This window comes from Saccostrea cucullata, unplaced genomic scaffold (genome assembly GCF_032062105.1).
Source record: "Saccostrea cucullata isolate Sc308-1 unplaced genomic scaffold, CSIRO_AGI_Scuc_v1 ctg2305, whole genome shotgun sequence".
NCBI classification, from domain to species: Eukaryota; Metazoa; Mollusca; class Bivalvia; order Ostreida; family Ostreidae; genus Saccostrea; species Saccostrea cuccullata.
The window spans coordinates 129,954-253,004 of NW_026929684.1; the positions used below are offsets into that span (position 1 = coordinate 129,954).

The following is a 123,051-nucleotide window of genomic DNA, read 5'->3' on the forward strand; positions in this document are numbered from 1 at the left end:
AAAGCAAATGTCGATGTTTATAAACGATTGTGCTATAATATATTACAAAAACATCGATAAATAAAACCATTTCAAGTGTTGTTTTGCGCAAACAGCGCTATTTATGTTTAAAATAAGGGAATTCCTAAAAAAATCCACTCCTATAGAACCTAAATTCTCATTGGTTTTCCCAAAGTACAATCAATCAAGGTCAGTAAACATGGCGGATAAATTCAACTTAAGCTGTTGACACACACGAAAAATAACCGATATATGGGTTGTTGTGAATATTTTTGGATCGATTTATGTTTTGCATAATTACATATTTGGATTCCAGGTAAGAGATAATAATAAAATAGCCGTTTACTGATAATTTGAGCCGAAATCCGTGCGGGAGTGATCCACTGCCGCATCTGCGCCATTATAGAGATCCTAAGGAGTTGTAGCCCTCTCCCCCCCCCCCCCCCAAAAAAAAAATCGGAGAGGGCTACATTATTATTGCAGCTAGAAGAGGAGTGTGACAGAGACCATGACATTTTCACATCTAAAGCTGGTCTAAAGCTCTGACAGGGATGGTGAAAATAAATTAATTTATGTTTTCTCCCAAAACCAGTGATGGCATACCTAGAGTAACTGGAACGTCTAAAGTTCTACAAAATTTTGTCCAAAAGTTGTATGAATTTTTTGCTACCACATGTATTTATCAATTGTACCTAAACAAGTTGGTCTGTATTATCGATCATCTACTAGTATCACACATACCTAATGAGATTACTGTCGGAGTCCTTATAGTATCTACATTTATATCACAAGTACTATTTATTGTGTCATTTAATCTTGAAATTCATTTTCAAAGTCTGTATCTAATGTTTATCACTCTGCTTTGATACAATTTACTGTCGCTATCAATTTTTAACCTCAGCATTTCTGGGAAATTTTTTTTATTCTTTTGTGTACATTTTTAAATTCTAGACATAATTATAAATTCACATTATTTGCAGAATTTCAAACCATTTTCTTTATATAAATCTATTTTGTACATTGAGTTACTGTACATGTTTTATATTTAGCGTGTACGATATTTGGCGGAAATTGATTATTGAAAAAGTTAGCATAGATATGATTCAGCGGATAACTTAATGTTCTTATTAATGGAGTTTTATGAAGAGACTTACTTTTACATTCGACAGCTGACTTTTACATTTTAAGTAACGGAGTCAGTCTATGTATAAATTGTAAAAGTCAGTCGTCGATTGTAAAAGTAAGTCTCTTCATAAAACTCCATTAATGAGTATATTTGCAAAACATTTAGCATTGTACTTGAATTAACGGAAGTTTCTGCTAAAATCACTAAAAAGAATAAACAGCCAAATGTAATATATTTACAGTATGATATTCATTATTTTTGACTAAAAAAAGTATTAAAAAAGGGGGGGGGGTGAAATAATTTAAGGGAAAAGTTTTGAATTTTCTAATGTATTTATAAATTTTTCCCTTTAATATAAATGTTAATGTTCCATGGTAACAGCATGTTGCAAATGACAAAATGAACATATTTTATATTTTTATATTTATATAAAGATTACAATTTAAAAAAACATTTTTGTGTCATTATAATGGAATAAACATCTTAGATACCAGTATCTGTGATTTTTCTTAGATTTTAGTTTTCATCAAGAGTTATCTTTCTTAAATGAGTTGTTGCCCGTGATGACCCAATTTTTTAATTTGTCATGACCCATACTTTGATTTTAGAACATAAAATCATAAGGTTTCCATGCATAAAGTTTTACCCATTTGTACAATGGATACCTTAAGAATTATACAGTATATACACATGTAGATACATGTAACTTAACAATCTGAATGAAAAACGTTATTCAACGAATAGAGATAGGCTAGCTTTTAAAAGATAGAGCAAGTTTTCGCCGGCATTAGTTTTGTGCATCAAAGCTCGCAAAATAATTTAGTGTTTTAGCAAACAAAATATCGTTTGATAAAAGTCTGTAGCAACGGCTTTTAATGTATGTGTGGGGGAGGGGGGGGGCAGCGACAAAAAAATCTGCGTACTACAGAGCTGTGCTTTTCGTAAACCACCAGATCTCTATTTTCATGATAAATTTCTTCCTTATAAATCCAGAACAGCCCAAGTCATTATCAGTTACACGTAGCAATAACCCGATTTTTTAAACTAACAAAACTACAATGAAGCGCAATGAAGTGGTAAAATTTTCCATTTGGATGAAATGTTCTGATTCATGTTTTGAACGTCAATTATAACATAACGACACGCCCATTATAAGAAAGAAATATTCGTCTAATGTTTTAGGACACCCCACTTTCCACGACAAACAACATGAGTTACACTGAGATGAAGATTTTTATTAAGAAAGAGCTACATATAGAGTCCCCGCTTCTGTAAAACTCGCATTGAAACGAATTTGTACATAATTATGATTTTATCATGTGTATTGGAGTTAGCATAATGCATGTATCAGTCGAACACGTGCTTACTCGGTGTTTATGTAGACCCTCAATTTGATTGGCTATTATATTTATGGAACTTGTTCTACAGGTATTCGATTGAATCATTTGACCGATTTTTCCTTTCTAAAGAAATGGGCGTGTTTAAATATAGCTCAAAACGTTCCATCCAAACGGAAAATTTTACCACTTCAGTGCGCTTCATTGTAAAGGTCGCTAATCGGAGATAAAATTTCACAATTTTGCTTTGAGGCTACAATCAGTTATAAGTATGCAGATCATTGTAGAAAAAGTGAACAAACCTACATGAATATTCCCTACACCTAGAAATTTTCTTAATTGAATTTCAGTTAGAAAAATCATGGTCCACGTATTGCGGTCCTTTTTTAAAGGACAGCAACTTGTAATATTATTACCCGCAGGTGTACTTAGAATCGTTCTTTATGACGATATTTTTCTCTGAATTAAAAAACAGGTAAAAGGAGCTTGTTTCCCTATAGGTTCGAAATTTTTCAGAATTCATATTTTTATCAAGAGATCTTAAATTATTTGAAACGATTTTTTAAAATCTAAGAACAAAACTAGACAACTCTTTTATTACTTTTGGGTTCCTCCACCCTTTTTTATGAAAAAAAAACTTGGATCTCTGTAAAAAAAAGAAAAATACCCACTTAAAACATTTAAACTATAAAAAGATGACAAAGAGCGAGCAAATCTTTAGAATTTATATTTATTTTTTTAAATGTAACAATTTTTACCAGATTATTTATATAGTCAATGCTATTTTATTTTAAAGCAAATTAAATCACAACATGGGGAAAATATACTACTTTGTTTTTTTTAATGGAATCCCATAAGCAAAATAACGATATAGGTTTTGAAATCGTATGTTGCAATTTAATGGAATGTTCATATTTTCCTGCCGAAAGTCAATCAAATGTGGCTTTGATCATCTAATTGGTTTTGGAACATGTGCCGTTTATGACATTTTTTTCGCACTTCTTCCATCAAATTAAGAAGTGTATGTATTTTTTTAAATTTAATATGTAACATGATTTTATCTTTTTATTTCATATGTTTACCTAGACACTATCCCTTTAAATAAATTGTCATAAAATAAATGTTTTAAAAGAATAGAATTTGTACTTTGATTCAGAAAAATAAAGAAATTTTTTTACTCTCATTATTGCATAATTTATAAGAATAATCTGCTTTTAGAACCGTACATTTTTGCACTTAACGACGCCGGGTCTAATTCGAGTGCGCATCACTTTGCACAGCTTCATAATTGCATGCAGTTATTTGTGTGACAGAACACCTTTGAAAATTATTTTAATTTTAATTCAAAATTAACATTATTTGTAACTCCTGCTTATCTGAAAGTGTGATTTTACGACAATAATTGGAAAAAGAACGTTGAAATGGCTCTAACAACGTCAACATTTTCGGATTTTGTTAGCAATGACGCATGACTCGCTTGTATGTTCAAGACTTCCATGGATATTATACTAAAAACTGATGACATAACTTCCCAAGAAACATACTAGCAATTTAAAAATTGCTATTTTTGCCGAATAAAATTGTATGCGCCGATAATTCATCTGCAAAGATATGAATTCGTACCGTAATATGTCAATTTGGTTTGTTCCCGTTTTGCACACATTTTAATTACAGGTAATTAAAAAATGTGTGAAAACGGGAATTTGACCAGGTGAGATAATTACTTAATTCCTGTAGTGTATACCATGATTAGTTAGTATGTGGAAGGTAAACTTATATTGAAAAAGTTATAGAATAAGGCTATACAAAGTTAATGAATTATAATGATATTTTTGAATGTGATAACTGAATTTTTTCCTCTCTTTTATAGTTCAAAATGTTGATACATGTTCAACTGAATATATATTCACTTTGATGATAAAACATAGATTAATATAATAATCAAAAATTTACTAACATGGAAAGACACAAAATTTCTGTACTATTTGTTACATCTTGAATTCATTTAGAATTTTATCAAGCCTTCACAGCTATCAAGACTGAATTTTTTTTTTTAAAGAAAATGTACTTAATTAATATATAATATTAAATAAATATTAATATTGTATTCAATAAAATCATATATTTTCCCATAAATATATATAAAATCTTAATAAAATGTTTATAAAATTGTATTAAACCCCTTAAGAATACATTAAGCTAAATCAGGTATTCACAGGTAAATCCAGGTAAATCCAAACCAAAAATCAGACTATAATTGCTATAAAAACACACTTCACACCTATTGTTCTATACCTAATTACAAATGTGTGCAAAACGGGAACACACCGTCAATTTTAGTGGTATTTGGCTTCGAAAAAATAAACTTAGTAATAACTGCCCAGACCAATCGAGATGATGAACTTCTTTGAAATAGCTCAATATGGTTACTTTTTACATTAACTTTCATTTACTTGAATAAAAAAGAAATCCCTAGGGCAGAAGTACAAAAAATATTGAATAAATATCATAATTTGGCGATTTTCCAACAAATTCCCATAGGGTCCAATATTAAAGTTTGACAACATTTGAGATGGCCCCCTAAGAAATTGGGGTGGTAAACATTCGATTTTTTAATCCTAAAACAATAAATATTACAGTAAAAATTAATTATCAAAAAAATTAATAAAATCCCTAGGGCAAAAATAATTAGACTCGGCCTCGTTAAATGAATCTTAAACGTTTTATGTAATATTTCAAATATTATTTATATTTACATATATCATTAAATATTATATTTTTTTATGTGGGTGGATGTTTTTAATGATTTTCCCGGAGTTCAAAAAATATACTGATATTTCCATAAACCCATACACATAAACAACACTTAACTACATATATATATAATATTTATATTTTTTCTTCCTTTTCACATGAAACAACAACAAGTCAACTAGATATATCAAGGACTTGACCTTTCTATTTATTTATAAAGACGATGATAAAAAGTGGTAAGTTGATTCAACAAAAAACATGAATTTCAATCATTCATTAAGAGTGGCATCGATCATGTCAAAGGTTGGACATGTAGTTTATCGAACAAAAGAAACAGAGATTTAAGGATATGTTGATTTGTATGTTTCCTATACATATGTGGTCATTGTTTTATTAATTGTGTCTTTGTTAGATGTGCTGAGGTTCATTTCCGCCTTTTTACATGTGTATGTTCTACTCTATCATAAAGGCTGCAATGGAGAAACGTAAGTATTAAAATGCATGTTTATTTAATGAAAATATATAAGACATTAAAATAAGCCAGGTGTTGCACTAGCTACATGTGAATTGAATATTGAAATTCTATATTTATTTCAGAGGAGATAAGCGAACATTTTTTATTTGTTTTATTTTGTATGGGAAATATTACTTTTTGAAAAACAGAAAATCCTCGTAAAATTTCATTTTATACAAATATAAAGACTTTATTTAAACATTCTTTGCCATGACTCAATGCGACAATAAAGTAAAATTCTAGAATATATCTTTAAAAAATAGAAACTTGTGTCAGGAAACTGAAGAGATGGGAAAGTAATTTTCTTGTTTCCGAGAGATGTATAAAATACATTTATAAAGATATAAGTAAAATATACTTTCAGCTGTATTAGAAAGCATATAAAAAATATATGAAGAACTAGGCGAAAAGAAAAAGGAGAAAATTGTGAATTATGAATTAAATCCCGATATATCTTTATACACTATATTCCACAGAGTTTAATTTAATTTTCCGGATCACTACACTGTGGTTTTCTGAATCCTTATCACCACTCTCTGAAATTGATGACATAGCACGCAGAAACATGACGTTTCTTTTCTTGTGCATTAAAAAGGTCCTTGACAATATGCTTTGCTTTGTGCATAAATATTATAACATTGATCTCTTAAGTTTTATTTTACCATATTTAGCTAGTTTTAAGGGGGTATATAATAAATCTTTATCATTATAACAGTAACTCTATCTGAAGAGCAGCATCACGTCTCGTTGATTGGCTCGGATCATTAGATCAAACTCGACGCTTCCTGTCTTGATTGATCTGATGATCTGCACCTGTCAACTCGACGTAATACGACTTTGGATCAAGTGACTGTTACAGTGACATATATTCATTATATACCCAACTGTCCATCACTCAATTTTACTATTGATTTATTACAATAACGTTACATCATGATCCGACTTTTCGGACATCCACAGTGTGGTTTTCTGAATTCAAATCACCATTCTCTGAAACTAATGACGTAGTATGCAGAAACGTGACGTTATTTATCTTGTGCCTTAAAATCAAAGTTCCCTGACATTATCCGCTTAGTGATTTTTAGAGAACTGAATCTGTAACCGTATATTTTTAAACAATAATTTTAAAGAAATTTTATCAGTTTCAATACCTGTCTTGAAAGTTATTTAATCTTAAAATCTAATCGCGTTTTTTATAAAGGGAACAAAAAAATGAAATTATTTCCACACTTTTTATATCATTTGGGTAAAAAAATACTTGTGGTATTTTTAGGAAAAAGATCACTTTTAAAACTTTCCATTTTTCAAAAAATGATTGAATATGTAGATAACAAATAGTGTATCAGACTTAAAAATTTATTGAAACAGTACAAATCAGGAACAGACCCTTAAATAATCACAATTGATGATAAATTATAGCACGTCACCGTTTAAAGTATAATTTTTACAAATAAGTCATGAGGTGTAGTTTTCACATCCTGGATTTCAACTGTCTTCCTAACGTACATTCATATGACGATGAATGATAAATAAATGTAAATATCGTATTGTTTCAGTTAGAGCAGAAGTCATTAACAAATAACACGGCCATCTATATCAGTCACCTCAGTCATACTCTTTAGGGATATTAAAATAAAATTGACAAAGTGCCAATTGAAAATGTCCTCCACTTGATAAGTAATTCTGTTGTTAAAACTAGAATTGTGTCAACTGACAACACATAAAACATATGCCTAGATAACGCACATTGGGACCCCTGCTTGGTTAATTACAGTGTATATACATATTTCACTACATTTTTGATTGCTTTAAAGCTAACATTGGCCTTGGATATCCCAAAAATGGAGAAAGGGGGGGGGTAATAAATATCATATAATTCTGTATTTTAAATTAGATGACTTGATAAAAGGTAAAATATAAAACATCTTTTACAAATTTCCTGTTTAGTAATTTTATTTTTTATTTTTTGTCTGCACGGCACAGTTGTATTTCAGGTAAAATTTATCATACACACATAAACAATATTTTGGCTATGGTTTCGGTGATGATTGGCGACACGTGGTCGTGCTGGTTTTCTTACATTATTTATGTTTACAGTTTATTGCACTCACGTCTATTTGTATCTTTTGAACTCCCTACCATAACAATACTATAGTTTACTATAGTTTACATTGGTAAAACATTTGAAAACTTTTATTTACTGTAGTGATAACTTTGACGATTTGATTCACTATAGTTAACAATATAGTTTTAATTACAATTAACTATAGTTATATAACTATAGTAAACTATAGTTAACTACAGTATTTTTTGTTTGGGCTACACTGATCTGAGCAACTGTTGTAAGCTGGGTTTTTTTTATATCTATCTTTCCTTCTTTGGAAGTAGACAGTTATTTTTCGCTACCGAGTGCTTTGTAACACCCGTCCGTCTTCACTGATGACAACTGAATAGTGATTAATTGAGCGGTTTATATAGTAGCCCTTAGATATAGCAATTGACTAAACAATTATGGCGGACAATCCTTTTCAGCTGTAGACATTACTTTTCCAAGACAGCGATTATGCATTTTGTTTACTGAACAGTATGGTTAATTTGTATATTCTACCTTAAAAATACATTTTTAACAAATTTTGGGAACTTTTTTAGTAACATTTATTACTCTATTGCAACGTTACAATACATTTAAAGGGGTTGGATATAAGGAAACTATACAATGGCATTGACTTTATATGGTTTTCTTGGTATCTTTGTTTTGCTGATGCAGGTGGTGGTTGCAATTGATATCTAAACGATTAAACACGAGGAGAAAAATGAATTAAGTTTAGTTAGAGTAAATTATATGTGCACGTGTTATCATAAATTAAATAAACTATGAATGTACATTCTTTTTATAGATATTTGATTTTCCTTGTCCTGAAAATAAACATTTTTATTTTTGCAATTTTTTTTTATTTTAGGGATTGTATCCGCAAAGCAGCAGACCTATACCATCAATTAATTAATAATTCGACTTGTTTGTCCAGTTCTTCAGGTAAATTACATGTAGGGTTGACACAAAATCTTTATAATTGTTCATTATATTGTTATTAATTCGAAAAAAGTAAAATCCGCGTTTAAAAAATATATGGATATTTTCGGGTATTATTTTCTCATGATTTTTCTTGTTAACAGTGAATGCTTCGTTAAGCAATCTAGAGAAATGTTCCCCAGAATGTTCAATAATAAACTCTGCAGCAGAGGACAATTATGTGAGAGTACAAATCAAATACGCTGCTGATATCGTGTTGAAATTGGAACATAAGAAGAACTCAAAATGTACTTATTCAGCTAAAGATATCAATATTGATTGCAAAATTGATCAAAACACATTAGGTAAGTTTCTACAATTTTTGCATAACAAAAAGTAATAAAGGACAAGATAAACTTAGATCCCTACGCTACCTCTGATTTTGGATGTCTTTTAAAATGATGCAACAGTTTATGAATAAAAACCAATTTTTTTTCTGCAACAAATTGAGTATATGTTCTCTAAGTTAAGGGATACACATAGGTCACAGAAAGGTCAGAAAATGGGTCAATTTCCGAATTTAACATGGAAATACAGCTAGATTGGGGAAATTCAAAAAAATGTCCTTCTTCCGCACCCTCTTGTGGCCTTTGTGTAAACTCCAAACAAAAATTTAATGCTGGTTTTAAAACAAAATGAAAAATGTTTTGCAAAATAAAAGTGAATCTGAAATTAAAATGTCAGAAATCTCAGATTTCTTAGCTTTCTAATATCAGGCATTCTGAGATATCTTATTTTTCCATTTTAATATATATACACAATAATAAGACCTATAGATTTATCTGTTTGTATTTCATGATTTCATTTCAGGGTCACTGCAAAGCTGCATAATTGGACGTTGTCTTTTAGAACAAAAAGAAAAGATACAAGTCACGGAGACACAGGCCTGTCCATGTTAGTATTAAAATGCCAAAATAATGTAAAATGAACCAATGAGCGGACATTTCTTAAAAGGGGATTTTTTCCCATTTTTTAGTGATCGGGAATGGTTCAGAAAAATATGTTACCCTTGACATTCACCATCTGATTATTGTCATGGTGTTAGGATCAATCCTAGAATATCTCTCATTAACAGGTATTTTGTTAATCTTAAAACTACATGTGATATGGAAGCTACTAATTGCATTTCAAACCAGAAATTCATCTTTTCTACATGTAGCAATTACATTGATCTAGATAAATAATTAATTACTTTAAGTTGAAAACAGCGTTATAGTGTTGAGTAATATTTTTTAAAATACTTTTTATGTGAATTTTACAGAAAACTAGTTGATATCACACTGAATCTACAATTATACATTTTCTGTATGAAAATGTTCCTGGCAGCATTTATGGATTTTGAAACGAAGGATGGAAGTGTGAATCTATACAGAATCTCTTCACAGCAACCAATTTATATCATCTAATTAGAAAAACATACCATCTTTATTAAGTCTTAAAATTTACAATTTATGAATTTATCATTGAAGATTCGGGGTATATAATTTTTGTCCTCTCCATCCATCTGTTTTGTCTGTTTGCCCGTTAAAACCTTGCCCATAACTTTTAAGTGAACGAGGCTATGACTTTCATATTTCAGAGCTGCATTCCTTTTGACAGGGCCTTTCTTGACCAAATTTGACCTCTTGGGCTTAGACTTTTAACCCACTTTTACACAAAATTACCTAACTTACACCTTGGCCATAATTTTGGTACTAGGGCTTCCAAACCTTACCTGTTTATTTATTTTGACAAGCCCTTCAATACGTATAGATGTTTTGGACCTTTCAACGTGTTACAGTGTACCTACTTTCAAAAAATCTTTGGCCATAAATTTTGAACAGTCAAAAACTAGATCTTTCAGAGGTTTATTCCTTATTACAAGACCGTTTGGGTACCTGCAGCAATTTCTGATCTTAGAATTTGACTTGCGTTTGAGAAGGAAATTTCAATGCTTACTATAAGCTGACATACGAGGGTATCAGTGTTTCAAAAACGCATCTTGTTTATCATGTTTAAGTAAGAAAAGCATGCTCTTTATGAATATATACTGAGACTTTTTTGTTTGTTTTGTTTATTCAACTTGTTGATATGATTATTATAAATTATTATAATTACTTATCTTAAAACTCAGTAAATTTTATACTGATGATTTCTCAGGTCTACATTTTGAAATAAATATCATCTTCAGACAATATTTGCTTTATCATACCTCTGACGTTTTCTCTGTTCCTGTTTTGTATTGTCTTATGGACTTTTGAACTTAAATACTGTTCGTTACGGTTATCTTCATATACGTATTCCATGTACTACATTTACTAAAAGACAAAGACGTGTTCGATTTTATGACAGTAACAATAAATCATATCTTAATTATCTTCAATGAAAAACCGTTTTATGTACTTTATAATGAAAATCTAAATATCGTGTAAATATTGCTAGCAAATGAAAACAAAAGATCATTGCCATCTTTAAGTGTACATACATGTAATTAAATCAAAATAATTAAATACTAACCTATACTTTACCACAATTCTTTTATTTCACAGGATGAATTGAATAAAATGTATATAAAGATGAGGATATATAACTGAAATGTGTTGACAAGAAAAGGGGGTCACTAGTATAAATTTAACAATAAAAACTTTTACTCTGCTTGAACTTAAAAAAAATATTAAAAAGACTAATCATTAAATTAAAGATCGTTGTTTCACTTAGCAAAGTTTTTAGTTTATAAAAGAAACCGAGGATACTTGATCAAGAACTAGAATGCCACAATTTTTCAAAATTTTATTAACATTTTTGAAACATACATGCTCCTTAATTTGTCTTTGATAAAATACTCTTTTAATTTAAAGATGAGTCGTTGCTTGCATAAATGCAAGATTTAAAATATTCCACAGCTTAATTTCGTATCACTCATTGTTTTCAACAATAAAACTGTATAAAAGCCATCTATTCCATTTCTTTTCTTGGTTTGTTGTTTTTTTTTTTTACTGCTGGTCAATTTTACTATTTTATATATATTTTATTCAATATTCACTATTACTATTTACTATTTTATATATATTTCATTCACTATTTTTTGGGAAAAAATTGACCAATTTAATCAAGTAATACATGATAGATACTAATTTACTTAAACAAAGAAAAAATACATGTACAATCCAATTAGAAACTCATCACAGAATTGTTTTTAAAGAATCATGATTTGTAAATGTTTTTGTTTTTTGGGGGGATACAGAATAAGTTTATATCAGATTTTGGAGCAAAAATGCCGATCAAATAATAGTGACTAACTGAAACAGACCTTGGGTTTTTACAAATCAGTATAATGCTTGTATTAAATGTATATGATGTGTATATTACATGTACTATAAACACCTAGTACGTAAACTATTATAAACATTTATTACAATCAATATCTTTGCCCCATATGTGCAGCTGAAGATTTGATGAAGTAGAGATTTTGAAGAAAACAAGAGAAAAAACAGTTTAAATTCTACATTTACATAATAGTATAACTTCTCAATTTTTTTCATATACAGGGAAATTTCCTTATGTGGGCAAGGAAATCCTGGTGATAAGAAATAAACCCAAATTTTTATATCATTAAATCATAAAAAATGCATACGAGTATGGCTCAGATGCTAGAAAACATCGTATGTAAAATTAATTACAAACAAAACAAATCAGAGAAGAAGGAGAAAAGGTAAAATAGTACAAGAGGCCCATGGACCACATCGCTCACCTAAGCACATGGGCTAGTTCAGCTTAGTATTTAAAAGTTTACTTGTTGGGGGAGGGGGGGTTGAATTTTTTATTACTTGAGAATGTCACTATATCAATATAGCATACATGTATAATTTCGCCATACTTGAAAAGAAGAGTTTTGAAGATTTTTCTTATATATTTCTATGTAAAGATTTGATTGCTCATCACAGCCCCACCTTGTCCTCCGGGTCATTACATACAAAAAACTTGAATTAACTCTAACTGAGGTTGTAACCAGGTTGAACAAACTTGAATCCCCTTCACCCCAGGATACTTTTTGGGAAGTTTGGTCGAAATTGACCCAGTGGTTCTTGAGTAGAAAATGAAAATGTGAAAAGTTTACGACGACAACGACAACAACAACGACAGACAACGGACAAATTTTGATCAGGAAAGCTCACTTAAGCCTTCGGCTCAGGTGAGCTAAAACTAATTATAAGGAAGCTCGTAAAAAATCAGATCTTGGCATAATTGATCTAAAAGCTGTCTGAAAAATACTAATGGAAACTTTCAAAAATATTTTAAAATAAAATTGTTTTAAAATATGTTTAAAATGAAGAAAACAAGGCGAAACATTTTTATCCTATGTCTACATGTTCCTACATTAACCTCTTAGCTTTATTCCATGGATACCACTCATTAGATTTTTTCATATCCCGCAGTAGCGACGTCACAACGGGTTTTGCATGGGAGTGATAAAGTAATATAAAGAGGGTTCCTATATAAAAACTGTAAAAAAAAAAAAAAAAAAAAAAAAAAAATCCAATTACTGTGATGTTTATAACATAGGGTAAACAGGTCTGGACGATTTCTAAATAAGGAAGTCAAGAACGATAACCGTGAATTGCTATTAATACACAGAATAAACAAGGCGCTAATCCTTCTGACCAATCAGATAACAGCATTTAGACAAACCCATGAGCGAATAAATAAAACACGTGGTTTTTAAGTTTTTTGCTCAAAAGATTTTTTAGAACAAACTTTTTGTAAACTTAATGCACATTTGAGAATAATATAATATTTATGACAATTCTACCGTGAACAAACACGACTTGAAAGCTTGGAATACGTTTTAAGTGGGATAAAAAAATCTGTCTATAGGAGGAATAATTAATCCGTAAGATATTAAGAGATCTTAAGTATTCTTTGCTGCTTAGATATGCACCATTTGTCGTTTTTATGCAATTCCCTACAAATTTTGCACATATTTTCAACATTGAGTCACAATTTTTTTATGATTTTACCACTTTGCCTTGCAAACATAACTCACGTCACCTATCTGAATATAGATCTATGAAAAAATATTGCTGAATTCTAAAGAAAAAAAGATTTTTTGTGTTATTTATCCGAGTCATCGGTGTCCCTACGAATTTAATGTGACTGCTCAGTGTCGCCCGATACTGTATCGGCCGATCATGTTCTATCAGCCGACAAGACCAGAAAAAATTAGTCGCCCGACCATCGGCTTAAATGTGACCTAGGTATAAGGCTCGGGGATAAAAATCACAACTCGATGGATAAAATCATATCCAACAAAAAACATTTCAGATCCAATATATTACGATTATGTTTTTATTATTATTTCTAAAAGAATTCAACCATAATTATAGCTTTTGATTAACTATGTATGAAGGAATTAGTTGGCGTATTGATAACAGAAAAAAAATAATAAAATAGCCAAAAGTCAATAACCGGCATTAGATTGGTTAAAAAAAATCCATTTTGTTGTAGTTCACTAAACATACTTATTCAAAAATCCTTAAATTTATATCAATTTCCAAACAGTTGAAATTAACAATATTTCGATTTAATTGCTGATAATTAAATCGCGTTATTAGAGAGACCCATATTCGGGGTTATTGGGTTATTAGTATTTCCCCGTTCTTTCAACTTTCGGTATTTTAGTCAAATCCTCAGGACTTCCTTTTCCGTATTCGAATGAAGGGGAGCAGACATATCCTGCATCTCAAGATAAAAAATTGTTTATTTATTTTACATTGTGTTAAAAAATTCATGTTATGCTTGAAATTTAAGGAGAATATTTCCAGCAAATTTTATTTTCGTGTGTATTTGCATCATTATGTACATGACTTTTCGGATGTTTTTGATTTTGAAAAACCACATGCGTAATATAAAACAGAAAAGTCGTAACGCTTAGTCAACATTTGACCAAAATATAATAATAATGATTTTATTAACAAAATTGTCTAAGTCGTAACGATAAGTCAATATTGAAAAATAATAATAAATAATAACTTTATTATTAGGCCTATTTCTATATTGCATTTCTTATTCCGAAGTCGGTAGTTTCAGAAAATGCCTAGACTTAAACCCGCTGCCAAGCCGGCGAAGCGGAAATCAGCACCTACGAGTGGGCCTAAACCAAAAAGTGGGATCAGTCGAATTTACAGAACATCCCTGTACAGCCGTTATTGTTACCATGGTTACTACAAGTGTGGTTACTTTTTCCACTAGTCCCAGCAATGAATCTGATGTCAATGTACAGACTGCCAATCATGTTGATACAACAGGTAATGAGATCGATGATATGCGATAGTTTGGGGGCAAATGCTACAGAATAAATCAAACAAAAATGTTAAGGGCAAATACATTGATTTACATGTAGGACAGCTTCTATTCAATCCGGTCCCGATGGTTGATAAGCAAACACTAACAGTCTCTAATGGTCAAGTAGTAATTGAACCGAAATGGGTTACAGTTAAAATTACAAATGTACAGCAGTGGACTGATGCATTTTTGATTTTCTCTTCAGTATAACATGTATAATAGTCTAGTCATTCTACTGAAAAATGAGAACTAATTGCAACAGAATATATTTTAATGCAGATTTGTAGATAAGCTATTAGTAACTCACATATAAAAAGTTTAGAAAAATTCACTCAGGGGAAAGTTGGGAAATCGAAAGATTAAAATTAGGGATCAATATGAATTTAGAATTACCCATTTGCACACCTTACTTTTTCTATATGAGCTTTCTATGACAGACAGCCTGTAAACAATAGCCAATTAGCATTAAAAATTGTTGTTTTAACCTGTAGTTTGTTAGGCAATTAAAACTAAATCAAAAAAATTATATATTTTGATTTTCAAAGAAGTGAAGTTTTGACTTCCACACCGGCCAAATATCATTTACACATGTATAATGGTTGCATGTAAACAAAAAAGTATGGAACGCTGTTTGTATACACAATATACATGTATGTGAAATTCCTAAATGTGAATGTGTTTATTTTCATTTTATTTGTAAACACCCGATGGACATTTATACTCCAGTAGTTTTGGAATTCATACACAAGAAACAAAAAAAATGTATGGAACACAGTTTGTATACAAAATAAGTCAAAACAGCCTTTTCTAAATAATTCTGCAAGGAAGCTTATCAGACAAGTACATTTACAATGTATATCAGAGTTGTTACAATTGCATTATCACAGAATATATTTTGATAAAATATCTAGAATATATATAGACATTTATCATTTTGAAATAAAGAGTGCAGAATTTATGGAATCACATGAACAGGGTTTGATTTGAAGGTCTCCAAGTTAAAAAAAATGAAACATTTAATTCCATTTAGGCAGCTCCGGAACTTAAATTTGAACTGTGTGATTCAAACATTTTTTTTTGCTCTCCAGATTTACTGCTTATTGCTTTTGTAAAGAGTAGCGAACCTTATATAAAAAGCCAATTGATATTGACCTTTTTCTCTATAAAGACTGCACCATGCATCTATACATGTACATAAGCTGCATTATGTTTATAATAATGGAGATAATTCAAATGGAATCGTTTAGATAGAATTAAATGCTTAAATGCTCTTTTTTAAAATTCTTAATGTAACTTTTTAACAATAAATATTTTAAACCCATTTTTAAAAACTTAACTTCTCCTTGTAGATTATATGGTCATTTTTGCAACAGTAAAATGCCTGATGCGGCACTTATTAAAGCTCCATTTTATGGGGACTGGTGATAAAGGCGTTCCCATGAGCATGCTTTAGAATTCGAACAATCTGGAACACTTTCAAAGTCACTTCTTAATAAGAGCAACATTGAAAAAAGAAAAGTAGATGGACGCGAATCTTTCTACTATAATTGTATATTGTTTAACGTCCCTCTCGAGAATTTATCATGCATATGGAGACGCCACCACTTGCCGGTGGAGAGCTGCAAATTTTGTTCTATACTCAGCACTTAGGGCCATTAAGCAGTGAGGGATCTTTTTCGCGCCAGTACCTACTGCGACACGGGACCTCGGTTTACAGGTCTTATCCGACCGGTCTCCACATCCCACAGTGGGATTCGAACCCGCGACGTAAGGATCGACTCCTTACTTCGCAATTCTAGAGCAGATGCTCTAAACACTGCACCATGCGGGTAAATTCCTAGATTAAAGCCATAGTCTTATAATTTCTATAACTGTTAGGATAAAAATATTTGGGGGAAATATAACAAACATTAATAATACTTTTACATACGAATTTGAACAAGTAAAAATTGATAACCAGTATCTACCAAGAGTTTAACAATTAATTCTTCCTTGAAACAAATACTTGGCTTGCTCTCTTTTACTTCATTCCATTTGTGTAAGTGCTTTAATTTGACCTTAGATTTTTTTTATCAATAAGAATAAAATAATCTACTGTGTGCTTTCAATTGCCCCCACCCTCTTCAAGTAACATTACATAGCAACGGTTTGAAATACATTAAGATTTAAGAAGGGTAACAATATAATAATTAATAACTACGCAGAACCTTTGCGTGCACATTTCACGATATTTTGTACTCAATGTAATTTAATTACTGTTGATTCGGCTACATCTTGGTCAACAATGATCATTTTCAAGGGATAATAATTTAATATTTTATCCTAACACGTGTCTTATCTTCATATTATTGAATGTAGTTGATGGTTACACTGAAAAAATCTGAAATATTTTTTGGAATATCACCATCAATGAAGCAACATTTATGAAGCAACATTAAATGTTGCTATCTTCTTATCACACCGGAGGGCGTGGTTTCATTTTATGAAGGGTGAAAAAATACATTGATCCACTTGATATGAGTAAGATAGCATTTTTATTATTCCTTGTAAGGTACCCGGGTGTGGGGTGGGTTCAAGTTCTGATCAAGCAAGAACCATCATACTCATTATAGTGTACACGCATTTTATCATACTGATGTAAAGTAAACAGAATATTTTTTTGTTTTTGAGCATTTTATACAAGTTACCAACCAATCATATTGCAGGGACTCAAAACTGGTGTCACATGTTGAAAGAAAATTTTCTGAAGGGTGGACAACACAACTACAAAGTAATCTATGGGGAACAGCTTTGCTGTGCATAAAAAATTTCAGATTTCAGAATATTTTTTGACGAAAAAAAATTAACAACCTACCTAATCCAGAATAAAAACATATAAATCTATTTCGGGAAGGAATGGGGTTCTGTGAGGTCTTCCCACAATTTTCTTCATATACGGGGAAAACCTTTCAGTTACAGGAGGGATTCAGGTTTTTTTGGGGAGGGGGGGGGTGGGCATTTTCTGCTACTTTTTCATTAAAAATTCTTACTGGGGGATGTCCCCTGACCCCTCAAAATCTGCTCCTAATTATTTTCGGATATTACCTTTCATGTTAATTAAAAGATTTTTATTGTTTCTTAACTTTTTGTGATTGAGACTATATTCGTGCTATACTTAGCATTGCGGAATACCGAAATTTTTCATATAAAATTCATTTATAATGTATCCATGGTTACCACATATTTACATAAATCTTCTAAATAATTTCTTTGATTAAGCATTTATGGCAAAAGAATGCATTTTGAGTAACGTAGTGACTGTATTCGTGTATGTTAAGGTTCATTGTTCAAAAGTAGGTGATATTCTAAATTTTTACTGTTTCCATGGCAACCAACACATATAGTAACAAAAAATTAATATTTTTCCCATTCAGTTTATTCAGTTAAGTTTATTTCCCTACTTACATGTTTTTTTTAAACCAGTATAGAAGTTTCTACTTTACATTGTTCGTTTAACACTTAATCAGAGTGAAGACAATACGTCCCAATAATGACCTCAATTTTCAATTTTCCCATGTATAAATTTTTCTAAACTTTTTGTTATATATTCAGATCATATCATAGATTGATTAAAACTAAGTTTTGAAACTGTTGCAATTAGTTCACATTTTGATGGAAATTTTGATAATTTGACTAGACTATAATGCCACAGTACACCCTACAGAGTTTCTTTTTTTTGGCTTAAATACATCCACACTGTTTGTCTAGGGGCTAGCAGGTAGGCTGTCAGATATAAGGTGGAAGTTTTATAATGAGCAATTTCAAATGAGAATTACAAGGAATTCAAGTTTTTCATAAGAATAGTTGATCAGGAGCTTTAGCTACTGTACATGGTACCATCGTTTATTGGTCCGGTTCAAAAATCTTCAGGAGGGGGGGGGTGTTAAATGCTATGACTATTATCGGGTTTGTGTAATACAGCAATACCATTATTTACATAAATGTTTGATCTGTAGCGGGCCTCATCCATGTAAAAAGGTCCGTCTGCTTAATATCAATATGCTTCTAGAGATTTTTCAGGTCAAAGATACCCATTATAATACAGGAGTCAGGGACATTCATCAAGACCACCCCAGCCTTGATCATGATTCCCCAGTGCACCACAATCTGCAGGACCTAGGTTATTCCCCAGTTAAAGTAGAAGTTCTTGCAGCTTATTTCTAAATCTCTGATTATAATAGGAAGAGTTCAGGAATTTTGCCAAAGGGGTTTTATGAAGGTATCTAAATTACAATGGTCCAAAGGGTAGCTACTATTGTTTTAATTTAAAGTCAGCTAGAGGTAATGAGCTTGGAATTCTAAAAATAAGTTTTAAAACTTAATGCTGGACCATTCCATTCAAGACCCTTTTCCAGTCTTAGGCTTTGATTCACCTGTAGGTTTATTACCGAAAAAAGATGTATCATTTAAGTTGATTCATCATTTACCTTAAGTGGAAAACTCGAGTGTTAATTCCTTTATTGAGCCATCTTTCTCCTCACTCAATTACTCCTCATTAGATGATGCGGTTAGGTAACGAAGTTTGTTGGGTAATGAGGCCTTGATGGGTAAAATGGACCTCAAGTCTGCATTTAGGTTGCTTCCTGTTCACCCGGCAGATCTTTGAGCTTTTAGGTTTTAAATAAATATTTTGTGGGGTCTTGTAGTCGTTTTAGGAATTTTCATAATATCTGGAATGGATATTGAAGCAACAGTCTGGACAGAAATCTGTTGTGCATTACTTCGATGATTTTTTGTTTCCTGGTAGGGCAGGTAGGAATACATGTGATTAACTCATGTCATTTTTTGTTGGGCCATGCGAGCAGTTAGGTGTCCCCTTAATAGTTGATGATAAAACAGTGTGGCCTTCCACTTCCCTGACCTTTTTGGGTTTTGAGTTAGATTCAATTGAAATGATGTTAAGAATCCCAGTTGATAAGTAGAATAGTTTAGAGATTTGATCAACAGTTTTTATGTCAAGAAAGAAGGCTACTCTAAAGGAATTTAAGGCTCTTGCAGGTTTGTTGAATTTTGTTTGTGTGTCACTCTTACAGGCCGGGCATTCACTAGGCATAATTCATGACATCGTGCAAGGGGTCTGTAAATCACATCACTTTATAAGAGTTTCTGTTGTGGTTAAGGAGGACTTGGAAGTGTGGCTTACTTTTTTAAATTTCTTCAATGACTGCTGTTACTTTCCACAAATTGGCTGAGTAGATGATGATCAACTACCATTATTTACTGACAGTGCATGGAATTCAGAATTAGTTTGTGGTGCTTTCTTTAAGAATTATTGGTTGTTTTTCAAAAGGCCAAGTGAATGGATTGGTACTGAAGTAATCAGGGACATCACATTTTTTAGCATGTTCCAGTTTAAACAATATACAGTTCAAGGCTTGTCTTATTATCTTGTGAGTCACATCCAATTTGGCATCCTGATGAAAAATAGATAATAGATTTTATGGCTAGTTGTTCATTAAAGTATTTATTTATTTTATATAAAATTTTATTCACTAAAATTCATTAAGGTCAAGATCTAGTAAATGACAGGTGCCTACAGATTTATCAAATTTTAGAAATAAGTTCCTTTATTGATGCTTTACAACTTTAGCAAGGTCAAATATGATGTTTCGGGGCATAATTTGTAGGTAAACAAGATGAAAAAATGTATTTTAAATTGTCATTTTCAATGAAAAATTAAGAGAACCAGTCATGAATATGGGAGTTTTTTTCATATTCGACAAAGAAAATGTATCCAGATTGCCTACAGTCTCATAGAAAACGGTAATTAGTATGTTCATGGCCTCTTCTTTTAACTAATATCAAATTTAATATAGGTATCCGGTTTACTTTTCATATGATTTCAAATTGAATGTCATGAAAATACCCTATTTTCTACATAATTCTGCTAAAGCTGTAAAGTACGGGAAAAAGAAAGTTGAAATTGATTATGACGTCATAATGGATCTAGCACCAAAAAATTAGTCTAAAGTTATTTACTAGATCTTGACCTTAAAGTATCTGTCATCTGCTACGGTAAGAACATATCTGTCAGGTACAAGCTTTAAATGTAAACTTGATGGTACTTGAGACTTTGTTATGAAAAAGATAATGGTAGCATGTCAAGACTGCAAAGTTCTGTAGATGCTAGATTGCCAATTATAGCAAGAATTAGGTCGTTGGTGATCAAAAGCTTACAAGAGATAAATAAGAATACCAAACTCAAATTCATTGATAGCTAAAGACTCAATCGGTTGTGTTACTTCTTAAGCACCTAAAGCAGTATAGCTTGATAGGTTTTCTAATACCTTTATGCAAAATCTTATTTTAAATATGATCATTTTTGTTTACAAATATTTCAGAGAGTGTAAGAATATGTATTTTTGGATCTTCAATAATATGGCATGATTGTGGGATTTCGATGATGGGTGCTGCCATGGTTACAAAAAATAGAAATTTCTGTGAAATTCTTTCAAAATGCTTCTCCCCCTACAGTTTTGGTCCAATTTCAAAACTTGGCACACAAGTAGACTATACTAAGATACATAATTCTGTGCATCGGTTTTTATATTGATGAGTGGCAAGGATCATTTTTCTATTTATTGCTGTTTTAAAGTTTCAAGTCCCAACTGCTACTTTTCTTTTCCTTTATGTTAAGTATAAAAAGTAGAGCTACAGTTTAAACAGGGACTTCTTGTTTTGGTTATGCTAGACAAAATGGGGGGGTCCAATTTTGGGTTATCCACTTTAAAAGCTAATATCTGGTGGCAGGGAAAAGGCGGCATGAGATGGTGACATCTCCCAAAAATCAAATTAATGTTAAGGTATGAAGATACCCCACAATTATAATCTGGTTCTACATTGCGATGGCAACGACATTGGTCAAATTCCATCTAGTATTTTACATTATAGCATAATTCTTTTGATTCAATTTTAGTTCCGTTACCAAACACCAATTATTGAAAATTATTTGGTCTCAGATATTACCTAGATTGATTTGGCATAATGCTAGGAACAACCATGCTCTTACTAAAGTCGGGTTTCGAGTTTATAGCTTTGTTGCAATGAAACTTCTGGCACATCAAGGGGGATATATTTGTTGCCCAGTATTCACTTTAGTTGATCATACTCTACTTTAAGAGGATGGGGTGCACTTGTCAGAGCAAGCCAATGAGTTATTCGTTGAAACTTTGAGGAAAGCATTGCATAATTTTATAATGTCAAGGGTGGGCTTTAATGGCCATGGCACTCTATGTCACTGACTAAATAATGTAAAGCACACTTAAATAGACACAAAATAGATGAAGCTAATGTGATTGTTTTATACTCATACTTGGTATGCAATGTTAATTTATTTGCTTTGCCTTTCTTTAAAAAGGAGGGGGGAGGGGCTAATCATAAGCGTTCAGCTACCGCCATTGTGGCGGTGGACACATAGTGTCCATTGGCGCAATCTTTAGCTGAACTTAAATAGGGTTATGTTTAGTGAGCATCTGTTCCCAGGGCTCGCTACAAATGTACATTATTATTTTCAATATGTGTGAAATTTCAATTTGTTTATTTGTGTCAGACTGGATGAAACATTTGCAATGTATTATTTGCCAGTAGGTTGCTTAACAGCTTCATTTGTATATTTGCCTATTTCATATTCATTTCTATATTTGCCTATTTCATGATGATTTTCATTTACATGTATTTGCCATTTGCCATTTGGGTTGTCAAATCGCCCAATGTATTTGCCCATTTCATGATGATTTTCATTTACATGTATTTGCCATTTGCCATTTGGGTTGCCAAAATCGCCCAATGTATTTGGGTCGGTAACCTTGGTTACGATTGTAACCAGTAACTAAATGTAATTTCCCGAAAATTGTAGTGCTGCCATGGCCATTATTCGCCATTAAACTTTTAAGAAATTTATATATGTGTGGTTTTCTCTAATAAATGATGGTTTCGACAGACAAGGCTTATATAAATATCGGTTTTGCTTACCTCACCTCACCTATCCTCTTCGTGACACAAGGCTAAAATACACTGCCTCCAACTGTTTAACTATAACTCTCTTTGGCTGCTGCCCTCGCTGACGACCAGGTATTCCATCCCAGCTGTAGCCTTGTGCCGTGGTCCTTCTCCAAGTTGTTTTTGGAAGCCCTACTTTTCTCTTTCCTTCTGGATGTCATGTCAATGCTGTAGTACATATTCTGGTGTTATCTTCCTCAGTACATGGCCAATCCAATTCCAGTTCCGGAGACGTATTGTCTAACTTGCTATCGCTGTCTTTGTTCTATAATGGGGTTCAATGTCTAGAAATCCTACTCACAACAGTTTCCTTTTTTAAGAAAGAATTTCTCCAGAATCGCATTTCAATCTTTTATACTTTTTAAACTCCTGTCAACCAAGATGTGTTAAATCTACCTTCTTCTACTGGATTTCTTAATCTCTTCACAATCCTTCTTAGCAGGGATACATTGCAGGGTCCAGATATTATTCTACCAATTCTTATTTTGACTCGTTAAAAAAGTTTTATTGTTGTGAAGGTGAATCGCTATAGCTTATAAAAGAAGTGGTGTTAATCAGATATGAATTTCCAAAAAAAATTGACAAACTGTTCAAAAGTCAAAAACCTAAAAACGTACGAATATTAGCATTTTATACAACCCCTATAAATTAGCAGACACTCTAACCACTAAAACACCTGGGCGAATACTGGTCCTCAACTATTGTTTGGCCGATGAATATGAGATGCTTACTCCTTTATGGCACTTGATCCAATCTCTGGAATTTCCAAAGGGAAGTCTTTATAATCTGTCTACATTTTTTTTTTACATTTTTTTAATTGTTTTTATGTTTTTATAAGTTCGATAACTGTTTGTTATATTCACTGTTTCCATAATTATACGCAGTTATTACCCATGTGATAATGTTGCTCAGCGAAGAACTTTTTTTTGGAAATGAGGTTTGAATTACATTGTTACACAGGAAAGGAGTTGAAAAAATCTGTATATTCATTTAAGGAATTGGGCCTTGTAAGCAGGAAAATTAATTCAAATCGTCATAAAACTGAAACAAGCATTGACAAATGAGCTTTTGTATTGAATTTTTTAAAGTGTTTAATTTATAAATAAAGAGAGAAACGGAAACCGGAGACACATTAAGCCAGTAGAACTTCTGGACTGTTAGTGTACATGTATTTACTCCGTGCATGATAACTAAAATTTTTTTCTGTTATCATGCAGTAGTGCAGTTTGTTTGACTAATGGTTGGATTTAAATTGACTATTAAAAGGGGATTTATTCTCATGATATAATTTTCAGTTACTCTGGGTGTTTCGTTTTCCTACTATACAATACAAAATTATGTCAATACTTACAATAATATACAATGCATACGTGTTTGTGATACGTAAATATTCTTCCTACCCTTTCATATATCCAGATTCATTAAAACACTTTTATTTATGCTTTTCTTTGCAAATGCAATACAGCATCGATTGGATATTAGTTATTTTTTAAATATCGATAAACATTTATTCTATTAATTGTTATCAAATATAAATGCAACAAAGAAATTAAGAGCTGGAAGAAGACTTCCTTATTGTCGGACAGAATTAATTATAATAATTGATTACTTTTGAGAAATAACATTTCAAATTTCCAATATACATAAACTATACTTTCCAAATAAAGTAATTCTTCCTCATATTTTGAGTGCAGTACTTGTATTTAAATTGAAGACACTTGGGCTATTGTATTTCTGGAGTCGAGAAAATTGACAGAATAAACAAAAAACGTATTCATATGGTCCTTTTCTATCTTACATGTTTTATTAAAAAAACGACGAAAAAGATAGCAAAAAGGAAGAGACGTTTTTAACAAACCAAAATTTTATTTTCATTGGTTCTAACGTGTTATTTCATTAAATTTGTTTTTTAAAAAAAGATAGACTATTTCTTATATAACCTTGATTGCCTACGTCATATTGATTAACGTCAACAATGTATCAATCTGCTTGTCGTTACATTTAAAATATGTACAAATTGAATAAAGTTTAAGTAGAAAAAATGTCTTTTTTTACAGTGAATAATGAAAATTTACAGAAGAAATGAGTTAAACTACATAATTTAAATTGGTATTACCTAGGTTTGAAAAAATTACGCTTTTCTTATATACCATATCGCTGTTTATAAAGCCCCAATTGCCAAAACACAGGTTATACCAGTATAACTTCAGTATACATGTATATCAAATTCATTTCCTAAATAGAATCGTTATTGATATTACATGTGTACATCAAAAATTACCAATGGTCAAAACTTTATTTTTTTTTTCCCTTACAGTTTTGAAGTATTAACGTCATTCTTGAAATTTATTACTTATTTAAACATTATATACAAGAATTTAAATCACAGCTCTCTTTCACTGTGTAATTTTCTAAAAAGGTATACAACCATTTTATTGGAAAAAGAATGTAATTGAAAAAAATCATACAGTGTTCATGTTTAAAATTCCAATAAGACAATACTTATAACCGGTGTAAGTCAAGCAAACACGGACATTTAAAACATCAAATGTATGATTAGTTGCCATGGAGGAGTAAGTATACCTTGCCATGCCTGCAAACCAAAAAATTGCAAAAACATAGACTATTTATGAGATGATTAATACCTTTGTCAGCTCGTTCAAAATTCTTTTTCTATATCATTTGAAGCAACAGCTACAAGAAAACAATTTTCAAAAATGCCTATATATTTTAAAATTAAAAAAAACATTCCAGAGTGGTTTTAAAATTAAATATGAATTATCTGTCGAAAACTATTATTATCTCTCACTTATTGCCTAAGTAGTCACTACATTTCAGGAAATAAATTTTTATTTTATTCATATATCTTAAAATTTAACTAACCCGTGTGATTTTATGTAAAAGCAAATTTAGCTTTCTTCTCAAAGTCACATATCAATTGTCTTTATAAGGATAATAGAGAACTCTGAGCCAGCCAAAATGAGATTGGGTAAGGATAATTTTGGTTTCTTTAAAACAATTGAAGCTTTCCTATGTCATCTCAGATACTGTAAAATCACTTTTTGTTTGTTTGGTCAAATTTTCGAGGATTGAAAAATGGATTTGATTTAGTTGTTACAAAAGTGTTGAGTAGTAATGCATTTGTAATTTTACATTTCGTGATGGTCATGAATTCGTGGATGTACCCATACCTCGAAATAACGAAAATTACCCCCCCCCCCCAAAAAAAAATAGTGATTTCACAGTATAAAGTTCATACAGGTATGCATGTGTATCTTCTACAAGTAGAAATTGAAACAAAAAGAGAATACTATTTAGCATTAAAATAGTGATATACTATAATTTATAAACGTCTTTGATAGTTTTCCTGAAGTTAGTAGCAGCTACATTTGTAATGTCCAATCTTCCTGACTGCTGCAATGCAGATATGTAAGTATAAAAATATTTTTTATGAAAATTATCTCGTCTTCAATGTTTACATTTATATGGAATTCAATTAACAATTAATTGTCTAGAAAAACAAGTCTTATGTTGTCCATACACACACAATGCGCCCTTCACTACATTTGAAATTAAGGGAACCTGTCAGATGCTTAAAACTGATACAAAAGATGACATACAATAACAAGCGGTGTGTATCGATGGTTGAAAAAGCAATTAATTACCAATAGCAAGCGATACCAAACACGTATATTCGATTTAACATTTTTGCAATTTAATTTTTAATCATAAAGGTCAAAATTATATGAGAATGCTGCATTTTAAAGTCAAATGTCTGCAAATTGTAAAGGAGTATAAGATTTTGTGTTGCCTAACGCCACAAGCATCTGGCAGTATAGAGATTAGATTTTCCACGATTCTAAACTTTGAGACTTTATGCAAGCTGCTTTGTTATATGTACATAATTAAAACTAGATTTTAACTACTTGAATAAGAAAGAATCATTTTACTGAAGCAACATTGATGTATTTACGTCCTTCAGATCTTTTTCTAGGTTGGTGATGCACCTGTTATATTCTTTACAATATCCCATATGTCAGTTTCGGTGTTATAAATTTCTGCGTTTTCATAACTATTGGAATAGCTCTTGGTCATCTACGAGAGAGATGACACAATCATTTCGCGCACAGAATCATTATTTTGTACTTGTTTTCACTTATTTCTATCAGTCTATTGAAAAGGATGTTATACATGTAACTTCCATCAAAGTTAATTAAGTTCATTTTAAGTTTAAGATTTTTTAACTTGGATGTAATACATGTAACTTCCATTAAAGTTCATTTTAAGTTTAAGATTTTTTTACTTCAATTTTAAAATAACATCCTTATATACCGGTATGAATATTTAACTTGTACTCTAAGCATTTGACATACAGAAAGTATTTCCATTCGCATCCATTCTTCTGATAAGTCGCAAAGAAATTATTAATTTTAAAATTTTAAATAATGATGTTCAGTATAAAGTCTTAAAAGATATTAAATACTTAAAATATTAGCTCCCCCTTCAAATAAAATCAAAACTGGACGAGAATGTTTATTTTTGAGATAACGATCAGTATTCAAGCTCAAAAGATTTGAACACACCAAATAAGGAGCAAAGCAAAGACGGATCTCTTAAATACCAGAGGTGGGATCAGGTACCATGGAGGAATGTGCATCCCCTGCCGACCGGTCACAGCCGAGTAAAGTGCTTCATCGGTATATGGTGACGTCTCTTTATGAGTGAAAAAAATCTGGTCGGAGAAAATACTCGAAATCGGGTATTTTCCATTAAATCGCGTATAATACCCGATTTTTGGGTATCGTTGAATCCGCGAAATCGGGTATAGGAGGTGTAATCACCTAATAAAACTTAAACAATGGGATGGCGCATGTCGCCGAGTTAACTTTCATCTAGATACACATGTTTTCTAAAGGTATCACTAGACAAGTAAGAATTTGGGTGTCAAGATAATTAATGCGCTCAGGACAACAAATACCCGTGGAGCTCAGTACATTTCATGATCTGCACATAAAAAGGCGTTCGATTTGCTTTATATTTTTCTTATGTTGAAAGTATATGCATCTTCCTAATGTTCATTCCCAACACAACAGAAATGTAAAGTATCAGAATTCGGGAATTTATAATAATTCCACATCAACACGAAAAACATGAACAAATTGTAACTAAAATCAAATTATACGGAAACACGTTTCACACACAAGATATGCCATGTATGAACAAGGGATTGTCTATCGTATCTAATTATGTGTCATTAATTACTTTCACAGTCATCTTGTGCATAAAATCAAATTTATTTATGAATGCATAAATAATGTAATGATAAAATTAAAGTGTCTAAAATTTCGGCTAAAAACACTTCTTTATTTTCTTTTAAAATCTTTTTTTTTTCTCATTTATACATATTTGCAGAATATGTCTTCAACATTTTAGGAGAGATATTGATAGTTTCAGGAATACAGCTTATGAGAGAACGTAACTGTTGATCGTTTAATTTCGCTAAGCCATCAATATTTTACCATTTCTTGGCGACTTCAAAGCGGGGGTGGGGGCTAAAAGCTTCTTGACTCCTTCTGACAAACAACCTCGACTGTGTTCTGCATGTATCCAGGAGACCTCTCCTTTCGCAATCATTGAATTAAATGTTAATGCAAAGTTGTTTGCTATATATGTCTTTGAATGTCACGGTCGGTTAGACTCGGTTAGATATTTTTAATTGTAGGGAAGATTTATTCATCAAATAAAAATTATATAGGTAAACAAAAAGCAACCTGTTATTTTCTAATACAATATGATACTACAAGTAACTAAAATTCATGTTTATTTTTTAACACATTTTTTTTTAATGAGTATTAGGAAAAGTTATTGCCATGAGTAATAAGTGTCAATGATAAAATAGCTAAAAGAAAAATCTGACATATTGTTTAGAACCATTCAGATAGTGCGTTGTATAGCATATTATCATGACGTTTTTTAAAAGATAGCGATATAAAAAAAATGCGTAAAAAAGACAACAGAAGGTAACATCTATCCTGTCTATCAAATAGTATAATAAAGAAAGGAAGTGGCTACAATTATGATGAAATTTTAATGTCCGATGAGGAATTATATTCCCAAAAAGTAAGACAAGAGTTTCCAAGGCGCAATTAAAACTCCAATGTATTATAAGCTCATGAAAAGATGTACAATTTAATTTTTATTTATACACCCCCCCCCCTCCCTCAAAAAAAGAAAATCCTGTTCACATGACTTCTCGCTCTCAATTTTCACACAAATGCACAAAATAAAGATAAAATAGCATATCTCGTATCGATTAAATCTTATTTTATTTTCCTCTTTATAATAACGTTGGTATTCTATTATGGTAGAGATATACAATTATAACTCGCTTGTACTGTACTCTCTAACTGTATGAGTAATTTATATTTCATGTGAAAGGGACGCCATACATTTCTTAGTAAAAATACATAATACAGCCTTAGTCGTTTAATTTCTTCAAAGTTTCACATTTTGTGAATAGTGCACAAATTATAAAATTAAGTATATCGAATACTTTGTTGGGAAATAAATACAAACGAAGTGTAGTTATTTGTTTTTAGAAATTATATTGAAAATAATAACGCCATTGTGTCCTCTTTGTTACCCCAGCAGTGTTTGTCGTGTGATTTTAAACATATTTGACAACCATATAAATTAGGTTTAATAAAAATAAATCCACAAGATACTGATGTACAAGTAACAGTAACTGCATAATGCGCCGTTGCTTTATTCTTTAGTTTTTATAGAAAGGTGCACGGAATACCCGATTTCGCGGATTTAACGATACCCTAATACCGGGTATTACACGCAATTTCAAGGATAATACCCGATTTCGAGTATTCTCTCCGACCTGTTTAATGGGACGTACACCATTTTACAATCAATCGATCAATATTTTTCTGCATACACTTTTAAGGGGTACCGACCCTCTAAAATGACAGATAACTCTCAGAGACAGTCAGAGTATGACTCTCAGAGTCAAAATATGAATACTACTCACAATTTTCTTAATCAGAGTTTCCTAATTTAGACTTCTGAGTAGTCAATTTAACGTTATATGAGGGAAACATTATCATCCATATCTTTTGCCAATCTCTTAATAATTGTTTTATTATATTTAAAAATAAAACATTTAAATCCTACTTCAAAAGCATTTTAAATAGAATAAGTACTAGTTGTATTTTTTAAAAGGCCATTTTAATAATGGTTTAATATTTCGAGTACTTAATTCAGAATTTTTATAAGTATGACATTTTTTTTTCATATAAAGAAATATTTTGAAGAAAGATAACTCCTCCTCACAGATGTATTTTTTTCTTACAACCACATAAAACCTTGTAATTTTCTGACTTAGGAAGCATCGCTTCATGATGTTTTCTGACATGATTTTAATAGGTATTATACTGAGTATTATTTTCATATACATGTACACCTCATATTTCAAATTAAATGTTATGATAATAAATCGTTACTGTTTCTGTTCTCTATGTTGAAATTTCTTCATATCATGATCTGACATAAAAATCGTTTCTGAAAAAATAAGCTGCGCTTCTTACATCAAACTATTTCCCATGTGGCTCTGATGTTATTGTTGTTCATGGAAATATACATTAGAAATATTTTCTGAGTGAAATTTGATAGCAGAGGGTCGGGACCCCTTAAGGGACTCCGACCCTCAGTCAGGAAGGACAACTCTTTAATTTATAATTTAATTCAAAAAGTCTTTAAATGAAGCTTGAAAAATAAATCTTTTCATGCAACTATTTTCATTATATGCCTCTCAATGTGCTTCAATGTTCTTTGAACTTCTCAGAAAGGTTTAATTAAAAGTAGAATTTTTTTATCCCGAAAAAGCTTTTTTAGATACCAATGTTTATTAACATGATATAAGATTAGAAGTTATTTATGGAGCTTTTTAAAGAACCTTGAAGCACATTGAGAGGCATATAATGAAAATTGTTGCATGAAAATATTTAAAGAAGAAGGTATTGTTTCCATACAAATTTTGCCCTATGATTTTCTAAATAATAAAACTGGTGTAAAAGTTGAAAACTCATGCTTTTTAAATAATTGAAATTCAATGCAGAAAAGTCATACAAGTCATTTTTCTCACATGTGTTTTTAAATGCCAATTATGACGTCATAAACATGTGCATTTTCCCGTATTTTCTTAAAAAGTTGCAGAAGACACCAATTTTCAATGGAATTTTCTTTCAGATAACATTGTCCACAGGCATCGCTGACAAAAATCTTGAGATATGTGGTTTGTTATTGAATTTTGCACAAAATATCAAAAAATTAACGTGACCATTTTGAGGCTTTTCTGTTGAAAATAGAGAAATGCTTCACATTAATGACGTCATATTTGCAGAATGGTAAACCTTCATGCCATATTTTTTCCTGATTTATCAGAGTCATTTATTTAACTAATATTTAAGCCAGTTATAAAACTTCTTGATGTCATTACAATTTTAGGGCGCAAAAAAGCTAAAACCGTACCTTCTTCTTTCAAGCTTTTTAGACTTTTTGAATTAAATTATGAATTAAAGAGTTGTCCTTCCTGAGGGTCGGAGTCCCTTAAACAATGACTTTTTCATATATTAATTGTCAAACGAGCTTTTTCAAAAGCTATCACTTGTAGCTTTTTGGCTATGGATCCGGCGTTGATTGGCGGCAAGTGGTCGTGCTGGATTTCTGACATTATTTATGTTTACATTTACAGTTTATTGCAATTATGTCTATTTGTATTTGTTTGTAAACTCCCGAACAAAACAATACTAGAGTTTACTAAAGTTTACATTGGTAAAACTTTTGAAAACGTTTATTTACTGTAGTGATAACTTGGACACTTTGATTAACTATTTTAATAGTTAACTATAGTATTTTTTTTTGTTTGAGCTACACTTTCCTGTGCAACTGTTGTAATCTGTTTTTATCTATCTTTCCTTCTTTAGAAGTACACAGTTATTTCTTGTTGCTACCGAGTGCTTTGTAACTCCCGTCCGTTTCCACTGGTAACAACTAAACAGTGTCTAATTGAGCGGTTTATATAGGTGCCCTATATTACAGCAATGGAATAAACGATTATGGCGGACAATCCTATTCTAAATTGTGCTCAGCTCTAGACATTATTTTTTTCAAGATAGCGATCATGCATTTTGTTTGCTAAACAGCATAGTAAACTTTTATATTCTACCTTAAAAGGCATGCATTTTTAACAAATGTTGGAAAGTTTTAACAGTAAAATCTATGACTATATATTGCAACGTTGAATGCATTTAGAGAGGTCGGATAGAACAAAACCATATTTGGGTATTGAATTAATAAAGCGTTGGTAATGTTAGTATTTTTGTTTGGTTTATGCAGGTGGTAGTTGCAATTAATATTTAAACGATTAAACACGAGTAGAAGAATGAAATAAGTTTAGTTAGAATATATGATATGTGCACGTGCTATCATAAATTAAATAACCTATGAATGTGCATTTTTTTATAGGTATTTGATTTTTTTGTCCTGAAAATAAGCATTTTTCTTATAGCAATTTTTGTATCTTAGGGGGTGTGTCCACAAAGCAACGGACCTTTACCATAAATTAATTAATAATTCAACTTGTTTGTCCAGTTCGTCAGGTAAATTACATATAGTGGTTGACGTAAGATCTTTATAATTGTTCATTATATTGTTATAATTTGAAAAAAAGTTATGACCGCGTTTAAAAAATATATATATGTATATATATTTTGGGATTATTTTTTCATAATTTTTCTTGATTACAGTGAATGCTTCGTTAAGCAATTTGAGGAACTGTTCCCAAGAATGTGCAATAATAAACTCTGCATCAGAGGACAATTATATGAGAGTACAAATCAAATACGCTTATAATATCGTGTTGACTCTGGAACATAAGAAGAACACAAAATGTTCTTATTCATCTAAAGATATCAATATTGATTGCAAAATTGATCAAAACACATTGGGTAAGTTTCTACACTTTTTGCATAACAAAAAGTAATAAAGGAAAAGATAGACTAAGATCTCTAGGCAACCCCTGATTTCTTTAGACAAAGAATAAGTAATTGAATTAATTTTTAAATTTATTTTCCTAAAAGTCAACAACAAAGTTCTCTGTTCATGAATAATTCATAGCATTTTTCGAGTAGAAATAATTGCAGGTACTTTTTGAAAATGAACTTATAGTCTCAATGTGCATACGGTACCTTTATATGATAATTTTTTCCTTATAGAAAAGTCTGTAGATCACTTCTTGATACACATGCTTTGTTTAGAGCTACTTTAAATTGTATATGGTATGGTTTGCTAATTAAAATACATTGTAGCTGATAATTTTGATGGAGGTTCAAAAAAAAATTTCACAAGTCAACAATTCTTGTCCAATACTTTATAGCCTTTTGTGCTATCATATGTAGAAAGTAAATTTGTAATTTTTTGTGTTTTGGATTGAAGTATTTTGTTTCATGTTCATATTTTATAAAAACATGTAATTTAGAAATTACATGTATGATGCAGCATTATTAATTGAAGTAATGAGTAATAGAAGACTGTTTTTGTATTGTGCTAGAAATTGGTGGGTGGGGGGGTGTCTGTATTTATGGTCATATTCTCGCCTATAGATATGAAAAAATATTCTTTTATGGGTCAGCTAACAATGTCTCATTGATTTTACAGATTTTAAGCTTAAATTCATTGAATTTTTACTTTAAAAAGAACAAATATATCTTGTTATATGAAATATTCATCAAAGCTGTTTTTTGGCGAAATGCCAATTTTATTATTTTTCATTTTGTTATAGTCAACATTTGTTGTTATTTGACCATGAATGTTTTTTTTTTAATATTTTCATTACTTGTGACAAGTACCTTCAGATGAAATAAGTGATACATTGTGAAAGTTCTGCTAATTTTTTTATTTTTCTTCCCAAAATGGTGTTATGTTTCAGTTTTGACTAAATTTCGTTGTTATTTTGCCATTGTTTGACAAAGTATTACAAAATTTTCAAATAATTAATAAACATATTAAAGATATCATTTGAAAGTGTTTATGTTGTAGTTTCATGAGAAATTAGATCAGGGTTCTAATCATAAATATGGGTTCAGCACAGATGGTGTAAAAAGTGTAATTTTAGCAAGATTGCCATGCACAAATTAGCCCTATATATCGGAAAATTTGTATCCTGGTTACCATGGTAACAAAGGGTGTCCAGAAAAAAATTATGCCATACATATAAGTTTTACCCTAGGAAGATACTATATGCCAAGTTTGAAGAAAATCTGAGACTATGCGTGCCAGACCCTTTCAGAATTACTTTGGTAATTACAGAGAATTGCTCTTAATTAATGAAAAATATTTCGCAAAATAAAATAAATCTGAAATTAAAATGTCAGAAATCTTAAGGCATCCTTAAGTATCTTATTTTTCCATTTGATATATACTTGTACATTATACAGTAATAAGACCTATAGATTTATCTGTCTGTATTTAATGATTTCATTTCAGGGTCACTGCAAAGTTGCATAGTTGGACGTTGTCTTTTAGAACAAAAAGAAAAGAAACAAGTCACGGAGACACAGGCCTGTCCATGTTAGTATTAAAATGCAAAAAAATTGTAAATGAGACATGGTGGGGGGGGACATTTCTTAAAAGGGGATTTTTCTCCATTTTGAAGTGATCGGGAATGGTTAAAAAAAATTCATTTGAAATATATATATATATATATATATATATATATATATATATATATATATATATATATATATATATATATATATATATATATATATATATATATATATATATATATATACAAAGAAACTACAAAAAAAACAAGCGTTCCACAAGCATGTATTCAATCGATTTATCTTCACTTTAGCAGCATTTGAATTAAAATAAATATAACCTATATACAATTAAAAGGAAAGCTTGAATGAAATTAAAAAGATATGGAGATAATAAACATTATTCAAGAAGATAAAAATCCATTAAACAATACAAAATAGGAGCAAAAATATCTGAACAAAATTTTGATAAAGCATTTCTTTACTGTAAACCAACTTTTTTGGCGTCGACTTTATTTTGTGATTTATCGGGGTAAACAAGTTCGCGATGATTAATTTTCAGGATCAAGCCTATTTAGGTTCTCTTGTTAATGGACACATTAAGAACCGGTTCGCGATGACAAGACTCTCGCGAAACTCGCGAAAATGTCTCGTACGCGAATAAAAGTACAGTATTGTGTACATTGACCTTCAAATAGTTTGCAAAATGCAGATGTAAAATTCATTCGTACAGTAATAACAATTTAAAATATATCAGAATATCGATTCGGGGTATCTTAAGCAAATATTTCGAATGCCAAAGAAATTTATTTCACACAGTCATAAAACGTATTCATTTATACGTTCACAATGAAAAAGAAACAGAACAACGGAGAGTGGAAAGGAAGAAAAAAGAAACATGTGCGTTTTTGACGCGAAAATTCGACGTAACAATAAACACATTTTTCTCAACGTCAAAGCTTATGTCATTAAGACCGGTTTTGTCAGAGAGCGCTCTATTTACCATCTGATTATTGTCATGGTGTTAGGATCAACCCTTGAATATTTCTCATTGACAGGTATTTTGTTAATCTTAAAACTACATGTAATATGGCAGCTACAAATTGTATTTCAAACCAGAAATTCATTTTTTTACATGTACAATGTAGCAATTACATTTATATGGATAAATACTTAATTACGTAAAGTTGAAAACAGTTGAAAATACTTTTTATGTGAATTTTACAGAAAACCAGATGATATCACACCGAATCTACAATTATACATTTTCTGTATGAAAATGTTCCTGGAAGCATTTATGGATTTTGAAATGAAGGACGGAAGTGTGAGTGTATACAGAATCTCTTCACAGCAACCAATTTAAATCATCTAGTCAGAAAACGTAACATCTTTATTAGGTCTTAAAATTCATATTTTATGATTCAATCATCGAAGAAAGGGGGTATAAAACTTTTGTCCTGTCCATCCATCCGTCTGTTTTTGTCTGTTTGTCCGTTAATACCTTGCACATAACTTTTAAGTGGACGAGGCTATGACTTTCATATTTCAGAGGTGCATTCCTTTTGACAGGGCTTTCTTGACCAAAGAACTATATGCGGTATATTACATATACTTGCCCCCACAAAGGTTACATTTTGAAAACTTCATGAAATGTGCTGAATTCAATAAATTATATGAGAAATATAAATTAACAGAACATATTTTAGTTTCAAAGCAGTTTATTCACAATTTTTGTTTTTCTGACGTCACAAACTAGTCCAATTTCAGAATTTTTTTCAGAAAGAGGACAAAATGGAAAAAATTTCAACAGTTTTAGCTTTTAAATTTATAAAGCGCATGTTTGTTCAGGATTAATATTTACATATTTCATTGATATTATCATTCTACACATTATATCAAAATATTGATCCTGAACACACATGCGCTCGGTGACTTTTACTCAAAATATCGACGAAATATGTACATTTTTCTGTAGAATTCATTAAAAACTGAAATTTACGTCATATTTGTGACGTCATTAAGTACATATGACGTCATTTCTTATAAAAATATTCAGTGCTTTGAAGTCAGCATATACTCCCCTGTTTAAGAACTTAATTAAAGATACCTCCATCAAAGTTTGATTTGGGGGGGGGGGAATTTTGGTTATTTCCGAATAAAGTTCTTTGGCCTCTTGGCCTTAGAGTTTAACTTACTTTTACACAATATTACCTAACTTACACCTTGGTCATAATTTTCGAACATTTGGTACTAGGCCTTCCAAACCTTATTTGTGTATTTATTTTGACAAGCCCTTCAATGAGTATAAATATCTTGGATCTTTTGATGTTGACCTTAGAGGTTTTACCTACTTTCAAAAAGTCTTCATCTTTGGCCATAACTTTTGAACAGTTAAAAACTAGATCTTTCATATTTCACAGGTTCATTCCTTATTACAAGACCGTTTGGATACCTTCAGTAATTTTAACCTTTTGACTTTGACCTTGGAATTTGACTTGCATTTGAGAAAGAAAGTTCAACGCTTCCTTTAAGCTGACATAGGGGGGGGGGGGGGCATCAGTGTTTCACAATCGCATCTTATTTATCATGTGTAAAATAGAAAAAAATGTTCTGCATGTATATATTGATAATTTTTTTTTTAACTTGTTGATTTGATAATCCTTTTTCAAATAAGGACATTTTACACAGATAATTTTTTGTTCAAGATTTTTAAATTAATATCATCTTTAGGTAAAATTTCTTTATTATACCTCTGATGTTATGGATGTCCATGTTTTCTCTGTTCCTGCTTTGTATTGTTTTATGGACTTTTCAACTTGAATTCTGTTCGTTATCTTCACATACGTATTTCATGTACTACATTTACTAAAAGACAAGGGCGTGTTCGATTTTACGACAGTAACAATGAATGATATCATAATGATCTTTATAATGAGAATCTAAATATCATGTAAATATTGTTGGCAAATGAAAAAAAGATCATTGCCATCTTTAAGTGGTCATACATTTAATTCAATCAAAATAATTTGATGAGGATATAAAACTAAAATGTGCTGACAAGAAAAGGGGTTCACTAGTATACATATAACAATAAAAACCTTTACTTTGTCTGAACTTATAAAAAATATTAAAACATCATTAGCTTAGAGTCTATGATCCTATCGTCAAGCACAAAGACTAATCTTCAAATTAAAGATCGTCATTTTACTCACCAAAGTTAAGTTTATCAAAGAAACCGAGGATACTTGATGAAGAACTAGAATGCCACAATTTTTAAAAGTTTTATTAAGATAATTGAAACATACATATTCCTTAATTTGTCTTTGATAAAATACTCTTTAAAGATGGGTTGTTACTTGCATAAATGCAAGATTTAAAATATTCCTTAGCTTAATTTCGCATGACTCATTGTTTTCAACAATAACAGAGTATAAAAGCCATCTATGCCATTTCTTTTCTTAGTTTGTTGTTGTTTACTGCTGGTAAATAAAAATAACATATTTGTCAAAAAATGAATGTTCTTTTTCTGCCAAAAATAATTTTTTTACCAAGTAATTCAATGGCATATCATTGTGATATTATCACAGCTGTATATATACACATTTGGTGACTGTCTAATGAAAGAAAATCGAGCTAAGGACATTATGCAAAAAATCCTATCAACCAACGGAACACGTGTTAAGTTTTCTATGAATAACGCTATTTCACTATTTTTGGGGAGAAAATTGACCAATTTAATCGGATATAATTTTACATGACAGATACTTATTTACATAAACAAAGGGGAAAAAAACATGTACAATCCAATTAGAAACTCAATTCAGATTTTTTTTTTTAAATCATGATTTGTAGATGTTTTTTGGATACAGAATACGTTTATATCAGAAATTGGTGCAAAAATGCCGATCAAATAATTGTGACTAACTGAAACAGACCTTGGGTTTTTACAAATTAATATAATGCTTGTATTAATGCATATGATGTGTATATTACTATAAACACCTAGTATAAACATTTATTACAATCAATATCTTTGCCCCATGTGTGCAGCTGAGGATTTGATGAAGTAGAGATTATGAATCATACAAAAAAAAAACAGTTTAAATTCTATATTACATAATAGTTTAAGTTCTCAATTTTTTTCATATGCAGGGAAATTTCCTTATGTGGGCAAGGAAATCCTGGCGATTAGAAATTAACCAAAATTTTTATATCATTTAATCATAAAAATGCATATTTTTGCGGATTTAATCTCAGATGGCTCAGATACTAGAAAACATAGTACGAAAAATTAATTACAAACAAAAAAAATCAGAGAAAAAGGAGAAAATGTAAAATAGTACAAGAGGCCCATGGGCCACATCGCTCACCTGAGCACATGGGCTAGTTAAAACACAAATCAGCATAGTATTGAAAGGTTAACTTGTTGTTGGAGGGGGGTTTGATTTTTTTATTACTTGAGCATCTCACTATATCACTAAAGCATACATAAGCATACATGTATAATTTCGCCATACTTGAAAAGAAGAGTTTTAAAGATTTTTCTTATATATTTCTATCTAAAGATTTGATTGCCCATCATAGCCCCACCTTGCCTCCCTGGTCATTATATAAATGCTTGAATTAACTCTAACTGAGGATGTTTCTATATTAACATCAACGATCATAGCTTTGCTATTCTTGAGAAGATTTTAAAAAGATTTTTCCTATGTATTCCTGTATAAAACTTTGATTAGCCATTGTGGCCCCTCCATATACTCTGGGGTCACGATTTGAACAAACTTAAATCTACATTACCTGAGGATGCTTCCACAGTATTTTCATTTTTACTGGCCCTGTGGTTTTGAATAAAGATTTTTAAAGATTTTTTCCCTATACATTTCTATGTAAAACTTTGATCAGCCGTTGTGACCCTGTCCTACCTACGGGGGTCATGATTTGAACAAACTTGCATTTACACTACCTGAAGATGCTTCCACATGAATTTCATCGTCCCTGGCCCAGTGATTCTGGAGAAGATTTTAAAAAAAAATTTCCTACATATTCCTATGTAAAACTTTGATCAGCCATTGTGGCCCCGCACTATCCCCGGGGGTGATGATTTGAACAAACCTGAATCTACATAACCTGAGGATGCCCCCACTTGAGTTTCATCTTTCCCGTCTCAGTGGTTCTTGAAAAGAAGATTTTGAAAAGATGCCATTAAATTTTTATTAATTCATAATTATCTCCCCTTGGAAAAGGGCTTGGCCCTTCATTTTAACAAACTTGAATCCCCTTTACCCAAGGATATTTTGTGCCAAGTTTGGTCAAAATTGACCCAGTGGTTCTAGAGAAGAAGATGAAAATGTGAAAAGTTTAGGACGATGACGACAACGACAACAACTTCGACAGACAACGGACAAATTTTGATCAGAAAAGCTCATTTGAGCCTTTGTCTCAGGTGAGTTTAAAATAATTATAAGGAAGCTCGTAAAAAGCAGTTCTTGGCATAATTGATCTAAAAGCTGACTGAAAAATACTAATACAAACTTTTAAAAGTGTTAAATATAATTGTTTGATATGTTTAAAATGAAGAAAACAAGGCGGACATTAATCACATAAGTTTATATTAGATGTAGAAACTGTTTCTAAAACACTTATGTCTAATGAAATAAACATTATTACATGTAACGGGACGTGGACACAGTTTCAACTGAATTGTTTCCGAATTTATTTTTCTATTTTTTTATTTATACTTAGCTAAGGTATTTTTTATGATCATCAAAAATTTGAATTTTAGTTGTTGAGATACAAGATAGATTTGGAGGTTCTAAACTTTGTTATGTTAACAAGGCAAGTGTCTTGTTTTGGTTTACATTGGTTAAATCTACTAGTATATCTTCGTTCAAAGAAGCTTTTTTGCAATCAAGATATTAATTCTAAATATGATAAGCCGATTTTAAGTAATTTCCTGAATCTCACTTTGCCATAGATATCGTGATATTTTCAGCGAAATAAACGAAATTAATTATATAAATTCCCAACGAATATTTGTGCTTTGACAGTATATAAACAAAAACAAGGCACGAGTCTTGATTACATTATGAAGAATTTTAAGGTCTTTTTCTCCTTTGTAAATCAACAAATGATGTTCAAATTTTTGCTGATCCTTTCAATTGCTCTAATTAGGAATGGTAAACATTAAATTTTATTGTATTTTTAATCAGTTGAAACTTTGTCCATATCCCTTTTAGGGGTGCAACTGCATTGGTTAATAACATTTATTATTTCACCAAATTAAGAGTACATGTAATAAGGTTGCGACACTCGCTGAAGTAATTATTAATTGAGGCCAAAACTTTAAAGATGCATAGACATAGATTTGAAGTTAATATTTTCTTAAATTTTCTGTATGATATAACGACCTATACATGTATATTGCATTGGTATTTCGCTTGAAAATGTGATAAGAATCTCATTTCATGTCAAAGTTATTGAAACTTTGAATTTCTGTGGCAATATTAAGTCTATAATCCATAAAATTCAGAGTATAAAACCCCCTCACAGTACATTGTCACCTCGTGCTCAGTGGTTTTTGCAGACTTAAACAATTGAACACACCCGATTATTCGTAAGCATTAACAATAACAGAGCTCGTGCCATGTTCACAAAAACAGTTTTCGTTTCACGGGTGTAATCAGTTTGCTTATGAACATTTCTACTCTGAATTTTCTAGATTATAGGTTATTTATTTTACATTTATACACAATGGAAATAACATTTTGCTTACGTATTATAAGAAAAATTAAAATTCGTGAAAGTTTCAAGGATGTATCAATCAAACCTGAATTTCGAAGTCCAATAACTTCGAGATCAAGAATGATATGAAGATAACGAACAGTAATCAATCTCAAAGTCCATAAAACAATACAAAATAAGAGCAGAGCAAACACGGACCCCCAAAACATCAGAGGTGGGATAAGGTGCCATGGAGGAGTGAGCATCCCCTGCCGACCAGTCACACCCGCCGTATGCTCCTTGTCATGATCAGGAAATAACGGGAAAAATCCGTCGTCAATTCAGTGTATAAATGATGGACTAACAATTGGTATGAAAAACGTCAGTCAGCATTTGACTCAATGATAAACTGTATTTGCTGACAAGGTCATTGTTTCGACCATAGAATTTACGAAATGATGACTTTAAACGAATCTGCTGATATTCTTGTTTCATCAACGTGCTTGTCAATAATTTACTCGTTTTAGAAATTGTTCATACGTAGAGCATGCTCTTGTGTTTCGATTCAACTGAGATATATATACAGTATATATTTTATATGATCGGTAAAGGACGAGGAATTTAACTTACACTCGCAGTTCCCTTTCTAAAGAAGAAATTGTTTAGAACCACATTTCATCGTCTTTTAAAATCTCATTGCAGTCCAGTCAACCAAGCTAAGTTCAATCAAACTTATTTTACTGGATTTCTTAACTTTCTAATAATCCTTATAAACAGGGATACATTGCAGCCAGGGTTCAGCAAATGCTCTATCAAGGTTCCTATTTGTAATCGTCGCAAATATGTTCATTGCTGTGAAGATACGCCACAGCAAATTCTAGAAGTGGTGTTAATTAGATGTGAAATTTCAAAAAAAAAACTTCAAAGAAAGTTTAGAAAGTTTAAAATAACATTTTCAAAAGTCATTAACATAAAATCATACTATTTAAATACACTTTTTACTACAAATTCCAACCATAGATAAGCATACACACTCAACACTGCAACAGGGCGACGACTGGTCAGGAAGAAATTTAATTTGTTTAAAATTGCTTTAGTTATACATAAGTAATCAGAGGTTGATATGATATCAAAAGAATGCTAGAACTTATTATTGATTAACCTTAATGTTGTCTTCGGCTTTCAGCAGAATGTTTGAAAATTTTCAATGGACACTAATTGTGTTGCTTTACTGGTCGGCCGGTTTTTATATTTCTATATAGCGGAGTTTATTCAGAAACTTTTATCTTCATTTAAGCATTGAATTAATATTTTTGGATGGCTTCGGTCCTATAACATACCTGGCCGTGCCGACAAATTGAATACCGCGCGTTAGCGCGGGTTGATAATTTGTCGGCACGGCCAGGTGTGTTATAAGACAGAAGACAGCCAAAAATATGAATTCAATGCTTATATTTATATTCTCTAATTTTCCTTCTTCGTAATTTCTTATATCGTTAATCTTTAATGTGAATTTAGCGCCCTTCAAAACTGACGTGGTCAATAGACGTAAGAGCAGTTTGTGACGTCAGATGACGTTGCAAAGTTAAATTACGAAAACAAACTTTGCGAGGAAAAAAAAGTGACAAATTAATTTCAAACGCACATTTGTAGTAATTTTACGTTAATTGAACAGGATAATAGTTTTTTATTAAATTGAATCAACACATTGTACATTTTGGTGTTCCTAGATTATAGAAAATGCATATTGTTCCTACTATGTATTCTATCGCGCGGTGAAAAGGTTTTGCGTGTGTTATAGAAATTTGAATGTCATGGATTTCAAATGAATTTCAGAAGGAAAAATGCATGGAATGTAAATATAAGAAAAAACACACTTCCTGTGGCATGGACATTTGCATACATCTATGTTGTATTATCAATTAAGAACAGTAACCCCATCATAGGTCGACTTGACAAACCGAAGTGATTTATATTCAATAAAGACAGCGAAGAGTTGCCACTTGTGTTTCTTTTTATGGCTTCCATATGCTCAGAATCAAAGTGTATAAACATATTTTCACGCAACTCCGTTAATTTTCAGACAAAATAGAGAAATTAAGAATAAAAGTAGTTCTAAATTTGTCCTTTATTAATGACAAAAGGGTAAGACATGAAAATTAAGAGATCCTATTTTTCTTTACTATTTGTACATACACCTGGATTTGGATTTCCCAAAGCTTGAAGGTACAAAATGATAGTAATCAAAACTACAATGTAATGAAACACTTTTGTTGAAAAATAGGGTGGCGACCAGAATATGCCAACCTAACCCAACTTTATTCAAACACCTATGTAACAAAATAATAAGGTGGTAACAAACCATAGGCTAACTAACAATTTGATAATAACATAATGTAAATTTACTACCCATGGGACAGTTGAATGGGGTGGAAGTGGGTATGTTTTCCTTTACAACTCTCAGCATGCACAGACACTTGCAGCTTAGGCATCTAACATTGATACTAATCACATGATCACACGTAATGTAACTGCCGGTATTAAGAAATTTCGAACACCTGAGACAAGTCATTACCTAACTTGCAAGTAGTTTACCAAGCCTAAGTGAACACATTACCTAACTCACAGATAGCTAAATTCTTTATTTAAAAAATGCAACGACACATCTGAATGCATTCCTAAAACATTATTTCCAGTTTATTTCCAATAATATTACATTTTTAAACACATTGTTTCCCACAACTCCGTTATTTTTCAGCCAGAATACAAAATACCCCCTACAACTAACTTGATAATTTGGCATAATGATACTTTTATTGTTGCAGCAGATCTAAATAGTCCCTATTTTTTACCGTGATTTTAGATGTTGTACCCTAATGAATCGGTTACGCTAACAATAGGTATAGGTATATGTAAGTAATCTGACGTACATATGTACCTATGTAGTTGATAGAGGCGTCGGTGTCGTCCTCAATGCTGCTGCTGGCTTTAAATGAGACGATGAGTACCTTTGAATCATCAACTTATTTTTCAGGAGTCTGTCTTGATTTGGAAATTGGTCGCTCAATATACGGTACTCTTTTTATTTTATTTGAAGCAACAACTAGAATATTTAGAAATAGGTGTAAGAAAACAATTTCATGAAATTCCAACTAATCAACTAAAACAAGTATCGTGAAGTGGTTAGAATTGACTATGTAGTATATATGGGAAGGATTTTAATGTTTCATTTGTGACATAAGTGCTGTCTCATTTTTAGGAAATGATATTTCGTATATTTTTTTTAATAAAATAACCCGGATGAATTTATGCATCGGCAAATCTTGCTTCCTTGAACAAGGCACAAATTAATTGTCCTGCTTAAACTGTTAGAAAACTCTGAGCTAGCCGAGATGAGATTGGGTAAAGAATGATTTGGTTTATCTTAAACAATTAAAACGTTAACCATGCTATATATATGTGTGCTACATTTAGAAAATGAAATGTAATTTGAGATAACACGATTTAGCATTGAAATAATGAAATATTTTATTTTCATGTAAACACCTTTAGTAGTTTTCCTGAAGTTTGTAGCAGCTGCATTTGTAATGTCCAATCATCTTGCCTACTGCAATGCAGATATGTAAGTATAAAAATATTTTCTCTTTCATTTTTATTAAGAGAATTGCCTCGTCTCGAGCTCCGACGGAATATTTTTTCCGAAATTCAAAAATAACATTTGGACCGATTAAAAAAACAAATAATTTTTTTTTTTCGAAAAAAATGTCCAAAAATGTCTTAGGCTTTTGCATATGGCTATAATGCACCCTAAAGCTTATCAACACCTGAAAAAGATGAGGTCCCTCTCTTTATAGAAACAACTAGTGGCGTATCAATGGTTAGAAAAGCAATGAAATGAACGTAACACGTATGTTCGACATAATATTCAAACAATTTAATTTTTAATTGTACGATATGAGAATTCAGGTTAGTTAAGGAAAAACTTCAACAGTACTGTTCTACAATATATTGGAGAATTGATGAAAATCAAATGTAGATGCAAAAAAAAATTCCAAAGAACTTATGGAAAACTTGAAATCACAAAATTTTAACAAAATCAACAACACAAAAACTTTCGACTTTTTAACTATTCCTCACGATAAATTAAAGTCCACGCTTTCTAACATTATTTACAACTTCTTTTCAATAAAAATGGAACTCGTAAATTTACATTTACATTCATTGGTCATTTGCAAAATTACTTTGTTAAAAATATTTGATTGTACATACAATACATTGTATACACACATTGTATTCTGAAGTTGATATTAAAAAGATTCTCCAGTTTCTGATTAACATATTTTTTTTTGGGGGGGGGGGGGCAGGTCTTCCAAATATCTATAGGAATTCACATGGGGACCAATTGCGTACTTTTATTAGCAGACCTATTTTTGTGTTCATGTAAAGCAGAATTTGTTCAAAATCTTGTATAAAGAAGAAATCACTTGATGAAGCCTTCAAATCAACATTTAGATATATCGACGACATATTGTCAACTAGAGATATTTATATCCATTATTATGTTGACACAAATAATCCCGATAAGCTTGCAATAAAAGATACCACAGAGTCTGACAGATGTGTTTCATATTTCGATCTTTTACTAGAAAAAAGTTAAAGGTTATCTAACAACATTTATGATAAACGTGATGACATTAACATTTTAATCGTCAATTTTTCTTACTTTTGCATAAAAAAAAACTTTAACACCTTCATACGAAAATTATATCTTTCAGTTGATTTGATACGGAAGAACATGCATGTTATTGACAAACAAGTTAATGATACGTATACACGATTGATTTTTCCCCGTTATTTCCTGATTATGCCAAGTAGTACACGGCGGATGTAACCGGATGGCAGGAGAAGCTCACTCCGCCATGGCACCTGATCTCACCTCTGATGTTTTTGGAGGTCCGTGTTTGCTCCGCTCATATTTTGTATTGTTTGAGAGACTTTTGAGCATCAACTTGCTTGTCAACAATCTACATCGTTTTAGAAACTGTTCATACGTAGAGCATGCTCTTGCGTATCGAATCAAATGAGATATAAATACTCCGTTTGCAGGTGTACGGTATATTGATGGATAAGTAAGGGAAGTTGACGATAGAGAAGTTAAAGTCATCACGTTTATCATAAAGCTTTTTTGTTAGATTACCATTAGCGTCTTTTTCAAGTAAAATATTCAAGTATGAAACAGGTGTGTCAAATTCTGTGACTCCAAACAAGGGGTAAGGTTCAAAGGTGTAACCCCAAATAAGTATAAATATTTTTATGAATATATAATTGCGTGGATTATGGTCTTTATATAATAATCATTTCATAAAACTGGAACATCTAGTGGTAGACTGTACAAATAGTATTACATGTAACTAATCAAATTTATATGAAACTATGATAAAGTGTCTAACTATGTTCTGGATTTCAGAAATTGTATCCAAAGAGCTACACATTTTTTCAGAGAAATAACAAATAAAACAGGTTGCATATCGAAATCTTCAAGTAAGTTCCTTTTTCTTGAAAGAACATAGAAATTAAGTTAAAGTAATTTTAGGTGATGACCATGATTAATGAAAGCCTTTTTAAAAAGGACTTATTAGTGATAACATTTTCTTTTATTTTTTTCAGTTAACTTTTACCTGAGAAACTGTTATGGGGTTTGTTCAAAAACAATATCTGAAGAAAAGACAGATGGGTATGTTGAAATACTTCTAAAATATGATGCCGAAGAAATCGTAAGATTGAAAGATAAGAAGAATACTGAATGTGGATACAATCTTACAAATATCGTTATAGAATGCACCATTGAAAATAATACACAGAGTAAGTGTACCATGAATTGGGAAACTATTGTAAAAATCTGTTTTTCATTTAACAATTTTATAGAACGGAAATTGAATTGCTTTGCACTATCTATAATTTCAGAGTCTCTTCAAAGCTGTATTACAAGCCATTGTATTTATGGAAATAATATCGATAACCGAAATGGTTTGTAAAATATTTTTCATGCTAAAAGATCTGAATAAATATCAAAATTCTCTTTATATTTTTTCTTTATTATGTCACAAAATAAATACATAAATATTCAAAAACTGAAACTTTTCATTCTTCGGAAACAGTTCAAAGGTCTCATTGTGACGTCAATACTAGCCCTCTTATAATCATGGCTGCCATATTCGGTGGACTCATTGTCGGCTCTGTCGTGACAATATGTTTAAAAGATAAACAGATCTGGTAAACTATCGAAAGCATAATACTGAAAGCACTCATTATTAGACAATAAAAGTTATTAAAAATGCTCTCTTTTTTGCAGAAAAAATATCTACTTTTAAAATCCACAATTATTTAAAGTTGATTACTATCAAGATAAGAGTTAATGAAATAAATTTCTACATATGTATTAAGAATTTGATAAAATCTGCGATTATTTCTTAATTTAATGCTTGAAGTATTATGTTGGGTCCAATATTTCAATCACTGACAGAAGACGAGAGGAAAACCTGTAACAACAGTGGAATCCCTGAAGCTTTAGACAAGGTATTACATTTCTAACACTATTTTTTAGCTTTGAATTTACAACTGTTCTTCTTAAATTTTATGTTATTGCAAGTAGCTTCTGTGACATCATTTATTTTTTCATTAATGTAGGTGTTACGGTAATAAATAGTACTTGTACATACATACTTAGTAACATATATTACACCGAGAAAAGTTTTCAGTGTTATGATATCAATACATCCTCAAGGTAGGATTCTTCTCATATTTCTTGTATTTAGAAATTATTGAAAGTTTCACAGAATCAAGAACACAGTATCCCTAAGTGATGGTATCAGTGATATTAAATTTGACCGTTTAATATTAGAGGCAAGGTCAGTCAAGGTCATAACCTTTTCTCTAGACAATAAGAATAAAAAAAATATTGTTGCCAATCGTCTGATTCCTACATACATTTCAAATGATTGAATGTCTTTTCTTTTGCATGAACAGTAACTATTATATAGGGCCTACAAGATGACTTTACAAAATTGACATAAATGATTTAGCTAAAATGAATATTGGCTAATCCGGATTTTCTCTACTTTCTTAAACTTTTAAAATATATTAGTTATCTTTATATGAATCCTATATTTTAGTTTTTTTTATTTTCACATATGGTAAAGTTGTCACATAAAGAAACAAACTGATATAAAAACGAAAAGTTTTGATCGTTTACTTAGAGAGACTAACACTTCTTACATATCTTTTGCTCAATTTTCTATTTAGATTGGAAGTTGTTACAGTGTAAAAAGCTAACATAGTTCTAGCTTGTCTGACAAATCATATTTATTTGATATAATTTGACATTTCCGTCACTCATTTTTAATCTAACTTACATGAAAAATTTTTAAAGTCTCTGATTATGTAAAAATGATAACTAAATTTATTCTTCTAAAATAGTTTTGAGAGGCAGAAAAGAAGATATTTTTACACCATTCCGCCAAAAATATATTCCCTGCAAGTTTTCGAACGCAGATTACCATTTCTATGTTAAGTTGTACAATTGTGATGAGAAAAGAAAAATGTGGTCTTTTAAATGTCTTACACCCTAAATAGAAAAGATATAAGCAACTATACTTTGAATATTTCATCCAGTCAGAAACCAGAGAAGAATCCTACCTTAAGCAAGCAAAATAAACCTGTTAAGCGGCTTGTCTATTTGGTTGCTTTTTGCTGAAAATTTTATGGCAAAGAAATACATTTTGCAAACAGTTGTTTACATAATCATAATAAGACAATTCTTAGAACAATTATACACAGTGTTTGTACTCAGTCACTGTGTAATATTTTTAACTCAGTATTCAAGTATATATGTATATATGAAAGTGATACAGGGTTGTTATCACTGTCTTTTAAACTCTTCTTTTTAATTTAAGGACCTTTCCGATGAACACATTCGAACATCTCAGCAGCAATTGAAGACAGTTTCTGTGTATGAAGATGTTCATGATGAAGATGTTTATAATCACTTACGAGAGGAAACTGAGTCCAAACCAGAGAGAGAAGAAAGACATTATTCAACGATGCAGGTTTTATCTTGTCGTGAAGAAAACCCTGAAAATGCCTTACTTAATGAAAATGCTAAAGATGTTGATGAAATTTAAGAAGATGCAAATCAAACGAAACAGTTGCAGGCCAACGCTGGAGGACTGAGCTGTAACGAAATATCTCCCGAGTGCTCGTGTACATATTTTACTCTTGAAAGGAAGTTTTCTTAAATTTTCATTTTCATAAGATCGCATTTTTTTATGAGAATTGTACTTTACTTCATGAAGTCTACAGGCAGGAGAGTGTAATATACAACTGCGTAATAATAAAGAGTGGTTTTAATATAATGTCCAATTTTAGTGGTATTAATTATATGAAATTTTCAATGAAATATACATGTTCATGTTTGTGTATGAAAAGCAGTTTTTCAAACGATTCATACACTACTGAATTAAATATCCCCTTAGATTCCAAAAAATCCCCTGTTGTCCCCCTGTCAGTCCCTGACATTTTCCTGTCTCTCCCTGACTTTCTCCTATGATCCCCTGTCGTTGTCCCTGCTCTCCCTGTCCAGTCCCTGTCGTCCCCTGTCGTTGTCCCTGCCTTCCCTGTCTACTCCCTGTCGTCCCCTGACATTCTCTGATCTCCCTGTCTAGTCCCTGTCGTCCCCTGTCGTTGTCCCTGCCTGCCCTGTCTACTCCCTGTCGTCCCCTGACATTTATTTTGGCCAAGAAAAGGAGTTTAAAAAATATTTTTGTTGCATTTAAGAGTGAAAAATGATATAGTCTTGAAAACTTTAGGAATATATTTGAAAATATAGACTTAAAAGTAAAAAAGTTAACACATTTTCAAATGCCTTAACTTAATCCCCTGTAATGAAGTTTCTATTACTTGTATCGATGTGATTTTTTTTTTTTAGTTTGGAAGCATTTCCAGGGGTGAACGGCAGAGAATTGCATCGATTCTCAAAGAAGAAATAAATTACCAATTTATTTCATCTTGTGATGCTAGACGGCATATATTTTGTGCTTTATGAACCTTTTATATATATTTATAAACTTTTTCATTTTTTATTTGATATACTTTAAAACATCTTTAAGCGTAATAACTGTCTTTGTAAAAGAAATAGATTTAAACATTTGGGATAAATTATCAAATCCATGCATGGGATATTTTGTTTTTTCAAAGAATTAAATTATTAAAAATTAATTGAAAGGAATGATATATAAACGCATTAATAAAATAAATGTCTATTCAATAAATAAAAATTATTAAATAAACTAAAAATCTACTTTATTCATTTATATTCTTATGTGAATAAATCTACAAATCGACTGAATGAATGAATGAATGAATAAATAAATAAAATTATATAAATTTATTCATTTATTTGTTTATTTTGTAATTCATCATTCATTTATATCCCCAAAATTTGATTTATTATTTTTATTTTATTTATTTGCTGAAATATGCTACAAAGTATTTTATAAGCATATTAAAACGACTTTTTATTACTTTAATTACATGATGGATATCAAAATAATCGTCTTATTATGCACATTAATCTGTCAATTAGATTTTTGACCGTTTGTGTTGACTGAAACATCGGTTTTCAAAACCCTAACACTGTTCTGAAACAACATCAAAACCATTGATGTTTACCAGTAATTAACTCGGGGTACACAGTCATGACACCTATTATCTTTTTTACTGACCGCTATACCTTGTTTATGTTGTGGCAGGACGCCCTTTTGTAGTTTGCAGCTGTTTGAAATAACATTGTCCTTGTATGAGAACTTTTTTTTTCAATGAAAACAAAATAAAAGTATCAAAGAAACTATTGACGGGTGAAGATTGTGCATTATGAGACGATTATTTTGATATCCATTATGGAAGTAAAATAATTAAAAGCCGATTTAATATCCTTAAAAAATACTTTGACACATATTTTTTCGTAAATAGTTTTACATAAAATAAGCCAAAAAAATCCCAATTTCGGGAATTTGATGAATTTGTTTGTATCCTCAATTTTACAAATAAAAAAGATTGTTTTTATATTGCATAAATACATGCAGTTAATAAGTTTTTTTTTCTTTTTTTTTGGGGGGGGGGGGGGTAACTAACTATTTAAAATCAATTATTATATTGATTTTAAAAACTTAATTATTTCAAAATGAACCAATACCCCCTGCTGTCTCTCTGTTTTTTCTTTTTTTTTTCTTTTTTTTCTTTCTTTTTTTTTTTTTTTTTACAAATGGTACAAAGTCAAACCAGTATTTAACGAATAAAACAGATTGAAGCGAAATAAATTCATAGTAAACAAATAAAATAAAATAAATGAATAATGAAAAAATTATTAATAAAATATCAATCCATTTATTTTTGAAATTGAAAATACAACAAATTAATGAATTATTTATATCTGCAAAAAATTGTGTTTCTTTAGTTTAATTTTATATAAACACTTGCATCCGTAGATGTGTTACAAAGTATTTTATTAGCGTATTAAAACGACTTTTCATTATTTTAATGACATGATGGATATCAAAATAATCGTCTCATTATGCACAATATTAATCTGTCAATTAGATTTTTGATGCTTTGTTTTGATTAAAAAGTCGGTTTTCAAAGCCCTTACACGGTTCTGAAACAACATCAAAGCCATTGATGTTTACCAGTAATTAACTCGGGATACACAGTCATGACACCTTTTATCTTTTTTCACTGACCGCTATACCTTGTTTATGTTGTGGCAGGACGACCGTGTGTAGTTTACAGCTGTTTGAAATAACATTTTCTCTTTGTATCAGAACTGATTTTTTTTCCAATCAAAACAAAATAAAAGTATCCAGGAAGTTATTGACGGGTAAAGATTGTGCATAATGAGACGATTATTTTGATATCCGTCATGGAAGTAAAATAATTAAAAGCCGATTTAAAATCCTTCAAAAATACTTTGATACATATTCTTTTGTAAATAAAATATCAATCTATTTATTTTTTGAAATTGAAAATACAACAAATTAATGAATCATTTATATCTGCAAGAAATTGTGTTTCTTTAGTTTTATTTTATATAAACACATGCATCCGTAGATGTGCTACAAAGTATTTTATTAGCGTATTAAAACTACTTTTTATTATTTTAAGTACATAATGGATATCAAAATAATCGTCTCATTATGCACAATATTAATCTGTCATTTACATTTTTGATACATTGATTTGATTGAAAAAATCGGTTTTCAAAACCCTAATACGATTCTGAAAGAACATCAAAGCCATTGATGTTAACCAGTAATTAACTCGGGGTACACAGTCATGACACCTATTGTCTTTCTCGCTGACCGCTATACCTTGTTTATGTTGTGTTCAGAGTGACCGTGTACAGTTTGCAACTGTTTGAAATAACATTTTCTCTTTGTATGAGTACTTAATTTATTTATTTTTTTTCAATCAAAACAAAATAAAAGTATCAAAGAAGCTATTGACGGGTAAAGATTGTGCATAATGAGACGATTATTTTGATATCCATCATGGAAGTAAAATAATTGAAAGCAGTTTAAATATGCTTCAAGAATACTTTGATACATATTTATCGTAAATCATTTTACATAGAATATGCCAAACAAATCCCATTTTCGGGTATATGATTATTAAGTTTCCTTGTATCGTCAATTTTAAAAATAAAAACATTGTTTTTATAATGATTAAATACATGCAGTTAATAAGTTTTTTTTTTTAATTTACTAAATATCTAAAATCAATTAATGTATTGGTTTTAAACAATAAAATATTCTAAAATGCACCAATACCCCCTGCTGACTCTTTTTCTTACAAATGGTACAAAGTCAAACCAGTATTTAATGAATAAAACAGATTACAGTGAAATAAATATATAGTAGATAAATAAAATAAAATAAAAAAAAAATGAAATAATTATAAATAAAATATCTATTTATTTTTGAAAATGAAAATACAACAAATAAGTCAATCATTTATATCCGCGAGAAATTGTTTTTCTTTAGTTTTGTTTTATTCATGTTTTATTAATTTAGTAATGGTGTGACTTTCTACCTTTTGTAAGAAAACAAAAAAGAAGAAAAGAAAGCAGGGGTACTGGCGCATTTTGGAATATTTCAGTTTTTAAAATCAATACAATAATTGATTTTAAATAGTTAGTAAATAAACAAATAAATAAACTAATTAACTGCATGTATTTAATCATTATAAAAACAGTGTTTTTATTTTTAAAATTGACGATACAAGAAAACTAAATAATCATATACCCGAAAATGGGATTTGGCATATTCTATGTAAACTGATTTACGATAAATATGTATCAAAGTATTTTTGAAGCATATTAAATCTGCTTTTAATTATTTTACTTCCATGATGGATATCAAAATAATCGTCTCATTTTCCACAATCTTAACCCGTCAATAGTTTTTTTGATACATGTACTTTAATTTTGTTTTGATTGAAAAAATCAGTTCTCATACAAAGAGAAAATGTTATTTCAAACAGGTGCAAACTGTACACGGTCACTCTGAACACAACATAAACAAGGTATAGCGGTCAGCGAGAAAGACAATAGGTGTCACGACTGTGTACCCCGAGTTAATTACTGGTAAACATCAATGGCTTTGATGTTGTTTCAGAACCGTGTTAGGGTTTTGAAAACCGATTTTTAATCAAATTAATGTATCAAAATTGTAAATGACAGATTAATATTGTGCATAATGAGACGATTATTTTGATATCCATCATGGACTTTAAGTAATAAAAAGTCGTTTTAATACGCTAATAAAATACTTTGTAGCATATTTCAGCAAATAAATAAATAAAACTAATTAAATAAATTTTGGGGATATAAATTTATTTATTTATTTATTTATTTATTTATTATTTATTTATTTATTTATTTATTTATTTATTCATTCTTAATTCAGTCGATTTGTAGATTTATTCACATAAGAAAATAAATAAATATAGTAGATTTTTAGTTTATCTAATAATTTTTATTTATTGAATAGACATTTATTTTATTAATGCATTTATATATCATTGCTTTCAATTAATTTTTTATTCATTTAATTCTTTGGGAAAACAAAATATCCCACGCATTGATTCGATAATGTATTCCCAAATGTTTCAATCTAGTTCTTTTACCAAGACAGTTAAAAGCTCAAAGATGTTTCAAAGTAGATCAAATAAAAAATGAAAAAGTTTATAAATATATATAAAAGGTTAATAAACCACAATGTATATGCCGTCTACTATCACAAGATGAAATAAACTGGTAATTTATTTCTTCTTTAGAATGATGCAATTCTCTGCCGTTCTCCCCTGGAAATGCTACCAAACTAAAAAAAATCACATTGATACCAGTGATAGAAACTAAATTACAGGGTATTTATATTAGTTAAGGCATTTAAAATGTGTTAACTATTTACTAAGTCTATATTTTGAAAAAAATACTTAAAGTTTTCAAGACTATATCATTTTCCACTCTTAAATGCAACAAAAATATTTTTTAAACTCCTTTTCTTGGCCAAAATAAATGTCAGGGGACGACAGGGAGTAGACAGGGAAGGCAGGGACAACGACAGGGACTGGACAGGGAGATCAGAGAATGTCAGGGGACGACAGGGAGTAGACAGGGAAGGCAGGGACAACGACAGGGGACGACAGGGACTGGACAGGGAGAGCAGGGACAACGACAGGGGATCATAGGAGAAAGTCAGGGAGAGACAGGAAAATGTCAGGGACTGACAGGGGGACAACAGGGGATTTTTTGGAATCTAAGGGGATATTTAATTCAGTAGTGATAAATAAAGCAATTCTAAAGGGTTGATTTTTTATGCAACTTCTATCACTTACATCATTTAATGGATTTTTTTTCTAAATAAAAGAAGGCATTAAACTAGCTGAAAGATCTGAACAATTAAAAATCCTTGAAAAATCGATGTAGAATTCAAAATAATTCTTTATCTTATAAAGTACTTCTATAAAATGACTTATTATTTTATTTCCAACACGTTCTAAATTTAGTGAAACGTTCTAAGATTTGAAACTTCAATGAAGGAAATATTTTCCAGGGTAACTAATACATAGTAAGTTATTGTTTATATGGTAAATTATTGTATTGGTCAGTCATATTGCATGCAAAGACGAGCCAAACAAAAAATGCTATCAATTTCATCAATAATTTAATAGCTATTTAAACCAAAAAAAACAGATGTGTCATGTTGTAAAATTTGAATGTACCAAGTGACAGTAAATATAAACGTTTGTCATGTTTGCTGTGTCGCAGTAGATACCAGCCCAAGAACGATCCCTTAATTAAATTTACTTCTCAAGGGTCCTGAATGCCGAGTACAGGTCAAAATATGCAGTTCTGGTGGTGCCTCTATATGAGTGAAAATTATCTAGAAGTACGTTAACCACAAACAAAGTAACCGGTATTTCACACGTAAATGTAAATAAAAGGTCTAGTTTGATGGGTATGCCATGTGACATGAACAACAGTTTAAAAAGTGGGATAAGAAGAAGGTACGGTTTGGGCTTTATTGTGCCCTAAAACTTTCATTTTCTTAAAAGTTATAAAATTGGCTTTTACAATTCTTGAGTAGATGATATGAAGATAAATCATTAAAGAATATGGCATGAAAGAGCACCATTCTGCAAATATGACGTCACTTATTTGGTACATTTCCAAGTTAAATGCAGAAAAGCCTTGGAATGACTCGTTTCTGTGCTTATTTTCCTTTAGAAAATAATGTCTCCCACCGTCGCTCGCTTCAATTATTGGATATGTTATGTAAACTGCTTTTAAAAAATCACATATCTCAAAATCTTTGTGGGCGACAGTGACAGAGTATGTTTTCTGAAAGGAAATGCCACTGAAAATTGATGTCTTCTACAATTTTTTAGGAAAATACGGTAAAATGCACAAGTTAATGTCACAATTAACATTTAGCAGGTCATATAAGAAAAACGATTTATGTGTTCTTACAGCATGGAATTCCCATGATTCAGAAATAGTGAATTTGAATTTCTTATATCACTTTCATATTTTTGAAAAATATAGGGCTTAATGTTCATTGAAAATTGGCCTTGTTCTTTATGCAACGTTTCTAACTATCATTGATCCCCTTGGCATTCCCAAAAGCTAGACAGTGATTCAATTTTAAAAAAATTCCATTAAGGGTGATAAAAAAAGAATTGGTCGTTAACACATCACAAGTTATATTTAATAATTTTAGTTGAACATTTGGAAATAGAGCACATATAAAATCAATGCATCAGGTAGAAATAACAGATGATGGACCAGATAAAACAGCAGGTTGTTATTTCCATTGTCGGATGGGACCATCTTTTTAAATCGCATCCTAATGTGTTTCATTCTCAAATATATTATGTAAGAATGCATTGTGTACATTACAGTTTCTTATAAATATTGCATAATTATTTATAAACTATGTCTTGTGTGAATTGCTTTGTATTATTTGTATTTACATATGCATATGACTCGATTATACTTTGTCTTCTTCGTGTTGACATATGCATATACAGGTGACTTTCGATGGCTCGAACTCCGATCTCTCGAAGTAAACCTCCGGTCCCGTTTTTTTCCTCTATATAACTAATCAAATTTACTCCTGATCTCTCGTACTTCTATCTCTCGAAACTCTCAATCTCTCGAACCAAACCCTTGGTCCCGTTTACACATATTTCATTGAATTTTACTCTTTATCTCTCGAAGTTTTTATTGCGCGTGTATACACGCCGATCAAGCGTAAAATTGAGCCTGGACTTACCTGAAAAACAGTGAACGACTGGGGCTGGCATGGAGGTGTTAATTGGCTGTTTACATAATAGATGACACTATACCTGTGGGTCGTTCATGTGTTGATATAATTAATTGGTTATTATTGGTAAATTATAAACGAATTCACAACTTATTTTGACTTTAAACCGAGACGATAATATTTAGAAAATAAATTCTTTATAGACGTTTGTTTCAATAATTTCCCATAGACTATGAACTTTAATTGGAATCTACATAATCCCAGTATGGCATTTATTGCACAAGAAATTTCTTTCTCAAGGACTGAATACTGATTAAGAAAAATCTGTTGAACACTGGTGAAGGACCCGATCAAGCCGCGGAATAGCCAAACCGACAATTGCTATCCGGGTTTCATGTTTTCGTGAAAAATGAACAAATAAATATTGAAACTTCAGGAATTCGTTGTATTTATTCGAAATACGATCATTGTTGTTGATATCAAGTATATTACCTGTAAAATACGATTGAAAACGTGCAATAACTTTATTTACATATACTTCCGGTATCTATAATAGTAGAACATCGATGATCGGAACTGAAAATTCCGGATTTTATTTACTTTCTATCTCTCGAACCCCTCGATCTCTCGAACTTTTCTTGCGGTCCCTTGAACTTCGAGAGATCGAGAGTCACCTGTAACTTGTTATATTATTTTGTCATTATATTTAAAGAAATAAACGACCTCTTCTTTTCCTCTAATGAATATTCTGTCTTGTCTTTAATAAGGAAGTTATGTTAACTAGGTATACATACAACATATTTATGATAATATAGCAATTATGGGTACTGTTTTTTTTTCTATTTTGTATTTGGCACCTTTTCTTTAAATAGAACAGTCGTTCGTGTTCTCTGCGCATGCCCAATTTCTAGCAACATTCGCCATTTTTATCAATTCACAGAGGAATTCCTTTTAAAAAAAAAGTAGCCACCGCCCTTTCCACCTCCCGCAATTTTTGAACATTTTCTGTGTAAAAAAAATATCTATTTACTAAAGCCTTCATATATAGTATTATGACAGGTGTGCTCCATCTTTTCAATCACATTCTGTATATTATGTAAAATTATTGTGTGAACTGTACATCACATTTTAATAAATATAGCCTAATTGTTTGTAAAATGATTTTTGTGTGATATGCTTTGTATAATTTGTATTCACAGATACATATGACTTGTTTGATTATTCTGTCACTTATTTTTACTAAATAAATTTTCTCTTCTATTCTTCTTCTGAATGTTATGTCTCGTATTTGATAATGAGGTTATCTTTTTTAATCAGGTGCCCATAAATGAATATAACGTTAGTCGTTCGATTGAACTAATTGTCATCATTTGGGATACATGAGGCTGATTAATTTTATGGAAATTAAGGCTGATTAATTTTATGGAAATTAAGGCTGATTAATTTTATGGAAATTAATCCTTTGATTAAAATATATCCTTTGATAATGATAAAACAATACTTTGTTTTAATCAAAACAAACTCGTGATTTGTGTATTTTTTTTTTAAATCAGCGTGTTTTTTTATTATTGAACACTTAAGTTACATGTATATACAATAGCACTTTTGTATTACAAAACTTAAAGATGAAACTTCTTATGCTTTATTTCTCAGAATCTAACATGAGCCTGGGGAAAAACAAAGATGAAACATGGTAGGAGTCTTTTCACTATTTTTCATTATAAATTCATGGTTTAAAGTAATTAATTATTTAAGGAGCAATGACCCATTTCTTGGAGAAATAACTTTCAAACCTTTCAAATTTTATTAAGATTTAATTGTTTAGTCAAAATAGATAAAGCACTCACTCCATGATCGGAAGGTCTTGTGTTCGAAACACGGTCGCGACTGACGTTGAGTGAAAAATTCTCCAATGGGATGTAAAACAGCATTCAATCAATCGTATCCATATACCGAAGCCCGTTTAACACCTTTCAGATAATGCATTTCAATAAAAGAACTATTCTAAACTTTGTAAGTGGATTTATTTCGGTATACATTTCAAGAATTCGTTATAAGGCATCAAATATAATCTAATTCATGAATTGGTTTGATTTTATACTTGATACAAATTAAATTATGTATATCTGTTCGTAAAAAACTTACAGCAAAATCAACTTAACCATGTTTATCATTTTTCACTTTTTTTTTCAACCAAATGAAAACCCTTACAATTTTGACTGAAAACTTTAACTTGCTATTAGACGTACCTTATACATATAAATTAATGCATAATAATGTGACTGAAAAGACTTCGCTTCTTTTTTCTTACATAAATTTTTTTTGTGCATTGCATTATTTTTTTCATATCGTTATGAACCTCATATTTTAAATATATTATTATATATTTTAAACTTTCTGTTCACTGTGTCTTTTTTTCTTCACATGATTAGGCATAAAATAAATTATAGTAAAAGGAAGTCTCGTTTTTTGATCCATGTTTTTCACTTGAATGCTTTCGTTGTTGACATACATGTATATTAATATTAAGATTAGTTTGAGTTAAAAAAAAAACAGTAACACTTCAATTCCAATCAATGCAGAAAGTCATTGTCACTTGTACATTGTATATCAATTATTTTTTAAAAATAATACCGCATATTTGAGTTCATCTCACAATATGCGCCGTTATCAAAGCTCTATCCTTTTATTATATGTCATCATTCACCTCCTTTTTGTGGAAAAAACTAATAAATGTGATAAGCCGGAATTTATTTATCCATCCATACAGTGTCGGTACTTAGTCACTAGGTTTACGGGTTATCTCCCCTTTTCTATGCATCAATGAAAGTGAAAGGTGGGTGATGAAAGTATCCGATTTATGTTTTTGTATTATGAAATATTTTATAATAATTTCCAGTTTTTAAAGTTAAGTTTCAGTCAAAGAAGTAAAACAGATGATCTTATTAACATTGATATTGCTCGATGGCAAGTATTTTATTGGATTGAAACAGATCGATTTGCCACCCGTCCATGCTTTAAACACTGGCACATGGTACAAGATTACAATGTGGTAATAATAACCAACTTCATCAGCAGATTTTGAATGAATAAAAACTTACTTAGTGAAATAATCTATAAACAAAATGAGCTAATGTAAAAATAGGTATGAACTTCAACTTTATTCGGTCCATGTTATTCAAGGTCATTTGCCATTAAACATCCGTACACATGGTGGCCTATATTTAGTTACTTAGATTCCTTTAGCCTATCTTTAGGGGATTTAAAAATGGGAATATCCATAATTATAATTCTTACAGTATGAGTATGCTTTTGTAACTTTGGGTTTGGTGCATTTATCAGTTTATTTAAAATATTGAGTGATTTTTAAAAAAAAAATAAATAAATGTTCAAGGAAAGGGTTACCCTAGCATTGCCATACCAGTTTACCTTTTGTCCTAAAAACAGTGAATAAATAAAAAAAAAAAAAAAAAAGAAAAGAAATACAGATTGAGAATTAATAAAAGTTTGACAAATCTTTAGAAATGTTATTTAGCTAGATTCACAAAGGGACATAACTCTAATCAAAGTTTATAAATTTCAATCAAGGCCATTCAACTTTAACAGGGGTCCAAAGAGAGGCATGAAAGATATGCAATTGCGACAAAGGCAGTAATCAATTGTGAAATAAAATAGTTTGAAGTAAAATACATAACAAGTTTTGGTGCTTTTGAATGTAACATTACAATAATGCATTTTATGATATGAATGAAACATCAAGTAAGATGTGTATTTGTATTATACATATTTACAGTTGTACACATGCTATATGACAAAACTCAAGGTAAGTAAATATGAATGATGACTAAAAAAGTAAATAGATTTTGAGTCAAAAAATTCAGTTGGATGGAAGCATTACAATCAACAATTCAGGCTGTAAAATCTGGGAGGCATACCCGACATAGGTAACATGCACCAGAGTTGAATTGTACATTGTCTGTCAAATCCACATAATAATAATATATTAGGACCAGCAGCATCCTCACCTATTCGGATATCACTTCTCTTAAGGGGCTTGATAGGGAGGACAACTTCAGATTCAACAAGAACAATAACAATGTGGGCATAGTAATTTAGGACCTCAATGGTTCATTAGTGACAGTTGATATAAATAGGATTCCCCAAATTTTATTTTGATTAACTACATGTAATATCTAGCAAGGCTAGCTAATATTTTGCTGGTTAATATATATCAAAGGGTTCAGATTAAGTAAGATGGGGCGAAGGGCATGTTTCGCATATATTCCGTGTTGTCATTTTGGTCAATGGTGTAGTTAAAATTATACATAAAGAAAATAAAAGAAGGCCATTCTGTTCGTTCCTTGGAAGCCGTCTCCAGTGTACATGAGCATAATCATGAATTTCTCTAACAGCGCCTTTACCTTAATTGAGAAGGTTTGATGATAACACAATATAAACATATATTTAAAGGGACTGGGTGGTTGTGGCCATGTTTAGGCTATTTGGATCTCCTTTAGAAGAAGAGCTCAATAAAGATGTAACTGATCAAATTTTAAAGCTAAAATTTATGAAATTTTTCTGTGCCAAGTGATAGTTGACAGCTTAAGATATCATATCCCAAAATTTAAAATATATCTGGTGGTTAATAATTGTTGACCCCCTAGCCTCCTTAATGTCTTATCACCCCTTAACAGCATAAAGGCCTTGTATCCTATAAAGTGGTGTTTAGTAAATGAAAAGTTTTGTACCATCTTAAGTTAACATGAAAAATCAGGTAAACTTATTTTACTAATTTATTATATATAGATTATTTCACAAATGTTGATTATTTACACAGAGATTAATTTCAGCATGGGCTTTTATTTCCTGACAATGTTCTAAAAACATGGGTCTAGTCACTTGTTTAATATCTATACAAGAAGAGAACTTTGGGTATTGAAATACAATTCTACAAATAAAAGACTATAAAAAGAAGTTATATAATAATAATTTATAGGCTAATTGAAGCACTGTGAAATAAATAAATTGTCAAGAGTATTAGGAAATTAACATAATTAACATTTATTCCTTTGAGTTATCTTTCTCATTGGGGAAAGTGAACCTTAAAATAGGAATTGCAACTCAAATTTCCTGAACTTTTACCAATTTTACGTGTTATTCAATTTGCCATTGGGAATGAAGGACAATTTACAGAGTTCTTCAGGTGCTACAGTCAATGCATATGCAGGCTCATTTGAACACAGCTCACAGTGCTGGTACTTTCTATGTATTTTCCTAATATGGCATATGCTGTATGAATGGTCATGCAACAATAATAAATAAATCAATAAATAAATAAAATAGAAAGGGTTACAATGAGACTTATAAGGTTCAAATTGGGGCTTTTTGTCAGTGTTGGTTTCTGCTGTGTCTCTAAGTTGTTAAGATTTGCTATTTCACACAGATAAAAGTTGCTTTAGTTAAAATTCTATATTCACAGTTTTTAAACTCGCAAAGGGTAAGTTGTTTAGGTAACTAGTTTTCTTTATCACTAATAAGCACTAAAGGCGAGATTACCTAACTACCTAACAGCAGGGGGGGGGGGTTAACACGTATTATTCCACAGGCTAGGCTACAATCCAAACCATTTCCTACAATATTTTCTTTTTAATAGTATGTGCTTACTGTTGGAAATTAAGACACATATGCATATCTCAGGGGGCATTTTCCCATTGATAATATCAGTTCAAACCCAGGTGCCATTTGCATGTAATATGATAGGTGTTTATCTCTCATCTGAGCAGTTACATGTAGCATAATTATTTTATGTTACTTTACACATTTATCTCATTTGGGATTAAGATGCATTAGTCGGTGCATATATATGTACATGCAGTTTACATTCATGCATTAGCTAGTGGGTACAAATACAGGTTAGCTAGGGGATACAAATACAAATCCACATGTGTGTAGGAGTTACAAGATTCATAGTACTAAGATAAGATAAACTTCTCCAGCATTTTAGGGTATTAGATATAGGATAGGTTTCCACTGACTAAGCATATTAATTTTTATGCTCTCTCTCTATCATATATCCATTTTCTACAGCCTTAAAAAGAGTTTGAAGTCTATTATTTAAATAACCTATTCCATAACATATTTTTGCAGGGGGGGGGGGGCTTAAGGTGTGAAAAGATCATGCATTTTTGATAGAGCATCAGCTGGGAAGGGGTTTAGAATAAAGGATTTAGTCATAGGTGCCTTCAATGTCTGCTGCAGTCCAACTACATTTACAAATGAGCAGTAAAATACAAAGTCCTCCATTGTGTGTCTTAGTTTGAAAGGTACTTATTAATACAAGATTTAATCAATTTTAAATGGTCCTTTGAAGAGTTCGCTTTCAAAATAAGTGGTACAGGTATAACATCATTCTCTCAGAACTGGCAAGATACATAATCAAACATCACAAAACATGTTCTGTAGTTTACAAATCGGGCATTTGAACACTTTTAAAATTATTGTCAACAATACAGGAATAGCATAATCATGCTGAAAGGGAAAGGGGGGGGGTTAAAGAGTAAAGGTGCTCATTCATCTTGTTTCTAATCTCTGCATGAAAGTATTTTATCACCTAAAAAATAAATAAGAAATAAAATTCAAATTTATAAACAAATAAATAAAAAGGGGGGGGGGGGAATCTAAATAAAACGTATTTTCTACATAATTTTCTTACATTAGTCCAGGTAGTAGTTCTCTCTTGCCAGCTGGATATTAATAATGGAATCTGAGACCCAAAGCAATATACAAGTAACTTGGAAAGATATAAATTCAGGAGGGGGGGGGGCGCTAGGCCCAATTAATTTGAAGGGAGACCAGAATTATTTTAATGCAGGATAGTTCTACAGTGGGTTGGCAATGAGAGAGAGTGATGTTCACGATGGATGGGTTGCTGAGGGTTTTGAGTAGGCTAGGAGTCCATGGTGGGTGGTTAAATTGAAGTTGCCTACCCCCACCAGGTGGCGGTGGGCACCTACGGTGCCCATGTGGCGAAATCGTCACCTTCAATTTAACCATTGAACTGTTGATTTTGTTGACTTTTTGTGGTTGATGATGATATATGTGATGGTTGATGTTGATATATGTGATGTTGACTTTGAAAATTATATCTTATACAATTTAAAGCTAAAGCAAAATAATATAATTATAAAAGATAATTTGTGTTGAAATGTGTCCGTAGCACGAATGAGGTCAACCCAGCGTGCTACTTTTCCCGTTAGGGAGGGCACAACTTATGTTGATGTTGGGGATACGCCATTTTGCCGGCTGCCCCACTGTTGTGTAGACCACTGTGGACAATACCTGCCAACTCGAATAAAACATTAAACTGAAATACGTAGCATTTGTTTATTATATACATAGGTCTTTGATAATACCGCATATTTGAGTTCATCTCACAATATGCGCCGTTATCAAAGCTCTATCCTTTTATTATATGTCATCATTCACCTCCTTTTTGTGGAAAAAACTAATAAATGTGATAAGCCGGAATTTATTTATCCATCCATACAGTGTCGGTACTTAGTCACTAGGTTTACGGGTTATCTCCCCTTTTCTATGCATCAATGAAAGTGAAAGGTGGGTGATGAAAGTATCCGATTTATGTTTTTGTATTATGAAATACCCTCCCACCTCAACCCTTGAGCTAGGTGTTAAGTATATACCCTTTCTCCTTTTGTTTGTTTAAATAACGTTTTTCATTGTTTTACATGGTTTGGCTATACCAAATTTATTAGAGTTATGCAAATGTTATTGAGAATCTTTTTCTGCTGTGGGTTTTTGTTTTTGTCTTTTCAGATATTACAGATTTCGTTGAAGGAGACTAACGATGCTGATCTGAATTGCCTGCTATTTCCGTATTCTGGGACCTTTGGAATGATCTCTGGCCGAATACCATGCATGACAAGGGTCAACTTGGCGAATTATCCATTCGAGGAGTTCGGGGAAAGACAGTAAACTATACTTCACAGTGGTCGTATTGGCGAAATCGTCACCTTCAATTTAACCATTGAACTGTTGATTTTGTTGACTTTTTGTGGTTGATGATGATATATGTGATGGTTGATGTTGATATATGTGATGTTGACTTTGAAAATTATATCTTATACAATTTAAAGCTAAAGCAAAATAATATAATTATAAAAGATAATTTGTGTTGAAATGTGTCCGTAGCACGAATGAGGTCAACCCAGCGTTCTACTTTTCCCGTTAGGGAGGGCACAACTTATGTTGATGTTGGGGGTACGCCATTTTGCCGGCTGCCCCACTGTTGTGTAGACCACTGTGGACAATACCTGCCAACTCGAATAAAACATTAAACTGAAATACGTAGCATTTGTTTATTATATACATGTACATAGGTCTTTGATAATGAGAATAACGAAAATAATTAAACTGAATGTTTTGGTTTAGTTGTTGAAACATTGGTAGCTTTATGCCTTCTGTGCCATCATGTTGTCAGCGTTTCAAATAGACTGTAAGTATTGTTTAAACTTGTTTTTGTATTTAACTATTCAGCTATTTCATTAAGTTTTTTTGGCATATATTTACATTTTCTGGAAAATGAAGTATATAGAGATAACGAACAGTATTCAAGCTCAAAAGTCCACAAAACAGGAGCAGGGAAAACATTTGATTTCAAAACACGAGATGTGTTATCAGGTGCCATGGAGGAGTAATAACATTTATATGACAAGTTTTAATTATTAGGTATGTAAAAAACAATCAATGAATTTCAAATTTGAACAAAATATGCTTTTCTCCAGACAATGTATTGAAAGAGCCAAAGATTTTTACAACAAGATTAGTAACACCACAACATTTTATCAAGTTTTGAAAGTAAGTGTAGACATTTTATAGCTTTGAATATTTAGTATTACAGAGTTCAACTGTAGAATGAGATTTTTATATATTTTAGAATAAATTTATCATAATACAAGATAACATTAAGAACCAATAAAAAACCATTGTTCTTACATCTTTTAGAAAAAGTATCATTGAGAAATATCAAAGAATGTTCCGAAGACTGTGTTGTAAAAGAAACATCGAGGGAGGATGTAACGTGCCTGAGGTATGAGGCTTTTATAATTGATCAAATTTCCAATGAAAGAGATAAATTTCATTGAAACCAATTTTTATGGTATATCCAGGTAATTTGTTAATTGGTAATCCTGGTTGATTTGGTAAGATAAATCCCTGTGTTGGTCAGCAAAATATTGCATTGCAGGGGCAAACAAGAGCACAACATAAGATGATTAAAGTTTCAACAATGCTTTAATTAACGTAATAAATGTAATACAGATGGCTGGATAACCAAATATTCAAACAATGGTGATGTAATACAGTTGGTCAGATCGGACGTCACATATTATGATTTGGTAACGTTAATATCATTTGGTAACGTATTATGATTTGGTAACATTATTATGATTTGGTAAAATGATGACTGTTAATTTTCCGTAATAAATCAATTAGGTCAAATTTAAACAATGGTAAAACTTCGTAGAGACTGTTGAATTCCTTAATAAATCTATTTGGTCAATATAATCTACAGTAAAAACTCCCCATTCGTTAGTTATATCAGTATTTACGTACAATTTCTATGAAAGTTGTTGAGCAGACGTTCTGCAGAGTCAAAACTGAAACCTCAGCGTCCGTTGAGATGCTTTTATAGGGTAAACTACCGGACATGCGCAGTGCGCTTTACCTAACCAAAAAGAAAGTATAGACCAAAATGGCAGACGATACTAACAACATCGCCTAAATGGGACAAACCATGAAAAATACGAACGATGTGACGCCGAATCGTAAAACAAATACATAGCAATAAACAATAAAGGTAAATTACATAAAAATGTACAATACATGTTGCGTAACAGTGAACAGTAATAAAATAATGACGTTCGAGGACGAAGTACAATAACCTAAACCCCCCTTGTAAATTAGAATGTTCCGAATCGCCATGACCAAAAAGGAAAACAACGTGATCGACAGACACACATGAAAAACGGTATTTACGATCATTTTACAACCTGAACTGTAAGTTAAATGAAATAGACATTCATATATGAATTTATTTAATATGAAGAGACGGCCTTTTTAATTTTTTCCAGAGATACTAATCAAAGTATCTTAACAACATTCTTGAGATTTTCCTTCATAAAAAATATATATATTTTTAAAAATACATTTTCTTCAATTGTGGTTTTTAAAAAATAGTTTGTTTGTTTTTTCTAATAATACAACTTTTTGAAATTACTTTGTCTTGAATTGTTAATCAAAATAAGAGTTAAATGTAAATACTTAGTTATTACGAATGCGGATACAGTTACTTCAATATATGATATAATCTATATTTCATACACAATGGAAATCAAGTTATCAACTATGGCATCTATCCAATTTTCTATTTTCATTCGTATATAAGCAAACCGGTTGGGGAATATAACTTGTTAAGAAATGCGGCTCAAGTACATTATAAGACGAAAATAGTTCCATTTTTTTCCTCGTAAGAATATATATTATTGCATGTTCATTTATATTCATAAATGTACAAAACAAGATGAATTAGCATATTTTGCATATGAATTAAATGTAAATATTAATAAATATTTAGAGCCATTGTTGGTGAATTATACAAACCAACTGCATTCTTTATTGCATTCTGTATCGTCAACCAATTATTATATTAAATGGATCATAAATGTACAAAACAAGATATTTATCTTGCATATGAATTAATTTAAAAGATCATCTGTTCATACAAATGTTACTATGTTTGCTTAACAGGTCGACGGGTCGACAGGTAGACAGGTTGACAGGTTGACAGGTCGACAGGTAGACAGGTCGACAAGTAGACAGGTCAACGGGTTGACAGGTCGACAGGTAGACAGGTCAACGGGTTGACAGGTCGACGGGTTGATAGGTCGACAGGTCGACAGGTCGACGGGTTGACAGATCGGCATGTTTATTTAAATATGTAATTTTGTTGACCTGTCAACAAGTCGTCATAGGTTTGGATAGTCAAATGGAGATGTATACATTTAACTGTTAACAGACATTGCGCATATGAAAAGAAAATAAAAATTTCACTTTTAGGCATTCAATGTACATGTATCTTATGATATGATTGACCCCCCCCCCAAGATGATCCGTGTAGTGATATAACTATATAAATATACATTGAATTATTAAAAAAAAAGCTGTCTACTTGTAGACCTGTCAACCTGTCAACCTGTCTATCTGTCGACATGTCTACCTGTCGACCTGTCTACCTGTCTACCTGTCGACCTGTCAGCCTGTCAAGTTGTAAAAAAGTTTGTTTATTATCAAAAATGGACATGTCAAACATGTATTGTTATTATTAAAAGATTAAAACATAAATGTCTTTTTTTGTAATGTATTCAACGATCAAAATTTGTTTTCAATAATAATTTTTAATGTATATTTTTATGTTATTATAGGCAAGAATAAATCCATCTCTTACCTTTGATTTTCAGGGACGATTTGGCCTACATGTACATGCATGTTTCATATAGTTTTTCCATATTGTTCGTTCGTATATGTAGTGTACAAGCACATAAAAAGTTGATCTTTATTTTGCTAAAAGAATGTACATTTTTTATTCTAGCTTACATGTATATGCTCCTATTTTGAAATGTTGAAAATCAAAAGAGCCAACGGCATTCTGAAGAGAAGAGTGGAAAAAATAAATCACATTGTATTATCAATACCATTCAAAACAAATAGCTTGCTTTTGGGAGACGATTAATACAAAGGCTGTATGTGGATCTAAATGGTTGAATCAATAAAATATTAACCCCCCTTCCCGTAATTGGGGATATTTTAATTTTGGTCTGTATGTCTAGCTGTCTGTCTTTCTGCCTCGCTTTTGTTTCTACGTTAAACTTTGTTTTTTATAAATTATTCGTAGGATCGGGAAACATAGCATTTTAATAAATAAAAAGAAATATTAGATAAAAATTAAAACGTATTTTCTACATAAAAAAAACTTTCCAAAGCCCACACTTTTATTGATAATGGATCGATGTTCAACCAAATAAGTGAATAAGTGGAATAAGTGAGTATAAATAGGTGAATATAAGAGTGAATATATCGATTATAATTAAAGTTGAGTTACTTTGCTATACCAGTTTATAAAATCAGTTTACCACCTTCACAACTTGAAAATCTAACTCTAGCCAAGATACAAAAAAATTAGTACTTGAAGAATGTGTTTTTTTAACAAAAGATGGAAGAACGTGTACTTTCTTTTCTACGAAAGTGCTCTTAAATCTAGAGTGTTTTACTTCAGGGGTTATAATTATTAAAAATTATTTCAAGCTTTTATTAACTTGCTATAACATCAGTATATAACGTCTCTCTATATTGGCTTAATACTTATATGCTTAATTGTCTGGCACACAATATATATAGCTGTTTATCTTGCAAACAATATCTTTCTAATCATACCCCTTCACTGGGGAGTTAGATAAGTGATTCAGTATATTTTCCCCCTATTTCAAGAGAATGATATTTTAGCATTTTATATATTATATTATATTTTCAATATTAAGGTATACAATAAGCCTGAGTATCCTTTGTCCTTGGATGAGTGACCAACATATGTTACAACTGCATTAATTTGCAAAAAGAAGTGAAGAAGATATTTGCACCGAGTTTAGACCGAGTTAGTGTTTAAAGTTAAAGATACAGTTATAAGATCTTGAATTTTCCATGGATTCCGATGACTGGACATAAGGGGATTGCATGGATAAGATGATTAAGCTGGTCGTCAAGGGGGTGTGTCCCTATACCAAACCAGATTATACAAAATATTTTGCGTACCTTTTTAGAAATCAAGCGATGAAAGGCGAGAATATAAACAAAATATAAAGAATATAAACAAAATTAAATTATTTTGAGATGGATCACTGTTATGTTCGTCTTTTACTGAGTACATGTATATACACAGTTTATAGTTATTCAGTAGAAATTGAACTGAACATTGTAACATTTCATTAACTTGTCTCATGAAGTCATTGTTAAGAACAGTTGATACAAACATTTTTTTTCTTTGGAGAAGATTAAATATCGTGTCACTGTACTAGTTTTATAAAAGAGGATATAATTCTCTGATTTTTTTATCCATGGACTTGGAGAATGAAATACCTTCTATAATTCCCCCGGGAAAAGCAAAACGGTAAAAATTCACAAAAATCAAATAGACTGATTTTAACCATTATGCTTTTCCGCATAAAATTCACCAAGCTTGATACATTATCAAAGTTTATATTACACTTAAAGCACCAAACTAGGATTTATATTATATTCTGAAATTTGTTTTCATCTGTAAACCTTTACTAAGTGTGGTTTTTCCGTAATTAAAATTTTATTCAAGTATTATCTAATGTTTTCCAAGTGGGTATTTATTTTATGCAAGAAAATACAACCTTACGGTTTATTGACTAAATGTAATACTAATTAACTACACGTGCTCCTTTAGTAACATTTTTTAAAAAAAATAAGAGGGAAAACGAATGAAGACATGATTATTCTAGCTATGTACTTTTTTGGGGGGGAGGGGGGTATCGAAAATTTCAATTTTACAAGTTTAAAGAGTAAAAACCCAAGGAATTATATCTGTTTTTCTAAACCAGTGGCATAATAAGTCTCCTCCAAGGAAAAAAAAATTGTATCATCTGTCCTTAACTAATACACTTCATAAAGGGGAAGACATACTAGTGTTAAAACGAAGTACATTGGATTTGAGATAAGAGGAACAAATATATTATGTATAAAACTTAAAATCAATTTAGAAACCGGATTTTTTTCAAGAGCCCTCAATTATTACTGACTCGGTTTTCTATAAACGTACAGACTCGAGGAAAAAATCACAAGATAACTTCTTAAGCTAAAAAAAAATCACTTGAATATCAACTATGGATCTACTCAATACATGTAAAATTCAAAAAAGCTTAAAATGAAGCCTTATGAAATACGTCCGGTTTGACGATTCTTCACTAGCTAATACAGTCCCATTTGGCAAAATTTAGTCAAATCTTATACATGAGGGGAAAATCCACAAGTTCCTGTGGTGTGAAATTCGACATTTTTTTTTTACTTTATCATGCACCCATTGATTAGCAAGCCTAATTTTGTATTCATATGAAACAATGTGATTTGAAAAAAAAACTTATTTACGAGAGGAAGAAAACACTTGTTGTGGCCTTGAAGACGACTTTTAGATTTATTGACGACGATTTATTTTAATTAACAAGAGTAACTTTCCTTCATAAGTCGACCCGATATTGTCTATATTTACAAAAAAAAGATGAAAGAAAACAGTAATAATTATACTATTGTATGACAGAGATTATACAACAATAATGATACACATACAGCTCAACGCACTTTTAAAACTTACATGGTTTTTCACAAAAATTAACGTCTCATAATGCGAAATTGGGTAATTAGGCAACAAAACATACTTTAAGTGATTTATAACTAATTGATAAGATTTGATTTGATTTTAAACAATTAACTTAGAACATAATTTCAACATAATAGTTGGTAGAATTTTAATATGCTATTGGATGATAAATCATGACAGCTTCCAAATGGTTTTTCATGGTTTCTCGTGAAATTCAGTCGTCTTTAAATCCGATTTTTTTAACAGTATTTCTCAGCTGTTCGACTGCTTTCAATGTTAAAAAGCTGACATTGTTTAAGGGTTACTTTCTGACATTTTGCATCCTGAAAGATACGTCCGACCGCAAAATTTTCAAAGTTTCAGACCTTAAATGTAAAATAATTTTCTTTTCAATAGTAACAATTTGCTATTTTTAAAGATAAACAATACTTTATTATCCTATCTTTTGGCATGTTTTCTTTACACAACATTGTCATTTTTCGGCGATCCATTTCGACAAAACCAAGTCGTGTCATAAGATGTGCAAAGAACTTAGAAAATACTCATCTAAAAGAGTCAGTTTGGAAATTTCTACTTAATAGTATCAAAGAAAGCTCGATTGATTTAGTTTGTAAATACCTCTATAGCATCATACCATTTATAAATAAAGTTCCCTTTTTAAAACCAGAAGTCTATCTCGAGACTGAAGCTCTACTGGTTTGTACTTATAACAAAGGAAGAGAAAAGTAGCAGTTGGGACTTGAAACTTTCCAACAGCAATAACTAGATGCTGTCTTGAGACAGAAATACCGGCACTAAGGTGTTTGCCTCTAAATACACACTCCTTTACATTGGGTTTTCCAAAGAAAAAGTCAAAATAATTCTATAATTTACCCAGTACATGTATTCGTCAAATCGAGCATAAAATTCTCAGGTAAACCAATGAGCCTCTTATATGTATTTCATATACTTAATTCGTTACCAGTCTGAAATTGCAGAATTTAATAAATGATGTAAATTAGTTTTTTGCCGATAATATTCGAACTTTTTGAATATATTTTCTCAACAACAAATAATTTTAGTACAAAACGTTTTTGATGAATTTATCAAAATGTGCAAACTTGTTTTAACATTTGGTCAGGCAAAAAAACCCTTGAAAATCAAACCCAATCAATTTTGTTTACCCCCCCCCCCACCACCACCACACACACACACACCCTTACACGTTTTCTGAAATAGGCCTAGATGGCAAAGTTGTGTTAAAACATCATTTGTTATGATAAATTAAAATTTGTTCTTGTACTGTTCATGCATGTGAACTACTTTTTAAAAATTTCAACATCACGTTTGGTTTGCGTCACCCATTATCAATTTTAGATAGCACCACTCGGCACACCTCGGCCGATTTGTACTTCATCTGATAAAGGCGAAGGAATCAGCCAAGGTTTGCCGAATCAGATAGCACATGCTGATGGAGCAGAATGGTTTGTACATCAGTTGAAATAATTTATTTTGTTTTTTATTTGGATTATATTTCATGAAGTTTACAGGACCTATGACAGTCGGTAAATACAAGTTTAAGTCATAGGCGCTCCCCGTGTAACTCTGTAAATGACGTATGATAAGTAAATATATAGGTCTACCCCTCTATACTATAAAATAACCAAGGCTTGCAACTAGCCGCCATTATGGATTTCGCCTGGGACCTCTGACTGACTTACTTCAAGGATTTCTGGGGTATACCGGGCTTTCATCAGCATTGGGTACTCTAATTTATTGAAATAAAATATTTGCAATCTTTTATCCAGCACCATTCCGTCGCTTTCTCGCGTTTTCAAATATTTCTCTATTACTCCGTCACACATAGCTGCTCTCGACCGGAAGAAGTCGATTTCGTCGATTTTCAACAACTCGTTCGAAAATAACTATCAGGTTGTGTATTATGTGTTTTTTAGGTGTGTCTGAATACCCTCATTAAAATGAAAATAAAAATTCGCTGAAATTAGCACGTTTTAAAAATGTTATATTTACAGTATATACGCTCCCACGGGCTTGTGTAGAGAAAATAAATCAGTTAAAAAAAAATAGAACATCGGAGTTTTTTCTCTCTCCGAGGTTCTATCTTTTTTTACTTTTCTGTAACAAGCCCCTGTGACACTCTTTGAGAAATAAAAAATAATTCTCGGAGAGAGGTACTAATTTTTTTTTAACTGATCGGGTGCGACCGGTCAGCAGGGGTTGCTTACTCCTCCACGGCACTTGATTCCATCCCGATGTTGGAGGTCCGAGTTTGCTCAGCCCCTATTTTGTATTGTTTTATGGACTTCGGTATTTAATTCTGTTCGTTATTTCCATATCCTTCATGCAAGTTCTTCTAAAATACAATTTATATACATGTAATAATGAGCCTTACAAACGAAGACGATGTTGTTACATGCTTTGTCGGCAGGAACGAGTACGTACTGATCATGTAATCTATTTAATTTTTTTGGATTTCTGGATTATTGAACACAGGATAGATGGTTTTCATACTGCCCCTCATTTTTTTAATACGCGACTTTAACATGGATCTGATACATTTAATCCATTCTGAAAAGGTGTTAACGTCTTCTTTTTCATATCTGGCCAATCATCTGGCGTAATTTTCAACAGAATCCATAATATGTATGAAATTCCGACGCCAGTTGAAGTATCGGGGTTCCCTATATTTAGGACCTTTTAAAATAAGTGATCTAAGGTCCTCATTATTAACTATATTTACGTCACCTGTAATAATGTGTTCAGCAGGACTATAGTAATAGTAACTAACCACTATACAATCTCCACAAGTCAACAATTGTTGTTCTTCTGTATTTCATTATAAGATATTTTTGTACCATTACTTAACTTCGGTGTAACAGTAATGAAGAGTACCTGTACATGTATATATAGCATATATAACAACAAGAAAAGTTTAGTGTTCAGTGTTATAATTATAATTTAAGTATAATAATTTAAGTAAATAATAATTTAAGTTTAATTTAAGTATTTAATTATATTGTATAATTTAAATTTTACAGTGTAATAACTATAATTTATTTTACATGTGTAAACTTCATGACGAATAAACTGAATTAACCGTTTGTATCAGACATATTTAAATATGAAAGTTTCTCTTGTAATATCAATTAACAACAAGTGCTTTATGAATGAAATATTTCCACACATTTCTACTTTAGCGCCGTATTATAAATGCAGTTTTTTTTAGGTTAGCATTGTTCTGTTGCCACCATGTGGTAGTTCCTGAAAGTACAATGGAAAACTCAAATATATTTATATCACACTCTTGGTTCACTGTCACGGCAAAAAAAAATCCTTAAGGAATTTGCAAAATAAACCTCTTAAGCAGCTTGCTCATTTGGTCACCTTTTGCTCTTTTTGCTGAAAAGATTGTGGCAAAATACATTTTGCAAACAATGGTTTACATAATCAAGTATAAGCACAAAAATAGTTATGGTGTCGGTACTTACTAGTCACTATGTAAATTCTTTTTAACTCAGTATTCAAGCATATATGAAGTGTTACGGGGTAGATATCACTGTCTTTTAAACTTCTTTTTAATTTAAGGGCCTTTCCGATGAACACATTCGAACATCTAAACAGAAATTGAAGACAATTTCTGTGTATGAAGATGTCCATGATGAAGTCAAAAACAATATGCAACTCCGGTATACAATTATGACAATATTCACAGAGTGCCAGATGAAAATATATTTTTCACTATAAATGATCAATTATCTTTGGAAACTTTACTATTAGAAATAAGGGGTAAACATATCTCTTCTTCAGCATATGTCAAAAAGAAGAGAGAAAATGAGGAAAAATCATTGATCGAGGACATTAAATACGAGGGTTGTCCCAAAAAGTCGTAGACAAAGTTTATAAACTTTTAAACATGCAACCAATACTAACAAGATTTTGCATAGATATAATATATTCAATGTTCTTTAAAATTGTGGATTTTTAAATATATATCTTGTATATTAATAATATTAGGACGGTTTATATGAAGGCCGATAAGGTCTGTCGGCGCACGGACAAAATTCGGAATAAATTAAACATATACATACTATTACATTTCCTTTTATTTCCTTAGTGCCATGTAATACATTAAACTCAAATTTACATCACTGAGACTAGAATCGAAATCTTAATAAAATGTCAAAATTTCCTTTAAATAGCGTTAGAAACATGTAGTTGTTATAGTGATTTTCATAGTATCGTTGGAATTGAGTTTGATGAAAATGACGTCTTCAATCGTGTAACCGGCGCATGGAGATATAATAAATAGTGTTGGATATGTTTTATATACATCAGAGATGGGAAAAAAGTACAGAAGTGACAGTACACACCAGATTTTAATAAAGAAGTTATTTTTAAATAGTACGGTATTCAATGGGTTTTTTCCTCCATACAAAATAGTTACAGCATGTAAGAAGTAGAGTACTGTTTCTTTAACGCAGATAATTGGGAACAATCTGGACCGCAAAAGACGTCAAACAATGTGCATTCTATACTGTCTACAATGTAAGGCGATATTTAGACTAAATTTCGACTGAAATTTGAACCTGCTAAAAAGAAGCAAATAGAAACAAGCGGACAGTAGTGAATTTAAATAAGTCCCTTCATAATTCAAAAGGAGTCTATCACCTAAAAGAAATATTGAATGTTAATACGTAGACGCAAGTGAAGCAGACAAAGAGATCATGACGTTATAAGAGACGTAATTTACGCTTGCTTTCGTGCGCCGGTGTACATTAACATTCTTTCTTTATTTTGAAATAATTTTCTTATTATATGTGATATCATCGTAAAATTTGAAATGCATTATCATAAAATGTTTCTCTTTGCTATGACAAGAAAAGAAATTTAATTAAGCAAACAAAAAACTAAGCTGTTTTCCCTGTCTACGACGTTTTTGGACAACCCTCGTATATGGAAGAAAATATTTCTGAAAGTAATTTAGAAGAACTACATAATAAAAAACAAAAATTAGAAAAAATTAGAAAGCAGAAGTTACAATGTAATTACATAAGAAGTATAATAGCAAGATGGATTGAGGAGGGGGAAAAGCCCACCAGCTACTTTTGCAAGCTTTAGTCTATAAATTTTACAAGTATCATCTTATCAAGTTTAGAAATAAATAATGGTGAGGTTATTCATGATTAGTCATGTTTTGTGGTTAAATAAAATAGTTATATTTGCAACGTAGATTTATTTGTTGGAAATTTTCAGAAACAAACGGGTTTTTTGAGTACAAGGGTACTGCTTCATACTTGGATATTTTACTTGAAAAAGACACTGATGGTAATCTAACAACCAAGCTATATGATAAACGTGATGACTTTAACTTTTCTATCGTCAACTTCCCTTACTTATGCAGCAATATACAGTACATCTTTAAATAATGAGGCATCTGATTTAATTTTTCATATTTAAGAGCTCCTAAATACAGAAAATCCCATGAATTTCCCTGTTGCCTTCGCAAAAAAATTCATTCACTTTTTAAGTAATCATGGTCACTACACTGAGAAGAAAAACTATTATGAACGCTTTCAAGAAGATGAAAATAAGAGCATGTGTGAAACTGTGCTTTTTCAATTAAGCCGCCGAAGAACCCATATTTCAGATAAGATGTTTATATGTACAAAAAAATGTTTTTAACGCTGAATACTTTTCAGATAGATTAAGAATAATCAAAAGAAAAATCGGAGAGTGAAAATATATCAGTCAATTTGGTCGATTGGAATTAGGTGGGGCACCTAAAAAATCGATATTATGTTTGAAAATGTTAGATTTGTATGGAAAGACATTATTAGGATAGTATACTTATAATCATCACAGCATTTTAAGAATTCTGACAAAAAGAAAAAAATATAACAATGTTTCTATCAGAAAGGTGCTCTTTCCTTACAAATGCCTTAGAGAAAACACGCATTAAATGTGCCATCGGTCTATTTAAAAACAAATGTATTAACTGAAAAAAAGATTAAATAATCCAGGTTGATAAATGATAAAACATAAGAGTACTTTTTATAGCCAAAAATAAGAATAAGAAAGTAAATAATCTTGAACTAAAGAAAAATGTGTCATTTTATTATAATAAAGAGAAGCAAGGGCTCATGTTTCATTAGTTTTTATGCATTCAAAGAGGTCCATAAACACATTGCATACATCCAAACAAAGGAACATCTATGGTAACTTTTATGATCAAATTGCTCAAAGGAAAGCTAAACAGATTTCCGGCAAAGGAAATCCAAATATCGGTCACCAGGGTATTTTTCATGTGCCTGACAACACAGTTGCATATAAGCTTAAAGAAATGAATAAGATTTTGAAGGAAAAAAGTATACAAAACGTTTACATCACCTATATTAGCTAAATCCCAGCCATTTTAAGATCTTTTAATTCCCACAACACGAAAAACCGATCAAGAGAAGATTGTACAATGTCATATATGTCATGGGAAATAATATTTATCAGTGTCTTTGAGGCATCCCAGAAGATGAATATGCTGTGGTTTTCTCTTTATTCATACAAAGATCTTAGACACGTGTAAAAGGTAACATGGAATGCCTTGAGGTATTGAAACATAGAAAATTAAAATTATTAAACTTGTTTTTCTTATTTCTAGATGACATTTTGCATTATTTATTGAACGAACCTCGTAATATTCTCTTCCGTTAAACGAAGTGGTTTAAACAGATTATGATCTACAATACCGTATTTGTATTGTGGTGTTGAAGAAATAAACAAATAAAATGGACTTTCTTGCCGTTTCAAAAAACAATTTTAACTTTAAAATGAAATATATGAAGAAAACGAACAATGCTCAAGCTCCAGAGTCAAACTGAATACATTTAAATGCGAATACAAGACCCAATGGTCTACTTAGTTGACCTTTGAAATCAAAAGAGTCATCCTATTTTATATGTTTATTACTACTATTAACTAAGCTGCTATATATTATTACATAAGCGTCATCATTTTCACTTAACTAGACAATTTGATGTATGTATTTAACACTTTGAACCCAACTTTTATTTTAATTTTAGAATTGTAGTTATATCCAACTTCATTTAAACCAGCGGAGATGGCTGTATATGAAGCCATTCCTGACAAAATGTATACTATCATTTACACGAGAAACCCAAAACAATCCCAAAACCAGGTTGATATTCAATAATGAAAGAAATCCGTGAAATTCGGAAGACTGAAACTGATGAAACGTCTAAATTAGTAGAAGAAAATGTTAAGCTTGGTGTTGAGAACGATGATAAAAATAAAAAGAACACATTTCAAATACTACAACAATCTACTGAAGGTGATGATGGAAAAACAAAATTAGATGAGATGCAATCAATGGCTTGATATTTTATACTTGAGAAGAAATGTCCGGAAGAAAAAATATAACAAATTTATGTTAGACCTTCTATTAATCAATAGAGAATAATACATACCCTTTTCTTGTGCATAGTTTGATAATTTACCACAGTGTATTATATTTATTCATAATATAGAATATATTTTTAACTAAAAATCTTGAAGTTCCTTTATGAGTAATTATAGATAATCTTACCTTGCATTACGACATCTTTTCTGAGTAAAAGAGGCTTGTTTCCTTATAATTTCGAAATCTAAGACATTTGTCAGTTGCATAATCAGAAGATCTAAATTGTTTGAAACATACAGGATTTTTTCTAACAAAAGACTAAAACTATGGTGAACGTGACAACTTTTTAATGGTTTCTGGGTCTTCCTTCCTTTTTTTTTAATGTTTTCTTTGAAACTAAAATATTCCATAAAAGCATTTTAAAATATCGAGACTCACAAAAAGTTTTGGAAAAATTGCTTCAATGTTACAATTATCAAGGATGACTCATATATTCCATTTTATGCAAAATAAAACAAAACATGGGGAAAATATATTCTTTCCTTTTTTCATGGAAATAAAATGAAGCAAAATAATGAAAAAAATCAAAACTTTATATTAGATATCAATGGTATGTTCATAGAAATGCACCAAGATTTTGTGCAAATCAAATGTGGACCTTTAGTTCTTAATTGTTTTGGAGCCTGTGACGTGTATCTTCGCTGGTATGTGAAGGCAACACACAGATCAGAATTCGGTGAATCTACACTTCTTTTGTTATATGTACCACTTATATATTGGAAAAGGCATAGTTTCAGTTGGACGTATACTATAATTAAGAAGCACTACACTAAGTCTGTAAATAGAAAACTATGCCTTAATGAAAAAGTGAAGAGTTTAACACTACCCCGGGAGCGAATTAATTTCTATTTGTAAAAATAGTTAAGTAAAATAATCTTTGTACCATGAAAAGTGCTGCTAGAATCCTTCTATCCTATCACCGAAATAATTATTCTACACTTTTGGATGAAACCTTACAATAAATTTCGAAGATCGAAAAAATCAATTCCCGTTCAACATACGATTCTATCAGCACTTTTCAAAACAATAGAATGAGAACATTCGATAGAAGCAAAAATTAAGTTTCAAAGTATGCGGCCTAGTGTTGAACTTTTGCATCTTTTTGTTACGAGTGATATATGAAAAGCTGATCGGAAGTAAACCCCTGTCTGCTTGTACGAGGAAATTGTAGAAATATATTAGCATACCTTATTCATAAGCTTTATTCCCACAAAAGTCTGTCTAAATTAAGTTTCTGCATGTTTCAAATCATTTCTACGACCTCAAATTAATCTTTAAATATTGATTTTAAGAAATCGTTATCTCTAAAGTTACGTCATATAGCTTACCATGACGCCATATTGTATATAGGCAAGAAGAATATTTGGTTGTCGCCTTAATAAATCTATCTACCTTTCCTGGGTGTGTTATCATTTTTTAAATAACACTGAATTTGTCCATTTTTTTTTTGTATCTGATGTTCAGTATAAGGTGCAAAAATATGATTCATGAATCTGAAATAAAATTAAAATTTTGATAAAAATACATCGGTATCGTTACGGAAGTTAATTTCCAAGCAATAAAATTTAAAATTCTCGGCAATAGGTAAAATCAAAGCTTGTTTTAGGATATCAAACAAAAGTATGAAGCATTTCGTTCCCACAATAATTATACCTTTAGTGGAAAACTTTCCTAAATTACCGTTACGGAAATTAAATTTATAAGAGAGACAACAGTACAGCTATTCTGATATTTATTTTTATTTCGAAAATTTCGAAAACGTAATCGTCTAAAATAGTTAACTTACTACTAGAATCAAAGATATAAGGCTATTTGGTCATTTTCAGATAAGTTTTAGTTTCTTTTAAAATATGCATTCTCTTCGCAAAATTTAAAAAAAAATTGTTAGGGAAGTAAATTGATTTTTAGCGTCATGCAATGATTTTGCAAGAAAGAAGATCTACTCAGTATGTATTTTTTGCGAGAAGTGGTTTGAATTACTGTAGACGTACTTCTTTCCACGGGGTCATAATTCCGCGGAATCTCAATTTCCGTTTAATCCGCGGGTTGAAAATTACGCGGATTTCTCAGACTTTCACTATATGCCTTGCATTTATATTGAGTACGCTTGGACAAATTTCCGCGGAAAATTTGTGACGGCGTACATAGCGTAAATTAATACCACGCGGAAAAAAGTACTTCTACAGTATTTTGATATAGGATAAAAAACTTTTAACATTCATTGCAATCTGTTTGGGACTCTTTAACGGCTGAGAATTCCATCTTGAAATTGTAAATAAATGAAGCGACATGGAGATTTGCAGTTGAATTCGTTGTTCAACATTATATTATTTTCGTATTGAAACTTTTTGCATACATATAGGTAAATATTTACAAAACCATATGTGTATGTTGAGACTAAGGATTGAAATCAATCATAAAATTTATAGCCAAGAAATTAGAACGGTATATTTGTTAGCAACATGAAAAAATCTTAAGGGGGCCGACTGTAGTTTCCATTGTGCAATATTTCGCGCATCATAGATAAAAAGGAAGCTTATTTACTGTTTATAAGCAATTTTTTCACTTAATTAAATAAATTGATAAAATTCAGAAATTATAGATAGAAAAATTTAATTACAATTTCATTTATCTGATTTTTATAACGATTTTTCGACTGTTATGTAGATTGGCGTCATAAAATTGTTTTTTCGACGTTATGATAACGTGGAGCTCTTAAAGAAGGGGTAATAAAAATGTTATAATAGAAAAAGTAATGAATATATGTTCCTGAAATTTAAAACGTAGAAATTTGAGAATCTTCCCTCCATTTTTATAAATTTTTTGTATAAATTCATTCTATTTCATATTTTGTAGTACTTTTAAAAACAAGAAAATTCGTTAATTTTGGTTTTAGAGGGGTGAAAATTTTTAATGTTACACTTAACTACATGCTATATTTATTATATTATAGTGAATGTTTTATTCAAAATACATATTACAGTGAACCTTGCGCTCATAAATTCTGCGCAGTCGCTATCTTTTGGAATATCATCCGTCGTCAAGCAATGTTGTCTGTTGCTTCACTGGAGGGCGTGGCTTCATTATTCAGCGGGTTATAGTGTTTTTTAATAAATGTTTTTGGAACAATCAGATTCAACTAATTTACATGAAAGTAAAATATAAACTAAAATGTTCCTATATGGCGATTAAACAATATTATCATGATAACTCCCGTTGTGTAGTTTGGGGGATATGGAATGGAAATTATAGAGAAAAAGAACAGTATTCAAGATCAAAACATCATAGGTGGAATCAGGCACCATGGAGGAGAATCTCCAGATATTCCATTTTAGATGTCTAAGGAGAAAAATTCAAAGAATTTATCATTTTTTCTAAAGCTGGGGGTCCGTGTTTGCTCTGCTCCTATTTTGTTTTGCTTTTGTACTTTTGATCTTGACTACTGTTATTTTCATATGTTTCTGAATCATTCATTTGTTATTACACTGGAGAACATAAATATGTTTCTGAATCATTCATTTGTTATCATCTGTCCTTAAGTTTTTTTTATTTTACATGTAAAATTATTTTTTATCTGCATGTATTTACAGGGTATAATATATGATAAATACATCTAAATTAGCATAATCTGAATATCAAGCATGATACCAAAAATAAGGAAATAGCTAGTAACAATGCTTGTAAGTGCATCATGTGTATTTAGAAATCTGAAATTTGAATTGACTGCGTCTGCATACAGGATTTCAGCATTCAAAGTCAATTGACGTTCAGAGTCGGTAAAAGTTTGCAAGATTGATTGAAAGGAAGAGCGAAAGAAGTGGTCAGCAACATATACCGGTGGTATTTAACTACAAATTTAAATTTTAAAAAAAAAAGCAAGAAATCTCTCAAGTATCCTGTAAAATTTACAAAACAGTGGTCAGAAATTTCCGAACATGAGTCTCTTAAGTTATTTAGGACAATGTTTGGAAAACAATTAAAGAATAACATTTTAGGATTTGTTGCCATAGTAACTGAAATAGAGAATGTTGGATACGTCTGACTTAAAACAATAATTTTGAATATCAGATGAATGAAATGATATTTTTAAAAATTGTATATCTAGCTTTTGTTGTCATTTTTCTATATGCCTTTAGATATTTGACAAACATGTATATTGTGAAACAAACTGTATTTACTCCGTTTAACACCTCACTATCCCTTCAAATATATTTTCATTGATTAATTTTCGATGTTTTAACCTCATTAAATTTGTTTATTTATTCAGGAGAAAGAATTTATCAACGAGCCATATCTTTTGAATATTAAACATAAGAATTCTCTGTGTTCAAAACCGTATTTTTCGTACTTTTAATGAATATAAAACGCTTTTTTGAAAAATTTCAAATATCATATCTTTTATGTGAACTGGTGTTAAAATTGATTTTCCCGGATTTTAAAAAAATTCACGGATATTTTTTTATAAAACCACACGAATGAACAATAATACTACACTTTATTATATCTATAGTTTAAACTTTCTTCCTTTTCACAACAACAACAACAACAATTCTAATGCATACATCAATACATTTTCCCTCCTACTGATCTATAAAGAGGATGATAAAAAGCAGTAAGTTAAATAATTCATTAATTTAGAGTTAAATCGTTCATGACAAACTTTGACATGTAGTTTATAGAACGGAAGTAAAAGAGATAAAAGGATATTTTTCTTGTATATATTTCCAGTAAACATGTAGTCTTTTTTTTATCAATTGTGTCTTTTTAGCCGTGTTGAAGTTCATTTCCGCCTTATATGTGTATGTTCTGCTCTATCATAAAGGCTGCAATGGAGAAACGTAAGTATTTAATTTAATGTTTATTAAAAAGAAAAAATATAAGAAGATGATGAAAAAAGCCAGTGTTGCACAAGCAACATGTAGATTGAATATTGAAATTCTATATTAATTTCATAGAAAATAAGGAACCATTTTGTATTCGTTCTATTTTGTATTGGAAAAAGATATTTTTTAAATCCTTGTTAAAGTTTCATTTTATACAAATATAACGACTTTATTAAAGCCATATATGGCGTATGTACAATGAAAATAATTGGACTAAAATAATAAGAACTTATTATTTGTATCATTACTTTATATAAAGATAGAACTTTTCCGTAAATTACAAAATCTAAATCAATTGCGTTATAAAGATATCACAATTTAATTTGGATTCTCGGAATTTTCTCCAACTCGGAAGAAAATACAAAAGATTTAAATAACACATTACAGAGAAGATAAAATCGTATTATTAGATGAAACGAGGTGTTCTCCGTGTTCAGAATTGTATGAAAAGCTTTAATTTAAATGTATCAACTATATTTCTTTACTTAATTTTGTATTTTTCAAAAGTATATTTTTTGATCAGTTACGCCATATATGGCTTTAAAACATTCGTTATCATGACTGATGCGACAATAAAGTAAAATTCAAGAATATATTTTTAAACAGAAACTAGTGTCAGGAAATCGATAAGAAAGGAAAAATGATTTTCCTGTTTCCGAGTAATGTATAAGATTGCTGATGAAAAAACTTTGATTCACTTTAGTGTTAACTTTGAGAAACTTTGATTTACTTTAGTGATAACTATGACACTATATTCATCACTTTGAAAACTTTGATTTACTATAGTGATCCCTTTGACACTCAAAGTAAACACTTTGACACTATATTAAACACTTTGAAACCTTTTATTTACTGTAGTGATAACTTTGACACTTTGATTAACTGTAGTTAATTATATAGATATCTATAGTAAACTATAGTTAACTAAAGTATTTTTTTTTGTGTTGGCTTCACTGAACTGTGCAACTGTCGTAATCTGTTTTTTTTCCCTTCATTAGGAGTACATAGCTTTTTATTGTCGCTACCGAATGCTTTGTAACACCCCTCCGTCTTCACTGGTGACAACTGAATATTGGTTAATTGGGCGGTTTATATAGTAATCCTAAAATATAGCAATTGACTAAACGATTTTGGCGGACAATCCTATTCCAAATCGTTTTCAGCTTAGACATTACTTTTCAGACAGTAATCAACATTCCGTTTACCGTACAGCATATCAATTAATTTGTATATTCTACCTTAATTTTTTTTTTTTTTTTACAAATTTTGGGAAGTTTCTGTAGTAAAATTTATGACTTTATTGCAACGTTGCATTAAAAGAGGTCGGAGGGAACGAAACTATATATATAAGGGTATTGACTTCATATTGTTATGTTGGTATTTTTGTTTGGTTGATGCAGGTGGTGGTTGCAATTGATATTTAAACGATGAAACAAGAGGAGAAGAATGTAATAAGTTTCGTTAGAATACATGATACATGTATGTGTTATCATAAGTTAAATAAGCAATGAATGTACACTTTTTATTGATATTTGATTTTCCTTATCCTGAAAATAAACATTTTTATTATTGCATTTTTTTTTGTATTTTAGGGATTGTATCCGCAAAGCAACAGACCTTTACCATAAATTAATAAATAATTCGACTTGTTTGTCCATTTCTTCAGGTAAATTACATGTAGTGGTTGACACAAAATCTTTATAATTGTTCATTATATTGTTATTAATTCGAAAAAGTAATGACCGCGTTTAAAAAATATATGGATATTTTCAGGGATATTTTCTCATGATTTTTCTTGTATACAGTAAATGCTTCCTTAAGCAATCTGGAGACATGTTCCCCGGAATGTTCAATTATAAATTCTGCAGCAGAGGACAATTATGTGAGAGTACAAATCAAATACCATGCTGATATCGTGTTGAAACTGGAACATAAGAAGAACTCAAAATGTTCTTATTCAGCCAAAGATATCAATATTGATTGCAAAATTGATCAAAACATATTAGGTAAGTTTCTAAAATTTTTGCATAACAAAAAGTAATAAAGGACAAGAGAGACTAAGATCCCTACGCTACCCCTGATTTCGGATGTCTTTTAAAATGATGCACCAGTTTATAAATAAAAACAAGTTCTTTTTCCTACCACAAATTGAGAATATGTTCTCTATGTTAGGGGATACACAGAGGTCACAGAAAGGTCAGTAAATGTGTCAATTTCCAAATTTTCTCATGGAATTACAGCTTAATTGAAGAAATTCGAAAAATGACTTTCTTCCGCACCCTCTTGTGACCTTTGTGTAAACTCGAAACCAAAATTGAATATTGGTTTTAAAACAATGAAAAATATTTCGCAAAATAAAAATAAATCTGAAATCAAAATGTCAGAAATCTTAAAGCATCCTTAAATATCTTACTTTTCCATTTGATATACTAGTATTTACAATAATAAGACCTATAGATTTATCTGTCTGTATTTAATGATTCCATTTCAGGGTCACTTCAAAGTTGCATAATTGGACGTTGTATTTTTGAACAAAAAGAAAAGAAACAAGTCACGGAGACACAGGTCTGTCCATGTTCGTATGAAAATGTCAAAAAAGTTTTATGTAAAATGAGCCATTGAGAGGACATTTCTTAAAAGGGATATTTACTCAAGCCCTAGAGGTTTCTAGGTCATCAATTTACTCAGTTAAAATATACGAAAAGATATTATTTTTGTAGATAAAAATATTTCTAGAAACGAAAATGAAGCTTATCTTGAAAAAGTCTGTATGTTCAAAGATAATGTGCGATAAATGTCGGATTCTTTTCTATGGCGGATGAACAATGAGTGAAGCTCCGCAGCCGCAACAGTTTCTATACAGAATATTTCGCGCTTTCCTTTGCAAAGGAATCTCAGGTAACTTTTACAGACGCCGACAAAGCATCTTTGGACGAGTTCACTTTTTACTATGAAAGGTGACGCAGGTAACCCCATCGTTAACAAATTCTACTATGCATGGCCAGAAAATGTATGGTTGCTCCCCCCCCCCCCCATATTGAAATTGCTTCTCACAGGCCTGAGAATAATGTGCATGTGCACTTTGAGTGACAGTAAAATAATAGCACAACATTAATGTTAAATTCTCTCTTGTACGTTTTTTTTTTAATTTCAAAAAATCGTACTAGTTATCTTCAGCTTTTGAAACGGAACCTATATAACTTCTTTTGGATTCGTACGGAATATGTTTTAGACATGCCGCACAGCCAGATGAACCCGTAGTCACGTGGATTTTTTGGAGCCCCCCCCCCCTCCCATCCACTTTGAAAAAGTTTCTACCTGTATGCTTGTAACAAGCTATTTGGATTTGTGTATATTAAATTGTGATTGATGTACTTCACTAAGCAAAAGTAAAAAAAAAACGTATATACTCGTATAGTTTGAAGGATATCAACATAAAAAAAATATTTCATTACGTTTAGAAACGGCCACTATGCTCTATAAAATATTCCTCAAAGTGAGTAACGTGAATTCATCTTAAAAAGTAGTACAATTATATATATTTATTCTAATCTAATTAAATTCAATATATGAATTTTGTTTCATGTACATGTATTTTATTCAACAGAAGATTGAACTCAATAGCCCTCATGTAACCAAGCGGGGATGAAGAACGCAGGTTCAGTTTAATAAATTTATTAGGAATGAAAAAGCAATGGCAGATCTTTCAAATACAAAAACATATATACAATATCATAATACACATAGACACTGAGACAAAATACTTTTATTTCATATTCACTTCAAAAATAAGAAAATTTAAGTTCACTAAGCCAAAAAACGTCAATTTCATAGTTTAGAATATCTTTCTCTCAAAAATATGAAAAACACTTGAGCTTATGACTTGGACTTAATAAATAAAATACAAAAATTTAATAGACTAAGAAAATTACCTTTCAAGTGGTGACAACGGGCAGCTGGTAATATGTAAGTTAAATTTCCCGCACTGACAGGGATGGGCCCATGCCTCAGTATATATGGCAGAGAAACCGGTTAAACAAGGGGGTACAAATTTACTGGCCAATGAGATTCTGTGAGTAGAATTCATGAATGGAGACTACTACCAAATATGGCATATAGTAAATTATGGCTCAGTAAGTTATTCAATAAAGATAAAAAATTTATTTTAAATAAATATGACTCCGCCACATACTCCCCAGCTTTAAATTTAGCGTCTCGATAAATGAAAAATATATATTCTATCAAAATACATTTTTCAATAATAGCCACATACTCTCCAGAAAAATATACATATGAACATCAAAAGTAACAAAAAGTTTTTGCATAAGTAATAGCGTTATTTAGGAAACACATCTCGTCACATCACGGCGGTTTAAGATTTTCCGGCTGCCATCGTCTGACACAACACTAACGACATTTCCTGAAATATTCACAACACGATACACAGTAGAGTCCCATGAATCTTGAATTTTGTTTCTGCCGCGGATTTGACGGTTTCGAACGTACACTTTGTCATCAGTATTCAATTCCGGGTCAAAGGCTTTTCTGTCGTTGGTCAACTTCCTGTTTTTGGCCATCAGAGACGTATGATCACTTGCTTTGTTGAACGCGTACTTTAGTCGGTCCTGGTGAGATTTGATCCATTCGTCAGTCGTCATCTGATCATCATCGTCACTGTCCAAAGCTCCAAGTAGAAAATCGATGGGTATCTTGGGATGACGTCCAAACATAAGATAAAATGGGCTGTATCCGGTTGTTGAATTCTGTGTTGCGTTGTAGGAAAATAGTAATTCGGGCAGATGTTTTGGCCAATGTCGCTTTCGGTCAGGTATAAGACTCTTTAATAAGTTGTGTAGGGTTCTATTAAATCTTTCGCACTGGGCGTTTCCTTCTGGGTGGTAAGGTGTGGTTCGAGATCGTGTAATTCCATACATCCTACACAGTTGAGCAATGATATTTGCTTCAAAATTTCGGCCTTGATCCGAATGAATACGATCGGGAACACCATACTTGAAGAACCATTCGTTTAAAAGAACATTCGCAACCGTATCTGCCTTCTGGTCCTTTGTTGGAACAGCTTGCGTAAATTTTGTAAAGACATCAGTCATCACAAGAACGTTTTCTTTTCCATGCGCTGGTTCCAAAACAGTAAAATCGATTGCTAGAATTTGCAGTGGTCTAGATGCGATGAGGTGGCTCATTGTAGTGCGTATAGCTGGTTGAGGCATCTTGGAAATTACACAACGTTCACAGCGCTTACAATAATCCTTCACAGAATTGAATATTCCAGGCCAATAACATCTTGAACGAACAGCAGAAAATGTGCGCTCTATCCCTTGATGGCCCAAGTTGTCATGACAACTGAATAACACTTTTTCACGTAATGATCTTGGAAGAATAAGTTGTTTTAAATCCCCTAGTATCGGATCTGTTACCACTCTGTAAAGAATTCCTTTCACAATTACAATTTTATCCCACTGTCTTACTAATGTAATCACAGATCTTGGTAATTTTCTGATTACTGTTTTTGTTGGTTTAGATCCTTTATTGAAAATCTTCAGAAATGTTGCCAAGTCTGAATCAGCTGACTGAAGAGACTGTATTTCATCTGGTTTAAGAGATGGAAAAGTGTCGTAAACTTCATTCACAATTACACTTGAAATACTTTGTTTTTGTAGATCCGAGGGTAGTTTCGTAGAATCTGAGAACTTCTCTAGTAGAATCTCTAAATCACTTTGCCGCGATGAATCATCAGGATCACTGATACGTGAAAGAGCATCTGCGTTTTCGTTATGGCGGCCTGGTCGGAATTTCACATCAAAGTTAAACATAGCCAATTTTGAAATCCAGCGTTGTTCAATTGCACTGAGTTTTGGTGTGTTAAGATGACACAACGGGTTGTTATCAGTGAACACTGTGAATTTTGATCCCAATAAGTAATCTTTGAACTTTTCTGTTATTGCCCAGGTTAATGATAGTAATTCCAGTTTTCGAGAACTATAATTTTGCATATTCCTTTCACTTGAACTCAAGGATCTGCTAGCATAGGCGATGACATGTTGTTTTCCGTCTTTGACTTGCGATAGAATTGCTCCTAATCCTAACATACTAGCGTCTGTTTCAAGAATAAACGGCTTTTGGAAATCTGCATATCCTAAGATAGGAGAACTCACAAGAAGCTTTTTCAATGTAGTAAACGCATCGTCACACTGAGAATTCCATTTATTTCCAAACGGTTTCCTTGGATAAGGTGTAAACTGCTGGGACAACTTGTGTAATGGCGATGCTATATTACTAAATCCTTTCACAAAACGTCTATAGTATCCTGCTAATCCAAGAAATGACTTGAGTTTTTTCACAGTTGTCGGTTTTTCAAAATTTTGCACAGCACTTATTTTTTCTGGGTCAGTTTTGATTCCCTCGGAGGATATGACATGTCCGAGATAACGAACTTCACTTTGAAAAAAATTGCACTTTGACATTTTCAACTTTAATCCATGTTTCCGGATGATTCTAAACACTGTCTCTAATCGCTTCAAATGTTCTGGAATGTCTTCTGAATAGACGATAATATCGTCCAAAAACACAAGTAAAATGTTAAATATCTCATCCCTGAAGCAGTGTTGCATTAACCTCTGAAACGTCGCAGGGGCGTTGCACAAACCAAACGGCATACGAAGATATTCATACAGACCCATTGGCGTTGTGAATGCCGTTTTTTCGACATCATCTTCATGTACAGCTACTTGGTTATAGCCACAGGTAAGATCCATTGTCGAGAAAAATTTCGCACCGCATAGAGCATCAAATGATTCTTCTACTCTGGGTAGTGGATAGGCATCTTTGTGAGTTTTGCTGTTAAGTTTACGGTAGTCCACACATAAGCGGAGCGAATTATCTTTCTTTCTGACTAACACAATCGGTGATGCGTATGGACTAGTACTCTCCCTTATAATATTGTTGTTCAACAATTTACGAATATGTGATTTCACTTCCTCATATTGTGATGGGGGTATTCGTCTGTAAGGTTGCACTATAGGCTGATCGTCTGTTGTCCGAATAGTATGTTTTATGGCTGTAGTATATCCTATATCGTCATCATTTTGAGAGAATACATCTTGATTTCGGTAGAAAAGAGTGCGAATTTCTTTCATCTGTGCAGGATCTAAATTCAACTTTTCTATTTCCGGTGGAATTTTGAAATCACTTGTCACTTCCTCTGAATTTGTGGTTTCCCTGCACATAAATTCTTGTTGAACAAAAATCTCTTCAGTATTTCCTTTTCTAGTGAATTCGATGTTAGATGGATTTTCAAGTACATCGCCATTGACAAGGACGGCAACTCTTGTTCTGGGTGCTAACCACACATCGTCAGTACCAATATTTGCGATACGAAAGCACAGAAATCCACGGTTCACTTTACTAAGAGTCCGGACAACGATAATGTTTGATGACAAATGTTGAGTAGATGTTAACGGTTCTACCATGGCTTCATACAGTCTTGGCATCTTTGGTGCTGTACCATTGATAACAGTCACAGATTTTCCCGGAATGCGTACTGGAGACTTTGCACAGACTTTAACATATCCTATGACATCACGTTTACTATTTCTGTCACATGCTTTGAATTGTTCTTTTAATTTGTAATCTGCTGAAATTTCTTCAACTTTTTCTGTGTACTCTGCTCCGTGTTGCGTTTCTAATAGACTCTTACACAGTGAAATCGTGTTCATTCCCAGAATGGCCGGAATGTTTTCCTTACGCTGACGTGTTTCTAAATCAACGGAATTTTTCACAACTAACACACCCACTTGCTGTAACTGTTGACCCATGACCTCAATGTTGACCACGATGTATCCAATAAACGGTATGGAAAGTCCGTTAGATGCTTTCAAAGAAAACACAATGTCTGTATTTAATTTGGTTGCTGACTTCAGATGTTTCTCATAAAATGATTCTGTCACTGTAGAAACTGATGATCCAGTATCAACTAAACAATTAACATTAACACCATTCATTGTCACAAATACTGAAGGACATTTACCAACTAAACGTGTGTTCATTTTCCATGAGTCCGTTTCACTCCCCTCTATAACGGGACTCTGCATTACGAAGGGCTTTTGTTTTCCTGTTCAGAATTTGTAGAATCCGGTTTTGTTGGGCATTCATTAGCTTTGTGTCCCTGCTTTTTGCATCGGTAACATGTCAGCATGGTAAGTGGTCGATCATAATAATACCAGTTGTTGTCGTAGTATTTTTGTTTGGAATTGACAGCTTTTGTTAAATTTTCTATCTGACACGATTGTTTCTTCAATGCGTCGGTAAGTTCTTTGATTTTCTTTTCACTTTCACTTTCCGTTTGCTTCGGTATTTTTTCTGTCGATACTTCAGTTTTCTTTTCACTCTCAGACTTGCGGTTTTGTTCAGTTGATTTCTTCTCCAGTGATTCTTGTAACGAGACTTCGCCATGTTCATCTTCTTCTGACCAGAGTATAGCCTCTTCTCTAAGTTCCCTAAACGTGATATCCGGTTGCGTGCGCAGAATACGTTTTAGATGTTTCCGTAGATACTGGTCCCTGACATTTTCTGAAAAATGTTCACACAATGTTTTATCTTGGTTTCCGAAAACTGACGAGTCTTTCCGAGTAATTCTTCTAATGATATCCATCAGACCGTAAGAATATTGACGCAGTGTTTCAGTTTCATTCTGTTTTCTGTCAAGAAATTTCTTCTGTAATTTAATAGCACTGTCTCTATCACCGAATACATCCCGCAAAATTTTAACCATATGTAGAGGATCTTTTCGTACATCACCTGACAAATACTTGATTTCGTCTCGCGCATTTCCAGATAGATTTTGGTAAATTAGATCCGCCCCTTCTTCCTTTGTCATACCACGTGCTGCATATTGAACATTTTCTATCCAGTCCTCTATATCAATGTTATTGCCGGTGAATTTTGGATCAGTGCGATTTCGCTGCACATAAACAGTTTTTGGTTCTTTTGGTTCGTAATTTGATTTCCAACCCATTTCGCTAAGTTGATTCTGCAGACCTTTGATTTCTTTCTGTAACGATTTTACAGTTGGATGACTCGCCATTGTAACAGCCGAGAATGGTATTCACTATCAGTACGGGTAGTTTACGCTCGAATAAACATTCCTTTCCCACGATGTTTCATTGATGTAATGGAATTTGAAGTTCTACTCACGTCGTTGGAATTTTACATGAAATTCTCCGTTGTCACCACTAGCCATTGCTTTAGTTCCCGGCGACGCCAAATGTAACCAAGCGGGGATGAAGAACGCAGGTTCAGTTTAATAAATTTATTAGGAATGAAAAAGCAATGGCAGATCTTTCAAGTGGTGACAACGGGCAGCTGGTAATATGTAAGTTAAATTTCCCGCACTGACAGGGATGGGCCCATGCCTCAGTATATATAGCAGAGAAACCGGTTAAACAAGGGGGTACAAATTTACTGGCCAATGAGATTCTGTGAGTAGAATTCATGAATGGAGACTACTACCAAATATGGCATATAGTAAATTATGGCTCAGTAAGTTATTCAATAAAGATAAAAAATTTATTTTAAATAAATATGACTCCGCCACACTCATCTTATACCATTTTGGATAATATGTTTTACGGTGTGACCGTTGGGGCGAGCGCAGTTTATTTACTATCATAAACCTACATATGTACTGTCTATCATTCAAGAAAAAGAAAGCAAAAAGAATAAAACAAAACAATAAAAAGAAATCATTTCCCAAGCATCGGGATCGAGATTCCAAACTTGTCGGAAGTTTCCGACAAAATCGGAAATACCCGAACCGTTGAAGACGAAAGTATGACTTCAGAAAAAAAGTTCTGTTGACTTAGGACGCAAACGCTAGTTTATGGAAAAGAGATTGCATTAAATCGTTCTTTTCAAGTAAGTTGTTGCTGTGTTTTAGCCACCATGTTGCTATGCACCGCAACATGTTTTCCGAGTTTCACGGAAGCAACCGACATAACTTCGTCAAAATTCGTAAGTTTCCGGTGACGTCATTTGTATCATTTCCGAAGGGCAAGGTGAAGGCCGGTGTTGTGGCATGGGGGTATTTTTTTGAATAAGGTAAGGCAAAATCATTTCGTTAAGATTTCGGTAAGAAACAATGTTCCTTTAATTTTTTTACTATTTTTGATTTATTCGCGCAAAGGACATTGGGTAGTGCGGGAATTCTGGGAATGTTGCACAGAGAAATTTGGCTGACGTATGTACAGATTTTAATCCGAATTTCCTCTGTTCATACACGTTAGTCTATTGAGCTCGCTTTGCGAGCATCGCTTCGCGACGCTCGCTGCGCTCGCTATTATTTAATGACACCTCCTAGTTGACTTTCTACAGCTTGAGTATCTTTGACGTTTTGTCAGAATATACTTGTTTTTCTTCCAATATAGTGATCAGGACTGCTTCAGAAAAATATGTTACCCTTGACATTTACCATCTGATTATTGTCATGGTGTTAGGATCAATCCTTGAATATTTCTCATTAACAGGTATTTTGTTAATCTTAAAACTACATGTAATATGGCAGCTACTAATTGCATTTCAAACCAGAAATTCATCTTTTCTACATGTAGCAATTACATTCATATAGATAAATGATTAATTACTTAAACATGTTTAAGTTGAAAACAGAGTTATAGTGTTGAGTAATATTTTTTAAAATACTTTTTATGTGAATTTTACAGAAAACTAGTTGATATCACACTGAATCTACAATTATCCATTTTCTGTATGACAATGTTCCTGGCAGTATTTATGGAGTTTGAAATGAAGGATGGAGGTGTGAATCTATACAAAATCTCTTCACAGCGACCAATTTATATCATCTAATCAGAAAAACATACCATCTTTATTAAGTCTTAAAATTTACATTTTATGAATCCATCATTGAAGATTCGGGGTATATCACTTTTGTCCTGTCCATCCATCCGTCTGTTTTGTCTGTTTGTCCGTAAGAACCTTGCCCATAACTTTTAAGTGGATGAGGCTATGGCTTTCGTATTTCAGAGGTGCATTCTTTTTGACAGGGCCATTCTTGACCAAATTTGACCTCTTGGGCTTAGACTTTTAACCCACTTTTACACAAAATTACCTAACTTACACCTTGGCCATAATTTTGGTACTAGGACTTCCAAACCTTACATGTGTATTTATTTTGACAAACCCTTTAATGCGTATAAATGTTTTGGACCTTTCGACGTTGACCTCAAAGAGTGTTACAGTGTGCTTACTTTCAAAAAATCTTCAACTTGGCCATAACTTTTGAACAGTTAAAAACTAGATCTTTCAGAAATTTATTCCTTATTACAAGACCGTTTGCATACCCGCAGCAATTTTGACCTTTTGACTCTGACTTTAGAATTTGACTTGCGTTTGAGAAGGAAATTTCAATGCTCACTATAAGCTGACATGCAGGGGTATCAGTGTTTCAAAAACGCATTTTGTTTATCATGTTTAAATAAGAAAAGCATGCTCTGTATGAATATATACTGATATTTTTTTGTTTGTTTTGTTTATTCAACTTGTTGATATGATTATTATAAATTATTATAATTACTTATCTGAAAACTCAGTAAATTTTATACTGATGATTTCTCAGGTCTAAATCTTGAAATAAATATCATCTTCAGACAATATTTGCTTTATTATACCTCTGACGTTTTGGAGGTCCATGTTTTCTCTGTTACTAAAAGACAAAGACGTGTTCGATTTTATGACAGTAACAATGAATCATATCTTAATTATCTTCAATGAAAAACCGTTTTATGCACTTTATAATGAAAATCTAAATATCGTGTAAATATTGCTGGCAAATGAAAACAAAAGATCATTGCCATCTTTAAGTGTACATACATGTAATTAAATCAAAATAATTAAGAACTAACCTATACTTTGCCACAATTCTTTTATTTCACAGGATGAATTCAATATATATATATATATAAAGATGAGGATATATAACTAAAATGTGTTGACAAGAAAAGGGGGTTCTCTAGTATACATATAACAATAAAAACTTTTACTCTGTCTGAACTTAAAAAAATATGAAAACACCATTAGCTTATGATCCTATCGTCAAGCACCAAGACTAATCATTAAATTAAAGATCGTCGTTTCACTTAGCAAAGTTTTTAGTTTATCAAAGAAACTGAGGATACTTGATCAAGAACTAGAATGCCACAATTTTTAAAAGTTTTATTATAATTATTGAAACATACATTTTCCTTCAATTTTCTTTGATAAAATACTCTTTTAACTTAAAGATGAGTCGTTGCTTGCATAAATGCAAGATTTAAAATATTCCACAGCTTAATTTCGTATCACTCATTGTTTTTAACAATAAAAGTGTATAAAAGCCATCTATGCCATTTATTTTCTTGGTTTGTTGTTTTTTTACTGCTGGTCAATAAAAAAAGTATTTGTCGAAAAATGAATGTTCTTTTTCTGCCAATAATTATTTCATTATACAAAGTAATTCAGTGGCATATCATTGGGATATTATCACAGCTGTATATATCTACTTTTGGTGACTGATTGTCTAATAAAAGAAAATCGAGCTAAGGATATTATGCAAAAAAAGTTATCAAACAACGGAACACGTGTTAAATTTTCTATAAATAACGCTATTTCACTATTTTGGGGGAAAAATTGACCAATTTAATCAAATATAATTTTACATGATAGATCATACTAATTTACTTAAACAAAGAAATAAAATTACAATCCAATCAGAAACTCATCTCAGAATTGTTTTTAAAAAAACATGATTTGTAAATTTTTTTTTTTTTTTTTTTTTTTTTTTGGATACAGAATAAGTTGATATTAGATTTTGGAGCAAAAATGCCGATCAAATAATAGTGACTAACTGAAACAGACCTTGGGTTTTTACAAATCAGTATAATGCTTGTATTAAATGCATATGATGTGTATATTACATGTACTATAAACACCTAGTACGTAAACTAGTATAAACATTTATTACAATCAATATCTTTGCCCCATATGTGCAGCTTAAGATTTGATGAAGTAGAGATTATGAAGAAAAAAAAGAAAAAAAAAACAGTTTAAATTCTATATTACATAATAGTATAAATTCTCAATTTTTTTTATATACAGGGAAATTTCCTTATGTGGGCAAGGAAATCCTGGTGATTAGAAATAAACCCAAATTTTTATATCATTAGATCATAAAAAATGCATACGAGTATGGCTCAGATACTAGAAAACATCGTATGTAAAGTTAATTACAAACAAAAAAAAATCAGAGAAGAAGGAGAAAATGTAAAATAGTACAAGAGGCCCATGGGCCACATCGCTCACCTGAGCACATGGGCTAGTTCAGCTTAGTATTGAAAAGTTTACTTGTTGGGGGAGGGGGGATTTGAATTTTTTATTACTTGAGAATGTCACTATATCAATAAAGCATACATGTATAATTTCGCAATACTTGAAAAGAAGAGTTTTGAAGATTTTTCTTAATATATATTTCTATGTAAGGATTTGATTGCTCATCACTGCCCCACCTTGTCCTCCTGGTAATTATATAAAAAAAAAACTTGAATAAACTCTAACTGTGGTTGTATCCATATTAATATCAACAATCATAGCTTTGCTAATCTTGAAAAGACTTTTAAAAGATTTTTCCTATGTATTCCTATGTAAAAGTTTGATTAGCCATTGTGGCCCCTCCCTATCCTCTGGGGTCACGATTTGAACAAACAAGAATCTACACTACCTGTGGATGCTTTCACAGATTATTCATTTTTACTGGCCCCATGGTTTTGAAGAAAGATTTTTAAAGATTTTTTTTCCTATATATTTCTATGTAAAACTTTGATCAGCCATTGTGGCCCCGCCCTATCCCCGGGGGTAATGATTTGAACAAACTTGCATTTATATTATGTGAAGTTGCTTCTACATGAGTTTCATTTTTCATGGCCCAGTGGTTTTTGAGAAGAAGATTTTTGAAGATTTTTCCTATATGTTCCTATGTAAAACTTTGATCAGCCATTGTGGCCCCGCACTATCCCCGGGGTCATGATTTGTACAAACTTGAATCTACACTACCTGAGGATGCTTCCACATGAATTTCATCTTTCCCGGCTCAGTGGTTCTTGAAAAGAAGATTTTTAAAAGATGCCATTAATTTTTCAGTAATTCATAATTATCTCCCCTTGGAAAAGGGCTTGGCCCTTCATTTGAACAAACTTGAATCCCCTTCACCCAAGGATGCTTTGTGCCAAGTTTGGTGAAAATTGACCCAGTGGTTCTTGAGAAGAAGATGAAAATGTGAAAAGTTCACGACGACAACGACAACAACAACGACAGACAACGGACAAATTTTGATCAGAAAAGCTCACTTGAGCCTTCGGCTCAGGTGAGCTAAAAATAATTATAAGAAAGCTCGTAAAAAATCAGTTCTTGGCATAATTGATCTAAAAGCTGTCTGAAAAATACTAATGCAAACTTTCAAAAGTATTAAATATAATTGTTTAATATGTTTAAAATGAAGAAAACAAGGCGGACATTAATCACAAGTTTATATTAGATGTAGAAACTCTTTCTAAAACACTTCCGTCTAATGAAATAAACATCATTACATGTAAAGGACGTGGACACAGTTTCAACTAAATTGTTTACGAATTTATTTTTCTATTTTTTTTATGTTCAAAAATACTTAACTAAGGTATTTTTAAAGATCATCAAAAAGAAGAAGGTATGGTTTCCATACAAATTTTGCCCTGTGATTTTCTAAAAAATGAAACTGGTGTAAAAGTTGAAAACTAATGCTTTTTAAATAATTGAAATTCAATGCAGAAAAATCATACAAGTCATTTCTCTCACATGTTTTTTTAAATGTTGATTATGACGTCATAAACATGAGCATTTTCCCGAATTTTCTTAAAAAGTTGCAGAAGACACCAATTTTCGATGGAATTTTCTTTCAGATAACATTGTCCACAGGCATCGCCCACAAAGATCTTGAGATATGTTATTTGTTATTGAATTTTGCACAAAATATAAAAAAAATTAACGTGGGCGACGGCTGTGGACACTGTTTTCTAAAGGAAAATCACCCTTGAAATGTGACATTTTGAGGCTTTTTCTGTTGAAAATAGAGAAATGCTTCACATTAATGACATTATATTTGCAGAATGGTAAACCTTCATGCCATATTCTTTCATGATTTATCAGAGTCATTTATTTAACTAATATTTCAGCCAGTTTCAAAACTTTTTAATGTCATTTCATTTTTAGGGCGCAATAAAGCTAAAACCATACCTTCTTCTTTGAATTTTAGTTGTTGAGATACAAGATAGATTTAGAGGTTCTAACCTTTGTTATGTTAACAAGGCCAGTGTCTTGTTTTGGTTTACATTGGATAAATACGAAGGGTGATCAAAAAGTTTGCGAACTATCTCTATATTTACAAAACCACAATTCAGATTAGAATGAAATTTGGCACACATTAAGTCATACATATATTCTATAAATAGCAGATGTAATGAAATGTTTTTCCCAGTGTTTGTGACGTCACAATGTAAAAATGACGTCATAAGGTAGGTCACTCTTGACAAAAAATGGTTGACTCAGTCGTATTCGAGACACAAATTGCTGCGAAGTTAAATGTATATCTTAAAAATTCCTTTGAAGAAGTTTATAATAATTTGTATACGGTTTACGAAGACAAAAACCTTGCTAGAAGTTGTGTCATTAATTGGATTGATTGTTTAAGTGAAGGTAGGGAGATGTTTTAAAATCATGTTTGTTCTGTTGCCAAGTGAAAGCAAACTGGGAGAGAGACGTGTCTTTTGTTAAGCAATTTGATATGAAAGATCGCCAACTTACAGTTAGAAAAAAAATGAATATCTTTACAATAATATAATTATCAAATCCCTAAATATCGTTTACTTTAGAATTAAACATATCAGATATGATAAAGTGAAGGCATCCATACTTTATCCACATGAAATAAACGACGCTCAAAAGATAGAGGACTTGGGTTTTGATGGTCACCATGCTCATTTTGCAAAAGAATATCATTATTTACCAATACTATTGTCGAGATTAGGCCATTTCTGACAAAAAGATGATTCTTTACAAGTAATCAGTAGTTTAAATTAAAAGAATGCTAGATTTTATCATTTTTATCATTAATGAACATTTATGTTATCCTCGGTGACCAAGGCTTCCAACAGACTGTTTGAATTTCAATGGGCACTAATTGTGCTACTTTACTGGTAGGAGTGTTTTTAGCCGGGCTTATTGCTCAAAGAGCAATTTCCGCCTTATGTCATCCTGTTCAAGGCAGGAAGTCAACCCCACAGTCGCCATTTTAAAGTCACGTGCAAAAATATAGTTCTTACTCTCAACTGCTTTTGAGATAATACAAATGCTAAATAAAGCAACAAAAATAAAACAAAATTTTATCTATAAATAAAAATTAGTAGTAATGACTATGGAACGCCGTCACTGTCTTATAACAGAACACAACAGTTGCATTGCGTCAACCTTCCATTACATTATGTCAACACTTTATGACATTTACTCACACTACTATTGCATTGTGTCAACCTTACATTACATTATGTCAACTCTTTATGACATTAACCCACAATGCTATTGCATTATGTCAACCTTTCATTGCATTATGTCAACTCTTTATGACATTAACCCACAATGCTATTGCATTATGTCAACCTTCCATTACATTATGTCAACTCTTTATGACATTAACCCACAATGCTATTGCATTATGTCAACCTTCCATTACATTATGTCAACTCTTTATGACATTAACCCACAATGCCATTGCATTATGTCAACCTTCCATTATATTATGTCAACTCTTTATGACATTAACCCACAATGCTATTGCATTATGTCAACCTTCCATTACATTATGTCAACTCTTTATGACATTAACCCACAATGCTATTGCATTATGTCAACCTTCCATTACATTATGTCAACTCTTTATGACATTAACCCACAATGCTATTGCATTATGTCAACCTTCCATTATATTATGTCAACTCTTTATGACATTAGTCCACACTACTATTGCATTGTGTCAACCTTTCATTACATTATGTCAACTCTTTATGACAATTACACACAGTACTATTGCGTTATGTCAACTTTCAATTACATTATGTTTAGTCTTTATGGCATTAACTCGCACTTTAATTACATTGCGCCAATCTTCCACTGCATTATATCAGCTCTTTATGACATCAAGTCAAAACAATTTTACGTGGTGTAAAAATGTTTTTATATATTTTCAACTCATTATTACATTATGTGCACTCTCTACTATTTGGTCTAAGTAGTTCATTACATGATGTGAATTTATCTTTAACTCAATATGAAGTCGCTACAATGTATAATACGATGTCAGAATTTCATTACATGATCTGAAAAAATTGTCACATGTGGTCAATTCTTTTACTACTTTATGCCTTCAATATGCTACATGACGACGTGAATCAATTTCATGATGTGAATTTGCCCTTACTTTTTGACAAATCGTTATTACATTATGTCATTGTGTCTTTACAGTGTGTCAAAAATGCTAAGCCTCTTGTCAGCATACATGTATCTTAGGCTATTTCATCTCATATCAGATGTGGAAAGCTCATATCATACTGTGCGCACTCTTCTACATTATGTCGATTCACTATTACGTTATGCGAACACGGGTATCCTCGGCCTTTATATGAGCATAACGTATTTTCCGCATTCCGAAAGCACTAAAAATGGCGGGAGAGAAAACTGTCATAAAATAAATTCTCAGCGATTAAATGATATAAAAACTTTAAGCGAAAAATGATTAACAACCTTGAAATGTGCAAAGCCTTAACACTGCGACTGTGAATTAAAGTCACGCGTCGAAATTCAATGGCGTTTACTTTTATCTGATAATTAAATAAATCAAATATGAGTCGTGCAGCATTTTTTTTCTTTTGAATTGCTTTTTTTTTTAATAAAAATCTTAAACTTCTGATCTTACTCAGAACACTGTCATAAGTTTTTTTTATCAGTCTTTAACTCTCTTTTTTTAAAGTGTAAACACATCGATCGAATAACACACGTGCACTGGCGGCTTGGGGAAGGGGGGGGGTCAGAAATCCCGCCCTACCATCTTTAGTCACCAAAATATACATAAAATTAATAAATTTATTAGTTTTACATTGTAGGACATTGCATTACTTTCACATTAAGTTTAGCTGAATTATATTGAAATTTTTTTTCTATTAAACTATAAAGCCTGCCAGAGAGTTTTTCTGCTTTCCCCCTTTGGTCACCAACTCTATACCGTCCCCCTTCTTTTTTCAAGATACCCATATGCGCCACAAATATGTGCCCATGCATGCTTATTAAGGCATATTCAACTGATTTAGATGAGGGACTGGTAGATTTTTATAACAGAATTCTGGTCTTGGAATGGTTGAAAAAATTACAGTAACTAATTCCGTGACATAGCATTTATTTGAAAGAGGATGTCAGCCAGAAAAAAAAATTATTTACCCGAAAAAACTTGACAAGCCAAAAAAATTTGTCCAAGCCCGAAAATCCTATTTCGGAGAGGGGGGTCCGACTTTGATTAGTCATATATTTTTTTCAGTTATACTACATTACCCCTAGTGGACTATACTTCAACAATAAGTGGGGGTGGGGGCTGTACTTTCAATGAACATTACATTTTCTAAAATAAGGTTATGTCTGGGAAAAGAGGGGGGCTGATATTATGTGTCTATAATTATTCGTCCTACTCAATCGCCCCCCCCCCCCCCCTCTTACCAGTCATTAAAATACAGTCGTCAACATTCATTATTATACTAGATATACAGCTTTCAGATAATGTAAATGTATTTTCACATCAGGTAATGAACTTTTGGAATCAACATGATAAAGAGTTAACACAATATAAAGATATTTTTTAAATCACATAAGAGTTGACATAACGTAATTATATATCCACATCACGGAATGGAGTTTTGACATAATGTAATAAAGTGTTGATATAATATAAAGATATGTTCACATTATGTTATACACTTTTTATACCACGTAATAAAGCACTGACATAAAGGTAAGATGTGTTCTCCTCACATCATGATGCTCTCGCCGTAATATAAAGATAAATCCATATCACGTAATAATGCTTTGACATAATAGACATATACACTCTCAAAAAGGAATGGACTTTTGACTTCATGTAATGATAAGTTTAATTAGAAAACACAATTTACTTGACGTGATGCAATTTTGACCTCACATATTAAAGAAATGAAATAATATAAAGAAACATTCATTTCACGTAATAAAGTTTTAACACATTGTAAACATATTTTCACTTCACATAATGAACTTCCGACTTCAAGTTATAAAGTGCTGACATAATGGAAGAATGTGTTTACTTCATGTAATGCAGCATTGACATGATGTAAAGATATTTTTACATCACCCCATAAAAAATTGACATAACGTAAAGATATGTTCACTTCACGTTATGATAGAATGACATAATGAATGCATAGTTTTATGCTATAAGGCAGTGATGGCGTTCCATAAATGACTCTGAAAACTTCAGTCCTAAGTCAAAGAACATAGTTCATAAGTGTAAGGATTTTTGATAATCAGTGTTATCGTAGTTCTCTACACATACCAGGTAAAGCAGGAGAGGGAACCAGACTGGCCTGTTTGTTTACATTCAGCTGCGGTACCAGATTAATTCTGATTCTGACAAATCGGACCGTGGTATTAGGATTGAAAAACTCACTGCCAGTGTCTTATCATTTATATTGATAGTTTTAAAATAATTTTTTCATTAGAATATAAACGTGATTCATGTAAGAAATTCATTCTACTCTGTAAATGAGCCCGGTTCTCTGTACTTCTGAGTACTTTGATTATATTCCTATGTAGCGGAATTTATTCAGAAACTTCGAATTCTGCATAAGAAAAAGAAAATACACTTACTGTGGCCACGAATTTAGAAATAAAATTACAAACAATCATGTAAATTAAAGCTGGGATAAATGCAAATGATGAAAAGTTTCATTTTAGATGTGATATATAGCGCTTACAGGATTATCCCAGCTATTGTTGTATAATGATTACCAAGTTTGTGTGACAATAAGGTGGTGTAATTATTTGTGTAGTTATATCCCACTAGATTTTTCATATGGTGTTTATATCTCCCAACTTTTTTGAATCATGCTCCGAGTTCGATCAATTCTAAGCTGAGGCATGTTACTGCATTGGTTTTAAAGGTTTTTCAAAGACCGTGTTTTTAGTCAGTATTTCAAAAATTCATTGGACGTGATAATGACCTTGTGATCAAAGATACCTATCATTGGGTTGTATTATTGCTGACATGTTTAATACCAATTGTTGGGTCTTTATTTGTTTATATATACATTTGTGGTATCTCTCCATTATATAAACATACAGAGAGAAAATATCTTCAATTCTGTATGAAGTTTGTCAGAGGTCAGAGGTCAATACGTGACCTAATCACACGGCGCAATAATATCTACCGGTACATAAATTATAAAATGACCTGCTCTATTTGCTTTTCGTGTATAAAAATGAATAAAATAAGCAAGTAAAATGATAATTATTTTATTTTAAATGTAAACAAGTATTTCATACAGTTTTTGGGCTATCGATTCAATCTGTGTACATAGAGAAAACTAGGAGCCTAGCGTTTGTTTACATTTTTCTTCAGCTGCACAGTCTCTAACGTTCATCCTTATTTTTTGGATAGACCTTTGGTTAAATTTTCATGATAAACTTTTATTTTATCTTTAAATTTTACTCACGATAAATGTGTAAATCTGTTGGAAAATATCTTTGCAATCATGCCATGAACAGCTGCCAAACACCTCGGCGTTTTCGTAGTTCAATGTAAAGCTGTCGCCAGTGTCTCCGTGTTTATCAGTGTTTTACGATAAGTATGCCTTTAGTTACTGAAACCGTGGAATATTTTTGATCAAATTGCAAATTAAATGGCTCGGACAAGTGTCTTAGTCCATCGGATCCATCCATCCCTTTCCAGCGACCGAAATTCCTCCAACTTTTTATAATCACACTTCGGACGTGTTTCTTGTGTCTTTTCAACATCGATTATCAATTTTCACATAAAACTATTCCCAGACAACAATCTGTTCACTATTACTGATCACAAGTAGCCTTTCACAAAATATTTCCTTCGAAATAGATTCCTTAGCCTAATGAATTTGAAGCGTAACCGCCATGCAAGCCGATTTACACCTTGCGTCATTTTTCAAAATCTACGACGGACGGTTAGTGCAATAATTTAAATTCGAAAATATTTAATTGTCTGTCTCAAATGTATATATAAGTAATAAATAACAAGTTTATAAACTTCAATGGGAATTGAAGTGGGTCGGTACGTGATCAAATCTTCTGAGAAGGCCTTCGGCCTTCACAGGATTTGATCACGTGACCGACCCACTTCAATTCCCATTGAAGTTTATAAACTTGTTATTTATTTCTTAAGTATCCTGAATTCGACTTCAGAATGTTCTGTCTACCCAGTCAACACAAAAAGCCCACGGCGTGTGTGGCTGATGAATAGGGGTTGCTTACTCCTTAATGACACTTGATCCAATCTCTGGAATTTCCAAAGGTAAGTCTTTATAACCTGTATATATATTTTTTTCATTGTTTTTATATTTTTCTTAGTTCGATAACTGTTTGTTATATTCACCTTTTCCATACTTATAAACAGTTATTACCCATGTGATAATGTTGCTCAGCGAAGAACGTTTTTTGAGAAATGAGGTTTGCATTGTTACACAGGAAAGTAGTGGAAAAAATTCTTTATCTTCATATTATAAATTGGGCCTCGTAAGTAGGAGAATTAATTCAAATCGTCATAAAGCTGAAACAAGAATTGACAATTAAGCTTTTGTTTAAATTTTTTTTTTGAAGTGTTTAATTTATAAATAGAGAAACGGAAATCGGAGACGCATGTATAAGCCAGTTACTGTAGAACTTCTGGACTGTTGATGTATACTCCGTGCATGATAACTACTAAAAGTTTCTTTTTTTTCTGTTATCAGTAGCACTGTTTGTTTGACTAATGGGTGGGTTTAAATAGACTATTCATTCTCGTGATATAATTTTCAATTACTTTGGGTGTTTTGTTTTCCTACAATACAATAAAAAATAATATCAATACTTACAATAATATACAATGCATACGTGTTTGTGATACATAAATATTCTTCCTACCCTTTCATACATCCAGATTCCTTAAAACACTTTTATTTACGCTTTTCTTTGCAAATACAATACAACATTGATTGGATATTATTAGTTAATTTTTAAATATCAATAAACATTCATGCTAATTAATATCAACTATAAGTGCATCAAAGCAATTAAGAGCTGGAAAGAGACTTCCTTATTGTTAGACAGATTAATTATTATGATTGATCACTTTTGAGACAAATTTCTAATCTATATATACTTTCCAAATAGAGTAATTCTTCCTCATATTGTGAATGCAGCACTTGTATTTAAATTAAAGTCACTATAGCTTTTGTATTTCTGGAGTCTAGAAAATTGGCAGAATAAACAAACGTGTTCTATAGTCTTTTTCTATAGAGCATATTTTATACAAAAATGAGGAAAGAGAAAATACGAGGAAAAAACTTTTTATGATAGAATATAAATTTTATTTTGGGTCTAACGTGTCATTTGTTTGGATTTAAAAAATAGACTATTTTGTATAACCTGGGTTGCCCACGTCACAATAACTAACATCATTAACGCACATGTATCAATCTGCTTGTCGTTTCATTTAAAAAATGTACAATTTAAATGCATTTTGATGTAGAAATAATTTTCATATTCTAAAATTAATGATGGAAAATTAGATTATAAGAAATGAATTTAATAGATATCAAAGTTATACTGGTATTACCTACGTTGGAACAACAATTGATTCACGGTTAATAAAGAGAAGAATATTGAGATAAGGAACAGTATTCAATATCAAAGTCCATAAAACAATACAAAATAAGAGTAGAGCAAACATAGACCTCCGAAACATCAGAGGTGGGACCAGGTGCCATGGAGGAGTGAGCATCCCCTGCTGACCGGTCACACCCGTCCGTCATGTATGTTAAAGGGACATGGACACAGTTTCAACTGAATTTTTTAACCAGCTTTAATGTTTACAATTCCTACCTAACTCCGCATCTAATGATTAGCAAAAATTTAAACATCATTTGTTGATTAACAAACGAGATACAGAACTTAAAGTTCTCCATAATGTAAACAAGGCTCGTGCCTTGTTTTTGCTAACATATAGAAAATATCATATTTATAACAAAATGAAATTTAGCAATTCAATAGAAACTGTCGAATCGTATTTAAAATTAACTTCTTTATTGAAATTATCTACTTTAAACAAAGATATAGTAGTATACTACCCTATGTAAACAAAAACGTGACACGGACATTGTTTACATAACAAAGGTTTAGAGCTCTAAATCTGTCTTGTATCTCGACAACTGATGTTCAAATTTTTGATGGTCATTATAAAGACCCTAGTTAAATATTTGTAAAAATGGAAAAATGAATTTTAAAATTTTAGCTGAAACTGTCCAAGCCCCTTTAAAATAAATTGTCTCAACCCAGGTTTCAACAGTAGTTTATAAATTCCTTCTTTAAATACAATAGTCGTTTAAATAACATCTAAAATAACCAATGGTCGATATTTTGTTAAATGGGTTAAGATTTTTTTCCCACAATAACTTTATTCAACAATTTATACCAGAATTTCAATCACTACTCTCTGTCATTGTGCTATTTGCTAAATTGTTACAAGGAAAGTTTCAGAGTAAATACTATTTCACATTGAAAAGAATGAAATGCGAAAATAACATATAGCTAGACTAAGTGTTCATGCTGAAAATTCCTATTGGACAATACTAATTGAGAGTCAATCAAACAGGGAATATCAGATACGGGATCCGCTGCCATGGAGGAGTAAGCATTCCCTACCATCCCTGCAAACCATAAAATTGTAAAGCATTGACTTTAAATGAGATATGATGAGTTCCGTTGAATCATCATCGTATTTTTCGGGGATCTGTCTTGATTTGGAAGTTGCTCGCTCATAATACTTTTTTCTATATGATTTGAAGCAGCAATTAAAATATTTAGAAATCAGTCTAAGAAAACAACATTATGGAATGCCAACATAACTCAAACAAACATCATGAAGTGGTTATAGAATTTACTATGTATTATTTATCGGAAAGGATTTCGGTCTTTTATTTGAGACATAAGTGTTTTCTCATTTTTGGAAAATAAATATTATATAATATATTTTTAAATAAAACAACTAATCAGGATGATCTCATGCATCCGCAAATGTTTCCTTATACAAGTCTTGATTAAGATTTAAGAGGAAAAACTGAGCTAGCCGAGATGAAATCGGGTAAAGAATAATTTTGCTTTCTTTAAAACATTGGAAAAAGTTAACCATGCCATCTCGTATATATCTGCTACATTTAGAAATTGAAAAATGTAAATTAAGGAGAACACGAATTTCATTGAAATAGTGGTTTTGTTGTTTAAATATAAACACCTTTCATAGTTGTCCTGAAGATTGTAGCAGCTGCATTTGTAATGTCTAATCATCTTGACTGCTGCAACGCAGATATGTAAGTATTAATTCAAAATATTTTTCTTTCGTTTTTTATTAAGGGGACGAAGGATGTATGGTCACGTGACTCAGTTTAATTACGTCATAATCTCTTATAAAATATGTACAAAACCAGATTGAAACCACTGTATTTGAAAAAAAAATACTGTTTGTTTGAGTTCACCATCTTGTATAAAAATATCTAAAAACATTCAAACTTTCTTGCAAATATTTTCAAATCACGGAATAGATTGATCCACTCTTCTGTTTCCCTACACTGCGCTTCCAACGAGTCGCTGATGTCATAGTGGATCTTAGTACAGTAAAATTATATACAAGGTATAACACGGGTAGTATAATATCATAAAAACGGGTCATGATCAGTAAATTGTGGGATATTTTATGAATTACAGAACACAAAAAATATTTTTACTTGGTTATTGACGGAAATATATTGTAGTTTTGTCTTACTTAGCTTATTTCGCAAATGTGTGACGTCATAGTAGGCTTTTCCCGTACTCGAGAAATGTAAACATGACACGTTTTTCTCATGCTCATGTCTTGTTTAACTATGCCCTGTGCAATATTGAGCTCAGCTTCACCAATCGATATTTTTGCAGTTAATCAATAACATGACGAACTTGCATTTCGACGAAATTTTTCAAATATTGAATGATAGGATTTTTTGTAAATTAATTTTTTTGTCGTTTAAGTTGTCTTAAAAAGAACGTTATTTTCCGTCTCCAGATCTGGTGTGACAAAGGAATCTTGCTTTTTCAAATTTTTAACCCTATTCATACTCTGAAATATTTTAAAAGACACATGTTCGCTGACATATTTTTTATCTATGCTGAAAAAATTCCATTATGGACCTAGTAATGGGCTTAGAAATACGGAGAATCAAAACTTCACTCAGACACTGTGGGGCATAGTATTTGTCACCCAATATCTCAGAAATAAATCTACAAACCTATTGATATATCTGCTTTATGGTATGTGGGACATACTGAATAAGAGATATACAAAATATGAAAAAAAAATTGAATGACAGGTATTTTTTCAGCTAAAGGTCCTTCATCCCCTTAAGAGAATTGCCTCGTCTCCGACGGAATTTTTTCTTTTCGGAATGAAAAAAAAAAAACAATTTGGACCGATGAAAAATCAAATAAATCCTTTTTTATTGATTGATTGATTGTATGTTGTTTAACGTCCGTCTCGAGCATTTTTCACTCATACGGAGACGCCACCACTTGCCGGTGGAGGGCTACAAATTTTGTCCTATGCTCGGCACTCAGGGCCTTGGAGCAGTGAGGGATCTTTTTCGAGCCAGCACCTACTGCGACACGGGGTCTTGGTTTATACATACCACGTTCCACCCGCGACATAATCCTTTTTTGAAGAATTTTTCAATAAATGTCATTGGTATTTGCAATTAGGGAAGGGAAAACTTTAACACTACTGTTCAACAATATATTCGAGAAGTGGTGTAAATCAAATGTGGATGCTAAATAATTCCAACTTGTGGAACAAACACAAATTTTTAAACAAAATCAACATCATAAAAACTTTCGACTGGTCAATTTTAATTACAACTATTCTGCATGATTAAGTATAGTTCATACTTTCTATCATTTACAGCTGCTTTTCAATAAAAATGAAATTCGTAAATTTACATACCTTGTCATTGGTCAGTTGCGAAATTTCTTTATTAAAACATTTTGATTTTACGCATAATACATTGCATACACATAAATTGTACTCTGAAGTTGATATTAGAAAGATTCCTAAGTTTCTGTTTGACAATATTTGTGTGGTTTTTTTGGAGACCAGGTCTCCCAACAATCTTTAGGAATTTCCCTAGGGTACCAATTCCGCCCCGTTATTAGCAGACCTATTTTTGTATTAATATTAAGCAAAATTTGTTCGAAATCTTTTACATGTAAAGTATCCTTCAACTCTAGATTTAGATATATCGACGATGTAAATTTAATTATTAATTTCCATTCTTATGTCGACACGAAATATCCCGGTGAGCTTGAAATAAAAGATATCACAGAGTCTGACACATCTGTTTTATGTGTCGATCTTTTACTGGAAAAAGACATTAATAGTTATCTAGCAATATTTATGATAAGCGTGATGACATTAACTTTTCAATCGTCATCTTTCCTTACTATTGCAGCAATATACCTTTGTCACCTGTATACGGAGTTCATATCTCTCAGTTGTTTGATATGGAAGAGCATGCAAGGTGTTGACAAACAATTTGATGAAACAAGAATAACAGCAGTCTCGTTTTTGGTCATAATTTCGTAAAATCTATGGTCGATGCAATGACCTTGACACCAAATACAAGTTATAAAATGCTGACTGACTTTTTTCATACTGATTGTTAGGCCACAATTTACACACTGAGATTCCAAACGGTTGAATTTTTTTCCGTTATTTCCTGGTCATGATATGGAGCACATGGTGGATGTGACCGGTCGGCAGTGATGCTCACTCTGCCATGACATTTGATTCCACCTCTGATGAGTTGGAGTTCCGCTCCTATTTTGTAGTATTTGATGGACTTTTGAGCATGAATACTCTTCGTTATCCACATATTTCGTGCTTACTCGTATTATCTTTCGTAACTTTTTTTCCTTTTGACTACATGTATATGCAGAAATAGGGAATAGGGATTAAATAGATGCTTTTAACAAAAACAAGATCATTCGTTTGGCAGGAGAACTAAGGAACATAAAAAAATGATTTAAGTGATTGGCAATGTTAATCTGCAACATGTATATAAAATATGTACTTTAGAAAAATTGTTTATTTTTTCAAAACGTTAAGCTGTATTTTTTAAAAACATTATTCTTTTTTTTTTTGGGGGGGGTCTTATTTATTATTTCCACTTTTAATATTTCAAAGCTTTAATTCCCTAATAAGTATGAATATGCCAAAGAATATCTAATTGCGTAGATTTTGCTCTTTATATAAGTAACATTTTTAAATTAAAACTGAAACATCTAGTGGTAGACTCTGAATATAGTATTATATGTTACTAATCGAATAATATAAAACACATTTATAACTACTGTACATATATATTTTGGATTTCAGAAATTGTATCCAGGGGGCCACACATTTTTACAGAGAAATAGCAAATAAAACAGGTTGCGTGTCCAACTCTTCAAGTAAGTTTTCTTTTTCCTTAAAGAAGGATAGAATTTAAGCTTTAGCGATGTATAACTTTAGGTAGATGACCCTTAGTAATGAAAGCCTTTCTAAAGCAAGAACACATACGTGAAAAACACTTTATTTTTCTTTTTTCAGTTGACCTTTTCCTGAGAAACCTAGGGAAAAACTGTTCTGAAATTTGTTCAAAAGAAAAGTCAGAAAAAGCAGATGGTTATGTTAAAATAATTCTAAGATATGGTGCCGAAGATATTGTACGGTTAGAAGATAAGAAGAATACTGAATGTGGATACAATCGAACAAATATCGTTCTACAGTGTACCATTAATCTTCATACACAAAGTGAGTGTATCATGAATTGAGAAACTTGTGAAAAATGTGTTTTTCATTGAACAAATTTGTAATATTGAAATTTAATTGTTTATCTGCATTATCTATAACTTCAGAGTCTCTTCAAAGCTGCATTACAAGCAAATGTATCTATGGAAATCATTCCAACGAACAAAAAGGTTATGACAAATTTTTAAGGCTTAAAGTTCTGTATAAATGACATGTTTTTTTTTTTACTTTGTCACAAACTGAAGAACCAAGAAATGAAATCTTCCATTTTTTCAGGAACAGTTCAATGGTCTGCATGTGATGTCAATACTAGCCCTCTAATTATATGTGTTGCAATCTTCGGTGGACTTATTGTCGGTTCTATCGTAACAATGTGTTTGAAAGATAAAAATAATTGGTAAATTATCGAAATTATAATATTGCATGTTCAGTGTACTAATTCAAGAAAATAGAATTTATAACAATACTATTTTTTTCTGAAAAATTATCTATTTTGGAAAAATCCTTAATTTTTAAATATATACATTTGTGGTATCTTTCCATTATATAAATATACAGAGAGAAAATATCTTCAATTCTGTATGAAGTTTGTCAGAGGTCAGAGGTCAATATATGGCCGAATCACACGGCGCAATAATATCTACCGTTACTTATAAATATGAAATGACTTGCTTTTCAAATAGTTTGCATGTATAAAAATGAACGAAATAAGCAAGTGAAATAATATTTATTGTTTTATTTACAATGTAAACAAGTACTTCATGCATTTTTTGGCGATCGATTTCATTTAACCTGTGTACATAGAGAATATATCGATAGAAACTAGCCTTTGTTTACAAGTTGTACGTCACTTTTGTCAGCTGCACAGTCTCTAACTTTTATCCTTATTTTTTGGTAGATCTTAAGTTATTAAATCTTCATAGTATAGGCTAAAACTATATTTTTCCATTAAATTCTAATCACGAGAAATGTGTATATCTATTGGAAATCAAAGCATAATGCAATCGCGCCACGAACAGCTGAGAAACACCTCGATCGGCGCTGTCGTACTTCAATGTAAGCTGTCGCCAGTGTCTCCGTGTTTACATAATAAATATGCCTTTAGTTACTGAAATCGTAGATTAAATGTTTTTGATCAAATTTAATACCTGATAGCAAATTAACTGTCTCGGACAAGTGTCTCAATCCATCGGATCCATCTATCCCTTTCACTCGTTTCTGGCGACCGAAATTCCTCAAACTTTTTATCATCAATCCTTGGACGTGTTTCTTGTGTCTTTTCAGCATTAATTATCAATTTTCACAAATAAAAATATTCCCAGACAGAAATTTGTTCACTACTACTGATCACAAGTAGCCTTTAACAAAATATTCCCTTCGAAATCATTGGCGGATCCAGAGGGGGGGGGGGGGTCCGGGGGTTGGAACCCCCCTCCCCCTTTATTTTTTGGAGAGTGAGAGGGTATAAAACATTTTCCGAGATTATATACATTTGTATTTGTACGTCCCACTTATTTATTGAATACAGAGATTCTCACACATTAAGTTTCCTCTTATACTTTTTTATGAGAGAATGGTAGAAAATATTCTACTTATTTTTATATATCTAGATCTTGTATGTAGCATGCGAAGTTTAATATAAAATTGGATTCACGCGATCTTTGGATGTGTTGGCTATACTTGTACCGTTTTTTATCATATCTAGATCTACTGAAGGAACTAACATGTAACTCTGTTTTAAAGCCCACCTGCATCCCATCCCAAAAAAAGTTTTTCAAATTCTTAAAATTCTTTATACTCTTCGGAAATGATACATAACAAATCCGTTTTTTTTTGGGGGGGGGTTGTTTTGTTTATTTTGTATTTGTTGTTTTGTTCGTACTGGAGGTACGCATTTTATAAAAAAAAAAAAAAAAGCCATAAAACAAAGATAGTATTTAGCACAACCTTAGATATTTCCATACAAGTCTGTGAATCTTTGCTTGAGAGTATGTATTTGGGGGGGGGGGGGGGGGTAAGAGGGGAACAACCCTGGAACCCCCCCCCCTTTCAAAAATTGCTGGATGCCCCTGGAAATAGAATTCTTAGCCTGACGAATTCAAAGCGTAACCGCCTTTCAAGCCGATTTACACCTTGCGTACTTTTGACGGAAATCTACGGCGACCGGTTAGTGCAATATCTATATCCGAATATATCTAATTTAATGTTTAATTGTCCACCTCAAATGTATATATTAGTAATAAATAACAAGTTTATAAACTTCAGTGGGAATTGAAGTGGGTCGGTACGTGATCAAATCTTCTGAGAAGGTCTTCGGCCTTCACAGGATTTGATCACGTGACCAACCCACTTCAATTCCCATTGAAGTTTATAAACTTATTATTTATTTCTTAAATAATGATTAAAACCACATAAGAATAATTTTCATAAACTGTCGGTATATTGTTATCTTAAACAAAATGATTAAATTTATTGATTATAGTAGAAGATGGAGTCTGATATTTCAATCACTGACAGAAGACGAGAGAAAAAATTGTAACAACAGTGGAGTCCCTGAAGCTTTAGTCAAGGTAAGGATGAATCCAAATTGAAGGCAGTCTATATAGCTAGATAAACACGTTGACATGTTTATTTAGACTGTTCTCAATTTGGATAGATCCATTTTACATAGTAACTGTTATCCTGGTCATGGCACCAATTTTTAAATTATAAAGTAGTTAGATACTTTGTGTCAGATGGAGCGAAAACACATCTGTTTTTCTAGACTGCCTTCAGTTACAAACCAATGCTATTTTTAAATAAGCAGTCTAGATAAACAAATCAATGTGTTTAGATGTGTTTCACTCTATCTGACTCAAGCTTTTTTTTTTTTTCTTTTTCCTGATGCACATTTTAACTTTAACAATGTTGGTCTTCTGTATTTCATTGCAAGATGTTTTTGTACCATTGTTTAACGTCGGTGTAACGGTAATGAATAGTACCTGTACATGTATACTGTATATACTATGTATAAAATTCATGACGAAAAAACTCAATTAATATCCGTTTTTATCAGATATTGTTAAATATGAAAGTTTCTCTTGCAATACCGAGAGTAACCTTTACTTTATTTTCATTATAACTCCTCTGAACAACATGTGCTTTATAAATGAAACATTTCCAGATATTCTACCTTAGCGCTGTATAATAAATGCAGATTTTAAAGGTTAATAATTGTTCTGTTCCCACCATGTGGTACAGTGTAGTTCCTGAAACTATAATGGAGAACTCGAATAGTGTCGATATTAATATCACATTTTTGGTTTTCTGTCTAGCGCTCGCCAAAGACCTCTATCGACATCAATACATGTATTAAAAATTTCCTATGGCAATTTGCAAAATATAAATGTCAAGTAGTTTGACCACTTTGGTCACTTTTTTTGCTGAAAATTTTATGGCTAAGAAAAACATTTTGCATCGTCATAATAAAACATTATTTTTAATTATTTTTAAAATAAATTTTAAAACAAATAAATGTACACAATTTAACGCTCATTTACTGCCGCATATTGATGTTTGCGTTCATCTCACAATATGTACATTTCCAATGTCATGTCCGAGACGAATTTACAAATAGTTAATGCACTTTATTACATTTTTACCCGTGAAATACTGGAATTTATTCATTGAATAAAAATGATATCCTGTCACAGTGTGAAAGGATATCAAAATGATATCCTGTCACAGTGTGACGAATATCAGAAGTGCGGGAAAACTCTCGATTTCCATTCCAGTAACGAAGATTGCTGTAAACAATTCTTCCTTGACCTAATATTTGATAGAAGGAAATAAATAAACCATTCTGACAACGAATAAAACTGTCAAAATTACCCAAAATATGTTGCTAAATCCATGTTTACAGTGTTTTCACCTCACATAGCTATGACGTCTCAACCGCTCAACTATGACGTCACAAGCCTATGACTGTATTACAAAAAGACAGTGGCAAAGGAAAAAATCAAAGAATTGTTTTTTAAGAATGTAATAAACAGAAAATTCAATGTTTTGTAGTTGAATATGGAATTTATTTCACTCGTGAGACAGGATTTTTTCATATTTTCACTCGTGCTTCGCACTCGTGAAAATATCAAAAATCCTGTCCCACTCGTGAAATAAATTCCATATTCAACTACAAAACATTGAATATCCTCTATTTATTTCCCCATCTATGTCAATCGGCGCGGTTAAAAAAAGTGCAGGGCGGGACATATAGCTAGACAGAAGCAGGGCTTGGAGCACGTGGATTGGCGGAATCAAAAGCATGTAAAAAGAAGGAATAACCCTCAAATTTTTCATTTTCATGACGATGATCAATCGATTGGCTTGCGTGATAATTTTATGCATAAACGCATTCGGCATTTATGCAAATCATCACGCAAGCCACTCGATTGATCACATCATAAAATCGAAAAATAAGACAGTCATTCCTTAAATATGCATTGTTGTCAAAGCTTTAACCTGTTATTACATGTATATCTCATCATTCGTGGTTTATTATGTTAGAAACTGACTATTAATAAATATGTCGGAATTAAGTTAGCCATCCATACAGAGTCGGTTCTTTGTCACTATCATGTCAATTCTTTTTAACTCAGTATATATAAAAGTGTTACAAGGTTGTATTCACCGTCTTTTATTTTTAATAAACTTCTTTTTAATTTAAGGACCTTTCCGGTGAGCACATTCGAACATCTCAGCAGGAATTGGAGACAGTTTCTGTGTATGAAGATGTCCATGATGAAGATGTTTATAACCATTTACGAGAAAATAATGAGTCCAAACCAGAAAGAGAACAAAGACATTATTCAACTATGCGGGTTTTATCATGTCATGGAGAAAAACCAGAAAATGCCTTATCTGATGAAAATGCTAAAGGTGTTGATGAATTTAAAGACAATACACATCAAAAGGAACAAACTTTGCAGGTTAACCCTGGAGGATTGAGCTGTAACGAAATATCCCCCGAGTGCTCGAGTACATATTTTACTCTTGAAAAAAAATCTTACAAAATAACGTAGGCTTATTTTCAATTTATTAAACTTTTTTATGATATCGCATAATTTTTCAAGAATATTCTTCATGGAGTCCATATATTTGTCACAATGAAATATTATTATGTAAATATAATGCACAGTGGTTTCTTGGTTATAAGGTTTATAAAGTGATGGATATAATTTTCTTAATGCTAATTTTTAATAGAAAATTATTAAAAAGAATTTTTAAAGGCATCATGTGAGAGAGAAATAAAGCAGTGCTTAAGACTGAAAATTTATAAGTACATATAAATTGTTATACCGTTTGTTTGTTTGTTTGTTTTGTTTTGTTGTTGTTGCTGCTGGGTTTTTTTCCTTGCATATGTCGACTCGATTTTCTCAGCCAACTTGTTCTACTAGGAATACTAGACATATTTTATTACCAAATAGTTACAACGTTTTGATAATTGTAATTTCTTAAACTTTTATTTCGTTAAATAAGTTCTTTCCTTGTCTAGCAGGTTTTTTTTTTTAAATTATCAGTTGAATATTAAGTGAAAGTTGATTCTAAACTCAACAGGAGGTTTACGTAGGGTTGCCCCGTAAAATCGTGAACAAAGCGTTTTTCTAAAAAAAAAATTAAAAAAATAGCATCTTCGCTAGCCTAGGGTTTTCGGTCTGCACCGGTCCTCCTTTGCTAGCGATGATGCCAAAAGAATAGACACACGAAGCTGAAATTTTCAGCAAATGATTATGTAAAATATTCAAGTGTATCTTAACTTTTTATATGAAATAAAAACATTTTTTAACTATACTTGAATGTGCAAAATCTAGGGTTTCATCAGAGAACAGTCGCCTAGAGCGTCTGCTCTAGAGTAGTGAAGTAAGGAGTTGATCCTTACCTCGCGGGTTCGAATACCATTGTGGGACATGGAGACCAGTCCTTCGTATGATACCGTATAAACCGAGGTCCCATGTCGCAGTAGGAGCTGGCACGAAAAAGATCCCTCCCTGTTCAATTGCCCTGAGTGCCAAGTATAGACAAGTATAATCCGTCGGCAATGGTGGCGTCTCCATAAGAGTAAAAAATTTTCGAGAGGGACGTTAAACAATATACAATCAATCAATCATTAGAGAACACACGCGGTTTATTTCAAATAAGAATATTTAACACATGTATACAAGATTGGCTTAAAAATTATCATTTTTGTAATCCACTGTCTGCTGTGAAGCCTTGTGGATATTGTTAAGGCATTTGCTGTGTTTTGGCAGTTTCCCGAGCATTCAAAATTGGAAAGTGGTAAACACATCATACGAAGAATGGCGACATTTGATGACGATTCGGTGCAGTTTAGTTTTAATTTATATGGATGTAGTAATGTGACTTTAAATGAAAACAGAAGGAAGAAAATAAAAAAATATATAACCCCTGATCTTTAGTATACATGTACGAATAAAATGGGAGTTTTCTAAGCGAAATCTTTTTTGATCGAGCCCCGAGTAGAACAAAACTAAAGGACAAGCAGATATTATACAATGTACCGGGTATTAATTAGCGAAAGACGTGTCACTATAGTCTGCCGATAATAGATTGTCTTTTGAGTTGAATGATAGTGGGAATACTGTCCATAACTTTCTAATGTGTGTTCGAGATAGGTTTATGGAGGAATAAAGGGAAACTATGGTATGCATGTGCATCGATGAAATTCTCGAATTAATTGGGACTTAACCAACTATGTTTTAAGCAAAGAGGAAACCTGGCGCTGCTTAGTTTTAGTTGGCGATGCATTAAATATCATTAATTTTAGACATGAGGGGACTGTGTATTAAACAAAAATGTCGTAATTTTCTGGTTAGTCAATGTATTATATTTACATTTGCTGTGTTTTTCTAGTAAGCCAACTCAAGCTATGAAATTTATTTGAATACCATTTTCACTCACGCGTAGAAAGATACACAGAGCAACGTACGTAAACATGACGTCACGATGAGAATACAGGGGCCCATTTTACAAAAGGATTTACGACTTAAGACCAAATCTAATTCTTCATATAACTTTTTAATTAACTTTATATAGAAAATTATTTTAAACTCCTTAAAAGGAATGTGGTAAGATATTTTTACACAAACAATTTCAAAGAGAATTATCAATTATGCAAAATTTTACAATAATCTGACGTTTTTGATCTTAGTCGTAAGTTCTTTTGTAAAACGGGCCCCAGCAACGCTAGTAAAAGTATACGATATAGTGCAGCGAGAAATTCAAATATTGAGTCTATTATTTATGCTTTCAAAGTTGAAAATGTAAATATAAAGAATGTTTTTAAAATTAGTGTGAATTATTGGTGTGTGATTACCACAGACTTGCACGTAGGATATTTTTCATGAAACGCTAGCGCGCCTCATGAAATATGCCTGCGTGACAAGTCCGTGTGATTCGGCGGACTTTTTATTCTTATTACATCTATTAGAACTGTTAAATAAAGGCCATATTAGACACCGTGTATTGTGTAAAATCTTGACAATATTGAACGTGAATAAATACATGAATGTGACCTTATATTTGCATATGATTTACAGAACATTCACGTATATAGTGCTTCAATATACATGACGTCGCGCATGGAATTGAGGCTGATTTTGTAACGTCAAATATCCATTTTTGACGTTGTTGCATACGTCGTCTAAGCGTAAAAACGTTAAAGAATTAAAGGCTTAACAAATAAGACTGGACATGCAATTTTTACTTTCGTTTTCGTAAAAATGTTTAACTTTTTTACTATTTTTTTTATATAAAATTTTATTCATATGCACATTTTAAAAATAAGATTTTATTTGTAACAAGTTTTTCCATTTAAAAAAAAGAATATAGCTCGAATTAATGACATACGTCCTGTAAAATACCAACATTTGTATATTTGTGTTGTAGTAACAAAACCAACTAGACATCAAAATCGCTCTATCAATATCTCCTATTACTTGCTTATAATTCTAAAAAGAAATATTTGACTACTCCTTGATATGCACCTTTCATTTATACTTCAGTTTTACCAAAAAGAACATGTTATATAGTAAAAAAGATTAACCAAACATTCCATCTTTTCTTGTTACTCGTCAAAATTACGTCATGTTACGGAATATTTCAAATTTTACTAACAGTCGGAACTGGTCAATTTCGGAAATTTATTAATGAATTTTATTGGACATCATCACAGGACGTTATAGATGATTCATACAAATTAGCAGAAAGATCCAAAAGGCCAAAACGATAAAATGACCAAAAATACTAACGCCATTCGTTTACAGTGTAACAAGTTACGCAATTTAGAACCCTAATGCTATGCGCGACGTCACATGTATACATTTAATAATTCTACGAATTCAGGGGCATGTTCTTCTTTTTTTCCCTAAGAGCTGGAAACACATTCTCTGGATTAGCTTGTCGATATTTAATATAGAGCACAACCTCTGATCTAGAATATACAACTATTAAATGATAGGTCTGTTTCTGAGGACTACATAACATGTTTTATTTTTTCGAGGCTATTCTCATACTATTTTTCTTCTCTAAAATTCTCAAATGGACTCTTATAGGAAAATTTTTCTATAGGAAAATGAAAGCACTGATTCTCTACTTTATGTTCATACTAAAATTGGAACATTATACATATCTAAAATGGCTTCGAGGGCAGCATACCAGAATATTTGCCCCAAGGTGACATGGAAGCCCTGGAGTGTTATGTCGCCCGATGCTGAAGTAATTTTTCCGTAAATATCAACCCTTTGTCCAGATTAAAAGAGAGATTAAAGTAAGCAACTCCATTGTAATTTTTGCATATAATTCTTGGATGATTTATCGGAAATCAGGTGTTGAATCAATGAAAGTAAACTTTTAATGCCTAGATGATATAGTTAAACAAACTTTAGAAGCTATAGAATTATTTTAATTTAAAAAAAATTTATTTGAATTCATGGGTCAAAGTTGTTATGAATTTTTTCTTTAAAAAATTAAAAACACATTTTTTAAAATAAATTATTTGGTTTTCGTTTAATTTTTTAAAAAGCGATAAATATGTGCGGTAAGACACCGAATCAAATGTTTGACTTTGTGTGCTTTTTTCAGACTGCATGCACCATGCGCAGACATTTCAATGCAGAATATTTACATTCTGTGTATTTTTCCTTATGAAATTCATTAGAAATCCACGACATTCAAATTTCTATAACACACGCGAAACCTTGTCACCGAGCGTTAGAATACACAGTAGGAACTATATGCATTTTCTATAACCTGGGAACACCAAAATGTACAATGTTTTAACTCAATTTAATTAAAAAGTATAATCCTGTTAAATTACCGTAAAAATACTACAAATGTTCGTTTAAAATCAATTTGTCACTTTTTTTTCCTCGCAATGTTTGTTTGCGTTATTTAACTTTGCAACGTCATCTGACGTCACAAACGGCTCTTACGTCTATTAACCGCGTCAGTTTTGAAGGGCGTTAAATTCACATTAAAAATAAACGAAATAAGCAATCAAGAAGAAGGAAAATTAGAGAATGTAAATATAAGCATTGAATTCATATTTTTGGCTGTCTTCGGTCCTATAACACACCTGGCCGTGCCGACAAATTTATCATACCGCGCTAACGCGCGGTATTCAATTTGTCGGCACTGCCAGGTGTGTTATAGGACCGAAGACATCCAAAAATATGAATTCAATGCTTAAATAATGTGAAAAAAAATATATTAAATACAATACTCTTTTCCATTTTTATTTAATTGTTTAACATTACTTATTAAGTTTAGAAATCGTGATAATGGTAATCATTGTATAATATTTACATTCAGTGTGATTTTCCTTATGAAATTCATTAGAAATCTACGACGTTCAAATTACTATAACACACGCGAAACCTTGTCACCGCGCGTTAGAATACATAGTAGGAACTATATCAATACTCTAGGAACACCAAAATGTAAAATATTTTACTTCAATTAAATGAAAAACTATAACCCTGAAAAATTAACGTAAACATTAACGTAACGTGCGTTAAGAATTAATTTGTCACTTTTTTCCTCGCAACGTTTGTTTGCGTAAGTTAACTTTGCAACGTCATTTTACGTCATTTGACGTCACAAACGGCTCTTACATCTATTAACCACGGCAGTTTTGAAAGGCGCTAAATTCACATTAAAGATTAACAAAATAAGCAATTATGAAGAAGAAAAATTAGAGAATGTAAATATAAGCATTGAATTAATATGTTTGGATGTCTTCGGTCCTATAACACACCTGGCCGTGCCGACAAATTATCATACCGCGCTAACGCGCGGTATTCAATTTGTCGGCACGGCCAGGTGTGTTATAGGACCGAAGACATCCAAAAATATGAATTCAATGCTTAATCAAACTGTTTTGAATTTGTATCTAATTTTGATGTACATATTTATTACTCGGAATCGTTTATCGGTTTTATTTGATTGGAAATACTTAAAAAAATTAATTTAAAAAATCTTTTTATAATAAAAATAGTAAATCAAGCTCTTTTAGTCAGTCATAATCAGTCATGATTATTTTTCA

At 31.6% G+C, this 123,051-nt stretch overlaps 4 protein-coding genes and 1 long non-coding RNA gene across 6 annotated transcripts; all 5 read left to right on the top strand.

The window, feature by feature from the left end:
* Nucleotides 1-5,425: 5,425 nt before the first annotated feature.
* Nucleotides 5,426-37,311, top strand: LOC134281812 (uncharacterized). 2 transcript variants are annotated; one of them, XM_062764247.1, is made up of 8 exons: nt 5,426-5,453; nt 5,630-5,702; nt 8,692-8,765; nt 8,906-9,106; nt 9,612-9,695; nt 9,778-9,876; nt 10,063-10,582; nt 37,110-37,311. In XM_062764247.1, the coding sequence occupies exons 1-7, from the start codon at nt 5,441-5,443 to the stop codon at nt 10,068-10,070; spliced, it is 552 nt and encodes a 183-aa protein (XP_062620231.1). In that variant the 5' UTR covers nt 5,426-5,440; the 3' UTR covers nt 10,071-10,582; nt 37,110-37,311. The 2 variants fall into 2 exon arrangements, with proteins under 2 accessions (XP_062620231.1, XP_062620232.1); XM_062764248.1 differs by having other exon boundaries at nt 5,687-5,702.
* Nucleotides 37,312-44,801: 7,490 nt separating this feature from the next.
* On the top strand, nt 44,802-117,511 carry LOC134281809 (uncharacterized). The gene is made up of 8 exons (XM_062764242.1): nt 44,802-44,893; nt 45,044-45,113; nt 46,959-47,032; nt 47,159-47,353; nt 47,456-47,518; nt 112,731-112,851; nt 114,937-115,024; nt 117,158-117,511. Exons 1-8 carry the CDS (start codon nt 44,884-44,886, stop codon nt 117,509-117,511), a joined length of 975 nt encoding a protein of 324 aa, XP_062620226.1. The 5' UTR covers nt 44,802-44,883.
* Nucleotides 47,624-49,870, top strand: LOC134281814 (uncharacterized). The gene is made up of 3 exons (XM_062764250.1): nt 47,624-47,764; nt 47,980-48,067; nt 49,444-49,870. The coding sequence occupies exons 1-3, from the start codon at nt 47,694-47,696 to the stop codon at nt 49,669-49,671; spliced, it is 387 nt and encodes a 128-aa protein (XP_062620234.1). The 5' UTR covers nt 47,624-47,693; the 3' UTR covers nt 49,672-49,870.
* On the top strand, nt 58,998-66,229 carry LOC134281818 (uncharacterized). The gene is made up of 3 exons (XR_009995179.1): nt 58,998-59,062; nt 65,818-65,881; nt 66,171-66,229. It is a non-coding gene; the product is annotated as an uncharacterized LOC134281818 (long non-coding RNA).
* LOC134281813 (uncharacterized) lies at nt 83,841-96,757 on the top strand. The gene is made up of 7 exons (XM_062764249.1): nt 83,841-83,919; nt 84,076-84,145; nt 85,783-85,856; nt 85,996-86,196; nt 86,682-86,765; nt 94,630-94,728; nt 94,924-96,757. Exons 1-7 carry the CDS (start codon nt 83,907-83,909, stop codon nt 94,929-94,931), a joined length of 549 nt encoding a protein of 182 aa, XP_062620233.1. The 5' UTR covers nt 83,841-83,906; the 3' UTR covers nt 94,932-96,757.
* Nucleotides 117,512-123,051: the final 5,540 nt, after the last annotated feature.

Excerpts from the sequence above, each read along its gene's own strand:
- LOC134281812 (XM_062764247.1), top strand. Across the intron at positions 8,766-8,905 it reads TTGTTTGTCCAGTTCTTCAG|TGAATGCTTCGTTAAGCAAT; the intron begins GTAAATTACATG and ends TCTTGTTAACAG. Across the intron at positions 9,107-9,611 it reads AATTGATCAAAACACATTAG|GGTCACTGCAAAGCTGCATA; the intron begins GTAAGTTTCTAC and ends ATTTCATTTCAG.
- LOC134281809 (XM_062764242.1), top strand. Across the intron at positions 47,033-47,158 it reads TTGCATATCGAAATCTTCAA|TTAACTTTTACCTGAGAAAC; the intron begins GTAAGTTCCTTT and ends TATTTTTTTCAG. Across the intron at positions 115,025-117,157 it reads TCCCTGAAGCTTTAGTCAAG|GACCTTTCCGGTGAGCACAT; the intron begins GTAAGGATGAAT and ends TTTTAATTTAAG.
- LOC134281814 (XM_062764250.1), top strand. The coding sequence starts at position 47,694 with ATGGCTGCCATATTCGGTGGACTCATTGTCGGCTCTGTCGTGACAATA. Across the intron at positions 47,765-47,979 it reads TTAAAAGATAAACAGATCTG|TATTATGTTGGGTCCAATAT; the intron begins GTAAACTATCGA and ends TAATGCTTGAAG. Across the intron at positions 48,068-49,443 it reads TCCCTGAAGCTTTAGACAAG|GACCTTTCCGATGAACACAT; the intron begins GTATTACATTTC and ends TTTTAATTTAAG.
- LOC134281813 (XM_062764249.1), top strand. Across the intron at positions 86,197-86,681 it reads AATTGATCAAAACATATTAG|GGTCACTTCAAAGTTGCATA; the intron begins GTAAGTTTCTAA and ends ATTCCATTTCAG. Across the intron at positions 86,766-94,629 it reads GGAGACACAGGTCTGTCCAT|TGATCAGGACTGCTTCAGAA; the intron begins GTTCGTATGAAA and ends CTTCCAATATAG.